General features: G+C 43.9%; 21 protein-coding genes and 1 long non-coding RNA gene across 33 annotated transcripts in view; 7 read left to right on the top strand and 15 right to left on the bottom strand.

Annotated features, from left to right (window-relative positions):
* Nucleotides 1-1,656, top strand: part of LOC127754117 (transcription factor MYB62-like) — a 1,940-nt gene extending 284 nt beyond the window's left edge. The window contains exons 1-3 of the mRNA XM_052279587.1: nt 1-122; nt 222-351; nt 447-1,656. The exon at nt 1-122 is cut by the window's left edge and continues 284 nt beyond it. Coding sequence (XP_052135547.1) covers nt 1-122; nt 222-351; nt 447-1,188 — 994 coding nt within the window. The 3' untranslated portion in view covers nt 1,189-1,656. The remainder of the gene's footprint in view (nt 123-221; nt 352-446) is intronic.
* A 9,489-nt stretch (nt 1,657-11,145) lies between these two features.
* Nucleotides 11,146-16,796, bottom strand: LOC127761194 (mannose-6-phosphate isomerase 1-like). 2 transcript variants are annotated; one of them, XM_052285444.1, is made up of 5 exons: nt 16,324-16,788; nt 16,035-16,202; nt 13,387-13,599; nt 12,127-12,393; nt 11,146-11,880 (listed from the first exon to the last, which is right to left on the bottom strand). In XM_052285444.1, exons 1-5 carry the CDS (start codon nt 16,639-16,641, stop codon nt 11,560-11,562), a joined length of 1,287 nt encoding a protein of 428 aa, XP_052141404.1. In that variant the 5' UTR covers nt 16,642-16,788; the 3' UTR covers nt 11,146-11,559. The 2 variants fall into 2 exon arrangements, with proteins under 2 accessions (XP_052141404.1, XP_052141412.1); XM_052285452.1 differs by having other exon boundaries at nt 11,750-11,880; nt 11,987-12,393; nt 16,324-16,796.
* A 4,696-nt stretch (nt 16,797-21,492) lies between these two features.
* LOC127765416 (cysteine-rich receptor-like protein kinase 44) lies at nt 21,493-25,027 on the bottom strand. The gene is made up of 5 exons (XM_052290324.1): nt 24,532-25,027; nt 23,767-23,977; nt 22,433-22,670; nt 22,186-22,336; nt 21,493-22,083 (listed from the first exon to the last, which is right to left on the bottom strand). The coding sequence occupies exons 1-5, from the start codon at nt 24,760-24,762 to the stop codon at nt 21,682-21,684; spliced, it is 1,233 nt and encodes a 410-aa protein (XP_052146284.1). The 5' UTR covers nt 24,763-25,027; the 3' UTR covers nt 21,493-21,681.
* Nucleotides 25,028-26,486: 1,459 nt separating this feature from the next.
* LOC127753775 (Bowman-Birk type bran trypsin inhibitor-like) lies at nt 26,487-27,360 on the bottom strand. Its single transcript, XM_052279202.1, has one exon. The coding sequence runs from the start codon at nt 27,323-27,325 to the stop codon at nt 26,786-26,788; it is 540 nt and encodes a 179-aa protein (XP_052135162.1). The 5' UTR covers nt 27,326-27,360; the 3' UTR covers nt 26,487-26,785.
* A 1,366-nt stretch (nt 27,361-28,726) lies between these two features.
* Nucleotides 28,727-30,022, bottom strand: LOC127760594 (tetraketide alpha-pyrone reductase 2). Its single transcript, XM_052284876.1, has 2 exons — nt 29,902-30,022; nt 28,727-29,815 (listed from the first exon to the last, which is right to left on the bottom strand). Exons 1-2 carry the CDS (start codon nt 30,005-30,007, stop codon nt 28,911-28,913), a joined length of 1,011 nt encoding a protein of 336 aa, XP_052140836.1. The 5' UTR covers nt 30,008-30,022; the 3' UTR covers nt 28,727-28,910.
* Nucleotides 30,023-30,537: 515 nt separating this feature from the next.
* Nucleotides 30,538-35,006, bottom strand: LOC127760592 (uncharacterized). 2 transcript variants are annotated; one of them, XR_008015109.1, is made up of 10 exons: nt 34,703-35,006; nt 34,506-34,622; nt 34,253-34,381; nt 33,932-34,108; nt 33,414-33,554; nt 32,952-33,140; nt 32,803-32,874; nt 32,652-32,702; nt 31,035-31,199; nt 30,538-30,924 (listed from the first exon to the last, which is right to left on the bottom strand). XR_008015109.1 is itself a non-coding variant. In XM_052284875.1 (10 exons), exons 1-10 carry the CDS (start codon nt 34,961-34,963, stop codon nt 30,872-30,874), a joined length of 1,359 nt encoding a protein of 452 aa, XP_052140835.1. In that variant the 5' UTR covers nt 34,964-35,006; the 3' UTR covers nt 30,538-30,871. The 2 variants fall into 2 exon arrangements, 1 of the variants encoding a protein (XP_052140835.1); XM_052284875.1 differs by having other exon boundaries at nt 32,648-32,702.
* Nucleotides 35,007-35,123: 117 nt separating this feature from the next.
* On the top strand, nt 35,124-39,336 carry LOC127760863 (protein ABCI7, chloroplastic). Its single transcript, XM_052285184.1, has 3 exons — nt 35,124-36,031; nt 37,532-37,791; nt 38,772-39,336. The coding sequence occupies exons 1-3, from the start codon at nt 35,165-35,167 to the stop codon at nt 39,091-39,093; spliced, it is 1,449 nt and encodes a 482-aa protein (XP_052141144.1). The 5' UTR covers nt 35,124-35,164; the 3' UTR covers nt 39,094-39,336.
* A 3,602-nt stretch (nt 39,337-42,938) lies between these two features.
* LOC127768258 (multicopper oxidase LPR1 homolog 5) lies at nt 42,939-57,754 on the top strand. Of its 3 annotated transcripts, none has more exons than XM_052293820.1 (4): nt 42,939-42,982; nt 43,185-43,598; nt 44,472-45,914; nt 57,506-57,754. In XM_052293820.1, the coding sequence occupies exons 2-4, from the start codon at nt 43,185-43,187 to the stop codon at nt 57,557-57,559; spliced, it is 1,911 nt and encodes a 636-aa protein (XP_052149780.1). In that variant the 5' UTR covers nt 42,939-42,982; the 3' UTR covers nt 57,560-57,754. The 3 variants fall into 3 exon arrangements, with proteins under 3 accessions (XP_052149780.1, XP_052149772.1, XP_052149764.1); XM_052293812.1 differs by lacking the exon at nt 57,506-57,754 and adding an exon at nt 46,004-46,293; XM_052293804.1 differs by lacking the exons at nt 42,939-42,982; nt 43,185-43,598; nt 44,472-45,914 and adding exons at nt 54,602-54,709; nt 54,831-55,205; nt 55,819-57,333 and having other exon boundaries at nt 57,506-57,733.
* A 1,439-nt stretch (nt 57,755-59,193) lies between these two features.
* Nucleotides 59,194-61,935, bottom strand: LOC127779313 (multicopper oxidase LPR1 homolog 4). Of its 2 annotated transcripts, XM_052306052.1 has the most exons (4): nt 61,844-61,935; nt 61,485-61,733; nt 59,542-61,005; nt 59,194-59,448 (listed from the first exon to the last, which is right to left on the bottom strand). In XM_052306052.1, the coding sequence occupies exons 2-4, from the start codon at nt 61,731-61,733 to the stop codon at nt 59,395-59,397; spliced, it is 1,767 nt and encodes a 588-aa protein (XP_052162012.1). In that variant the 5' UTR covers nt 61,844-61,935; the 3' UTR covers nt 59,194-59,394. The 2 variants fall into 2 exon arrangements, with proteins under 2 accessions (XP_052162012.1, XP_052162004.1); XM_052306044.1 differs by lacking the exon at nt 59,194-59,448 and having other exon boundaries at nt 59,485-61,005.
* A 3,276-nt stretch (nt 61,936-65,211) lies between these two features.
* On the bottom strand, nt 65,212-68,802 carry LOC127779327 (protein INVOLVED IN DE NOVO 2-like). The gene is made up of 7 exons (XM_052306062.1): nt 68,598-68,802; nt 67,741-68,432; nt 67,422-67,603; nt 67,024-67,113; nt 66,662-66,949; nt 66,310-66,522; nt 65,212-65,783 (listed from the first exon to the last, which is right to left on the bottom strand). Exons 2-7 carry the CDS (start codon nt 68,420-68,422, stop codon nt 65,556-65,558), a joined length of 1,683 nt encoding a protein of 560 aa, XP_052162022.1. The 5' UTR covers nt 68,423-68,432; nt 68,598-68,802; the 3' UTR covers nt 65,212-65,555.
* Nucleotides 68,803-69,612: 810 nt separating this feature from the next.
* LOC127779303 (multicopper oxidase LPR1 homolog 2) lies at nt 69,613-74,972 on the bottom strand. Its single transcript, XM_052306033.1, has 4 exons — nt 74,487-74,972; nt 70,434-71,939; nt 70,279-70,331; nt 69,613-69,645 (listed from the first exon to the last, which is right to left on the bottom strand). Coding segments are annotated over exons 1-4 (1,788 nt in total). The 5' UTR covers nt 74,715-74,972; the 3' UTR covers nt 69,613-69,644.
* Nucleotides 74,973-75,258: 286 nt separating this feature from the next.
* On the bottom strand, nt 75,259-79,010 carry LOC127768872 (multicopper oxidase LPR1 homolog 1). Its single transcript, XM_052294541.1, has 4 exons — nt 78,913-79,010; nt 77,741-78,018; nt 76,172-77,629; nt 75,259-75,621 (listed from the first exon to the last, which is right to left on the bottom strand). The coding sequence occupies exons 2-4, from the start codon at nt 77,975-77,977 to the stop codon at nt 75,568-75,570; spliced, it is 1,749 nt and encodes a 582-aa protein (XP_052150501.1). The 5' UTR covers nt 77,978-78,018; nt 78,913-79,010; the 3' UTR covers nt 75,259-75,567.
* A 5,393-nt stretch (nt 79,011-84,403) lies between these two features.
* On the bottom strand, nt 84,404-90,369 carry LOC127778112 (probable ubiquitin-conjugating enzyme E2 23). Of its 5 annotated transcripts, none has more exons than XM_052304793.1 (9): nt 90,190-90,369; nt 86,828-88,799; nt 86,616-86,750; nt 86,376-86,520; nt 86,098-86,300; nt 85,836-85,908; nt 85,593-85,732; nt 85,157-85,468; nt 84,404-84,816 (listed from the first exon to the last, which is right to left on the bottom strand). In XM_052304793.1, the coding sequence occupies exons 2-9, from the start codon at nt 88,742-88,744 to the stop codon at nt 84,544-84,546; spliced, it is 3,198 nt and encodes a 1,065-aa protein (XP_052160753.1). In that variant the 5' UTR covers nt 88,745-88,799; nt 90,190-90,369; the 3' UTR covers nt 84,404-84,543. The 5 variants fall into 5 exon arrangements, with proteins under 5 accessions (XP_052160753.1, XP_052160759.1, XP_052160730.1 ...); XM_052304799.1 differs by having other exon boundaries at nt 85,836-85,905; nt 90,190-90,368; XM_052304770.1 differs by having other exon boundaries at nt 86,098-86,520.
* Nucleotides 90,370-93,346: 2,977 nt separating this feature from the next.
* Nucleotides 93,347-98,468, bottom strand: LOC127752849 (actin-interacting protein 1-2-like). The gene is made up of 6 exons (XM_052278286.1): nt 98,014-98,468; nt 97,317-97,478; nt 96,604-96,790; nt 95,678-96,103; nt 94,556-94,963; nt 93,347-93,927 (listed from the first exon to the last, which is right to left on the bottom strand). The coding sequence occupies exons 1-6, from the start codon at nt 98,403-98,405 to the stop codon at nt 93,670-93,672; spliced, it is 1,833 nt and encodes a 610-aa protein (XP_052134246.1). The 5' UTR covers nt 98,406-98,468; the 3' UTR covers nt 93,347-93,669.
* A 756-nt stretch (nt 98,469-99,224) lies between these two features.
* On the top strand, nt 99,225-101,321 carry LOC127774342 (uncharacterized). The gene is made up of 2 exons (XM_052300571.1): nt 99,225-99,551; nt 100,403-101,321. The coding sequence occupies exons 1-2, from the start codon at nt 99,392-99,394 to the stop codon at nt 101,188-101,190; spliced, it is 948 nt and encodes a 315-aa protein (XP_052156531.1). The 5' UTR covers nt 99,225-99,391; the 3' UTR covers nt 101,191-101,321.
* Nucleotides 101,322-105,236: 3,915 nt separating this feature from the next.
* Nucleotides 105,237-107,530, bottom strand: LOC127774331 (heavy metal-associated isoprenylated plant protein 37). The gene is made up of 3 exons (XM_052300559.1): nt 107,319-107,530; nt 107,140-107,215; nt 105,237-106,639 (listed from the first exon to the last, which is right to left on the bottom strand). The coding sequence occupies exons 1-3, from the start codon at nt 107,355-107,357 to the stop codon at nt 105,489-105,491; spliced, it is 1,266 nt and encodes a 421-aa protein (XP_052156519.1). The 5' UTR covers nt 107,358-107,530; the 3' UTR covers nt 105,237-105,488.
* Nucleotides 106,635-111,236, top strand: LOC127774351 (uncharacterized). 3 transcript variants are annotated; one of them, XR_008017722.1, is made up of 4 exons: nt 106,635-107,131; nt 109,120-109,253; nt 109,875-110,485; nt 110,582-111,236. It is a non-coding gene; the product is annotated as an uncharacterized LOC127774351 (long non-coding RNA). The 3 variants fall into 3 exon arrangements; XR_008017723.1 differs by lacking the exon at nt 106,635-107,131 and having other exon boundaries at nt 107,714-109,253; nt 110,598-111,236; XR_008017717.1 differs by lacking the exon at nt 106,635-107,131 and having other exon boundaries at nt 107,714-109,253.
* Nucleotides 111,237-118,949: 7,713 nt separating this feature from the next.
* On the bottom strand, nt 118,950-120,286 carry LOC127759953 (E3 ubiquitin-protein ligase SINA-like 11). The gene is made up of 2 exons (XM_052284164.1): nt 120,024-120,286; nt 118,950-119,938 (listed from the first exon to the last, which is right to left on the bottom strand). Exons 1-2 carry the CDS (start codon nt 120,135-120,137, stop codon nt 119,138-119,140), a joined length of 915 nt encoding a protein of 304 aa, XP_052140124.1. The 5' UTR covers nt 120,138-120,286; the 3' UTR covers nt 118,950-119,137.
* A 6,758-nt stretch (nt 120,287-127,044) lies between these two features.
* LOC127760499 (E3 ubiquitin-protein ligase SINA-like 2) lies at nt 127,045-128,386 on the bottom strand. Its single transcript, XM_052284768.1, has 2 exons — nt 128,250-128,386; nt 127,045-128,111 (listed from the first exon to the last, which is right to left on the bottom strand). Exons 1-2 carry the CDS (start codon nt 128,310-128,312, stop codon nt 127,218-127,220), a joined length of 957 nt encoding a protein of 318 aa, XP_052140728.1. The 5' UTR covers nt 128,313-128,386; the 3' UTR covers nt 127,045-127,217.
* Nucleotides 128,387-129,166: 780 nt separating this feature from the next.
* On the bottom strand, nt 129,167-130,874 carry LOC127782719 (E3 ubiquitin-protein ligase SINA-like 2). Its single transcript, XM_052309991.1, is given in 5 exon segments — nt 129,167-129,196; nt 129,644-129,747; nt 129,750-130,173; nt 130,493-130,618; nt 130,815-130,874. Coding segments are annotated over 5 exon segments (744 nt in total).
* A 2,393-nt stretch (nt 130,875-133,267) lies between these two features.
* LOC127783745 (Bowman-Birk type bran trypsin inhibitor-like) lies at nt 133,268-134,151 on the top strand. Its single transcript, XM_052310919.1, has one exon. It carries the CDS (start codon nt 133,317-133,319, stop codon nt 133,872-133,874), a length of 558 nt encoding a protein of 185 aa, XP_052166879.1. The 5' UTR covers nt 133,268-133,316; the 3' UTR covers nt 133,875-134,151.
* A 1,429-nt stretch (nt 134,152-135,580) lies between these two features.
* Nucleotides 135,581-136,255, top strand: part of LOC127783735 (Bowman-Birk type bran trypsin inhibitor-like) — a 683-nt gene continuing 8 nt past the window's right edge. Inside the window, exon 1 of the mRNA XM_052310913.1 lies at nt 135,581-136,255. This exon is cut by the window's right edge and continues 8 nt beyond it. Coding sequence (XP_052166873.1) covers nt 135,585-136,157 — 573 coding nt within the window. The 5' untranslated portion in view covers nt 135,581-135,584 and the 3' untranslated portion in view covers nt 136,158-136,255.

Below are 136,255 nucleotides of genomic sequence, written 5' to 3'. Positions count from 1 at the left end.
CATGGCAGAGGAGATGATGGAGCTGAGGCGAGGACCATGGACCCTCGAGGAAGACAACCTCCTCATGAACTACATTGCCTGCCATGGCGAAGGCCGCTGGAATCTCCTCGCCCGCTGCTCCGGTGAGTCCTCCGTCACTCTGCAATCATCATCGATCTAACCATGGCATCTAGGTCAAGTACAATCAATCTTGAACTCATGTGGGTTAATTAATCGATTAGGGTTGAAGAGGACGGGCAAGAGCTGCAGGCTAAGATGGCTCAACTACCTCAAGCCTGACATAAAGCGCGGGAATCTGACGCCGGAGGAGCAGCTGCTCATTCTTGAGCTCCATTCCAAGTGGGGAAACAGGTAGGTATACATATTGATTTGATCAATCTGCACATATATATCAATCAAAATCAATTATCTCTGATCAAGATCGATTGGTTAATTTGATTGATCAGGTGGTCGAGGATAGCGCAGCATCTGCCGGGGAGGACGGACAACGAGATCAAGAACTACTGGAGGACGAGGGTGCAGAAGCAGGCCAGGCAGCTCAAGGTCGACGCCAACAGCACCGTCTTCCGCGACGCCGTCCGCTGCTATTGGATGCCTCGCCTCCTCGAGAAGATGGCCGGAGCAGCCACCGACCCCACTCCGCCGCCGCCACCGCCACTCCACCACCACGCCGCCATGGCCACCGCCTCCTCCTCGCCGTTCGACTTCGACACCCACCTGCAGCAAGCAGAAGCAGCAACGGCGTGCGTCGTCCCGAACAACGTGTACCACCACCACATCGACCCGAGCCCGAGCACGTCGACGTCGGCCGGCTCGACGGCGGCCGCGGCGGCGTTCCAGCCGCTGCCCTGCTTCTCCGAGCTGAGATGGGACCAGCAGATGCAGTCCTCCGGCGAGCTCGACGACGGCGCCGCCGGCGTGTTCGTCGACTCGGCGTCGGCGCTGGGAAGCCTCAGCCTCGACGGGCTGGACCTTGGTCCGGCCGAGTACTACTCCGACTCGACGCTCCTCGACTACCTCAACTCCAGCTGCACCGGCAGCGCCATGATGACGATGATGACCGCCTCCGGCAACGCCGGCAGCTACAACTACTGCGGCGGCGCCATGGACGGCGGCGACACGTGGAGGTCCGACGAGGTGTGCCAAGCGGCGGCGAGAAAGCTCGGCGAGTGGGGAGGAGGAATCTAGCTAGCTAGCTAGGTAGCTACGTATCCAGCTGAGCTTAGCTGTAGCTAAAGGCTAAGTGGATGGATGGATCATGGATAGATGAGATGGTAAGTTGCTTCTTGTGATGTCTCTCCATTAAAGCGAGATGAGATGATGATCATGATGATGATGTTGATGATGCTGTCACATTAGCTAATGGATGAGTTGTTCCATCATATCGATCAAGATAGAAGTACTAGTGATCGATCAAGCAAAAACCAAAAGTAGAAGATGATCAATAGCGTGATGATTCCGATCGATGGAGAGAATATTATTGAGATGTGTTTAAACATATTAGCTAGAGCTAGCTAGCTTCTTGTAGTGGTTGATCGATCGATGGTGCATGTAACTATTGTTAGTAGTAGTACTTTGTTAATGTAATTGTGTACGTACGTATGTGTGTTCTCTCTTTGTTTATTCTTGTTAAAAGGCGATTCAATTAGCTTTGATTTGTTGGGTTTGTGAAAGAGATCTTGTTGTTATATGCATTGATCATCGAGGAGAGGTCGTTGTCTCCAAGTGATCTCGTTTATGTTGGTGGGGTTGTGTGCTGTAATTGCATCTGGAGATGGGAACAATATGGGTCAGAATCAAGCTATAGATGTGTGTGTGAGAGTGAGATGCCTCTCTCTGGCTTGCTAGCTTTCTCTTGCTAGGGAAAGTCGGCAATGACATGTCGCTTTGAGATGGCTATCTCGATCTCGATCTACATATATGTGTGGTTGCCAATAAAACATTTTTCCGCAAACGCACAAAAGAACTGCACGTCAATATATTAGAAGAAGAGAAGAGGGTTGCCAATAAAACTCAAATTGCGTTGTGCAAATTTGGGAAATTTAACAAGTAGAGCACACAAACGCGTCTCCACGCTACTTTCCAGAAGAACTCAACAATGAGCTAGAGGGTTGTTATTGTTATATATGTGTGGTTTGCTATCACAAGTTGCCACACTAGATAGACATTCTGAAGTATATATAGCTAGGCTAGTGATACAATTTCAGGTACATTTTGTCCATATATGTTTTTTAAACAAATGAATATATATGAGTTCGATCAGTTATTCCCTTCAGTCATGAAAACATGTCATTTTACACATGAACATGCATGGTGTCCCACGTACAAATTTGACCTATAAACCCTGAAAATTATCATGCTATATATGTACATGTCTACAAATATAGTTTTCATACATCTAACTAAATATTTTTAAAATATTGATGTTCACATTAAGTTTGACTTGAAACATGTTTTTATGACATGGAAGGAGTAAAACTTGTTTTCTTTTGATGCGTACATTATTGAGATAATACTACCATGTTAGATAATTAATGATTTGACTTAGAATTTAAGTTTGTTGCTCTATATAACCTAGGATGTAGTTATTAAATATATCTTTTCCAATCATGCTTCTTTCTGAGAAAAATGTCCAGTCGTACTCTAGATGGAAAACGACGATGGATGTAACATATCGTCACATCAAATCTAACGGGCCAGAGAGGGAACAATTTTACAATCATATGGATATCTCATCCATTTCTCCTCAAATATATGTTGTATATATTTATATGGATGGAGAAAGGTGGAGAAAGAAAATGCTATAGCTAGAGATGATTCCAACTTGAAATTTTTGCTTTGATAAGACTCCTGGAGCTTTCAAGGGCACTGTGCTAGTAGACTTCCTCTTAAAGGATGTGGGACATGGCATTTGATAGAGAATGGCCGGCGAGAAAAAAAAATTAAAAGCGTTTTGATAGAATGGGAAAGGAAGAGCGTTGATAGGTGCATACTAATTTAAGGGAGATTCTTTTTTCCTCTCCAGGACTTGACTACATGAATCAGAACACGTGATATAGAAATTAAGTTAATCTAATTAATTACGTGGGGATCAGATAGTTTTAAGGGAATATTTAATAATATTTCGTTAAAACTTTGTAACAAATATATATATGTGATACAGTCCTAAACAATATTGATGTATATTTGACTAACATTAATATTTCCCATATCATTAAAATACATTTATATATTAATTGCTGCTGCTGAAAACATAACTTTTTGTTGAATTTAAACCTTGAAAACTAACAACAATAATCATATATACATCGAATTAATTAATTATGTATAATCTTTTCTGAGCTTCACTTCAGATTGATTTAAGAATATAGTGTATTAATTAAAGGTAATGAATATAAATTTTTAGTGTAGTAATTAAATTTACACAAAGTACATATTGTGAGCAATAGAATTCGATACTTGATGGACAAATTGCACTCACGACTCCATCATCATTCACCACAACTAATGGTACTTTTCTAACATATACTCTCTCCCCGTCTCAAAATTTAGTAATTTAGGACCAAATAAGAGTTTGTCTAGATTCGAATTCGTAGTACTCGTTAATTTAATCCTAGATTACTACTATATATATTTTAGAAGAAATATAGTAATTATCCAGTGAATGCTCACCATGTAGCTAGAGAGGCCCCGTCCGTCAAATTAAAGCTTGCTTGACACATGTTATCTTCTCTTTAACGTTATATATTGTCCATCGGATTCCAACAAAGGCCCCCATGCATATCTGTACGTAGCTAGAGACGCTCGATCACTGACAGGATTTTGTTCTGCAAACAGTGCTGATATATGGCGCTACAACCGTAGGATGTAATGTGTGCATGCAAGCATACATCCAAAACACAAATATATGGTTCATCTATGATATACTTTCTTCGTTTCATAAAAACTAATTTACTAGTACTAGATATGTAACGTATTTTAATATTATAAATCTGAACAGATAGATGTATTACATTCGATATTAGGTTGGTCTTTTTATAGGACGGATGAAGTATACAAGTACTGCCTCCGTCCCAAAATAAGTGTAGTCATAAGTTTCAGCGCCCAACCTTGATTATCCATCTTATTTAAAAATTTTTTATAATTAGTAATTTTGTTGTTATAAGATAATAAAACATGAGTACTACTTTACTCGTGACTTATGTTTTTAATAAAAAATTTCAAATAAGATGAGTGGTCAAAGTTGGGCGCGAAAAACCATGACTACAGTTATTTTGGGACGGAGGGAGTAGTAAGGCTAGAGAGAGAGAAGCAGCTGGTGATCAATCAGACCTGATCTGACAAACATAGAAATATTCCGGCCATGCATCAAGTCTCCATGCACGTATAACTTTCGTTCAGCGACTGTTTGCAGAATGGACAGAGCTAGAGGGAGGGGGGTTCTTCAAGGGGCAGGCCATGTCTCCTTGCTTGTTCATGTTGACCGACACGGACAAACACACATGTCCAATTTTTTTGCAGGGTACTGCTATGCGTCCTGGAGTACCTACCTGTTCATTTACTCCCTCCGAAATGTTATTTTGATCAACAATATCTATAAAAATAATATGTTTTAAATAAAAAGAGTTGCATATTATGATAATTTGTTTAACGATAAATCTAGTAACATTAATTTTACATGATTGTTTTTTTTAATTTTGTTGCTATTAATGGTTAAAGTTAAAAATATTTGACTTGTCACTATGCTAAAATTGCTTATATTTTGAGACGGAGGGAGTATTTCATAACTACACCGTTTTGCTTTTGCTTTAGTAGGAGTATATGGTATGTAACGTTTGATTTAGATTATTGAGTAGATTATCGTTAATGATTATATTAATACACTTCTTTTTTGAGAAAATCTTCTTGTTTATAAAGATAAAAATTAATATTTTAAAAATTAAGCTTAAAACAAAGTGGTCTAAGTAATACAATAGAGGACGCATTTTTCTCATACACCTATTTTTAAAGCGTAAAACAATTAATTTATTTTAATAATTCGGTGAATATTTAATCTTAAAAAGAAGGCCACATAGATATACTATAAGCCAACCATGCAAACTTTAGTATCCATTCACATGCATGTGTGAATGCAAAACGAAATTCGGATCAAACATATACAATAATTTTCAGGAATAATTCATTCTGCAAAATGATTAACAATGCTTCATCAAAGCTAAAATAGGGAGCTATAGCTATATATTGTACCATAGTCTACATATACAGTACACCTAGCTAGCATGCATGTTTTGCAGCATTAACGTAACATTACTGAAGAAAAATGACACTCAAGAACGAAATAGAAAAGGCAGCTAATTAACTCATTAATGTTTGCAATTATAAGCAACCTAGGTTTCTTTTGTTTCTTTGTGTGCAGTGGATGAGACTTGCTCTGAGTCCTTGTCATATCAAATCCATCTTCTAGCTCAATAAAGTCAAATTTTCCACTTATTCCTAGTAGCACTTGCCTGTAAGCAAAGGCAAAAGTAGCTTGCTAGTGTACTTACACTGATGTTGTTGCCGGGGAGTTGCTAAATTTAGAAACAATAATATAAGCCAATTCAACCCTAGTAAAATGAACTGAAAAAAAAAGATGCATTTTTTTCCCACATACAACAGTAGTCAATGCTCCGATTATCATATCTGGTCTATCTGATAGTACTATACTCCCTCCGTCCTAAAATATAAGAGATTTTGGATGTATGGGAGTACGGAGGTAGTACCTCAAAAGCTTTGAAGATCATTTTCTTCTTAATTTTGATAAACATGCTTACATGCCTAAAATTGTACTCAATGTTAATTCCGTGTGCGGGGAACACATTTGTATTTTTGGTAAAGGTAAATGCAATTGAGATTTATTTTTGATATTTTGCAGAGATGTAACATTAATTCCAACTAAGGAATATATGTCCTATTTTATCATCTCCAAAAAATTAACAAAAAAAATAAACTTTGGGGATCCGATTAATCAATTATGGTGTGCTTTCATTAGGATTCTAGGGTGCATTAATTCATGGTGTGTGAATGCGTGTTCTGTGTGTGTCTACGTCTTCCATGTAATCTTTTAAAAAAAGTACATGTATATCAAGGTCACCATTTTGTTGTGTATGTATTCACATTTTAATTTGTCCTCGCCGGTTTCTTTAAATTTCCCTCCTCCCTGACCGTCATAAATTTGGCGAGACAAATTTGGATTTGATTAATTAGTTCTTAATGGCATGAATTTTATTGGTTCATGATTTTTTTTAAGCTAACAGATTATATTATGGATTTGATTAACATAGACACGCTTCCTACACTACTTTTTTTTTATTAAAAAAACTTGTTTATTAGCTTGTCTTTAAGAAAGCTATTTCAACCTTTTAACTTTCTACTCGTTTGTACCATTTTATCATAAACTCAGTTTCGTACATCTTCTATTAAGAACCAAGCCTTAGAAATATATACTAGCATATAATAAAAATGAACTCTCGAAGCTTTGGTGAAGAGAGACAAGTAGTATTTGTGAATGTGTTGGAGAACCTCCCTGCACCGACTGTGTGACAAAACGGGGTTACATTGAAATGCCAAATCGGTGAACATAATGCATGCTTCTTATCAACAGTGAAACATCCCATCTGGTCAAGTCAGGACCATATCCAAAATCGACCATTCCTTGTCATGTTGTTGAGATCGATCGTACCCTTGATTTGAAACGACTCAACTAATGTGCATAAAAAAATCAACAATCATGGCCGGGCCACATCCCATGTTCTGACAACCAAGACATACATTTTCTCCGTCCCGTTTATTTTTATCATTCCCATTTGTCTCAAAATAAATTTAATTTTAAAGTAATCATTGCATCGGAGTTTATGACAGTATGAAATAATTGTGTTAGAAATATATGAAGTGAGAAATAGTTGCATTGAGATTTGATAAAGTAGAGGTATTCTAAATTTTTTATTGGCATGTGAGATGGGTGAAAAATAAATTCATTTTGGGATGGAGAAAGTATTCCATTTATGTACGTAGATTAGCTAGTTGGGACTACTAGGAATTGTGTAAGGGGGAAATGTGTGACAGCATCCATGATAGCATTGCATAGATTTTCAGCGGACTAATTAAGGTCATGTTTGAGGAGTCTTTTGGCGGTTGCAGCTGCTTCCAGAATTTTCAGCGTTCAAATTTAGAGTCTTCTGCCTTTGTTAACTAGAGGATGCCCCGCGTGTTGCTGCAGGATTTGGTTAACATCAATTTGTTAAATAGGAGGTACAATTTCAAGAAGAAACAGAAGAAACAAATAGCTTTCTTGGAGAAATTCTTTTTAGCAGCCCTATCCAAAAATTGTAGATAATTTAGGTAGCGCATGTCAACTGAAGGGGCGTTCAGCCATAAAACTCTTTTATACGGATTAACGGGCTGGATACATGTAGATGTGTGTGGAGATGGGCCAATGTGTTCATGTGAGCTACATTTGGCACTGAGGGCGAAGAGACTCACCCGGTGACTAATGGGTTGGGCTCTATACGTCTGAGAAGTGATCTAATGCATTCATCCAACGGTTCACAATTTGATGATGACGTGGAAGCACGAGGTTTGAGCTTTTGGCTTTAACTTTATATAAAGAAGGGATTAACAAGACAATACAACTTTCGTTTATTATAATTTAACCATAGGAAGTTAGTATTGGTGGTAGTTAATGTGAAGCAGTAATTATTGTCGCTGACATATTAATTTGGAAATAGATGGAGCATGAGAAAATGCGTAGCTCAAGCCATTTCATCACATGACCTTCCCAACTTCATAGTACTATTATGAAAATCTTTTTTTGGGCAGATAAATTCGATTTCCAGAGGCGGTTGGCCCAATTGCTTGTAACAAAAACGCCCGTGGAAATATTGTATTTCTACATGTAGGATGTGGTTTCCTGTAGAAGTCCATTTTCATAGACAACCGCATGTGAAATGCCCCTTTCCAGGAGGCCAGCTAAGTTATTCGTCTAGGAAGAAGGGCTTTTCACATGTGGCTAGCTAATAAGTCACTCGTCTATGGTATCCAATTCATCCAAAAAAAATATCCAACAATTCAAAAATCATTGCTCCATGTGCCGATCAATACAATTTCACCCATTGATGCAAGAGAAGAGGGTGAGGGCGACAAGATCGCATACGCATAGAAGAGGGAGCAATTAGGTCGTCGCAATCATGGCCGCTCCCAAAGCCGACGCCATCGTCACCAGATCCGTTGCTACCTAGGAACCCTAGCTCCTCATCATCACGGATGACCTCGCCTAGATCTACTTGTCGGCGTTGTGGACAACCTCGACCCCTGGATCCGCCAATTGGCGTCATCGACAACCTCGCCTTCATCTACCTCTAGCCTGGTGGATGAGCATACTTGGATCTACCCATCGGTTCTATGGATGAACTCGTATGCATCTGCTCGCTGCCGCCGTGGGGGACCTCGCCTTTATTCGCCCGTTGTTGCCATCATCTTTACTACCGCTGGGTCACGGTCCTCACCACCGACCTCTGCAACCTAACGTAGTCATCTCCGCAGCTGTCACCACCACCAGATTTGGCACTCCCAAGCGCTTGCGCAATCAAATCCGCCATGGATGACATCAAGTCGCCCTCTTAACAAGCACTTGTAAAATTTATGATTTTCATAGTAGGACCATATGTAAAAATAACTCCATTCAAGTAATCGGGACACGTGCATTTGTGTAGGAGGATTTTATTTTAGGCCATCTAAAAAATAAAAAGGGGTATCTCACCAAAAATATATATATTTAAATAGTGTAGACTGCTTAGTTAATTATCAAGCCTGTCTTTTAGTTTTCACTTAGAATTGAAAAATTATAGAAGAAACACAAAACCATATTACGTGAAAACAGTGGAGGTATTGCCTTCCTAGCTATAGCTAGTGGTTTGAATCACTCGACCTTGGGCTTATAACAGAACGGTCAGTAAACAAACAAATTTGATCTGTGATAGCTTGTCTTTTAGTTTTCACTTGCTTAAAGGTCCTAAGGATAATGTAAGTCAATGCTAGAGTTAAAAAGGAAGTCATCCGTCCTACTGTGCAGAGATAGTCGCGGCCTAGTCAAATCAAACGACTTGGTGATCATTCACTGAACCTGATGAACTGAGCTAATTAACCCGGCAAGATGCCACTTCGTAGTATATATATGATGCTGCCATACCGGTTACGCGAAAACATGCTACTAATTAACTTGTTAATCAGCTTGCATATGCATGATATTTTTGCACGTTTGGTCCGGCATTAGCTTTACAGTGGCTGTTGACTGCTGGCCTAACTTTGAACGTACTACGTTGTCCAGATTGCATGCTTTACACAACTTAATTAATTAAAGTAATTTGTAGCTAGGGTGGATTACTTATTGTGCTTAACAAAACCTTCAATTAAAAGATGCAAGATTTTGTTTTTTTTTAAGCTACCCAAGATGCATGCAAGCTTGTATGCCAAGCTCTCGGCTTTGTGCATGCTCTCCAGCCCATCATATGCTATATTGCTACACATCCATGACAAGCATGATTTCCACTAGGCCATGGTAATTATTACCAAAGCTCTAGCTTAGCACCCATCTTCAAGCTCTGATCATATAAATTTGAGCAGGTGGCAAACTAGCAATGATATGATGCTGATTTGTCATGTACAACTACTCTGTATATATGATCCAGAATATGGAGTCCATTTCTGCAGCTAGCAACTTGTGGTGACCCACTAATTAACATCTTCCACACAGTCCACAGAGATGATCAAAGAAGACATCCATCCGTCTTCCACACATGCTGGAAAACAACAGGCCGAATCACCTGAACTTTCCTGTCAAGTGAACATCAACACAACATATATGTACATCAGCCATCAACCAAAAAACCAACACGGAATACCAACCACACACTGGAAGTCCACTACTTCTCCAATGTGAAATGACAATGCATACTTGGATAGTTTGGATCAAAAGTTGGAGTCTTTTCTTTCCTTGATGCGGCCTTCACCACCAACCGTTGATATGATCCCAATGGTACTACTAGTGTCAGTAACTATTAAGTAGAGTTGACAGGGAGGAAAAGCATGCACACTTGCACAGATTAGACAGGTAAGTAGATGGCTTAGCTGGTGTTGCTTAAGCCTGCGAAACTCTCTTGTGTTCCTTTGACGTGCCGCACGGGATTGACGGCCGAATTGCCCCACGTTTGCTTTAACAACACGTACAAAAAATGAATCGATAAAGCACCAGATATTATACTTGGTCAAAGTGTAGCATCAGCACTGCACTCTCCAAGTAATTACTAAACCATACAGGGTACAGAGACCAACCAGCAGGGCAGTTTGGTTGCAAGTCTAAGCTCTCGAAGACGATGACGACAAAGGACAAACGAGAATAATACTCCGTACGAGATTACATTACAGATGAATAATGCAGCGATAATCTGAAAATTCTGAAGGAAACAAGATGATGTCCAAGATGGGATATGAGGATAGAGGAAGCAAATTGTGCCAGTGAAAGCAGGCAGGACAAAATGATCGCTGGTTCTAGGAATTGACGTGATAAGGAGAGAGACCTTTATTTTGCAGGTTTGTTTGGTTGTGCCACTGATGACTGATCGAAGTGGATGTATCCAAGCCAAGGAAGGATGCATGGATGGCCACCTGCAGCCAACAGGTTACTACAAGCTCGTGCATGCACAGATGACAGCCACACGCTATATATATGCCGTGATCCACCCAACCAACCTGTACTGCACGTACTACATACGTGTCCACGCTATCAAAGACACCGTTTTGGCTTAACCAAATCGGGCCACGAGAAGCAGAGGAAAACGACCTGCAATTCTGCAAATGCCATGCAACTCCGGCGTCCAATCCAATGCTGTTTGTTTCTTCTCTTCTTGGAAACAAACACCAAAAGCCCACTGGGCCTTCTCGCACTACGCAAGGACCAACCGGCTTTCACTGAATGAAAGCAACACCAGGTACTTCAAGTAGCAGTAGGAAACAACAAACAAACTGGCAGTGCAAATTGACATGCACTAAGCAATGGATCGATGCCAATATCAACGGCATGTCCAAGTGAACGACAATGCCAATGATCACCACAGACAAAACAAAAGGAAAACGACTCAGGTCATCCAGCCTAGAAGGCAGAGCAAACAATGAAAAGACATGGAGCATGTCTGTAAGTATTTCCAACTATATTCGGTGTCAAAGCTTGAGACCAGTTCACATTTTAGTTCTGAACTACAATGTAATAGAATAGAATGGCTGAAAGTTATTCTCTGTAATCCTCTCCATTCAGATGGATCTGGATGCGTGAGGAACGCTATGGTATAGACCTCTTTGGAAGAACAAATAATCAAGATATGAAGGAACCTGACTTATTCTTTTGTTGACCTATACAGTACATATGGTAACTTTTGCTAACTAGTCATATCATTTCACTTGTCTTTTGTAAGCACTGACCTTTTACCTACAGCAATTGTGTGTGGAACTCTTTCAGCAGTCACTAAATTAATTGAAGAATCTGCTATTGACCCCAGCCCTGTACAGCTGCATGCACTCAGGACCAGAGGCAGAGAACTTAACCTCGGTGTATGCTGGCACGAAGAAAACATCACCTTGTTTAGACTTTTCACCATTTGGCATGGAATCTACCTGGATCTCGCCTTCCCCGGCCATCACTAGGTAGACGGATGGACCTGGCACTGGGGATATCACAACCAGTTCGCCTGGTGGTAGTGAGCAGCAGTCAACTTCGAACTCATCAAACGGAGGGGTGTACCTTCTTACATACGGCTGTACAGGAACCCCCCGCAAGATTTCTGGAAAGACCTGCAAAAGGATATTTTTGATGATCATTTCGACAACTTTGTGGAGTTCACTATGGTATTCACTGTTTAATAAAGATCAAAGATGCATAGGCATCATAGCACAATACATATGTCAGTGCTGGCTTGTAGCCTGGGTCCTGGGACGACGAATTCTCAGAACTTCTGCAGACCTTGGGAAAGCATCCTTCCTAGGTCTCGGCATGTGATCAAAATTAGAAATTGTCATGGTTTCACTTCTGTAACTCACCTGTTTGTATGTTAGCATAGAGCAAAGAGTTTGCACATCTCTGTACTTGGGTGTCAAACCAGCACGAACAACATTATCTGAAGTGGCCATACATTCAATGCATTCCCCGGATAGATATGCATGTGGTTCATTGGCACCAATGTAAAGTGCTTCACCAGGACTGAGCTTGATATAATTGAAGAAAAATGCTGATAGAACACCAACATCTTCTGGGTATTGTTTCTCCAGCGACAAAACTAGATTTTCTTTCTCGGTTAAGGTCCTTACCTGAATAGATCATGACATCATTATCAGTACAGATAGAATCTCAGGCTTGACCTGTATTCATTAAATTCTCTTTAAAAAAAGGTACTCTAGTTAGTTATGCTCCATATTGCTGTAAAGAAAGGGTTACTTGGAAGATGATAAATCCTAAGGGAACGTTTTGTATAATGGGGATAACAAAACAGGAATTGTTTTATGTAATGTTCAACAAAATGGACGATTTAAACAAAAACAATAGCATGAATTGCTGCTCATGGGTGCAATTATATTTACCTTCCCCCTTTGTTGTTTTCCTCCCAATTACAACCCATGTAACTAATAACTCAATTAAGTAGCATAGCAACGCAATCACAGCACATGAATGTAAGAAAAGTAAATGCCATGATATATATTTTCTACTGTTCAGTGCTTTGACACTGCCTAGTAATCAATACTATGTTTCCATGTCTCGAAGAGTCTAAGTCCATGCAGTTGAAACAAAATAAATTTTAACTTGGAAAACAATGAACAATGTCATTTTGCAAGTTACGTCTTTAACACTATGTGCTGCGGGGTTAGACCCCATGTTCAGTCCCACATTTATCAGAGGTCTCAAACATGGAGAATGCATGTCAGAGTACTAGATATGCCTCGTTAACAAGAGCATTGCATATGGCATAGCATTGGTAAAATAAAGCATTAAAGCCATTTAAACATCATCTGTGCACTTTAACATCTCATTAACAACTGATAGGTTTAGCATCGTATACGAAAGAACCACCGCATAACTTTCAAGCAGGAGAGAACAGAACCTAACTTTCATTTGGAAAGATAATGAAGAGAAATGTTCATGGCACATTTTACTGGTAAGAGTGTAAGATAATGTAAATGCATAGAAAATGAAGATCCAAAGAATGAAAAGCCTGTATTTCCATAAAATATGGGAAGGTTCTAATATTTGATGTCATGTGAAAATGCAGATATCCACAACCATTCTAGTTGATTTCATATTTTTACCTTGCTCTCAGCATTCAGGCGAAAAATCAATTTTGTAATTGCTTCAGAAACCGCTTCTTTACTAGCTGTCATTAGCTTAGTAAAAGCTGACCGCAGACAGGATTTTACTTCATTGACACCATGGTACTCTTTCACAGACAAAAGCTTGGCAGCATCTTCAGGTCCAACAAGGTCTTCAACTTCAGGCACAGTTCTTAAAACGTCCTTAAGTTCCTTCAACATTGTATAGACAGTACATTAATGAACAAGGCAGATTTATACCTGTAGCTATTCAAAGAAAAAAAAGGAAGCATCTATGACTGCCAGTAAAATTGCGTAATCTTAAAAAAGATATGTGGTTTTTGTTAATTAAATGACAGGGATTGTGGTATGCTGAAAGAAGCTCTCCCAAACAGCACTGTAATATATACTCTGCTCCTGCTAACATTATGCACACCTCAAATAAATCTCAACTAGCACTAACAAACAAACAAACAAAAACCCATTAAAAGTGGGTTATGAACCCAAGATGTATGCCATCTGACACTACAATGACAGAAAACTTTTGTTTTCTAAAGAGAGAACATATAACTATTATGAGACCAAAGGCTATGGATATAACCAGAGTCCCAAATCTCAGAATGCAGACAAATCCTGGAACACACCAGGAAGCCACTACCTGATTATTCCCTCTGGATTCTAGTGCAATGCTTCCAATTTCCTCTTTTTTTCTCTCTCTCTCTCTCTCTGTGTGTGTGTGTGTGTGTGTGTTTTCCCTTTATTTTTCAAGTACCATAGATCTATACACACTAGAGAGAAAAAACTCTGCTTCTTGAATTCTTCTGAAACACCACATAAATTAACTAAAGCCAGTCATAGTTGAATTCTATTCAGGCGTGGTAACGGGACAAGGAATAGATAAACCGACATAGTGTATGCTAACACCAACGCTTAGAGAAATCCTAAAACCATATCAGCGGGTTCCCATGTGGAGAGTTCATCCCTGACCTGCTGACCACCTCCATAGGGATTTGAGGATTTCTCACGTGCAAGCCTGCTTCCACGGGAACTTTGACATGCCTAATTCTGGTAAATGAACAGTTACCAGTTACCACTAGGATTTGGAACCCTGGTTCTGATCTGATAATAATTTCTTAAATGACCCTTTAAATACCTACTCATAACCTAGATGCCTGCACTCAGATTCCACAGATATTATGATTGCTTTTCAACGGAAAGTGCAAATTCAACAAGCAAGTAAAAGGCCTTGATTAACAGGAACAATAATGACAAAAGTCAATATTTTGAATAACAACAAAAAAAAAGTTATAACAGACATGAAATGCAGGAGTTTAAAACTGCACGACAAGCTTTCATGTTGACACAAACCTTTCTAAAACATAATTTATACAGAAAAAAAGTGTTTTTCCAATATTAATGATCATTAATCCAAAGAATCTCTGAAGGATTGCTTAATCATATGCCACAAGATATGGAATGTGAATTATGATCTCATCAATTTTCCATTGTACAGTCATTACTGAACTACATACTACATATATGATTCATTAATCTATAAATTATCATCCCACTAGATTTTCTCGGACACGCAGTTCAAATTTATTACTCCCCAAATTTACCATCCATATACTCCTAATAACTGCTGCTTTTTTTCTGTATACGGAAGATGCTAGCAAACACTTCCACGTGTATCATACAGTATCATTTGGAAAGGTAGGGCCTTCGATGAGTTCCAGATGGACTCCAGGGGTGCACAGGCGTGAAGTCATGGGTTTGACACCCATTCGCATAATGATGAAAACACCCAGTTTTTTTTTTTAAAAAAAAAAAGAGCAAGCATATGCAAATGCTGACCCATGAGGTATGCGTGTGACAACCTGTTGAAGCATCATTCTTAGTCTCTTACAAGTACAGTATTCAACATCACTCGCATGTTTGGATTCTTAGGTCCTGTTTCTGCATTTTGATTTTTGAACCATATGAAGTTTAATTCATTCCCTAAACTGTCACCTGAAAGTTTTCAAAAATAAAAATAAAAATAAACTGTCGCCTGAAAGCTACGTGCCTAAGCACTATTCAATGAAAGGAGAATGCAACATAATGAAGATAATTAGTGCACTCTCTGCTTTTGTTCAGCACAATCGGTAATTCTAGGCGAATATTTGTTTTATTATTCCTTTTCTAACTAAAAACCCTATTGCACATTTTTATGTACAAGGTCATCAGTCTGGTACTTGCTAACAGTTCATTCCACTTGTCAGTCAAGAACACTACGCATCATTTATTCATTTGTCGCTGCCAATAAATACATGGAACCACTCCTTATATCAACTAATTTATCCATGAGACCTTTCAATGATGACACTCTGTTAATCAGTTCACTAAAGTCAAATATTCCACCCTCAATTCGATTTGGGGCAACGAAGGAATTTTGGCGGTTGCATAAAAAAATTACTCCTATATAATCGACTGTAGCGTATCATCGATCCAGTGGTACATTAGAAGGAGTCAAAGAGTACTCGGCCTTTTCGGGTGCGTTTCAACTGACATTACTAAAATTCAGGGGGGGGAGGGGGGGGGGGGGACTGTGGCTGATAAACCCGAAAAATAAGAAGCACGTAACGGATTTTGGGAGTTTGGACAGGTACCTGGATACCGGCAAAGCCGCAGAGGACGCGGAACTCGGTGACGGCGATGGCCATCTCGGGCTTGTGGTTGCCGTCCTTGTAGGTGGCCGGACGCAGCGCGTGCAGCACCTCGGCGAGGTCCTTGTCCGGGTGCGCCTGGATCGACAGCGCCTTGGCCACCGACAGAACCTGCACGAGGAGGCGTGGGCGCGTGGCACGCCAAAGTCAGCGTCGCCGAGTCGTACGGGAGAGCGAGTGTTTGACGCGGCAAAACCAGATTGGAAGGAAGCAAATGGTGGTAGCGCCTAACCTTGAAGAGGAATGGGAGGTCGCCTCCCCAGCGAGCGGCGACGGCGGGGCCGAGCGCGGCGGGGTGGCGCGCGAGCCAGTCCCTGAGGAGGCCGTCGGCGAGGAGGGAGGAGGGCGCGGAGGGGTGCGTGCCTATCCACAGCTCGGCGTAGGGGCGCGCGGGGTCGGGGCCGTGGTCGTCGGCGTTGGCGTCGGAGAGGCGGGCGACGAGGGAGGCCTCCCCGCGTCGGCCCCACTCGTAGTGCTGCACCGCGCAGCGCAGGCGCAGGGAAGGGGAGGAGGGCTCCTCCTCCGGCGGAGGAGGAGTAGGGCCGGCCATTGGGAGGGAGGAGGGAGGCGAACCCTAGGTAGCACTAGCAGCGCGGGATTTGCGGTTGCGGGGGTTTGGGTTGGGAATGGAGATGGAGGTGGAGGAGAGGGGTTTGGATTTTTAAAGGGGAGGGGGAAGGAGGGAGGGAGACGACGCGATGGAGAAGAAGAAGAAGACTCGCTCGGCTTGGTCGGAGTTTGCGAATGCGATGCGCGGCGTGGGAAGGAATTGACCGCGTCGGGTCGGATCGGAATGGAAAAGGGGTTGGTTGATGGCCACGCTAGCTTGGTGGGGACGACTTTCGTTTTTCCATTTTTACCCATTTCTTCTCTGTTGTGTTACTTTTTACAGAAACATCCTTGTGGTGTTGTATATTTTTAGGCTACATGTCATGTGTTCTCTTCAGTTACATCCATAAAAAAAAAATACTATCTTTGTACCAAAATGTTAGTACACCAAGTATAGTACTTCCTCCGTATTTTAATGTATGACGCTATTGACTTTTTACCAACGTTTGACCATTCGTTTTATTCAAATTTTCTGTGCAAATATGAAAATGTTTATGTCATGCTTAAAGAACATTTGATGATGAATCAAGTCACAATAAAAATAAATGATAATTACATAAATTTTTTGAATAAGACAAATGGTCAAACGTTAGATAAAAAATCAATGGCGTCATATATTAAAATATAGAGGTAGTACTACAAATTTGGATAACCCTTATCCAAATTCATACCTAATATGTTAGGCAGTAACATTTTTAGACGAAGGTAGTATCTATTTCTGTGTACTAGTATAAATACAAATGACTTATTTAACTTTGTAGAAATGTTGATTTGGTTATTAAATAGGTGAATAATGCTATTCATTTCATACATTAGCCCTATTAAATGTCATTTAACTAGAGATGTGTATGGTCAATGCTCGATAAATCCAAGAGAGTGGAGTATTTATTATCTTTCGCTAACAAATTACACTTCTACTAGATGGGAGTCTATATCATCAGCTGGCTGCGCTGTGTCTGCTGTTGGCTGGCAGCAGCAGTAGCAAACACATCACATGATGAGATAGTTGCTGATTAGCCAGAGAGTACACCACGCATGGTACTTGTTCTCCTCCCTCGATTAGCAAGGGTCCCTTAATTAGCTAGTGTCGGTGATAAACTGCTTGTCACCTTAGAGTAGCCAGCTATCACTGCATGCTGCACTTAAAAAAAAAAAGAAAACTGCATTCTGATCGATCTCATGCATGCTTAACTTGTCGGTGAAAATGACAGTCAAGCAAATGAATTGAAAGTCGTACTCTCCAGCTCGTGACGTCTTGATTTGCACATCACATTATATATTCTCATGCTTTCGATCAGGAAGGAGTCCAGCACGCATAACGGGTGCACAACCGCCGCGCATTCATGCAGCCTGCATGCACACAACAATCCAATATATACCAACAGATCGATTGTCTGACAATCCAAACTACTGCTGTCAAAAATGTTTTATGGTTAATTTGCAATTGAGCTCGATGAACAATTCAATCCAGCTTTCGAAATAATGGATTTGGTCGCGTGAGAATGGGCAATTCAATTTTGGAGATCTAGAACTGAATAAAGCCGCATCTGTAATCCGTCCTTCTCAATTCTTGATCAGATCTTGCGTGCGTGCGTGTGAAAGCCGTTGACATCCTACTGTATATACTAGTATTCAGTAATCCAATAACTTCTGTACAGAACACGAGAATCTCTTCAGGGTTAGTTAAAGGGATATTGAAAAGGCGCTTTTTCAGTCGTACTCAACTCTGTCGTCTCTGCTTGTTTTGGACTTTGCTTCTGGATCCAAATTCACTTATTGCTTTACGTAGTAATGCATCGCGATTATTTAATCCAAGAATAATTTATGGGTTTCTGGTATGTAAAAGAAAATAGATTAAGACTCGGTCAGATTAATCCAGCTCAAGGACGAGGTTCCAGAAGAACATACAGCCTATGCAACTTTCCAGGTAAAACTAAGATATATTCAGACTTCAAGTGGCACATTTGTGCATGGCATATCTTGGAGTTTATACTTGTTGTCTGATCGTACAAGTAGATGACGCATTGACCTATGAGGCTGTTATCAATTAGTCTGTACAATTAACTCTGGCTAACAACCTGACGACGGGGCTAAGTGTCGTTATCTTTGAAGCTATACAGTGGCTTCTGACCGATGGAACCTCACGGGCCACACTTGAAACTTTATCAGCAGCTAGCTACTCCCTCCATCGTATCCTCGTAATATAAGAGATTTTAAAGGAATGTGATTTTGAAGGGATCTAGATTTATTTATAGTACTATTACATCCCTTCAAAATCTCTTATATTTTAAGACGAAGGGAATACTACATTAGTAGCTGAATTTTGTTCTTGCAAGATTATCCGGCACAAGATAGAATATATTCTTGCGAACTGAATGGATATATATATATACGTGATCGACTATGGAGTACACAGCATAAATACTTATATTCACTTATTCCGAAAAAAATACTTACATTCACAATTATATTCGCGAAAGTGGTATGGTATGGTAGTATATTATGACATGGATGCATGATCGATCCAGCCTTATCGCATATGCTACATATGTACGCGCATTACTACGTGGTGGGCTAGATGATCTGGGTTTAAAGCCTCATTCTTTCTAATTATTTGATATTATGTCATTCCCTAATATTCGCGTTACTATGTTACAAATGGGTGGGCGGCATCTATATTATGAAAATTATGCTAGCTTATAGATAACTTCATAACACATAAAACTGGTTAGAAGTGAAGTAAGCGTAACTCAACAGGGTTCAAGTTCCAGACTTGACACGGCCGCTCGTATTTATGTCTAATTATTCTTTCAGTGGTATACTACATACCTGTTGACATAAAGGTAAGGTGTACGTGTGTTTTTTATAAGGATCAGTGTACGCATGTTGTGAACGCTTATATTTGTGCTGTGTTTCTCGAAGAAAAAAAATATATCACCTGATAAAAAATAACGCATCATGGCCATTGCTACAGATATTGTAAATTGTCATCATTGGCACTGTAATATAGCCAACTAGCATACTTATCAAACCAGTTTGGATTTAATAACCTATTCTTGCTCTTCAGACATCAAATCAGAGATATTACAATATTAGTACTTAGTACCAGTATTTAGACTTGGAGGACTAGTGAAGTACAGAGTGCCAACTAAAAATTTGAATATAAGGTAAAGAGTAAATTGCATTGCCGGTACACGAACTTGTTAGATAGGTGTAATTTAGTGCACGAATTTGTAAAATGCTTGTTTTGGTGCATGAACTTGTCTGGTCCATGCGGAGGAAGGCGAAAAGGACACTACATAGCTAATCTTATTGATTTAGAAGTTTATTAGGACACTATGTAAACATAGTTCTAGGAAGGTTGTTATTGGACATACACATCTTCAATAAAAAATAGAATATGATACAGTAATAGTAGAAAAAGATTAAAAATCCGAGCAATGATACAAGGGTTAGAAATATATGAAATTCATCATTTCCACGATGAAGGGTAAAGTAGAGACCAAATTTATAAATAATGCATTTCTTATGCATACTCACTACATGTATGTACGTCACATTCTAATCAACATCTCAACTTCGTAAAATTAACATTGACAAGTTATTTTGGTCCTCATTCACACGAACTAGACAAGTTCGTGTACTGAACAAGAATTTTATAAGTTTATGTATTAAATTGCATCCACCTAATAACAAGTTTGTGTACTGCCAATACAATTTTCTCCAAAGTAAAATTTGATTGGGAACCAAGGCCCCGCTTGTCATACATTGAATCCACCCATGTGTTTTCTCCCAATTGAATTGCATAGACTCGAGTATATATAGACATTGCAAAAGTTTCTTTAGACATGCTCTGATAAACTGGTCCATGTATGCAGCTAGCTGCATGGAGGAATCGGACCAACCCATGAGCTGATCTGATCTGAGCGACCCTTCAGAATTCAGTACAGCATCAACCTCTCGTTGTCACTTCGGACTACCGGAGACAAATTCCCTATAGAGATTACTTCGGACATTCTTTGAACAATGGCATATAAAATCGTTTTTGCAAATTGCATGGTACACTGGGATGGATGAATCATGAATGGATATATGCTTTGGCAAACGGCCTAAAAATTCTCTTATATAAATGTGGGATCACTCTCTTTCTACAAGCAATTCTACTTGCTACAATGGCTTAGATCTACATGCAAAGGTCCAAAGTATCATTATTAATACTCTTCATTTTTAACAGAAAGGCCCAGCAACATAAAAAAAGAGTAGATTTTACATACACGTTTTGTGACACTTAACGCTTAAGTATTAAAGTTTCACAAAATCGCAATATCAACAAATGGGTTCACCCACGAGATGACATAGTTCTTTACTTGCATATATTTAGGATGTAGGCATGACGAACTTAAATTTTCGCAAAACATAGTTCTATCTAGGATGAAGCTCCCAAATCTATATTCTAGGTGGAACAACCGCGTCATCTTGTAGGTGGATCCGTCCGTTGATAATATAGTTTTGCGAAAATTTAATCCAAAATAAATATAGTTAAGTGCCAAGTGTAAAAACATGTGTAGTTTTTTACAACTTGGAACATAAAATATGTAATTCTATTAAATTTACTCAAAAGAGAAGGACTAGCACTCGAGTGGGCTTAATTTTTTTATCTGTGAGATTTATGGGCTGACACAAGTAAGCTTGTGCAGCCCAGGTAGAGTTCGTTTTGTGCCCAGCCCAAGAAATTAACACGAAGAATTCGGACTATCCAAATAAGTCCGAATAAGATACGGCCCGCAGATTATTTACGGCCCAAATGAGTCAGAATGGATTGCCCCAAATGCAAAATTCTGTGCATATGCACTGCCAATTAATTCACAGCAACTGTACTCCTGTTCATATCAATCAAAACACAGTTATTTGGATAAAAAATTCCGACAGTATCTATCTAACCTACTACTTGCACTGTCCATGGTTGAATTCCTGTCTTGTTTTACCGGCCTTCAGTGGTGAAGGAGATCGAGATGGAGTTCCTGGAGTCGTCCTCGGCAATGCCGCCCAGCGCCGCCGCCGACGCCGACGCCCTCGTCGTCATCGTGTCGGTGCCGAGCGTGGTGGCCGTGTTGGCGGTGGAGGCGGCGGAGGACGCCGTGGTGGTGGTGCTCATCCACCGGCCGACCCGGCCGTGGATCGCCGGCTTGCCGGGCTTGGGCAGCGTGAAGGAGTCGCTGGACAGCATGAGGTGGACGGTGTACATGTCCGGCCGGTCCGACACCACGGCCTGGCAGCACAGCAGCCCGAGCTGCACGCACAGCCGCGCCTCGTCGGCGTCCCTCTCCGCCATCGCCGGGTCCACGATCTCCATCTGCCTCCCTTCCTCTGACAGCTTCCATGTCTGAATAATTTCCAGAAAAAAAAAAGATTCAGTCACAACTCACAATGCTGCTCCTGGAAGATAAATTTTCAGAATCCAGTGTTGTTATTTCAGAGTACTTACGTAATTCAGGAGGTCGGTTTTTTCGGCGTCGAGATGTTTATCGATGTTCTTCCTCCCGCTGACGATCTCCAGCACCAGCATCCCGAAGCTGAAAACGTCGGTTTTCGTAGACAGGTAGCCGTTCATCGCGTACTCTGGAGCCATGTAACCACTGCGACGTATCACTTACTGTACTCACACGCAATTACAGAGATTTTGTGGACGGATCAAGTGAATAACAACGATGGGTTCTGGTGTAATTACTCACTATGTGCCGGAAATCCGGAAGGTGTTGACGTGCGTGGCGTCCTCGAGGAAGAGCCTTGCCATGCCGAAATCTGAAATCTTTGGGTTCAGCTGTTCGTCGAGGAGCACGTTGCTTGCCTTGATGTCTCGGTGGATGATCTTGACGGGGGATTCCTCGTGGAGGTAGAGGAGGCCTCTCGCTAGGCCGACGATTATTTGGTAGCGTTTGGGCCAATCCAGCTGCACGCTCTTCTTTCTGTCTAGAGGTACATAAACAGGTATCATACATACAGCAGGTTGCAGAGCATTTGCTGTTTTTTTTTTTTTATGTTGTACTACCTCTGTCCTAAAATATAGTAAATTTTAGTCATATATCTGGACTAGTGCTAAAAGTCGTTATATTAATTTTGGAATGGATGTAGTACTGAATACTGATCTGGTTTTGTATGGATTATATATGCAGATGGAATTAAGTATAGGTACATGCGTATCTTTATGTTTAAACTGGAAATTGTAAAGAACATAATTAGTTATGCTTTATGTTTTTTTTAACAAAATCATGGAGCATTTCAAACTATGGTACGGAGTAGCTAATTGAACTTTCTGTCTTTTGTTTGTCCACACAGAAGTTTTTGTGTGTGTGTGTGTTGGGGGGGGGGGGGGGGGGGGGCGGGCGTTGTTCAGATTACTCCAAATGACAAGAAATCCTATTCGAGAAATGGTCAATCCAAAGACATTGGGCGGCATAATGGCATATAGCCATACCCGATTTGATGTGATATGTTGAGCCTTTGAGATTAAGCAATCGAAGTATTGCTTTTGACACAGTAAAGGTCAATGAGAACGTCAAGGCAGATTTTTCCTTACATTGACTGACAAAAAGACTTCTTGCAGATTCTGTGTTCTGCTTAATTGACTGAACAACTCTGTGTGACTGTGTCTGTGCGAATATATGCTTTGCCACGGCTAACTCATCGTTTTGGTCTCCTTGAAAGTTGAAACCACTAGGCCACAAACAATGGAACTCCAGTAGGGACTTGTTTTTCTACCAGAAATGACTGTTTCTACAAGCACTTTCCCTGAATTTTGTTCAGAACTACCATAGAGTTTTGGCTATTATGATTTGTGCACCACAAACTCTCCAACAGAGTGCCTAGCTTCCGAGGTTAGAACCTTTGTGTTTTGATTAATGATAAACAGATAACAGTGATTCGTTATACTACTAAAAAAAATGACCAAACTGTCAGATTTAGCTCACAAATTCTACCCGTAATTCAGAAGCAATCTGATGGCAATTAATAATTAGGACATTTTGCAACATAATACAGTAGTATGCAGATGAGAGAGAGGTGTCACCGAAGAGGAAGTGGTCGAGGCTGCCATTTGGGAAGTAAGGGTAGACAAGCATCTTGTGACCGGAGGAAGCGCAGCATCCGAGCAGGGAGACCAGGTTCCTGTGCTGCACCTTGAGCAGCAGCCTCACCTCGTTCAAGAACTCTCTCACACCTTGCCGTGACTCCAGCGACAGCTTCTTGACGGCGATCTCCTGCCCATTCTCGAGCACCCCCTGAAGAGAGATGGTAACAAGATCAACCGATTTTTTGTCAGTTAGTAGTTCATTCTTCCCAAGATGTAAAATTCCTGACAAGTAATGGTACGTTTATTATTTACTACTACTGCTTTGCTTTGCAGGAGTAAAAATGATGCTTTGGTTCGTGCAATGTTGAGATTAGAATCTCAAAAGAGAGGAAAAAAAATTAATATCGCATATTAATTTGACGAAATGATGTCTGAAAGTAGCAGAGCAGGTATAATCAGTTATTAGTGGTGAAAAAAAAAAGAGAGAGAGCCAGCAAACAGTAGAAAAGATATTTGTCCATGGAAAAGATAATACACCCATTACCCATACATAGACAGGGTTAGATCAATCATCTGTGTCGTTTTGGTAGGTGAAAAGGACAAAATCAGAATGGAAAGCAAGGAATGGTTTTGTTGACCAACCAATAAAAAACCAGTCTTTGTTAATGTTAGGTGAATTCCACAAGCAAAACAGGGCAACAGCCTAGCAGCAAAGCAAAGCCATGGCGAAAGGGGACGATGAGATGGCAGTAAGAAACAAGCCTTGTAGACGGGGCCGAATCCGCCGCGGCCGAGGAGGTTGTCGTCGGAGAAGCCACGGGTGGCGGCCTCCAGCACGGGCAGCTCGATGAAGAGGCTCCACTGCTCCTCCTCCCTCCCCGACGCCGCCCCGCCGCCGCCGCCGCCACCGCCGTTGGACTCACGATCAGCGCCTCCTCCTCTTCCGCCGCTGCTCCTCCTCCACCTCCCGCACCAGCCGCACGACCACGGCATGGCAGCAGCAGAGCAAAATAGAGAGAAATTAAAACACCAAAGCACACGGTGCACACGAGTACACGACGCAGACACGCAGAAGTGCAGTGCAGTTAGCAGGTGTGACGTTTCAACGACGCGCGCGACCCGGTGGCGGGGTGCAGAGCTATAGTTTAGTGCAGGTAGTCTGGTGATTTATGGAGGAGACACGTACGTACGTCGTCCATGACCGTGGGGTGTGTTTGTATCGCAGTGTTGCAGGCGGCAAAGCCGGCAACCGCGTTTGCTTGCTTGGTCAGTGTCCAAATGGGACGAGGGACGACTCGTGCCTTGACTTTCTAGTAGTACTAGCTAGCTCCCATCGTATCATACGTGGCCGGCGGCTTTTCATTCCAGCCAGCCATTAATAAAAGACGCGCAATTGATTGACCTATCATCGATCAGTCGTGCTCCTCACTTTACTCCCTCCGAAAAAAAAAATACTACATCTCCGCACATGTTACGTGTCGCTTTGACTTTTTTATTTGTAACATTTAATCATTCGTTTTATTTAAAAAATTGGTCCAAATATCAAAAATGATAGTCATACTTAAAGTACTTTTATGATAAAACAAGTAACAAACAAAATAAATAATAATTCTAAATTTTTTTAATAGGACGAATGATTAAATATTAAAACAAAACTCAAAGCGACAAGTAATATGGGACGGAGATAGTACTACAAACTATACTACTAGTATTTCGACAGAAAGTTATCTAGATTTGTCAACCTTTTATCAATGCTCTGAACCTATGGGATATACCGCAGTTAGGCCCTGTCCATATTTTTCACCATATGAAAACGAATGTTTGAACATATGAATGAAGTATTAAATATAGGCTAAAAAAATTAATTGCATAGATTGCGACGAATTTGCGAGAGAAATCTTTTGCTAATTGCTACACGATTTGATAATGTGGTGCTACAGTAAATATTTGCTAATGACATATTAATTAGGCTTAATAAATTCGTCTCGCAGTTTATAGACGAATCCTATAATTTATTTTGTTATTATACTACGTTTAATAATTTAAATATGTGTCCGCATAACCACGTGACACGGCAACATGATCTAAGGTCAGCGGTAATTACCTACCGCCGGCCGTCGTGATGCCTGTGGGCCCTACAGCCCGTCAGCACGGCCTGTCTCGGACGATTTGCATTCTATCCAGCCCAACACTCTATTTGGGCCACCGAGAATTGGGCCTATTTTATGGGCCGTGATGGGCGAATAGGCGGGAAGGAGCCCAACTCTATGGGCTTCTTCGGGCTCCTTCTACCCGAGCTAATGTTATTAGGCCGAAACGGCGGCTCTGGCTTACGTTGTTGGGCCGAAACTAGCGATGAACGGACCAAGCTTGCTTAGTTGTTGCCGGTAACATGTTACTGCTACAAGCGATCAATGGGACAATTATCGCCCGTGAATTCTACCTGATGATTTATCCACGTGCTCATCACAGCCAGCAGGGAAGGCCAGAGGCGGGATGATTAATTTGCATGGCCGACACGTGATTGCCATATAGGATTAACGGGGTGAAATTAAACGACAAAAATCATCCCTGATCTGTTCTTCCCTGTTGACACCAAATTAATCGATCCTTTTTATTACGGTTAAACAACCAATTCTGGGAGGTGATGCGATGATGTTCTAGCTAGTACTAGTAATAAGAAGAGACCAAACAAACAGACTATTGAGAGTTGAGACTGCTACCAAATTCATCTTATTTATTGGACAGCAACCACAACATACTAGTACTACGTACTCTGGTCACCGAAACATTCCCTCACGATCCAGATAAAACAAACACAATAAAGAAAAAGAAACACAATAAAGGAAAAAAAACATACGTGACCACACGAATGTTACACATATGTCACTGCTACTCGGCAGCAAGCAAGGCGTTAACGCTGATCGAGCGGTCAGCGCGTGCGCCCCTGCTCGACGCGTCGCTCTTATTCACCGTTGGATCGTATGATCTGAGGCTAATTAACATGAGTAGCTAATTAAGCTGGCTGGTTGTGACACTTGGGCCCCGGGAAGCCGTGGTAGCGATCGAGGCAGCGGAAGCGCGGCGGCTGCGACTCCACCTGCACGCACTTGCCGCAGCCGCCGGAGCACGACCTCACCTTGTCCTGGCAGCTGCACGTCGGCGGCATCGACCTTGTGCACACGGCGTCGTCGCAGCATTTCCACGGCCTCGACCTCACCGCCTCCTCGCCGCCGCCGCCGGTGCACTTGGGCCCGGGGTTGACGCCCCAGTACCAGTCCCGGCAGACGTAGCCGCCGCCGTCGGCACGCTTGCAGTCCTCGCAGGCGGCGGCGCAGTGGTCGACCTCGTCCAGGCACTTGTACTTGGGCGGCCAGATCCTGAGCGGCGACTGCTTCAGCTTGTCGCAGCAGTCCCACGGCGGTGACGGCCATTCGTCGCCGCCGTCGGTGGGGAGGCGGATGTTGCTGTTGGGGGTGACAGCGGCGGAGGAGATGGGGATGCCGGCGAGGAGGAGGGCTCCCAGGGTGAGCGTCAGCAGGTTGCCGCTCTTCATGGCTGATCGTTTTTTGTTCTTTAAGAAGTTGGGTTTGAGATGCAGAGTGTGATAGTAGTGTGTGTATTTATAGACCAGGAAGGCAGCAACGGGGCCCACGAACGAGTCCACGAGATGTGGAGAAGAGCGAGCGCGCACGTGGCGCTGTCCCCACTTGTCAGAACACGGGAAACACGACTGAACTAGGTAAACTATTCTAATCCCTTAAAGGATGTTCCCTCCTTTACTCAAAAACCATACAAACGGTTATGAAAAATTCTGGAAAAAATTGACAACATTCAGACAACACATATATACAACTCCACAAAATCTTAAGTCCAAACTCAACTCACACATCGAGATATAAAAAAGACAAATTCAGCGTATAAATAGTAGCGTACTGTTTATATCTAAATTTGTCTTTTTTTCTCGATGCGTAGATCGAATTTGATCATGAATTTTGGTGAACTAGTAGGTATCATTATACTCTACACTGTCAATTTTTTTCAGAATTTTTCACAATTATTTGTATCAAATTTAGAAGAAAAAGGTATACAAGGAATATCTTCTCGAGGGATTAGAATCCACTCCCACTAAAATATGGAATTGTGGTCGGGTCTGGACTTCTCGGTGGATGGAAAGGGCGGATGGTAACAGTAACTGCACATGAGCTTCACGAGGATCTTGGCATCGTGCAACGCATGTGACGGTACACGCATGCAGTTGCCTCCACGTGCGAAAAAGGGCACTAGCCTGACGCATCTCGCTAATCGATGCCTAGTTTATTGATGCCCTCTGCAGCCCTGGTCCCTGGACGGAGTAATCCCTGGTGGTCATGTCATGTCAATGATGTCAAGTCTGCTGGCTGCTGCACCCTGCACGCTGCGGAACTCCTCAGCCTCAAGCCCTCAACACGTTGCTCATCTCGATCTTTCGTCCGTCGGCCTCCCGTGTCGTCTACGTGGGCTGGACGGGCCTGAGCGCTTTGGGATTTTGGGCTTTTAAGAAAAACAACGAGCTTGGGCTCCTAATCTGATTCTTGGGGCCTTGCCGTCAGTGGGCTGCAAAGACCGGCATTTACTCCATCAGTTTTAAAATATAAGGATTTTTGAATAATACTAACTCAAACATTTTTAATTTTAACTATTTATAGAAAAAAATTAAAACATCAATCATATAACATTAATGTTAGTATAATTATCATTAAACTTTTTTTATTTAAAACATCTTACTTTTATAAATATTATTAGTTAAAATAGTATATCGAAGACTATGCTAAAGTTTAAAAGTGTTTATATTTTGAAACGGAGGAAATAGATCGTACGTGATTGGTGGCATCAGCTGAACTGGTTCGTGCCAGCATCGCACCCACTGTCGTAGTGTAGATCATGGATATATATACGAGATCATAGAAGTAGATAATTAATAACTCACCAGGCGACTGATCAGTATATATTAGCACTGTATTAGTGTATTCTCGATCTCACACTTGCAGTTAATTTCGAGATGAACATATATATGATCGGTACTACGTGATTCCGATCCTTAATAATATTAGATTAATTAGTTAATTAATCAAGCAGCTTAATTGTGTGGATCATATGAATCAAGCGTGAGGAGGAAGGAGGCCCTTGTCCTGGAAGCTCTTGATGCAGTCGTCGAACATCTGCTGCACGGAGAGGAATGGCGGGAAGCCGAGAGCCCTGATCTTGGCGGTGTCCATCTTGTGGGCCCTGTCGTCTCCCTTGTGGCTGCCGCACTCCGCGGGGATCGGGTACCCCGGGTACCTCTCCCTCAGCGACCCCACGATCTCCGACCAGTGCGCCACGTGGCACGAGCAGATGAGCCGCCCCGACGCCCTGGCGTCCTCCATGGCCACCACGTGGGCCAGCACCGCGTCGTCCACGTGGACGAACCCCACCGTCGTGTTCGGGTACCTGGGGAGCTCGCCGCGGAGGAGGGCGAGCACGATCAGCGCCGTGCTCGTCGGCGCCGGCGACAGGATGGGGCCCACGACGAAGGACGGGTTCACGGCGACCATGTCGAGGCCGCGCTCCTTGGCCAGCCGCCACGCCTCCCTCTCCGCCAGCGTCTTGGCGTAGGCGTACCAGAGGCCGTGCGCCCCGCAGTAGGCGGCGTCGCTCCAGTGCGATTCGTTCAGCGCCGCCGCCGCGCCGGCGCCGTAGCGGACGCAGGAGCAGGAGGAGGTGAACACCACGCGGCGCGGGCGCGGCGACGCCCTGGCGCAGGAGCGGAGCACGTTCGACGCGCCGCGCACGATCGGCTCCACTAGCCGCTGCTGGACCTCCTCCTCGTCGTCGTCGTTCGGCTTGCCGTTGTTGCTGCTGCTGTTGCCGACCACCACGACGGGGGACGCCGCGTGGAACACGCCGTCGACGCCGCGGACGGCGTCGTCGAAGCTACCCTCCACCATCAGGTCGGCCTTCACCAGCTGAAGCCGCTCGCTCGCGCCATCAAGCTCCCATAGGAACCCCACCTTGGCTTCATCCTCTGCATGCACACATGCTCAGATCTCAGACGTGCATACGTCGTGTTCGATCATTTGCCTCAACGGCGCAAGTGTGCGTGCGTGTTACCTGGGTCTCTGACGGTGGCGCGGACGGTGTGGCCGGCGGCGAGCAGCGCGCGGATGAGGTGCGACGCGATGAACCCCGTCCCGCCGGTGACGCAGTACTCCGGCATCTCTCTCTCTCTCTCTCTATCTCTAGCTTACTACCGAGAGCGATCTCTTTATGTCGAAATGACGTTAATTTATTCTGAACTTGGGGAGCTCAGCAATCGAAATGTTAATTATTTCTTCCTTTGATTATCATTTTAGAAGAAAGAAACTCCGTTGGCCGGTTTGAATTAGGTTGGTCATGGGAAGATCGAGGTATAGTATTGCTCTTTTCTAGAGAAGGTTAGTGTGCATGATGAGCTTGAATTTGTAACTGCAACTTACTAAATTCCAACCTTCTCTTGTAGCTATTCCACCTGTTCCAAAATATATCAACCTTGTACCAGAATGTGATACAATGTGCAGATTTTTATTGTAGTACAATGTACTCAAGATTGGTTTATTATGGGACAGTGGGATTAGTAACTTCCAACTTGCTCATCGTCAGTCGATCTCGCTGGATTCATTAATTAGCAAATGACACATTGGCTCCATCGTTTCATTTATGCTTATGCAAGATGTACTAATTAATGTGTTGTTAGTATACTTTAGGATCGATCAAATTAAACCCTGGTTGCTCTTCGATCCATCCTCACGATCCTGTCCAAGTAACAAGTAGATGCAAGGCGTAGAGAGGGTAAGCTCTAGGTTCAATTCTGCAACAGCCCGGTTATCATCTTGGTGGTTACAGCTACTTGCGTCGTCGGCGACTGTACATTCATCGCCATTGACGTCCTTGGAGGAAGAAGATGAATTGTGGCTGGGATGCTTTGCACCACGTTCGTCGTGAGCTTCGCTTCGCAGATGGCGACGCCGTCGACGGTGTTCATCATCATGTAGCGAGGGTGGATGCTCTATAGTACTATCCATCAGATTGGAGTTCCAGTGGTTCATGACCTCTTTGTCTGTCCTCCCCGGTAGCCTCCCAGCGATGAGGGACCAACTTGATATATATGCATCAATATTAATTTGATCATTGCTTAATTATAACAAACGGTGAATTAATAGCTGAATATTGTTGATATTGGGGGAATTAATTAATTACGTACGTACCGGTTGCCGAGCAAAGCGTGCAGCTTGAGGAGGAGCTCGTCCTCTTCCTCGGAGAAGCTCCTCCTCTTTCTGCTCCGGCTAAGCGGCGACGGCGGATCACCGGCCGGCAAGTGCTCGGAGATGAGCCGTGGTGGAGGCTGCGATGACACCTGCAGACTTGCAGAGCTGCGCCGTCGTGGACACCTCATTACACATGTGTTAGCACAAATTACAGCTAGAGATCGTCTTAGCTAGATCGATCGATCAGTAGCAGTAGAAGAGACAATATAATTCTGCATGCATATGATCAGATGTATATATAGAAACGGGGCTAGTTGCTGGGAGATAGAGGGGCTTTGACTTGACTGGAATGGAAGTCGATCAGGTTGGTCGAGCTGAGGCGACCGGCAGCTGGTTGGTTCAGCCGGGTACGTGTTGGAACGAACGATAATGCGACTTGCTGCAAGGGGCTCGTGCGCGGGCAGCAGCGAGCAAGAATTCATAAACCGGCCATGAACGCTTGCTGGTAGCTACAAACCATCCATTCCCGGCCCTGTTGCTACTCCCCTGCTTCGTATTGTAAGGTGTTTTAGTATTTTTCTAAATTAAGGTGACTTTGACTAACTTTTTAAGTTTTTTGAAAAACACACCAACATTTATAACGTCAAATTATTCGTTAAAATCTACCATAAAATATGTGTATTTATTTGTTATTGTTGTAGATATTAGTTATTTTTCCTACGAATGTAGTTAAAGTTAAAAAATTTCTACTTACAAAACCAAAATACGAATACTGCATAGAGCGATACGGTGAGGATTCCATATGCCAGCTTCAAATTTCTGAAATTTCAGGTACCCAAAAACTATTTTGCCCGAATTTTTCACCCAAACCAGCTGGTAAGTAAGCATGCGAGAAATGCTAATCTCAAGAGGCGCACCCGACAGGAAACTACAGTAAATTAACAGCAAGTCAGGTGCTAACTGAACTAGCTACACACGTAAAATAAAAGGGTAGTTCCACTTTGATCGGTAGCTGTAATAGGGAAGCAGTATACCTACCAAATCACTCCACAACTGAATGAGACTTATGCTACCAAGCGGTGCATGTCCGCAGGTCACACGTGGCCGGCCGGCCATTCTAATCGACCAAACGTACCAAAGTAGATGCATATGCCCGAGCATTTGCTAAAATTCAGCATAAACTTCTACATTCATTGCTGTAAACTGAAATGAAATTGTATTTCCAATGGAAGGGCAAAAAGCCAGGACACTGTGCTTCTGTCTTAGCAAACTCAAACTACTGATGTGGGTTACATGTTACCTCTAAATCGTGATGCCATAAGAAATTTGGCTTGTATATGTACATCAGCTATAACTAGGATTCCACTGCAGTGTTGTTCTTGTGGAATATGTACAAATGACTTCAAAATTTGGGGCTCCCATCTTGCCAGAACTGAATTCTATAAACTTTTAGTTGCACAACTAAATTTGTTAAACTAGTTCATGTGTATATAGTTTCACCTGCGGTGGTGAACAGGCCGATTTCCTAGAACCACGATTTTGTGCAGGGTATAGTCTAAGAGAGCTTTTAAGATGATCAATTCCTTGTCTTCTAAGAGCATTTGGGTTGATACCTGCCTTGTGAGCTGCGATTACTCCAATGGCTTCCCAATAGTTCTGGACATTTAGCTGGGGAGCAAAAGGGTCAACACTGTAAGATTGCTATGGATTTCTTGCATAAGTATCAGAATGAGAGCTTTGTAAAATTGTCAAGACATGTGGTACATACCGCCTCTATATTGAACTTGTCAGGGGTATCATCAAGAACTGTTTCATTTTCTTGAACCGTAATGATTAAGGGCTGCAAAAAAACAATTATTCATGAGGATAATAAAATCCAAATGGAAAGATAAAACATCACTTATCACTGATATCTACCTTGTTCTTTGTAGCAGTTCTAGCAAAGGCAATAGTACCATCTCCTCCGCAAGCATCTTTTGGAAGAATCACACTATCAACATCACTAGCCACTATGCAACCATTATCCATGTTTCCATTCCTCCTCATCACATATTGAGGGGCATTGCTTAACCCGGCAAGCACACAAGGTAGAAAGGTATGTCCAATCTGTTACAAAAAAGATCAATGAGAACTGGTACAAAAAGATGATATAAAATTAACGAGCACTGCTTAATTTGACATAGGACAGCACTGATCTATATGCTAGGAATGGATGTGAACAAGTGGACTAACTTCAAGGAAACATGTAACTACCAGATAGTGAACATTTGAAATTAGCCTGATATACAACATTTCATTGTAGGGTCATTACTAAGCATATCCCTGATATTTAGTTAACTTAGTTATGCACCAGCATAGTTCAGCAGAAAGAGTAGAAACCTCTTCAGCAGCAGATCTTGGGGACACTGACAGACTGAGAACTGGGGGTAAAACTGCAGGAGCATGGGCAGCTGGGATTTTGAATTTCTTCACAATTAGATGACTGATAATCGCTTCAACTCCTGCCAACAGATCAACTCCCTGCATTGATATGGCATTGAAGAAAATACAAGATTAGAAATGATAGATGCTTGGAAATGCTGAACACCACCCACAAATGATAACCTCAGCATGTCTACCGTGATCAGTATCAACCATTGAATTGCATCAATATAAAAATTCAGCGAGCAAAATGACACCATAAGGCCAACAGCTTTCAAACTACTTGAAAAGAGAGTGTTGTTGCAACTTGCAAGGGACATTTCAGATGGTCCAAACAGTAAATTTGAAAAATCGAAGAGCATCCCATAACAAACTAAATCAAGACAACATGGTGTTTCAAGAATTCTAAGTGGCACAACTATCAGTAACCTGTTAGGAAAAATAATAAACCAGCTACTTGAGCAGGCAAGTATTACCTTTCCTTCCCGATAACAATCTGAATCTTCTGGATCATCATCTGGAAAGCGCGCAACAACCGCCACAGCATTCACATCAGAGCGGTTCACCAGGGCCTCAACTGCCCTCAGGAGAGAATCAGAGTTCCCAACACTCCCTGTAGACTTCCCACATTTTGGATCAAACCATGTCTTGATCTAGACCACAAATGAGCAGGTCATAAGTAAGCATGAATATTACATCAGGCACTAAATTATCTTTCTAACTAGAGGTATCACTAGATCTTAAACGTATTCTCACTCACAGGACAAAAAAAGAAGGGATCAGAACAGAATGAGCACCTCCAAAGGAGTATCAGTCACAATGTACTCGACTACAGGGAGCCCAAGAGAAGCCCTCGCGGCATCCGCAACCTGCAAGTGACGGAGTCGAAGCTCCTCCTCGATTCCAGAATCCAACACCAAACCTACCTAGGTTGAAGCAGCCACAATGTGTCAATGTATCAACAAAACCGTAGCTAACTAGCTACCTACAATTACATTATCCATGGTTGTGTCTGAGCAATCTCTAGAACCACTAAATTGGTAGTAGTACCTTGTTCTGGTGAACTGGTTGGAGAGCCCAGGATCCTTCAGCGAACCTGTCAAGGGCGTATCCCTCAACGTAGAGCGTGTTGGGCATCGGCCAGTAGAGCATCGCAGCGTTCAGCACCTGTGATTATGTGAAGACGAAATCTTCAACCATGGAGAAGCCAAAACTAACCCTAACAGCTACTGGAAGTTAATACTTACATTGGGGTGGGAGATGACGCAGTCGGCGACGGCACCGAGCGCGCGCGCCACGGGAAGCGCATCGCCGGCGAAACCCCCGACGGCGGCGCCGACTCCGGTGGGGACCACCAGGACGGACGTGTAGGGCCTCCTGAAGCTCGGGCCCCGCGCGCTGGCAGAAGGGGCGAGGCAATGAGCCCGGGAGCTCCGACGAGTCGGCCGCGGCGGCGGCGGCGACGGCGGCGACGGCCGGAGGAAGGGACGGGTGAGGTGGAGCGCCATTGCCGCGGCGAAGCGAGGGCGGGGACGCGAACGGATAAGGCTGTGACTCACTGGGCCGCCAAATTGGGCCCACCACTCGGCCCAATTATGCACTGAATCAAGGGGGCCCACCTGTCATTCTCTCGTGGAAACCACCAAACCCTTCTTCTTCCCCCATCTCTCCGCAGCCACCGGTGGAGAAGATTCGCGCGGCCGCTCGCCATGTCGTCGCCGTCGCCGGCGTTGTGCGCCGCCGCCTCCTGCTCCACCCCGCTTCGCGTTGCGTCGCCTGTCGTTCGGTTCCGCCGCCCCGGCGCGCCCGCGCCCGTCGTATCCGCGGCGCGCGCGTCGTCGGCGGCGGCCCCGGCCGTCTCCGACGACCTCGTCCTCCGCATTGCGGAGCAGCTGGAGGACTCGGTCGCGGCCTCCTCGCCGCTCCTCGACCCGCTCCGCTCCGCCTCCGCGCTCTCCCTCCTCTCCACGCGCTGGCCAACCCGCCGCTCCAACGAGGCCTACCGCTTCACCGACATCTCCTACCTCCGCTCCCTCCCCATCTCCCTCCCCTCCCGGGACGCCCCCGCCGTCGCGCCGCCCGCCTCCCCCTACGCCTCCCACGTCCACTTCTCCGATGGCGTCCTCACCTCCTCCTCGGGCGCCCACGTCTCCGCCCTCGCCGACCTCCCGCCTGGCCACGCCCGGGACCGTGCGGCCGCCGCTCTCGCCGCCTCCGCGGGATTCGCCGACAAGGACCTCTTCTTTGACTTCAACGCCGTTGGCGCGAAGGATGTCGTGGTCGTGCACGTGCCGGAGGGGGTAAGTATGGCCGACGACCCGGTGCACATCATGTTCAGTTACAGTGGCTGCGGCGATGGTAGTATGATTATGTCGAACCCGAGGGTTCTCGTTGTGGCGGAGAAGGGGGCGGAGGTGGCCATCATTGAGGAGCACTTTGGTCAGGAGGACGGTGGGTGCTATTGGGCTAATCCGGTGATGGAGATCATCGTGGAAGAGGATGCGAAGGTGGTGCATTCCTATGTGCAGCAGCAGTCGTTTGCGGCTGCGCATACCAAGTGGACCGTCGTCCAGCAGGTAGACCTTTCTTGTGCATTTTGAATTGCTTTGCATATAGTTATGATTTGTGGATCGATGTCTTAACCATAGTTGTTGTTAACCTTCAATGTGCTTGCTTGTTCTGTGAGTTGAGCTAGGATAGGATAGGATAAAGACAATTTTGGTTCAATTAGGACTGCACATGGTTAGAAACATAGAATTACTAAGTTGATAAGAGTAACAGTGGCATATGTTACAATTTATATGTTTCAACAATCTTATCTAAAAACAATATTTCAATTAGAGGTAGCTTCCTTCTTGTTTGTGATATTTAGTTTTATTTATGGGGTGTCATGAGATTGTGTTATTCCTTCTTTAGTAGGATGACAATATAACAGATCAATGAGGAATGCACTACACTTATTTTGTAGTTAGAAGCTTCACATGCAGAAATGAGATTTGATATTCCTTCTTTAGTAGGGTGACAATATAACAGATCAATGAGGAATGCACTATACTTTCTTTGTAGTTAGAAGCTTCATACGCAGAAATAAACCTCCTAAAGTAAAAGGGTTTCCTAACAAACTGCTGGGAGTGCATTATTACCACTTTGTGCTTTGATGTTTCAATTGAATATTTACAACTGGGACATACTGTGAAATAAATCGTCTTTATTTAGAACAACAAGGCACATACAAAATTCCTGTATTAGTTGGATTTAGGCTTTGCTTCATTTTCTATAAAGTTTAGCTTTTCACACCACTTGTTGTCTAAGCTGGCAACCTGTGGAACCAGAAGGCCTGAAAACCATAGTTTCAGAGAAAGTTTCTTACTGTTGGGGCATAAGGTCGTACTGAGTTCCTATTCATTGCTGCTTCGGTGGCCTAGGGGAAATGATACCGAAGTGTTCAATCTGAGAAGTGAAAGAAAGTGTAATTAACTTAAGAAATCCTAGCTGAGGACCAAGAGGTTCATCCTCGACGATGCAAAAGTGTAACCTCATGGCACAAAAATAAAGTACAGGATGAGAATAATGCGATAGCATGGAGGGACGGCAGTGACAACTCCCCTAAATGTGGTTGTTGGTGGAAACCCCATTAGCGGACCATGACTTCCATGAAGGTAGTAGGCAGTAGAAATCCCTCAAGTTCTCATCTCCTGTGCTTGTCTGTTGGTTTTCTATGGTGATTGCACTGTGCTAGGAGAGATGTATGGCTGTGGGCTAGCAACACTAAGGTTAGTGGCTAGTTGGATCGACTGACCCAATTTGACATCTTTGCATTTTCGTTTCCTTTAAATTTCGTTAGACAGCTTATGGTAACTTAGCACTAATAATCCCTTTCATAAATTTATTTTTTATTACACTCTGGAAAGGACTTGTATTGGAATGTTCCATACTGGAATTATCTTGGGACGAAATTGACAAGAATGATTTTACCTATTGTTTTCATTTTTCAATGATGAAGATTAAAGCAAGGCTTACTTGAGTAGGAAATAACAGTAAATTATAGTCTTATAGTTGTCTAACATTCTTTGCAGAATACATCTAGCAACTATGAGTTTGTTGAGGTGAGCATTGGAGCAAGATTGAACAGGCACAATCTCCACATCCAGCAGTTGGGCCCTGAGACCAACACACAATTGTCAACGTTCCACTTCTCAGCGCAGAATAAACAGATACATGATCTTCATAGCAAGCTTATTCTTGATTACCCAAGAGGTCGTTCACAACAGATACATAGATTGATTGCTTCTGGTACAGGGAATGGTGTATTTGATGGAAATATCAAAGTGAACAGGTATGTGATCAGACTACTTCTGTGAAGTATTTCAACTGTATTATTTTGACAAAAAGTGTTACTGATTTCCAGCCATTTTTGAACCATCAGTGCATATATGTAGATCTTCAAGTTTTTTATTAATTCAATAATAGATTTTCTAACTGCTTAGGATTTAATGGTGGTGGAGTACTGACATACTACATACCTGAAGTTTATATTGCTTTAGGATCTTCTTTATTTATTACTTCCTCCATTTCACAATGTAAGTCATTCTAGCAATTCCCACATTTATATTGATGGTAATGAATCTAGAAATATATATCTATCTAGATTCATTAATATCAATATGAATGTGGGAAATACTATAATGACTTACATTGTGAAACGGAGGGAGTAGTTAAAATGTAGTGAAGCCATCTGTAACTATAGTGTTAGAGACACACTTCCTTAATTCAAGCAACACCAAATTCAATACAAGAGTGGCTCATCCAGTGGAAGGAGTAGCAGTTTTCCACTACAATAGTGAAGGTTTTTGAGGTGGAAGATGGAAAGGTACAAAGGAGGGCTAGAAGCTTCTAGAACAAGTAAATGAAGAGAAGGGGTGGAGGAGTAGATCGACGAGGATCCAACCGGCTTCCAGGTCGCTGCCGCCGCTGTTCGCCGCCTTGGCCAATCGATCTGTTCGATCCCCAAAGTTGCCAACGCTGCTGCTTTGTATGCTGCTCCTCCTGCTTTGCTTGGGCCTCGCTTGGACATGGCTAACTTGGCCCATATACAGCCCAGCCGGGTTCCTAACATATAGTCCTGCATATGTAGCGGAACAGAGCTGTTCAAATAGCAATGTTTCCATATGAAATCAGGAGATTGTGCACAATTATTGTTTGTTTCACTTCTGAGCAGCTTCAGTATTCTGCTGTCGATATTCATGAAGTTCTGTTTATGCATCACTATTTCCTCCTGTCCTAAACTCCTAATACATTGATGTCCTTGATTCACAGATATGCCCAACAGACTGACGCAGGGCAAGAAACCAAATGTCTTCTCCTGTCATCGAAGGCACTTGTTAATGTGAAGCCAAACCTTCAGATCATTGCTGATGATGTCAAATGTACACATGGAGCTGCCATCAGTGGTGAACATGATCCAAATGCGATTTACTTCTTGCAAGCAAGAGGAATCGATGCTAAAACAGCAGCGGATGCCCTAAATTTCGCCTTTGGAGCCCATGTGATAAACCAAATACCATTCAAGCCCATAGAGAAAAAGACATTAGCTCATTTCAAAGCGTTGTTGGCATCCTCAAGACAAAACGACGAATGAGGCCCTCATTATTGTTATGGAGCCAGTTCAACATTTTTCTTTTATCAAAATGAGAAATATAGAAAGAACATTAGAAGATTTTTGGTGAAACACGACGAGAAACAGATAACTGTTTTGCAATGTCAAGAGTGATGTTATTCTAGCATGTAAAGTCAGTTAATTTGTGAACCACTTGTTCATTACATGTTGAATCAAGCATACATGATGCTTGTGAGGCAGATTATAAATCTTTGCTTTACATAAGACTGAAGTTTCTGTGGAGCGACAACTTATTTAGCTTCTGAATGTTGATGGTTTGCAGCACATTAATACTCTCTCTGCCCTAAAATAAGCTCAATCTAGGAGGGGTAACATCCTCTTCTATTACAATGAATCTGGACAGCTCTCTATCCAAATTTATCCAGATTTGTTGTGTCACATCTTTGTGTAGGTTAATTTTTTTTAGACGGAGGGAGTATGATGCTGCTCCCGTGTATGAGAATCGTTATGCAGACATATGAAAAGTGCCCCAGGCACAGTGTTAGCTTCCAGGGAATCTCATATCAAGGGCATCGAAATATAATTGATTCGAACTAATCAAAGCTGTGTATATAAATTATATATTATGTGGTACTGTTGATTATTAATTACGCTGACTATGAACCGGTGACCAATGATTTGCTTACCGTACGATCTTTAATTTGGTTAATTCACTCCTAGTCAGAATCAACAGGGCGACCGGGTAGCTGGGATCGTTCAGTTCAAAACTACTCCTACAGGTATACGTAGTGTGTACCTACAGGTATACGTAGTGTCCAGTTTGCTTGACCTAACAATGTGTTCTTCACCTACTACCAGGAAATTAAATCAAATTTAGATTAGATTAAATTAAATTAATCTGGTCAAGGCATGCATATGCATCCTACAGTGGTGCGAAACTAGGGGACGTTGCACACAGATTCATCATCTTCCATTGCCGACTTTTCGAGCTCTTCTTCTCTGACGTTGTGTAGCTCTGATGAATCTTCCCCGAGATGCCCCTACTTAATTGTTCACGTGTGTGCATGCGTAGCAAGTATGACCAAGACAAAACTGCCGTATATTATCAGATAACTTCTGTCACTAATCCAGATGTATACGGAGATCAAGAATTCAAGATATGGATCCGCGTATGAGGAAAAGGACTGCCGTCACTTGATGAATAAATGTTCTTATTATTTTTCTTTTTGAGTCCCCACATTGGAAAATTATGCACGGATGTTTTCAAGATTAATTCGATCATCTGTCTTTATCCAGCTTCGGTACCTAATTATTTAGGTCACCAATAGGAGTACTTGTTTTTGTTTAATTACTTCTATCAGTTCTATGTGTGATGCAGAGGTTGCAGTGTTGTATTCTTTTATTATCGAAAAAATACGCACTCGATCCCCTTTATCCTCTTCCTATGGAGTGGAAACAAGTTATTGTATAAGCATGTATTCTCACTAGCAGGGGCAGATCCAGTAAAGATTAACAGTAGGGTCTAAACAAACTATACAAAATGTATAGCCCCCTCTTCTAATAGATTTATAACAGAAAATTTTCGTGAGGTATTCATGGGATCTCCAATGGTTACAATACGGGTAGTGGGGTCTCGAGACCCCAGAGACCCTATGGTGGATCCGCCACTGCTCACTAGGCAATTATATTAGAATAGTTAGGCACTGTCCTTTTTAGATCCTTCTTTTTAGGTTTTTTCCCCCTCGGATTTTTGTCATAAATTATTTGCTCATGCTTCTAAATTATGATTTTTTTTCTGAAAAACATTCTTTAACTAATTAGACTCCTTATTCTAAGCTATTTGCGAAGTTAATTTTCCAAAATATTAATGTATTGTGTTAGTAAATAAACAGCCCATGTCAATAATTGTTTAAAAGGACGGTCTCAAACATGGTCAGATGGTCTAAGAGTAGTTAGTGAACCTTGGTGGAGTATTTACTACTTGGTTACAAATAGGTGATGTTTTGAAAAATAACATATCACCACTAAACTAGTTTGATTATTTAATCAGTACTATAAAAACCATGCAAAATATAGCAAAGTTATATTATTAATTATCAAACTATTTTTTAAAACAAATCTAGCCATATTATTTTCAAAAAAGATGAATGAAAATATTTAAAAATATATTTATTGCCAAAGTTTTAATGCATTGATTGCGCACATTCTAAAATGCCGCTTATTTGTGGCAGGAATGAGTACGTATCGATGAAGTCTTTCACGAAGATAAAAAAGAGAGAGAGAGATGGATTTAAATTAGGAATGATAATGATTGATTGAGATAAAAAGGTAGGTAAATAAATTAACTGAAATGATAGTTTTGATTGGTTGAGAGGAATGATAGTTTTGAACACTAGTAAACTTTATTATATTTTAGGATGGATAAAATAACCTTATGAGATGGTGGAAATTTGCAGTCATTGGTCTCATGGGTCAGCCAGAAGATGGTACATGATTGGTGACAATTGTTTTATTCTGGCAATGGGTAACTAATCGCACATTAAGCTAGGAATCTTCCACGCATCAATCTAGCATACTCAAGGACAACGATCGAATTGGAACCTTTTTGGTGCTGATTCCTGAGCCATGCACGTGATTTCTCGATCGGGATACAAGATTATTCCACCTTCAGAGCACGGTGTCAGGGGCACTCTCACTTCATATATAATTATCTAAGGGTGTGTTCAGTTCACGCTAAAATTAGAAGTTTGGTTAAAATTGAAACGATGTGACAGAAAAGTAGGAAGTTTATGTGTGTAGGAAAGTTTTGATGTGATGAAAAAGTTAGAAGTTTGAAAAAAAAATTAGAACTAAACACGGTGTAACACTAATTTTCTTTTTGTTGTTCGGTAGTGTAAAGGAGGAGCGGCGGATACCACGATGTTGCTCTAAAATACCATATCAATCTATTTTTTAAAATTTATAATAATTAAAACTCAATTGATCATACGTTAATACCATCTCATTTTACGTAAAACACTTAATATTCATCTTTATCTTCATTTATAGGGGAAGAGAACACCACCCTTACTTCTAGTACATCGTATGATTTGCATCGATTCATCGGCCGTGTGCTTCCTCGTAAACATTTGTAAATTGTTTAGTAAAAATTAGAGTTAATAAAAAAAATTCTCTTTCAATCATATTAATGGTCAAATATATAAGATTCCCTCTTAAAAACACCTGACTAAAAATAATGTAGTATGATTTTTGTGCATTATAATATTTTAGAAACGTTTATGTTGTGATACAAATTTTAATCCTAGAAAAGCTTATATTTGAAGGAGAAGTTGATTATTTTTAATCACGGAGGGAGTAAGTATACGATCAATGTGATTTGTCAAGTCTACACAGTACGATCGATGTGTGACCGTAAATATATAATGCTTGCCGTACGAGGAAACGACAGCCAATATTAGGACAAATTATAAGTAAACAATGATTAATTATGTTGTTAATTATAAGAAACTGTTCAAAAGGACCAGCTAGCAGCTGAATATCTCTGTTCAAGTGTTGACTAGCTACCTATATAACCTTGCAGAACTTAATTAACTAGTTGGTCGTGCAGAGAGGTAGCTCTAGATTTAAAATGGACTGTGTGTAGAAGCTTGCAAGCAACTAGCTAAAATCACATCAGCAACTAATTTCTGATGTGTTGCCCAAAATCAAAAAATTATTCAGCCAATTAACGTCGTCGATCCATGTCACTGACCTGCACGTTTAATTATAGCCATTTACTTGTTCAAACTAGTAAAATTAATCCTATAAATAGCAGCCCTCCCAGAGATTGCCAAGAGCATCGATCAGTCGATCAGCTAATCTTTCTCCTTTAATTCATTATCCTTTGCATGCCCCTCTCCAGCTAGCTAAGGTGACAAAAACTGACATCACTGCTTGATTAGCTACTTAATTACTTATTTCGTCTTAAAATATAGTTATGTTTATTTTTATCTACGAATCTAAATAGTACTGACGACATTGCATGCTGCACGATATGGCAAGAAACTTAGAATACAATCAACTATTGAAAAATGTATACTGATTTTTGTCTCGTTGGTTGCGTTTGCGTGCAGATGAGTCCGAGGATTCAGCAGCTGGCCGCTGTGTTGTTGGCGGCTGTTGTCGTCGTCGCAGCCGCCAGGGATGAACCTGCAGCAGCAAAAAATTACCAAACTCAATGGGATACAGTAATGTCAATACTTAACTGTAAGAGTGATTCTTTAATCCCAAGCTACATCTGCAGCGTGATTAGCAAAAGTCGCTGGGGTTGGGCGTCAGATGACCCCAACGACGACGACGAGTACACGCCGGATCATCCGCTGCCGGCGCCGGCGGCGGAGCGGAGGCGGTGGCCGGTGATGACGAGCTTGAACCTGACCAAGTACGTGGACGCGCTGCCGCGGATTGCCAAGATCCAGGGCTACGGCATCCGCCATGGCCGTCCAGTGCCCATCAAGCTCACCATCGGCATGTACAGCAAGACATGGGTACGTACGTTGTGATAACGGCATAATATATATCTAATCCAAGCCAACTACATTTATAGTGAAAACATGTAAACTGCCATTAAATTAAAAAAAATAGATGCTTAAGATTTGTCCATATTATCAAAAGTAAAACTGTTATTCATGATTAAATTTGGGAGTAAAAATTCCATTTTTGGTGTCAATAACAAATCTTAGATATTTATTTTTAGATCCAACAATATACTACCTTCATTTTTTATTAGATGATATATATATATATATATATATATATATATATATATATATATATATATATATATATATATATATATATATATATAACTTATATATATATGACTTTTGAAATTATGTTTGACTATTTATCTTATTATAAAAAAATAATAAATAATGTAAATATGCTAAAATTTACCGGTAAGAAAATAAAAAAGGACTAGCTATATATGTGAAAGTTTCATATAAGTTATATTATATACTCCCTCCATTTCAATTATAAGACGTTTTGACTTTGACTTTGGTCAAAGTCAAACTGCTTTAAGTTTAATTAAGTTTGTAAAAAAAGTAATAACATTTTCAACCAAAGACAATTTTATTATAAAAATATATTCAATTATTGATTTGATAAAAACTAGTTTAATATTATAAATATTACTATATTCGTCTATGAACTTAATCAAATTTGAAACAGTTTAAGTTTGACCAAAGTCAAAAACATCTTATAGCGTAAAACGGAGGGAGTATATCTATAGAAGTTACAATGTAGCTATATTATATGATTAAATATATTTATGTCTATCGAACTTTTAAGAAAAAAATATCAATAAACATGTAGCAAAATCGAAAAATAATTTCAAAATGGGATGCTTGCGCATGCAGCAATTCCACCGCGACATGCCACCGACGCCGGTGTTCGTGTACGGGCAATCGCTGCAGACGGCGACGTTCCCGGGGCCCACCATCGTGGCGCGGCAGGGGGTGCCGCTCGCCGTGGAGTGGCAGAACCACCTCCCCGACGCCCACATCCTCCCGTGGGACCCCAAAGTCCCCACCGCCATCCCCAAGAACGGCGGCGTCCCCACCGTCGTCCACCTCCACGGCGGCGCCCACCCGCCGGAGTTCGACGGCCACGCCTTCGCCTGGTTCACCCGCGACTTCGCCGAGAACGGCAGCACATGGACGCGGAAGACCTACACCTACCCCAACGTGCAGGCGCCGGGCAACCTCTGGTACCACGACCACGCCCTCGGCCTCACCCGCGTCAGCCTCCTCGCCGGCCTCCTCGCCGCCTACGTCATCGAGAAGCCCGAGCTCGAGGCCCCCATGAACCTCCCCTGCGGTGACCACGACCTCCACCTCGTCATCGCCGACCGCGAGTTCTACACCAATGGCTCCATCTCCATCGACCGGGAGTGGAAGCCGGAGTACTTCGGCCTCGTCATCACCGTCAACGGCAAGGCGTGGCCGTACCTGAGCGTCCACCGCCGCCGCTACCGCCTCCGCATCCTCAACGCCAGCAACGCCCGATACTTCAACGTCACGCTCTCCAATGGCGCCCTCCCCTTCACCGTCATTGGCTCCGACTCCTCCTACCTCTCCAGGCCGGTCACAGTCTCCAACCTCGTCCTCTCGCCGGCCGAGATCTTCGACGTCATCGTCGACTTCTCCCGGTTGCCGGCGGCGGTGACCGAGATCGAGATGCTCAACACGGCGCCCTACCCGTTCCCGAACGGCACTCAGACGGACCCGAACCTCGACGGGAAGGTGATGCTGTTCAAGGTCGCCGGCAAGGGGAAGGTCGACGACATGCCGGACAAATCCAAGGTGCCGGAGCACGGCGTGCCGTACGCGAGCGTGGCGGCGCTCCCGCCGCCGACGACGACGAGGTACATCGTCCTGTACGAGAACCAGACCGCACCGGGGAACCTCTACATCAACGGCCTCCGCCTGGAGGACCCGGTGACGGAGACGCCCAAGTCCGGCACGACGGAGCTGTGGCAGGTGATCAACCTGACGCAGGACAACCACCCGCTGCACCTCCACATCGCCACGTTCCAGGCCATCAAGATGACGAAGATCGAGGGATTCCAGGTGTTCAAGGACTGCATGATCAAAAACAACAACACCGCCACGTGCAACCTAGACCAGCACGCCGTCGGGCCCGTCGTGCCGGTGCCGGAGGAGGAGAAGACGTGGAAGAACGCGGTGAAGATTCCGCCGGAGTTCATGACGTCGGTGGTGGTGGCGTTCAGGCTTGTCGAGGCCAACCAGCCCTACCCCTTCGACGCCACCACCGAGCCGGGATTCGTCTACCACTGCCACGTAAGCGCCACGTCATATGCTCGACGTGCCCGTTCGTTATCGTGTTCATCGATCAGTGGCTCCATTTCTAATTTATTTTGACTGTGCAGATCCTGGATCACGAAGACAACGCCATGATCAGGCCTCTGAAGCTCCTTCCATGAACAAGAAACGTTGTGCTGATCGATGAGAATATGAGATGAAGAAGCTTCTTCACTAGGATTAATAATTCTGAGCATTTACGTTTGAGTGAAAGTTGTTTATGTCATGTTATCCAAGTCTTTGTTTATGAGTGAAAGTTTGCTAGTCATAAACTGGTGCCCTCTGACGGGGTATCTGTGCTACGTACTTAATTTGGGTTTGTACTTTATTGGAAGTTATATATGAATTATGTTGTTGATTGTTGAAGTACACTGTACAAAATAATATAGCTTATTTCTGAAAAATAAATTTTAATCCTTCAAGGGATGTTCCCAATTACATGTTATTCAAATAGTCGTAATTTATTTCTAAAAAAAATAAAGATAAGATAGATTGGTATGTAACATATAACTCCACAAACATGCAAGTTTAAATTTAACTATAATAACGAATTAAACTATAAGTTGTAACAAAAAATAACGAATTTAACTATAATAAATTTGTATACATGTTCTCACCGTCGTATTTATTTTTTTCGCTGTAACTTGTAGATGGATGATATGCAAAGAAACGAGAGGACGTCTCCTCGAGATTAATAGAGTTTGCCTTATTTGCAAGAACTACTATACAAAACATGGCACGTGATTTAGCGCAAGTATGGTGCCTCACAAGTCACAACCACCCACTCCCCCTCCCCTATCCTCTTGATGTAGAAAAAAAAATAGGGATAATTGCTCATTTTATTCTATTCTTAATGTTATCTACCAATCTGCCCCTATTTTCTTAAGTTTGATCATTTATCGTCTGACCTTGTTTCCATTAACCGTTAGGTTTTTATTTAGGAAAAAACTAGCTCAAACTAACCAAAATGCCCTTAATTACACATCAACCATATCCCCAACTTTCTCATCCAGTCCCGACCGAATTCATCTCGGTGGCGTGACTGAGTTAGCGCTAGGGTTTTCATCACTGACGTGAAGGGAGCTGTGGTAGGCTAAGGCGGAAGGAGTGGTGGTGATGGCGCTTGAATGTTGCTGCAGTGTAGGGGGGGGGGGGGGGGAGCGGCGGATGGGCCGCGTCATCACGCACACACCCAGCAACTTGATGGGTGGCCGGGTGACCTTGAGGGGTGGCCGTCACACCCCAATCTGGCACCGCCGTATAATGGCACCTGATAGGAGCGTGTCGTAGGAAAAACAGCGCGAACCGCTTCCTACGAAACCGCGATCACAGTACCAGTCCCAGGACATAGCGCTGGTACCCACGGTGACAAATATGAATCATTGCAATCCTTAAAATAAATAGAGGACTTATTTACCTTAACTTAGGTTGCAGCTCAGACAGCTCGAGAATGCAACCGACGACACGGACGAGACGAACACCAACAATAGCAGCAGCAGCGGAACCAACGGTCTAACACCCAACACCATAGGCGACGGCTGGGAACCAGGACGAAACCCTATTCTTCACTTCACTTCATCTTCTCTTTAAGGCGGAGGAACTATATATATATTTATATAGAGCAAGGGTGAGTACTTTTGTACTCAGAAGGTCACGGGAATTTAGGTGTTTGATGCAAGCTTGGAAGAGAGGCAAGGTTGTTTTTTGCAAATATTTTGTTTTGAAATCATTTTGAAATCACTAAGTGATTTATTTCTTTCTAAGTTTGGGCCGAAAAGAGACTTGCGTCTCGATTCGACTTTAAGAGATGTTTTAGCTCATTTGGTAATGTACCGACCTCCCGGGTCAGATCATTACTTCTCGGCTCCCAGAGCCATTCCACTTGATTAATCGGCTCCCAGAGCCTTTTTCATTTTCTCGGACTCCCAGAGTCCAGCTGCCCAGCAGCACAACAATTCGCTTCCACTCGGGAAGCCTAGTCTATGATGCCCGTAGACATCCCGAATCACACAGATTCGTTTCTTGACCACTCAGGTCATCCATCTGCCACATAGGCTGATTCTGGTAACGATTCCCACACCACAACAACTTTTCACAAAGCACAGGCAAACAAATCTACGCTACAGGAAACACCTCACATCCGCCCATGACCACAGGCACGGCTGTTCGAACAGTTAGTTAACCTCTGCAGAGGGGGTACACTTTACCCACACGACATTACTAACCCGGATCACCCAGCCCGTGAGATCAGCCACGTCGGGAGACCTTAAGGCTTTCATGACAAGGCATTTCGAAAGCCGACACAGGTTCACCATATGCCAACGAGAGGGGTCCCAGACCAACACCAGATTAGGTCCCAGACCATACTGTGCCAGGAAGCCCGAGGGTTCTCCCCGACACCACCCCGTTGAATCCACATGTCTCTTGGCATCATGGCTCCCCCGATTAGCTAATTACTCAGCCAGGGGCGTCCCTTTGCACCCGTGTGGTCGCACTTGTTATATGCTCGGATGAATTTCCCACAGGAATCGGTCCTTATATGCGAATACGGGACAGTGCCACACAGGCACAACCCCCGCATCGTGAGTTTTCACAATCCATTTTATTTTCAAACACACCGACGCCACATGTCGGGTTTTCAAGGCTTCTCAAACCCATTTCCCAAGTTTTTGACAAACAACGGTGTATGTGGAATAGTTGGTATACGCGCTCAGAGAACACAGATACCAAAGTACCACAAAGGTGGAACGACAAGGAATCAGGGTAGAACAACCTACAGGAATTAGTGCGACTACTGGGTAGGTCCGTCGGTTTGGCACGCAAACAGAGGCCAAGCAAGTTAAGTGTGTGATTCTACTAATGCAAGTTGCAAACAAAATAATAATGATTTTCCAATTATAGGAGCAATTGGTCAAAGGGTGACTTGCCTTGCTCAAGGTCTTCACGAAGCTTCACGAATCTTCGAGAAAACCCGCGATCGACGAAAATCCGGTAACCGCAACTATACGCAAACAATCAAAAACCTAAACAAAAGACCAAAAGAAAGATCCTATTTAGACTAATTAGTAGTGCCATTAAATAGATCTCAATTTTATGGAAATACTGGAAGTTGAACGGAGTCAATCAGAGCTACGGATTGAGAGATATGAATTTTGGAAGTTTAATTGGAATTTCTGGGCAAAGGAAGATATTTGTGGAACAAGGGGAAATTGATTTATGAAATTTATAGAAATAATATTCTCAAGAATATTATTGACCGTCACTGACGTGCGGGACCAAGGAAATGATTTATGGAATTTTGGGAATAAGGAATTGATTTATGGAATAGGGGAAAAAGGGTTTATTAAATCCCTTGAAAAAGAAAGGAGGGATGCCATATAGACTTCCTTGGGCGGCTTAGGCGCGGCCCGAGGGGTTTATGCGGCTTGGCCGGACCTAATGGGCCAGCGCGGGCGCGGGAGGGGCGGCCCAAGAGAGGGGAGCGGGGAGAGAGAGGCCGACGCGGGTGAACGCGGTCCACCGCGCGGGATCCACATGGCGGTGGTTGGGTTCACGGTAGGGAGGGCGCACGCGGGGGTGGGCGCTAGGGTTTCAGGTGCGCGTGGTTCGGGCGCGGCGCGCCGGGTGGACAGATGGTGGCGGGCCCACGTGCAGCCGCACGGCTTGCCGTGGACCGCGCGCACGGGAGGGAAGACGGAGGGAGGGGGCGGCTGACCGGCTTGGCCCGGTCAAGGCCGAGGTGGCGCCGAGATGGTGCCCACGTGGCAGCCACGCGGGCCGGCGGGAGGAGGAAGAAGGGGCGGCCGAGATGGACGGCGGACGGCGGCCGAGTTCACCGGAGCTTGTCGCGACGATTCGAGAGAGAGGGAGTAGACCTGAACGATGGGATGAACGAGAGGGAGTGAGCCACCGGATCGGATTCGCCGGAGGGAGGCCGGCGACGACGAATCGCGGCGGCGCTTGCCGGTGGCGGCAAAAGAGGGAAACGACGACGATGCGACGAGAGCTCGATTCCTAGGGACTTGAGCATCTACGCGACCTCCTGAGTTTATTTCTAGAGTCGGATTGGGTAGAGCTACACCGAGGAAGGCCGACGACGAGCGGCTACTACCGAGTTTGGGCGGCGACGGCGGCGAGCCTACGGCGAGCAGCGGCGGCGGTCGGGGCGGCGCCAGCTTGCTACTGGAAGGCTACTCGCACTACTGCCCAGAGCTAAGGAGAGGAGAGGGAGCGAGGAGGGAGAACGGGAGATGCACTACCGACGACGCGGGAGCGAGCTCTCCGGCCTCGGGCCGGGGAAGGGGAAGGAGACGGCGCCTGGAGTCCCGCGTCAGCTCCTCGCGCGCATGCCGACTTCACCAGCACGCGTGATGGAGGAGGGAGGCGAGGACGGCGGTAGCAAGGCGGCAAGGGCACAGTGGTGGCGAGGGAATGAACGAGAGGGAGATGGGGCGGCTCGGTTTAATAGATGGCAATGTCGGTTTAGGGAGGAAGAACCGACATTGGCGGTCAAGGAGAGCGAGCTGGTGGTCATCGACGCGTGCAGCCAAGGCGGCGACAGGTGATGACGCCGGTGATGTCGGGCAAAAGTGGAAAAGGAGGGGAAAAAAGTGAGCTCTTCTCTTTGCCGAGTTGGGGAGGGAGAGGGATGGGAGCGGGAGCTCGGCCTCACGGTTTTGGCAGGACACGCATGGAGCGGCTCGGGCACGCGCTGCAGAGCTCGCGGCAGGCAGCGGGGCCGAGCGGCAGCGTAGCGCAGGCGCTGACGGTGGCGGCGACCAGGCGGTCGGTCACGAGCGTGCGCGCGCGCGCGGGAACGAGCGGCACAGCCGAAAATCGAATTGCGGCAGTGGGAAATCGGCGATGGCGGCAGCGCTGGCATCGGAGAGAGAGATCGAACGAGAGAGAGAGAGACAGCGAGAGAGAGGAAGAGGACGAGAGAGCGAGAGAACGTCCGAGAGAGAGGGAAGGGAGAGAGAGACAGCGCTCTCTCTCTCGGTGGTCACGTGCGGCGCACGTGGAGATGGAGGGAGCTGAGGAGAGATGGGCCAGCGGCAGGTTTCGGCCCAAATCATCACAAGAGAGATAAAATAGACTTTTTCTGGAACTTCCTTTTAAGGAATTTGAGGGGCATTTGAGTTGGGATTTGACCAAGGTGGGGCTTTAAAGCGGGAATTTTGGTATTTTTGGGATAGATTTATATTTGGCGGCACGAAGGATTATTTCAGAGGATTTCAAAAAGGGAAGATCATTATTCAAAAATGGAACAAGGGAGATAGCGGTAGAATGCCATGGATAGATAGATAGACAGAAAGATAGGTTGATAGGTAGAGGGACGGATAGACAGATGGATAGGTCGAGACTCAGAGAGAGATGGGATGGAAGAGAAGGAAGAGGGGGACCGGAAAAAGATGAAGGAATCCAACCTATGAGGGAGGTTAAATAGACTTTCACAGAGAGATTTAATTGGGAGGTTTTAGGGTTGGAGTCTGGATTCGAATTTCGAGGTTGATACTCGGTCTCGGGAGAATAGGAAGGAGTCAAGGAAGGGAACAATATTCGGAGACGAGTCAAAGGGAGATGGATAATTTAGAGAAAGAGAGTGTAACTTGGGAGTTTGAGTTTGACTACTCAACGAGATATGAGGGTAAGGATTTTGGAGAGAAGTCTGAATAGAAGGGTTCGGACTTCGAGATTATTTCGGAACAGAAATCATTTTGGGGAGAACTCAAGGCGAAAGGGATTGAATCTTGGGGTTTAGAGTTCAAGGGTGGAAGTGATCTCGATTTGCATATTCAGACTTGGGTCAGAAGTTCGAGAAATAAAACAAGGGTAGATTGACGAACCGATAAAGAGAAAAAGATAGATGAATCAAAACCTGAGAGGTTGAATTCGAATTTGAGAATCGGTTTGAAGAAACCAAGGACAGAGTTTATGATGTGAAGGTGAACCCCTGGACGGAGTTAGGGTTCGGGCATTCGACAAAGTTCACGGATGGGGTTCCAGGAGGGGATTCCGAATAGAAGGAATCGAGCTTCGGGACTATATTGGGATGGAAATTTTGAGGAGACGATCTTTGATAACAGGGTATCGAGACAAGGGAGGGATTTAAATTGAGATCTTTGGCACAACTTAGACTCAACACTCAAAGAACGAAAATTTTCGCAATTAGGATTTTGCCGAATTAGTTTTTAACGTCACGCAAAAAGTGGAGCGTTACAGTGGCCCAGTACGTGATGGCGCGTGACCCTCAGCTAGGTAACGCCGTTGAGCACATTTCATGACAATACTTGACATGTATAGCTTCACATTGTAGTAATTAATTGATTTCATCGGTTCAAAAATTGTGTGGGATTCTAACCAATACGTTTTTTTATGACATGTTATTGATGACGAATTTGTTGAAATAAGAAATGATGAGCAATTGCACAAGTGGTTTGCCCTCAACATAGCTCATGGAGTAGTGCACATCGAAACCCAAGTTGATGGTTATCTATGTCCATTGCAATGCTCACCCACAAAATGATGGGTCCATCCTAATTTAAAAAATGGTACGTATCCAATTGCAAAGTACAAGTAATCCACTTATATCTTTGTGTTCTGCTATTGATCTAACCCAATCCATGAAAGATGCATGAATCCTATTTAGCATATATGCGCTAGCTGGCAAGAGAAGTAGCACACACCATATCCAATCTCCTTCCCCTTCTCTTACTAGAAGATTTTCAATTCAAGATTTGTAAAACTTTAAACTCATATACGAAAAATTTTAACTTAGATTTGAAAACTTTCAAGTCAAATCGATCTTTCAACTTAGATATGAAAACTTCCAACTCAAATTTGAAAACTTTCAAATCAGATTTGAAAGTTTAAAATTCTGATTTAAAAGTTTTTAAAATTTGAGTTGAGAATTTTGAATTTTTTAGATGAATGTTTTGAAATTTGAGTTCAAAATTCGAGTCGAAAGTTTTCAATATAATGTTATGAAATTTGAGGTAAAAGATTCAAACTCTAAAATACATTAGAAAAATTCACATAAAAATAATCAACATTGTACGATGTAGATGCGTCGGTAATGGAGATGGTGCGTGTACCAAATAGGTGGCCCCCTAAAAGATGTGGTAGATCCACAGATAGCAAAGGCTAATCTTACCCAAAAAAAAAAAACAATACAAAAAAAAACAAAAGGAAAAGGATGAGCTATAATTATGAGGCACTAGGAGTTTAATATGTAGAGGCAGGAGTGTACGCAGTTTTATTTTATCATAAAAAATTTATTTCGCAATCGATCCACTATATCCTTGTTTATTTGTATAAAGCATGTGTTCTCATGAGGCAGTTATATTCTCATCATCTGGTGCTGATTCCTGAGCAATGCACGTGATTTCTCGATCGGGGATACTTAGATTACTGCGCATTACCAGGGGCGCATGGTTTCAACTTTCAACCTAGCTCATCGCTTAAAGAAAGTGACACGCTCACTTTCTTCATAATTAATTATCTGACACTAATTGTCTTGGTTGCCTTAGGGTTCTTTCATTATTTGTAGATTCATGTGTATCACAAAGCATCCGGACTATTATCTTCCTCCTGCGCATTGGGCCTTGGCTGTTCCTAGGAAGGAACAAGCAAGCCGGAGGGAGAGATGTTGTTCGTTGAGAAAGACGATGAAAAGAGGACAAAATCACCTCGTTTTTATTGATAGAGCAGGGGTTTGAGGAAGACGATGAAGACTGGCTGAGATTAGAGACTAGAGAGCAGGGTTTACATTTTTCGCTTTGCAATTAAAAACCACTCCTCACCGCGTTACCAACAACTCTCGGCCAACTTAGTAAAAAAGCTAAAACCAATAATTGACTTTTACAAACCGGTCACCGACAGTTTCAAAAAATTGAGCGGTTTCTTAAAAGAAAAAAAAAGGATCGGTTTTGTTAACTGACATAGAGAGAAGTAGGCCTTTCAAAGGACTGTTGGATGATATCAACGGTAGATACCAGGATGTTGATTTAATTACAGCAAAGGTTTCCTTTTAGTATCTCAGATATCAAATTTTAAATTTTCAATTGTTTGGCTGAAAATGTATGGATTTCCATGCACTGAAACCAGTACTAAAAATACTTTTATTGTGATATAAAACTTTAAATCCTGGAAAAAAAAACTTTCTTTTTTACATGAAGGAAGAAGTAAATGTATGTCACATGGGCGCAGTACGATGGATGTGTGACTGTAATTATGTAGTATTAATTCATGCCGTACGAGGAAACAGCCAAGATTAGGACAAACTATATATAAGTAAACAGTGATTGATTAAGAAACTGTTCAAAAGGACCAGCTAGTAGCTGCTGAATATCTATGTTCAAGTGTTGACTATATATAATCTCGCAGAGCTTAATTAATTAACAAGCTAGTTGGGTCATGCAGAGGAAGCTCCCTGGATTTAAAATGTTGTGTGTAGAAACTCGCATCCAATTTCTCTACTTAGTTTAGGTTGATATGTTGGCCAAATCCAACAAATTATTCGTCCAATTAGCGTCGATCCATGCATGTCACTGACTTGCACGATTAATTGACCGTTTACTTGTTCAAACTACAGTGATAATAATCCTATAAATAGCAACCCTCTCAGATTGCCAAGAGCATCAGTCGTGTGGCTCGTGTGTGTTAGCCACACGCTCACACATCGATCGTCATTGTCTTAGCTAGCTAATCTTTCTTTCTCCTCGGTTAATTATCCTTTGCATGCCCCTCTCCAAGCTCGGACGCAGCTAGCTAAGGTGAGAAACTGAGACATTACGACATTGCTTCGTGCATATGGTTAGATTAACTTAGAATGCAATCAAACTATTGTAAATGAACTGATGTTTGTATTAATTGTTGATTATTGAGTACGTGCAGATGGGTCCGAGGATTCAGCAGCTGGCCGCTGTGTTGCTGGCGGCTGTCGTCGTCGTCGCAGCCGCCAGGGATGAACCTGCAGCAGCAAAAAACTATCAAACTCAGTGGGATACAGTGATGTCAATACTTAACTGTAAGAGTGATTCGTTGATCCCTAGCTACATCTGCAGCGTGATCAGCAAAAGTCGCTGGGGTTGGAGCTCAGATGACCCCGACGACTACACGCCGGCGGCGAGGCCGTTGAGGAGCACGGCGGACCTACCCAAGTACGTGGACCCGCTGCCGCAGATGGCCAGGATCCAGGGCTACGGCATCAACCAGTTCGGCTTTCCCGTGCCCACCAACCTCACCATCGGCATGTACAACACCACCTGGGTACGTTAATTAATTAATTACTCGCAAATAAATATCTAAGTAGGTTTTACTACATTATAAAAAAAGTACTGTTAGATATTCATGGTCAAGCCTCTTTTTTTTTTGAACGAATGTCAAGCCTCGTTTTTGAACGGTGAAACAACAAAAAGTGTACAATACAGGGAAAACTATTCTAATCCCTCAAGGGATGTTCCCTCGTTTACTTAAAAAACATCTAAACGGTTATGAAAAATTCTGGAAAAATTTGACAAATTCACACAACACATATATGCAACTCACAAAATCTTAAGTCCAAACTCAACTCACACGTCGAGATATAAAAAAGACAAATTCAGCGTATGAATAGTAGCGTACTGTTTATATCTAAATTTGTCTTTTTTGTTTCTGGATGTATAGATCGAATTTGAACATGAATTTTGGTGGACTAGTAGGTATCATTATACTCTATATTGTCAGTTTTTTTCAGAATTTTTCACAACTATTTACATCGAATTTGAAAGAAAAATGTATACGAGGGGATATCCCCTCGAGGGATTAGAATCCACTCCCACAATGCAGTTTAAATTTATGTTCAAATGTTAAACGAATCCTTGCAATGTATGTATATGTGCAGCAATTCCACCGCGACATGCCGCCGACGCCGGTGTTCGTGTACGGGCAATCGCTGCAGACGGCGACGTTCCCGGGGCCCACCATCGTGGCGCGCTACAACGTCCCGCTGTACGTGACGTGGGAGAACCACCTCCCCGACGCCCACATCCTCCCGTGGGACCCCACCGTCCCCACCGCCATCCCCAAGAACGGCGGCGTCCCCACCGTCGTCCACCTCCACGGCGCCGCCCAGGCGCCGGACTCCGACGGCCACGCCCTCGCCTGGTTCACCCGGGACTTCGCCGAGAACGGCAGCACATGGACGAAGAAAACCTACACCTACCCCAATGTGCAGCCGGCGGCCGGCAACATCTGGTACCACGACCACGCCCTCGGCCTCACCCGCGCCAGCCTCCTCGCCGGCCTCCTCGCCGCCTACATCGTCGAGTGGCCCGAGCTCGAGATGCCCTTCAACCTCCCCTCCGGCGAGTTCGACCTCCACCTCGTCATCGCCGACCGCCAGTTCAACACCGACGGCACGATCTACATGAACTCCACCGGCGTCGAGCCCAAAATCCACCCGCAGTGGCAGCCGGAGTACTTCGGCGAAGTCATCACCGTCAACGGCAAGGCGTGGCCGTTCCAAGCCGTCCAGCGCCGCCGCTACCGCCTCCGCATCCTCAACGCCAGCAACGCCAGGTACCTCAACATCAGGTTCTCCAACGGCCTCCCCTTCACCGTCATCGCCTCCGACGCGACGTACCTCTCCCGCCCGGTCACCGTCTCCAACCTCCTCCTCTCCCCGGCCGAGATCTTCGACGTCATCGTCGACTTCTCCCTCGTGGTGAACCCCAACGCCACCGACATCGAGTTGCTCAACTCGGCGCCCTACCCGTTCCCCACCGGCACTCCGACGAACGACTCACTCGACGGCAAGGTCATGGCGTTCAATGTCTCCGCCAAGTGGCAGCTCAACGACGACATCAACACGCCGACGCCGGCCGACAACTCGACGACGGTGCCGGAGATCGGTGTGCCGTTCGCGAAGGTGACGGCGCTGCCGCCGACGATGAAGACGAGGTACATCGTCCTGTACGAGAACATGACGACCAACGACCCGAACACCGGCAAGACGATGAACCTCTACATCAACGGGCTCCGGCTGGAGGATCCGCCGACGGAGACGCCGATATCTGGGACAACGGAGCTGTGGCACGTGATCAACCTCACCCCCGACAACCACCCGCTGCACCTCCACCTCGCCGAGTTCCAGGCCGTCCAGATGCTGCAGCTCGTCGACCCGGACATGTTCAAGACCTGCATGCTGCAGCACAACGACACCGTCATCTGCAACCTCAGCCAGCACGCCGTCGGGGCCCTGCAGCCGGTGCCGGAGGAGGAGAAAACGTGGAAGAACGTCGTGAAGATCCCGCCGGCGTACGTCACGTCGGTGGTGGTGGCGTTCAGGCTCGTCCACAACAACATGCCCTACCCCTTCGACGCCACGGCGGCGCCGGGATACGTCTATCACTGCCACGTAAACGCCACATCATGCTACTTTCGTGCATGCCATTTTACTGCTCACTCCATTCCAAAATAAGTTAACCTTCTATGAGATGTGATATTAACTTATTTTAGAGGAGAGTAAGTACTAGGTTATCCAGTGGCTCTATAGTCTAATCGAAATTATTTTCTAATGTAATTTGCAGATCCTGGATCACGAAGACAACGCCATGATCAGGCCACTCACGCTGCTTCCATGAACAAGACTGCACACTGTACGTGGTGGTTGATGCATGAGGAGATCAAGATGCCTCACCAGGATTAAAAATTATGAGCATTTCTGTTTGGGTGAAAGTTAATTATCGCGTTATCCAAGTTATTTTACTATAGTTGTCAACCCGTGCATTTGTATGGGGGTATTTGTTACATGTTGGTGGCCATGCATGGTTGTCTCCATTCGGATAGGATAGCCTATGCTTTGTGCCTTTGTTGTACGTTTGCCTTGTGATCCCTTCCCTTAATAAAATTTGGCCGGAGTTCCTCCGCCGGCCGACCTGCCGATTCTGTCATGTGGCAATTGTGACACGTACTTTGCAGTTGAATCTTTTGAAAGTTACAGGTAAACCTTGTTTCTATAGTACACAATACAAAATAATTTAACTTGTTTATAGTCCTAAAATTTCAAAAAGGTACAAGTTATAAAAGTTTACAACATTTGAAGTCTATTCAAACTTAGAATGCAATCAGTAACGGAGGACCAAGACGAGCACACTTGGTGGGCCTTCTCCTGTGCCGCGTCTGGGCTGATGGGCCCTTGAAGTCATCCGGAACAGCCAAGCCCTTCCATAACGGCCCACAGGTCCACAGGCTTCACGGGATCGAGATGGCTATTGGGCCCTATTTAGCGCTCGCACCCTTGCTGCCGCACTCTGAACAGTACGTTCCCAGCAGTTGGGCCTTGAAACAATCAAATGGGCCACTGGAGCCCATGTAATGAACTCTGCCAGCAATGGACGCGCGGCGGCCCGCGTGCGTGCTATAGCAAATCTTGTGGGCCTTCCTCTTGCGGGTATGGGCCAAGCCCAACAGTCAATCAATATATCGGTCCAGCACTTGGGCCCTGACACAATCACATGGGCCTTTGGAGCCATGTGATTAACTGAACCCCGTTTAGCTCATATACATAGAGAAAACTGAAAAAGGCATATATGTATTAGCTCATCATTTCAATGAGTTGTTGCTTTCAAGATTATAAAATGTCGGCGGATGCCTTCATTAATTAGTTATTTCTTAAGAACATGGGAAATATAGAAAGAACATTAAAAGATTTTGGTGAAACACGAAAGTAATGAGCAATGCGACGACTCAAGCCTGTGAAGTAATGACTGAACAATTCAGTGACCGATCAGCTTATTTTGTTCGTTACATGTTGATATCGAGCATTTACACATCCCGACGCAACAGTTCAATGGAGATTATACGATCGTATGAACCGATTTTTAATCACACTGCATTGCGAATCAAAAATACTTATTAGCATATGCTTAATTAAATATTAACTATTATAAACTTAAAAAATAGGTTTATTTGAAATTTTAAAACAGTTTCTATATAGAAAAATTTTACAATAAATATACTATTTAACAGTTTGAAATATGTACTAAAAGAAAACGAGAAACTTGAAGTTTGGAGTTCGAACTACTACTTCCTATCTAGATTTTCTTATAATCCATCTCATATTGAGCATAAGGAGGCAGCATTGACTGCATATATATGAGAATGGAAAACAGAGAGAATTCAATTCAGGAACAGCCGAGTGAGATAAAAATGAATGACGTATATATTATACTTTTCACTTCGAAGAATCAAGCGGATTACAAACATGTACCCCTCGATCAATCATCGACGCCATAAGAACCATATAAGACACACACAGAATGAATCGAATAAATATAAATTTAAATAACATAATATATATATATATATATATATATATATATATATCTTTTCCCACGCAAATGGAAATCCTCGAATTATTGATCCTGGTGAGGCATCTTGATCATCTCGTCAATGTCAGCACCGTGTTTTATCGTGTTCATGCAAGCAACTTGAGTGGCCTGATCATGGCATTGTCTTCGTGATCCAGGATCTGCACATCAAATCACATTAGAACATATATATTCGATTAGAAAAAAATATTAACACAGTAAAATGGACATGTGGCATGTAACGTGGCGCTTACGTGGCAATGGTAGACGTATCCCGGTTCGGCGGTGGTGTCGAAGGGGTAGGTCTGGTTGGTGTCGACGAGCTTGAAGGCGATGACCACCGAGGTGACGAAGCCTGGGGGCACCTTGATGACGTTCTTCCACGTCTTCTCGTGGTCCGGCACCGGCACGACGGGGCCGACGGCGTGCTGGTCGACGTTGCACTTGACCGCGTCGTTGACCGCCGTCATGCAGTCGGTGAAGGCCTGCAGGTTGACGAGCTGCTGCATCTTCACCGCCTGGAACATCCCCAGGTGGATGTGCAGCGGGTGGTTGTCGCCGGTGAGGTTGATCACCTGCCACAGCTCCGTCGTGCCGGACTTGGGCGTCTCCGTCACCGGGTCCTCCAGGCGGAGCCCGTTGATGTAGAGGTGCGTCGACTGCCCCGTCGGCGTCAGGTACTCGTACATCACGATGTACCTCGTCATCGTCGTCGGCGGCAGCGCCGTCACGCTCGCGTACGGCACCTCGTGGTCCGGCACCGTCGAGTTGTCCGGCGGGTCGAGCGGCCCGTTCGGCTGGACGACGAACTTCATCACCTTGCCGTTGAGCGGGCCGGGGGCGGCGCCGGTGGGGAACGGGTAGGGCGCCGAGTTGAGCAGCTCGACCTCGGCCGTCGGCGACTGGGAGAAGTCGACGACGACGTCGAAGATCTCGGCCGGGGAGAGGAGGAGGTTGGAGACGGTGACCGGCGCGGAGAGGTAGGACGCGTCGGAGCCGACGACGTGGATGGGGAGGCCGTTGGAGAGGGAGACGTTGAAGTAGCGGGCGTTGCTGGCGTTGAGGATGCGGAGGCGGTAGCGGCGGCGGTGGACGACGAGGAACGGCCACGCCTTGCCGTTGACGGTGATGGCCTCGCCGAAGTACTCCGGCGCCCATTGCGGGTGGATGTTGGGCGCGACGCCGGTGGAGTTCATATAGAGCGAGCCGTCGACGTTGAAGCTCCGGTCGGCGATGACGAGGTGGAGGTCGTCGTCGTCGCAGGGGAGGTCCATGGGGGTGTCCACCTCGGGCTTCTCGATGACGTAGGCGCCGAGGAGGCCGGCGAGGAGGTTGGCGCGGGTGAGGCCGAGGGCGTGGTCGTGGTACCAGAGGTTGCCCGGAGGCTGGACGTTGGGGTAGCGGTAGGTGGCCTGGGTCCAGGCGGGTCCCTTCTCGGCGAAGCCGGCGGTGAACCAGGCGAAGGCGCTGCCGTCGGACTGCGGCGGGTGGGCGCTGCCGTGGAGATGGACGACGGTGGGGACGCCGCCGTTCTTGGGGATGGCGGTGGGGACGGTGGGGTCCCACGGGAGGATGTGCGACGCCGGGAGGTGGTTCTCCCACCTCACGAACAGCGGCACGTCGTGCCGCGCCATGATCGTCGGCCCCGGGAACGTCGCCGAGTCCGGGCACTGCCCGTACACGAACACCGGCGTCGCCGGCAGGTCGCGGTGGAATTTCTGCATGCATCATGCAACCATCCCATTTTTTATTATTTTTTATTTATTTTACTGTTCAATTAATTGATTCAATGCATTAATTGTATTGTCATATCGACCCTGATTAGAATAATCCTACTGTGTGAAGCTAGCCTAACACATGCATTTTGGGAATACTGTACTTGCATCACTCAAGTCTAACTAACTAATCATGAATTGATGTGACCTGGATTGGCTGTTTGGGCTAAAACCAATTATTTGAGCTAGTAGGCACCACCGACGACATGATCAAAGTATTAATTTGTTTTCTTCTGTTTCGAAAAAGAAAAAAAAGGCATTCGCCCCAAATTTGTGCCGACCAAAAATGTACTACCAATCATTTCTGCTACAAAATTAGTACTCCTTGAAGATTTGAAGCTAATCCCCAGAGGTCAAATTAAGTGTTGAGTTGCATATATGAGTACGCAATTAGTGCTCCTAAGTGCAGCTAATGAACGTACCCAGGTCTTCTGGTACATGCCGATGGTGAGGTTGATGGGCACGGCTTGGCCGCGCTGGAATCCATAGCCACGGATCTTGGCCATCTGCGGCAGCGCGTCCACGTACATCTGCAGCGACCCGGCCACCCTCTGCAGGTCCGCCGCCGTCACCGCCGCCTGCGCCGCCGCGACATTGCCGGCGACACCAACGACGACCACCACTACAGCCACCACCAACGCCACGACCCTCGCTCGATTCTCACCCATCATCTGCACCCAAAATCAAATCATTTGTAATAATGCAGCAAACTGATGTAATCAATGTATTGCACTACTGCTAGCTGATTAATTACTGGTTAATCACTACGTATATATCTCACCTTAGTTGCTTGTGGACGAACAGATGAAGCAGCTGGAGAGGGGCATGCAAAGGATAATAGACAATTAGACAGTGGCGTGTGGCAACACACGAGAGACACACGACTGATGATGATCTTGGCAATCTGAGATGGGCATGTATTTATAGGATGAGATTGAGTAAGTAAACGTCTAAACGTGCAGGACAGCGAGATGGATGGATGGATGGATCGATCGATCGACGACGCGACAAGCTGAATAGTTAGTTGGAGACGGCCAACCCAACCTAAACTAATTAAACAAACTGAAAAAAATAAGCTGTGCATTCTAGCAAGCTGCATGAGAGCTTCTACACACAGGCCATTTTAAATTCAGAGCTAGGGATGCCGGATGCAAACCCAACTAATTAAGCTCTCTGAGATGTATGGTCAACACTTGAACACATATGTACACCAGCTGGTCCATCTCCATTTGAACAGTTTCTTAGTTACTGATACTGATTACTTTGTCCTATTCCTTGTCAGCTTTGTCCACACATCAATCAACCATGCCTGTCTCATCAACCGAAGAACAACCGTTGAATTGTTCAAACTTTAAAGTACTACTAGTAGTAGCTACTTGGAGAATTAACATGCGTGAGCCAGTGATCTTGGCGTTGTTTCAGCAAACATTACATATTTACAGTAGTCACACATCGTACTGCATTTGTGCACTACACATGTGGCAGCTATGAGCACGTTGATAGTATAATACTACATTATATACTACATGGTACATGATCAAACATAATGTTGATAGCAATTATTAAGCTGGCCAGATTGGTACCTACTACCAATAGTAAGCTCTAATTAACATCAATCACGTTTCATCTCCCCCTGATCAACCCATGAGACTAAAGGACTGCACATTTCCACTATCATACCAATAATATGCATTAAGAAGTCAAGGATCGATCAATTACCTCCTAACTACTCTCACTATTTTACAACAGGCATGCACTAATTATAATTGTTCTTGCACAGCGTGCTACTAGCTAGCTAGCCACTAGCAACTTGGTGTGATAGATGGTGTGACATGGTGTGTTCTGATGAAGATTCTTTTGTTGAAAAGCAAAAAAAACTTAATCTAGGCATGTACAATGTATAGCCTGATCAAAGCTGTTAAGATCCAATGAAAACGCAGGATTCGTTGACATTCTACTGCATTTTTCCATCGACTTTGTTGCCAATTGGATCGAATCTGTAGCAGATCCGGCGTTCCAATTCACATTATTCAATTATTCTTAGCTGTTTGGCATATATATCATTGGATACAAGTAACATGCAAGTTGCCACAAAAATGTTCGACAAACGTGGAATTGGTTGCAGCGATCGAAGATACACAGATATACGCATGTACTATTTGTACAAACAAGTACATATCTATCCATGATTTGATCAGTTAGCTACCGTTAATTTCAAATAAATTAGAACAATAAGGTTATCCGTCGTCAAAGAATCTGAGTTGCACGTCAGGTAAGAATGCTAGCTCTTCCAAAATTTGGCAATGGTTGTTGGTGAATCTGTGGGCAATGTTCCTAGTTTCACTTTCACTAACTGAATATGCCTATGGACGACTACTTTTTCAGTTATGTTTTGCCTATATAGCGTGTGGTTCGTGTCTTCAGAGAAAGACAAATCTCTTATCTTCAGAGAAGTTCAGAAAGACAGAGGACTAGATGGTTTACGTACACACCATTTGCGGTGCAATTAAATAAGTGCAGAAACCAAAATCAAGGGACACGATAGACCCTGTTGATGGTGACTAACAAATAGTAAAATCGTACAGAATTAGGGACAAAACAATAACAAGGACCCGCTTTGCAAATCATTGGACTCAGGTCAGAGGTACTAATCAGCACTCAACTCACAGTGCAATATACACATACATAGAATAGAATTTGTCCATTGAGAATACTAGCTTAATTAGAATAAGTTGGCTACACCCCATAGGAAGGCAGAAAGAGGGAGCAGATCAATCGGTTGCTTAACAAACTTTTTAGAAAAATGGAAGAGTATAACACATCTGGCCTCTGCATCATAGATGCACACAAGCATCAGATGGAAGTGGGATATATAAAGAATTAGCAGTGATAAACTGATCAACTGCATAATATATATTTCATAGTGAGGAATTAGAGAACAAAAGAACATTAGTTCATCAGCAAATTAAAATGACTTCTCTTTTCTTATCTGTGGATGGATCTCTGTATCTGAATTGGAGACATTGTTTTCTTTTCTGACGGAACACAACGCATGGCAGTTTTTGTCTTTGGTTATACCTGCTATATGCATGCGCGTGAACAAGCGAAATACTGAAAGCAACCATACGCGAATACGGCGGCGCGAGTAGCAGTAGATCAGTAGGCAACCATAGCAGCCAAACCAAGCTATCTACTGTAGCTGATCCATTGTCCTCTCGTGACAGGAATAGTTGCATATTGAAACGTACACCTCAATTGCGACTTTGGGCCCTTTGCTAGGGTAAATAATTAGCAAAGCAAGCAAGCTTTGGCAGGATTGCAAAGACCTCCTGCCTTCATGGTCTCAGGGAGCAGCTGTGAGCCTGTAACCATTATGGCCAGCATTGTCCTACTAATTTAATATGATTTGGTGAAATTCAGAAGGATGGTTCGAAATGTTGGAATTAGTTGATATTTGTCAGTGAATCTGTGTGCAGCGTCCCTAGTTTCGCACGTAGAAATTAACCAGTGATCGATGGATGCCTGCCTATTCTTTGGCCACGGAGAGAGAGGCCTGTAGTAGATTGTTAGGTAAGCAAACCAAACTCTCTACATGTAGGAATACAGGCATACACACACACCGTTAATTTAATTTCGTAGGTTCAAAGTGAACGACCCCAGCTACCCGGCGAGCATGTTGATTCGATCTGACGAGGAGAATGTCAAAATAATAGATCCAGAGAAGTAAGCAAAGTTAAGGGCCGTGCAAGCAAATCAGTGGTCACGGACTCGTTAGTCAGAGTAATCAGTAATCAACGGTACAATATTATTATATACACGCGGAGTTTTGATTAGTTCCGAAGCAACCATATGTCCATATGCAAACATAACAAAGGCAACAACCTCGTGTGTATTCATGCTGCAAACCATCGACATTTCAGAGGCTAAATAAGTCGTATGATCATATACAGCCGCTCAACTATGTCTATACTACAGGCACTTCAATCTTATCTAACATTACCAAAGACAAATATAATCTGCCTCACAAGCCTCATGCTTTGCAATTAGATGAGCCAAAAAAAAAAAAAAAGAACAGCGCGTACATCAATAAAATGTACTACCTGATCAGCATGCACATGGAGGAAAGATTAACAACAGTAGTCCAAACAAGTTACGTACCTCACTGGCAGAATGTTCAGAACAGTTTACTGGGTCAAGAATCACGCAAGCATTGCAAAACAAATCAATATACTCCATATGAACTGCAAGCTTGGTCGCAGTGGTTCTGTAAGTTAATTTGCAGATCAGCGCCCAACCACATAGATATGGAGCATACCATACCTACAGAGGATCATTGGTTCAACAGCAACATACAAACACAGATAGATCGAACCCCTCAGTCTAAAATTAGCAGGCATTCACAATGTCCATGCCATAACAATGCTTTTAATCAGTCTAGCCGACTCATCATTAGGAGTTATACCACGGTACTGCTAAACAGTATACCCCTGGGCTCAACGCTTCCTCTTGTTCTTCTTCCACTGATTGAGGATGTATTGGACGACCTCTTTGAGTGTTGCTTTCCGGTTCTCCTTGAAGTTCCAAAGCTCTGGTACAGGATAGCGGCCACTGGGGTTGTACTCGTTAAGTTCTAGCAGTGCCTTTGTTACCATGGCACAGATTTCTTCACCATGCTCTTCTTTAAGTTCGCAAAGTTTCCCATCATCTTCAGAAAGAATTTCCTAACACCAGACCACACACCATTAGATGGTACATTCAAATAAATAGCCAGAGTCCCTCATGCAATGCATGGGTTAGTTTAAATGAAAGACATGAAGACTAACAGCTAGACTGAGAGTGCTCAAAGACCTCGCCACTAATTTAACCAGTAATCCACATGAATTGCACAGACCAAATGTTTTCCGAACCTTAAGTGCGATACTAATTCTTACCACATTAGGTAACACGTGGAACAAAAGAATGCATGTTGTAATTGAGATGCGCCTACCTCACTAAGTGCCCACGATTACTAGTACAAGTATGCCTACAAGTTTTGGAATTGAGGATAGGCATTTGCTTACTGTGTCTGTATCTTGTATTTTAGACTTAAAATATTTAGTTTAGACCCGTCGCAACGTGCAGACATTGTGCAAGTATATGTGAATGCAATATTGCAGTAAAACTGGGATTCCTCCATAAAATTGAATATTCAAGATAACAAACTAATCCACAGCAAGTATGTAAAAGCAATAGTAAAGGGATTCCTACCATCTCTTTACCGTCGACCATGACAACCCTAAAAGGGTGCCAGTCTGAATTTTTAATCTCATTTTCCCAGAGAGAACAAAGCTCGGCAGCACTAACATCTGCATCCTCTTCTAAGGATCTCTGTTTGTAAGCATTTGTAAATGCTTTGAAATCAATCACACCCATTCTCTTGATGCCTATATTTGTTCGACCAACTATAATATCTTGGAAGCCCTGCAGAGCATACAACATATCAAAAGGAGGGAATGATCTTGAGATCCGATGTTAAAACAACGGAACCATAGGTGTCATCATCAACAAAATGTCACATAACTAATATTGGGCATGTGGTCAAACAACACAGGCAACTTACTTCTATCAGCACCTTCCGGGCATGTTGCAGCTCATCATTGCTTTGTCTTTCCTTGATAACCAGTGCTTGATTGAGTGACTCTATTGATTCCATTTCAGCATACTTATCTTTTAGCTCCTCACTGAGTTCATGTATTTTACTCTTCGCTTCGGAGTCTTCTTTACCTGGCATATGCTTCATTACTTCCAATTTGCCCTGAAGCTGTTGTATTTCTAACTCAAGCTTCTGCTTAGCATTCAACTGCTGCTCTAACTTGAGAATCTTGTCTAGAGCAGCTTGTTTCTCCCTCTGCATTTTCCACGCAATAAGGCATTCATTCAAAATGGCTTCTGAAAACTAACTAAAGTGAATAAGATCCAAACCTTGTGTTCTTCCACAAGTTTCAGCACACTTTCATCTGCCTTTTGTTGCTCCAATGTTGCCATCTTAAGATGCTTAGTTTTAATATCGTTCTGTATTCAAACCACAACAACCTGGCATGAGTTACATGCATACTGCAAATCTACAATACAGAGGAATTAACAAGCAACACCCTAAATTTGTCGCTATTTACTAGCAATTAGCACCATTACCTCCTTACAAAGTAAAATGATACATAGATAACATCTGCATTACCCAAAATTCCTATTGCTAAATTAACATTCTGCAATGTAAAATGTGGTAAAACAATGTAGCATGACAACAACAACAAAAAAGAAATACTGGTATCTTTCTTATGGGACAAGAAAAAGATCAAGAATAGAAACAGGACATCACATACCTTTTCCTTCTCTTTCTCAAGGTTCATTCTGTCAGAGTTACTTTGGACAGCTAGCTTGTCAAGCTCCTTGGACCTTGAGTCAAGTAGTTGCATCTTGGATTCCAAATCTGAACGCAGCTTCTTATTCTCATCCATGATCCTCTGTGAATGTCTGAGCGCAAGGTCTTGCATCTTACGAATTTCTGGTTAAGAATGTTAAAGAAGAGGAACATTAAACAGCTCAAAGCTCCAGGTGTGCTAAAATTGAGGGAAATTCATATCTAATGATAGCTAACATCACACGGGGGATAAATGTAAACAGCAAAAGATGAGCACACACCTTCATTGTAAGCCTGGAGCTGCTGCTCCCTTTGCTCCATCACCCTTTCAAGTGACGCTGTGGTCTCATTGTACTGAGATTCAAGCTCCTCCACATGCCTTTTCTTGACCTCAACCTGGCTAGCCAAATTGGCAACAAGCTTGTCAGTCTTGCGTGTTCCTTCATTCTCAAGATCAGCAACAGTCTTGAGATCACCGTTCTTGCGCAGATAAACCCCAATCGGCCCCGGAGAGTTGTGATCATCGGCCCTGGCGACCCACCCAAACATCTGTGACCCCCTGTACTTGTTCCCCATCCATGCCCTCCTGCCATACCCTTGTTGCTCGAAGTGGACCTCGAACGCGAGCGCGTTCTCGAAACCGGTCCAGTCTTTGGCGAACTCCACAATGGCGTTCCCCGTGTGACCCCTGTGATTCCACAACGGGATGACCTTGTGTGGGCAGAACCGCGCGAATCCCTCCTTGAGGCGGTTCCCACTCTCCCCAACCTGCCGCCCGTTCTTCCACTCGGTAGGCACGTTCACCAGAATCCCCATCCATGGGAAGACGAACCGCTCGTCCACGCTGCCCCGTGAATGCTCCTCAGGCAACCCACGCTCCGAGCGGTCGGTGATGGCGTGGGCACGGTGGTGGTGGTGGTGGCGGCGGCTTGCATTCTCGGCGGCGGACCTGGCGTCCGGCATGGAGGCTCGGCTGGAACCCCGAATCCAGAGCAATCGGAGGGGAAAAAACGTTGGAAAATGAAAAAAGAAAAATCAATCCAAGCTCGGGAGAGAGAAGGATTTCGGGGCAGGTTAACTAAACCACACCAAAACCCTCAAAACCACAAGGAAGCTAGCTAGGGTTCCGCTTTCTCACCTTCGAAGTAGATCAACCCGGAGCGGTGGAGGAGGAGGAGGGTGACGACGACGATGACGACGGTGGTGGTGAGAGGAGGTCTCCGGCGAGAGGCGGCGGCGGCGGCGGGCGTGGTTGGGTGATCGACGCGGAGTTGTTTAGTGAGGCGGATGGGGGAGGGGAGGAGACACGATCAGTGCCGCGCCGTCGCGTTCGAACAACGCAAGTGGTGCAAGGAAATTTAACACGGATAGCACGGGACCCCTCTGATCCGGAAGGGGCATGTCCCTTCGTGCGACTCGTGTCCTGTCCGAATCTCAAAGCAGCTGGTCGCCAAAAAGCCCAAAGTACCAACAGATAACAGTACTATCTGTTCTGTTCACACGATTATTGTTTTTTTTTAAAAAAAAAAAACAAAACTGCAGTATAGAATACTACTACCTGCATTTTACGTGATAAGACTTTCTAAGGCCCTTCACAGTGCACCACCGTGGCGGGCTACTTTAACCTCTCCACATAGGTTGTGTGATGTCGTGGAGGAGAGAGGGTGTGGGCCCTTGTTCCTTCGCTAAGGCTTTCGTCCCTTAACAAGGACGCGAGGAACTCACTTGAAAAAGCTGAAACAAATGCTTCAAAAGCTGAAACAAACACATGTGCAGAGCTTGGATTCTTAAAAAAGTTGAAACAAAGCCGGGGGAGGAGGATGCCATGCCGAGCTCGGATTCTTCCACTGCCGCCAGAGCTCCATGTCCTCCGGCGCCACCAGCGCCGGGCGAGGTTCAGTCGGCACCACCCCGAGCCGGGTGAGGTCTGGTCGGTGCTGTCGAGCTCTAGGCCAGATCCGCTCCAGATCCACGCCGCCGCCACCGTCGGTGAGGAGGGCGGGGCGAGGACGCGTCGCCGCTTCTTTGCTAAGGCCCGAGGATGCCGCCGCTGTTTGGTGTTGGGGCAGGCGGCGCGCCGGGAAAAGGGAGAGTCGGGCTGGCGGGGATGGCACGCGCCGCCGCGGGCAACGACAACGCCGCGTCGGCGACGACGACAACGACCACCACCATCGCGTGTGCCACTCCTGTAAAGAGAAAGGGGAAAGTGTGTGAGACTGAGAGAGACAGGGGAAAGTGAGAGAGAGAGAGAGAGAAAGGGAAAAGTGGGAGAGAGAATGGGTTGGGTGGTTGGTTTTGAGGATCTCGTATAGTAACCTGCATCGTGGGAGGTGTAGATTCGTTGTGTATCTATCTTACGTGACATACGAGATAACTCAAACGAGGTGCTTGCGCTGTTACTACACTAACATTGCCCACATTTATATAGATGTTAATAAATCTAGGCATGTGTATATGTCTAAATTTATTAGCATGTAATGCTAGAAAGTCTTATAATATAAAACGGATGTAGTACTTCTAGAATGGTAGTACACTAGTACGTGCGTGTAAATGCAAATGGAATGTCTAATTGAGATGGTGACATGGCTTTGAAATACACATGTGTATGTTCACGTGGGTAGGTACATATATATAGGAGGAACCGGATCCTCTGACGTGAACTGCACACGGACGTGGTCACTGACAGGTGGGCCCACGAGCGGTGGAGCCCACATGTCAGTCACCACGTCGTCAGAACGTCAGAGGATCCCAATCCTATATAGGAGTATGGCACAAAATTATGTTACTGAAGTGCATACATAATTCCTATGGACACGTACTAGCGCACAATCTTCATCGGCCTCATCATCTCGTTGTCTTCGTGGTCCAGAATCTGCATTTCAAACCGAACAAGCTAAGTAAATCTTTAGCTGATTAATTGATCGTTAAAAAAAAGTTAACAAATAGATCATCGGAGCAGTGTAGTTGTACTTACGTGGCAGTGGTAGACGTAGCCGGGACCGGCGGCGACGTCGAAGGGGAAGCGGCGGCTGTCCGGCGGCGACAGCGGCCGGAACCGCACCAGCAGCCTCGTCACCGTGCCCGGCCGCACCTTGAACACGTTCTTCCACCCGCGCTCCTGCTTCGGCACCACGTGCTTCCTCCCGCCGGCGAGGTGCCGCTCCAGCCCGCACGCGTCCGCGCCGCCGCCGCCGCTGCCCCGCGCCATCATGCACTCCTTGAGGTCGTCGACGTCCCGCAGCGACCTCTGCTCCAGCGCCACGAACAGCGCCAGGTGGACGTGAAGCGGGTGGTTGTCGTCGGTGAGGTTGATCACGTCCCAGAGCTCCGACGTCCCCTCCCTCGGCGTCTCCGTCACCGGGTCCATGTACGACCTCGCGTTCAGGTACAGGTGCGTCGGCTCGTCGGTGCCCTCCTTGGTGTACTCGTACATGGCGATCCGCCGCGTCAGCACCGCCTCCCTCGCGTCCGGCTTGGCGTACTGCGACGGCGACGTCAGCCTCGCCGGCACGCTCGACGTGTCCGGCTCCGTCGACAACGCGTCGTCGTCGTCGTCGATCACGAACTTCATCACCGGCACGGTCTCCGCCTTGTCGCCTGGGTCACCGGGGTACGGCGCCGGGGCGTCGGACCGCAGGACGATCGCCGTGGCGTTGCCGGACTCGGCGAAGTCGACGACGACGTCGGCGATCTCGGACGGCGCGAGGAGGAACGCGCGGGTGGGCACCGGCCTGGCGAGGTAGACGGAGTCGGAGGCGACGTGCACAAAGCGGAGGCCGCCGGAGAGGGAGAGGCGGAAGAAGCGCGCGTTGCTGGCGTTGAGGATGCGGAGGCGGTAGCGGCGGCGGCGGACGCGGAGGTACGGCCACGCCTTGCCGTTGGCGACGACGACGGCGCCGAAGTACTCCGGCTGCCACTGCGGGTGCACGCTCGGGTTGTTCCCCGTGCGGTTCATGAACAGCGAGCCGTCGGCGAGGAAGTCGCGGTCGAACAGCACCAGGTTGCGGTCGAACGCCTCGCCGGAGGGGAGGTTGAGCGCCGCCTCCTCCGCCGGGGAGGCCACGCGGTACGCGCCGAGGAGGCCGGCGAGGATGTTGACGCGGGTGAGCCCCATGGCGTGGTCGTGGTACCAGAGGTTGCCGGGAGGCTGCTGGTTGGGGTACTCGTACGCCGCCGGCGACGAGAAGCGCGGCCCGGTGGCGGCGAAGCCGGCGGTGAACCAGGCGAGCGAGTGCCCATCGGAGCCGGAGTGCTGCACGCCGCCGTGGAGGTGAACGACGGCGGGGACGCCGCTGCCAGGTGCCGCGGCGGTGAGGGTGGGGTCCCACGGGAGGAAGTGACGTGGCGGGAGGTGGTTGGTCCACGTCACGTAGGTGGGGACACCCTGCATGGCCTCGATGGTGGGGCCCGGCACCGTGGCGGTCTCCTTGCTGGTCCCGTAGGCGAAGACTCGCGTCGCCGGAAGGTCGCGGTGGAATTTCTGCCAAAAAAAAAACAATGGTTCAAAAAAAACAATTTCACTTCTCTAGCACTGCTATCTATTGCATTTACAAAATTACAAAATTACTTCCTCCGGATTGATAATACTTATCATTTTAGATAATGGTAAGGTCTTCAAAAAGTAATTTTGATACTTTTTCCGTTTCATAGTGCAAGTCATTGTAGCATTTCCTATATTTATATTAATGTTAATGAATCTAGACATATATATCCTAGATTCATTAACATTAACATGAATGTGGAAAATGCTAGAATGATTTACATTGTGAAACGGAGTGATTAATTATTTTCTATTATAATATATATAGAAATGTTAACAAATATATGATTTTAAGTACCTTTTAAGACTAATCTACATATGATTTTCATATTTTTAAGATGAATATTTTAGAAATTATTTGTAGTCAAAGATTTTAAAGTTTGATTTTACCTTTATTCAAAACGACTAATATTATCAACCCGGACTCCCTGAGGAGTACATTACACAGTTAACCATAAAAAAAAATTACATTACGCAATTATTACCAACTCCTAATCTGAAGTCAATGCATTAGTGCATTACAGCAATATACGATGTTGGCACTGTGAGACGGATATAAACGCATCATTCTGCATTGCTGCAGGAAAGTCTAAAGAGTTACCGTACAGCATTTGCTTGGAGATTCAGAGAAAGCAGAAAAGGGGATTACAAAACTCTGAACTACCTTTTGCTGTGCTCAACATATCAAGTTAGCTTCTAATTGAAGGTTAGTGCATTGCGATTTGGCCATTAGGATGCTGACATTGTGAAGAAGTGAAACAGGCACAAACTCATCATGCTGCTAGAAAGTCTTCCTAAAGTTTAACGTGAATGAGAATTCAGAGAAAGTAGAAAGGATTCCATCGAAGAACTCTGAACAATGGTCTGCCATTTTCATCTCTGACGATAAGGTGGGGGCCATGAGCGACACAGACAGGGGCTGACCTGTGTCACGACTTCCAACGTGAGTGAGCGGTCAGTCGTGGCCCGTGAATGCGATCCATTTCATCACAAGAGTTGTGTGTTTTTTCAGATAAAGTTAAGAATTGTGTGTGTAAAAGAAAGACAGAAAGTTCTGAAAAGCTAGATGCTGAAGAAATTCTAGGAAGTCCTGATGTTCTAGTGTAGAAAAGGAGGGTCCCTCTGAAGATTGAAATGTTTAATTGTAGCATGATTGTAGAATAGAATCAGCATCATCTTATCCTGATTTAAAAGAATGGAGTGAAATTTAGCTCAGTTTAGTACAGGATTTCCACATCGGATTTAACAGTAACAGAGGTCCCCCTCCACTTTGCAAAGACACTGCATGACAGCACAGAGTAGGCCTACTTTTCTTGTGCAAACATCTGTCACTAATCAGATCAAATTTGGGGGAACTGAAAAGGAAATGCGATATTTTTGTACTTGTTATGGTAGGGTATTAGCAGCTGCATCTTTGAAATACGGATTGTTTGTTGATGCAAAATATTTTCTTCGGACCTTTATTGCCCTCTGAGTGTAACCGTTCAAGCAAAATAGACCACTACTGTACTAAAGATGACTTCGTGATGAAATTTTAGGCAGTAACAGTGCTAAAAGAAATATCAGCTGCTTATGTTGCTTTCATAATCCGAGGCTGAACTTACTTTTATGCATGAGGACTTATGAGTGAATAAGATTTGCAGAGTTCTTGTGAACCGCAGTTAGTGGTACGTGACCCTGTGATTTGTGGATTGGCCAGGTCCTAAAATACTTGCGTTTCTTGTGACTTGTGAGCCCCTTTCTTTAAAAGAAAAATCATTTGATTAGGTCTGGATATCTTGTTTTTGAGAGACGTTATACAGTACAACTACTGCTGAAAGATATAGTGCAATATCCTTAAAAAAATTGTTTCTGAAGAAATACACGTAGCTTTCAAACATTTTCGAGCTGTCTAGACAATAGAATGTCCTTTTGTCCTAAAAGTGCTCGAAGCCTAGAATTTTAGCAATGACCATACTGTAGTATAGGCATAGCTACTCCAGTTTGCTAGTACTAGTAGGATCGAGAGTGCCCGAAGTGCATGACGAGCTTCTGCTCAGTTGGCACTTGGCAGCAGTTACTGTCTGTACTTAAACTTTCAGGCACTAAACTACCTGCAGTAGATCTTCAGGTTTTGCCTACTTTTTCATGAACTGTTTCCAGTTTTCAGCTAACGTTTTCATTTCTGAGAATTTTCACTACTACTGAGGGTGTATTGTTCACGCTAAAATTGGAAGTTTGGTTAAAATTGAAACGATGTGATGAAAAAATTAGAAATTTGTGTGTGTAGAAAAGTTTTGATGTGACAGAAAAGTTAGAAGTTTGAAGAAAAAGTTTGTAACTAAACAAGGGCTGAGCTATGAATAAAATGGACAACCGTATCGTACCAAACTCAGGTTGCCATCACGATATGCGTCACATAATAATCAAAACAAATTAAAGAGAGAAGACAAGAAAATCCAAGTGCCAGGAACTGTATCATTTCTGCAATTCTGTTCACGTACTTACCCACATGGTCTCGTACATGCCGATGGTGAGGTTGCCGGCGACGAGCTTGCCGCCCTCCGCCACGCCGTAGCCGCGCATCCTCGGCATGTCCGGCAGCTCGTCGACGAACATCTCCAGCTTGCCCGGGTCCAGCAGCCGGCCGCCGTCGTCACCACGGCCGAGCACCGCCGCCCGCAACACCAACACTGCCACAAGCAAGCACACTCCAAGAAACCTTCTCTTCTCCATTGCAGCAAGCTAGATAGTACTCCTAGATTGGTTTCTTTGGATTTCAGTGAAGAGAGATCAATGGGACAAGCTGGACCTTTCAGCCAATGTGTTTTTGACTCCTAATTTTGGTTCTGGTTTAGGTTCTTTCTTGCTTCCATGGAGTGAAAAAAAAAAATCTATCAAGATGTTGTGAGGAGAGAATGGAAAGAGATGGCCAGGAATTTGTTCATATATAGTGGCATAGTGGGCATCGAATTTAACTTTGCTGGGAGAAAGATGTGGCCTGTTGATATCCTCTTAATTGTCTGGTTATTCCGAAGCATGGAAATGCTAGTTTGGATTTATGCCGCTTGGATTCTTTTGTGTCTATTGGATTCCTCTTTTTTTTTCTGTGGCCATCATTCACAGTTGCACAACCTTTTCCTTTTTTTTTTGTTATACGTATTTCTTTTTTCTGTTTTGCTCAGTGCAATTTTGAAGTTAAAATAAATGCTGGGCTCTGTTTAGTGCATATAATTCTGGGATGTGAGAGGTTCCATGAAAAAGACTGAAAGTTGGAGAGAATAACGTTCATTATTTGGCATTTAGCAGAGTCAAGAATACATGAAGAACAGAGTGAAAAAGGAAGGACAACTATGACAAATTTAGGAGACATATAGTTTTTTGCTTTCTGTCTCCTAAAACAAATGCTTACTTTACCTACAAAGTACAAACACATGGCCTACAGCTTATTAAGTTATTGTGATACAACATCTTAAACAATTTCTAAAATAAATTATAATCTCATTGCTTTTCTCTGTTCAGGGATCCCATTTACACTTGGTACTGGATTGCTTCTTGTACTCTGATCATCATTTCCTTAAAAATGTCTTCATTTGATCAGCTTTAGCGGGCGAATCATGGCGTTGTCCTCATGATCCAGAATCTGCAACCAATCAAACAGTAAAAACAAACGTGTTAATGTCAACATGTAAATTTGTAAGTATAACTGTAGTTACTTCCTCTTGTTACTATTCACTTTTTTTTTAACTTCGACAGCTGGTCTTTTATGCAAAAGTTTTATGTGTGGTTAAAAGACATAATAAAACTTCAAACGTTTAAACGGTCAAAATTGAAACAGTAATGGTCAATTGTGACAAGTAAACGATGAGGCAGTTACTCCCTCCGTCCTAAATCACAGGGCGCTTTGTTTTTAAGGAAAACCAAACTTAATAACTTTTTAACTAATAATCATTCTAATCATATATATGTTAAATATCATGCATGTTATATCACTGGATTCATATTTTAAAATACTTTTATGTAATACTAATTTTTTATATTTGTTAGAAACATAACATAAGATAAATTAATAGTCAAAGTATATTATTGAAGACCATGTAAAAAAAATATAGACCTTATAATTTGGGACGGAGGGAATAGTAATTAAGACATTATTAAGTGGCAGAGAAAGCTAATTAAGTGTCGATGCTTACGTGGCAGTGATAGACGTAGCCGGGCTCGGCCGTGGCGTCGAACGGGTACGGCTTGCCGCTGTCGACCATGAAGAACTTGACCACGATCGTCGTCATGTACCCCGGCGCGATCTTGACCACGTTCTTCCACCCCTTCTCGTGCTCCGGCACCGCCACCTCCTCGCCGACGGCGTGCCGGCTCACGTTGCACCTCACCGCGTCGTTGAGCTTCGCCATGCAGCCCTTGAACGCGTCCTCGTCGACGAGCCCGCGGACGCGCGTCGCCTGGAACGTCGCGAGGTGGAGGTGGAGCGGGTGGTTGTCCGGCGTCAGGTTGATCACCTCCCACACCTCCGTCGTCCCCGGCCGCGGCGTCTCCGTCGCCGGGTCCTCCAGCCTCTTCCCGTTGATGTACAGGTGCGTCGGGTTGCCGGTGGCGGCGTCCTCGTACTCGTACATCACGATGTACCGCCTCTGCACTGCCTCTTCCTCGGCGACGGCGACGTAGTCGAGCAGCTTCGCCGGCACCCTGGAGGTGTCCTTCGCCTTCGCCGGCGAGATCACGAACTTCATCACCTTGCCGTTGAGGTCGTTGGGCGCTTGGCCGTCGGGGTACGGGTACGGCGCCGTGTTGACCAGCTCCGCCTCGGAGGTGGTGGACTGGGAGAAGTCGACGACGACGTCGAACGTCTCGGCGACGGAGACGAGGAGGCTCGCCGCGGTGACCGGCTTGGAGAGGTAGTTGGTGTCGGAGCCGACGACGGTGAAGGGGAGGCCGTTGGTGAGGGAGAGGTTGAAGTAGCGCGCGTTGCTGGTGTTGATGATGCGGAAGCGGTAGCGGCGGCGGGCGACGGCGAGGAACGGCCATGCCTTGCCGTTGACGGTGATGGCCTCGCCGAAGTACTCCGGCTGCCACTGCGGGTGGATGTTGGGGATGATGCCGGTGTAGTTCATATAGATGGAGCCGTCGGCGTAGAAGCTCCGGTCGGCGAGCATGAGGACGCGGTCGAACTCGTCGCCGCAGGGGAGGCCGAGCGGCGCCTCCACCGCCGGGTTGCGGATGACGTAGGCGCCGAGGAGTCCGGCGAGGAGGTTGGCGCGGGTGAGGCCGAGGGCGTGGTCGTGGTACCAGAGCACGCCGGGGGACTGCGCGTTGGGGTAGGTGTACGTCGGCGTCGACCACGCCGGGCCGGTCTCGCCGAAGCCGGCGGTGAACCAGGCGAAGGCGCTGCCGTCGGACTGCGGCGGGTGGGCGCCGCCGTGGAGGTGGACGACGGTGGGGACGCCGCCGCGGCGCGGGATGGCGGTGGGCACGGTGGGGTCCCACGGGAGGATGTGGCGCGCGGGGAGGTAGTTCTGCCACGTCACTGACAGTGGGACCCCCTGCGCTGCCTCGATGGTGGGCCCCGGGAACTTGGCCGTCGCCGCCGACGTCCCGAACACGAACACGGTGCTCGCCGGCAGGTCGCGGTGGAATTTCTATTTGAAAAAAGGTTTGGAAAAATTCAAAAACTCCTGAACTTCACATGAAATTTAAATTTGAACAAATTTTATCAAAAGCAGCTAAATTTTGTCCGAAATTTTGCGTACCCATTTCTTCTGGTACATGCCGATGGTGAGACGAATGGGAGAGGGGTGACCGTGTCTCATGGAGAAGCCGTAGATCTTGGGCATCTGAGGGAGCTCGTCGACGTACATTTCCAGCGAGCCGGCCACCTTCTGAAGTGTGTCCTCCGTCACCGGCGGCGGCGCCGACGGCGGCCGGATCCCGGCGGCGACGCCGACGAGGACCAAGAGGAGGACGGCTAGCTCCACTTTGGCGCGCATTTTTGCAGGTTGCTACACCTTAATTCTTGCTGCTTTTCCCTCTGTATTATGCATAGCTTCTTCATAAGTAGTAGTACAAAAAATCCATATCTTTTTTGTTGAAAAAACAAGGATATATATGTAGTGTGCTTGAGCCATCAAGTGGTGAACTAGTGCTGTGTGTGTCATAGACTCTCAAGAGACAGGAAATAATGTGCCTCCAAATATACACCGATCATCCTTTGCACTTTTTTGTGATGAGCACTATATATGCATGTTATGTTAAGTAGATGGTACACCATGCATGTATGTATATATGATTATATATGTGGAGCTTCCACTAGCTAGATAATTAACTGTGTCATGCATCTGCATGTATGTAAGAAAAATTAGATGTTGGCACTAACGTTAGTTGGTACGATTTGATAAACTAAACCACGCGTGGTGACTTAGTTAATCATGACACAATCCAAATGGATATGTAGTATAGATGATTAATGATCACTTAATCAAGTATAGATGTGCTTCTATCTCGCCATATATATGAATATGAGTATGCAAACAGCTAGACAAGCCAAACGCACTATCTATCACGTCCAACAAATATTAGTAGTGGCTACCATGCTTTGGGATATGATTAATGATTGGTCCGGACAATTGTCAATGCGTGATCACGACCTGAAATATATATGTACTCCATATCAAGTTATGTACGACTCGTACACATTGATCAGTACTCATGTAGTAATTGATACCACCACTACAGCAACGAATTGTAAGCAAATTTGTCATGATTCAAACTAATCACCCTATATATCTCGATGGAAGAAAATTTCGATCATATACAAAATGCATATGTAAATAGCACACACACGCATGTATCAAATGAAGAGAAAAGGATGAAAATTAAGGAAAACTAAAGCAATATATATGGGAATAGCTAGAATGTAACGAACCAATAATGATTGAATTAAGCTATGAAATGCTTTTGTTGGGGGAGAGGTTGGAGGAGGAGGAGGCTGGAGGCAACACTACTAAACCAATTCAAGTTTGGTTGGTAGGTATGGATCTTGACAAGGTACCCCCAGCTTGGCCCTATATATACCATTTGGTCCAGAGGCTGACAATTGGGTCCCACAAAATGTTCATTGCCGTGGTTTTTTATTTTCAGGAAAGCTAGCCAAACCAAACCAAACAGGATTAACAATGGCGTGACTTGGTTGGTAAGGGAGCTATAAGCCTGCAACCGAAACGGTCATCCATGACAAGGACGCCAAGAGTAGCTAGTGTGGATTAGCAAGGTTCAAACTTCTAATGAGTATCAGTTTGACATGAGAGGAAAAAGGACACGCAAATCGAAATACTCTATCTCAATTTTTTTTATGAAGTGTTATATATTTTGGCACATAGACAAGGAACCAATCATATCGCTTCTTCTCGTTTAAGGAACATGTTTAATTTGTCTTTCTCCCATGTCATCGTCACGTACGTGTAAATCATAAAACGACATCTATTAAGAACAAAAATAACTTTGGTGAAGGCACAAAAGCTTTGCATATTAAAAATGCTACGTGAAACCCTGCGCGTTACTGTGGGTAGTTTATTATAATAAGAATAAATAAAAATAATGTGTAAGATAGCTTAAACCAACATAAGCTTACATAAATATAAGCTTACATAAGTTGATGTAATTTAAATTTAAATAGTATGTAGAATGATGATTCAAATGTAAAAGTAATATGATGTGACTTAATTTATGAGAGAACAAAATAAGGAAGATAATTTAGACCATACATCTAAGAGCTACAAAAATTAAGATGATATGGCTTAATGAGAGAAGAAAAGAAGAGAGAGAATCTAAACCATAGATTAATCATCTAATAAGGACTAAAAATAATTGATGTGATATAACTTATGAGAGAAAAGTAAAATAACATGAACTAAGCGAGGATGAACTATATTGGTATAAAGGATATTATAAAAAAAATGATGGATTAATATATTTAAATATCATGTGAATTATATTGGATGATTTAACATGCTTATATTTTAAATCTCTAAAATTTAATAAATTATTAAATTATTGATAATATAGCATGTTTGCATGATACTTAAATGTAATAATTGTTAGTGAATGATGATGTGGCATTTTTGTATGTTAAGTTTTTGGAATTAATGGCCTATAACTTTATAGTAAGAGAGGATATCGGGAAAAATTTCCTAGTAAAATCGGTTCTCTCAGTGATACGATATGATTCTTTGTATAGAAAAATATATAGTGCAAACTTGAAAACTATCGTAAGATCTGAAAATTGACTTCTAAGATTTGTCCACATCACTTCGAGTAAAATTTTTTTAGTCCTAGATTTAACCAGCAGCAAAAGATAAATCTCTTACTTCTATTTTCGATAATACGGTAGTTTATATATACATATGTTGTTTGCACTAAAGTATGTTTATACTAAAAACAATTTTAAGAAGAACGAATGGAGGGAGTGACATTTTTGGCACTAATATCTGGAGTGCTACATTTGAAGATCAAGCTAGTCAAAATATATAATTTTTGTAGTTATCTTGACATTACAATATTATGACGGCTCCATGCTTCCTTGAGCTAGCACCAAATGCAGTACTACGTGATCCATTTTATCATAGTTAATCTGGGTCCAACGACAATTAATTGATTAATCGATCCATCGATCGATTGCCTTCGTCTTGATCGATCGAACGGATCACAGATGGCTTTGCGTGACATGTTGGACTATCTTACTAATGTATGCGTGTTGCACGACGTTGCTTGTTAGTGTCATAAAACATATCAGTGTGTAAACTAATTAGAATAGCTGTACTTAAAACATGCATGCGTCTTAATGACACTCCAAGTAAATATAAGGTGGACGGTAGTATCTTGCTGATGGTTCCATCAAACTAAAGATGCATGGAAGAGTACTATGCATAGATGACGAGGCCAAATACTCTCAATTCACAAAAAACATGTTATTTTAGACATTAATATGGTGTTCAAACTTAAGTTTGATGAAATCAATTTATATTGCAAAATATATGGAAACCTTAAGATTATACTACAAGGATCACAAAAGTACTACTTCCTTTGTTTCATAAATGTAAGACGTTTTGGGTTTTGAATAGATTTATGTATGTGTCTATATTCATATGCATATGTATGTTAGTGAATCGAGGGTTCATAAAACCAACCGGGTTTTCATAAAAACCGGTTGGTTTTCATGAAACTGCTAGGTGTCGATTTGTGAAAACTGATCGGTATTAGCCGTTTTTCATACAGTGTTAACCAAAAGTCATCAGTTTTTACTTGTTTTTGGTCGGTTTTCGATAAACCGGTGAGGAGCGGTTTTCTATTCGAAAATGAAAAGGTAAACCCCGAGTGAATTTAGATAAGGGATGAAGAGGCCAAAACGACTTACAATATGGATAGAGGGAGTAGTACCTCCGTATTTAAATACGTGAAAATGTTGACTTTATTTGGTCTTTTTTAGTATGTAATTTCTACCACTGTTTCTCTACCAGATTATAACGATAATATGTAAAAAGTATCTAGTGATCTTTATGTTTTGAAGCTAAATATTATGAGAGCTACTTATAGTCAAAATTTTGAAAGTTTGACCACATGAAATCAATGGTGTCACATATATTTAAATATCGGGGGATGACTACTTCTTAAGGTGAATCTACTCGTATATGATTTTTATACTTCGAATTTAAATATTTTAAAGAGAGAGATATTTGAGACGGTATATTTTCTTGACGGGAGAGAAGAGTAAACTATACGTCCCGTCGATAAGCTACACAGTCTTTTAGAGCAAGGTCAATAGTATAGCCAACTATTGGCTCCAAAACATCTATAGCTAATCTAATAGTTCATTCATACAATAGTTAACTATAAAAATGTACTACACCATTAATACCCGGTCCCACCTCTCATACACACATAATATCTTGGAATCCGTATTGTAGCCGGCTATAAATCTGTAGCCCGCTTTCTTCTCTCTCTTCTCTTTTCTTCTCGATATATGGTTATAGCTCTCTCTTCTTTTTTCTTCTTGATATATGGTTATAGCTGGCTTATAGCCTGCTATTGTACCTGCTCTTACGGAGTAGTACTCTTTACAGTACTGACAGTGCTGCTACTGTTTCATTTCATCATCATTCAGATAGGATGGAAGAGACGGAATGAACACACAAGAGAGAAATCTGTGGATTTGATCGTGATTGATCGACAGAAGCAAATACGTCAGATTTGACGACACGATCGATCGAGTGACTTGATGCCCTAACAGAACATCCCGTCGGTATGATGATGTAACAACTCCAGCTGTGAGCTCTCTTCTCTCTTTTTGACCCTGAAATCGGCCTGAAACGCGTTATCTTGATCAGTGTTAAACCCATACAATGGACCGACGTTTCTTCGCCAACTAACTCTGAATAAATATTAGTGCAGAATTTCAAGGAAATCTAGCTCACGTTGAAGCCGACCGAATATTGTAGTGTAGTAGTAGCAAAGAAAGTTTGAAAGGCAATTACTTGTTCCTCTAGTATTCTATCTACTGTTCAATTGTCATTGAAACCTATTTGATGATCTATTTGATGAATTCAATTGACCGATCATCTTTTCTTCTTCCCAGGAAGGAGAGGGAGAGCATATGCATTTGCTGTTCTGACTCATCTTTTTTCTTCTCCACATGTAGCCGGCTGGACAGGTTTGTGCTGGGGTAGGCTAATTAGGTTGATAATTTTGCAAGGTTTGATCAATGCCTTACTTGTTGGACTCTCCTAATCAAGTAATCAACAACAACTTTAATCCTTGTAATTAGCCCAATCTCCTTTTTCTCTGTTGTTCTGTCTCGGAGATAAGGGCATGGAGTCAGCCTCTGCCCCTGGGTATTGAAGATTTCTACCTAGTTTCACACTTTCAGTTACAACAACCAAAAAGAGGTAAAAGAGTTCGGCATTTCATGACAAGAATCTGAGCATGGTTGCAGCTTCAAGTCTTGAGCCAGGTTGTATCCAGATTTGTTGACAAAAAACGGAAGGTCAAAATCACAGGGTATGAGAGGGTGGATCATCCACAGACAGATACAGATGACGGCTCAAAAGACGACTCTTCCATTTATAAATCTTCCAATGTATCGGCTGGCAATTGCCAATTGCAGAAAAACATAAGGATACTAGTTATATTATATTATCAAACATTCGATCAAATCGGGAAGGAGGGAGAATAATACATGTCAACCTGTCCGTGTGCGTAACAACAGAGGCTGGGGATGTAATATTATTTATTATCTAATAAAAAAATAGCACGTCAAACCATTAGACATGAAAAATGGGGTGACGAAAATTTTGAATTTATATTCTCGAGTAATGGTGTCCGGTGAGATTTGTTGAAGAAGGGTGAATAGGTGAAAGGAGGAATTTACTATCCATTACAGGACTACACATCGATGTATTCCTGCATGCTTGACCAAGAAGAGCAGTTCAATGCCAACTTCGACTGGGATTTCCTAAAAAAAAAACAAGTTCGATTGGAACACAGATGAATTCATTTGGAACCACGTTTTCTAAGATGTTCTGATAGGAGCAATAAACAATTGTTGAATCCGTAATAAACCATGGCAAAAATAATTTTATAATGAAAGTTTGAAGCCCCCAAACTGTGAGTTCACTATCTATCGTTTTGACCCTAGTATTGTCCATGCATTACTGCCCATCGAATTAACCCTTCAATTTGCTAGGATTCATAAATGTTCATCGCATCCAGCAAATCTCTATCGGATGGATCCACTATTTAACCCGGAGCAACGCATCTGTACCAACTCTGAAAAATCTGTTGCATTTCAATGGATTTTCCCCATGAAACTATGCAACTGGGAAATAAATCCTGTACGACTTTGCCACCTTGAATCTTTGGTTTAGACCATGACGTTGTCATAATCTGAAAGAATGTGTGGGCACTATTGCACCTGTCACAAGTAGGTAGCTAAACAAAATTGATCAAATCAAACTACCAGCACCACATGGTCAAACAGATAAGGGAGTACCTTGTCCAGAAATTCAAACTTATCCAGAAATTCGTTCACCAGCATCAAATGTTTCCATGGCAGTGTCCATTATCACCCACTATTCTCAACTTAGCATTCAATCAAAAAATGAAAATGAGGTAATACCAGTTCACCATTACAGCATGTGAAGAAGCTGATGAACGACCGTATATCAGTAAACATGAACATAGTCCGGTGAATTACTTGTCTACGGTTTACTCGGTGAGGGGAATTATACCATCCATTAGATTTCACATCTCTATTCCTGGAAATTCTAGGCCCGGTTCAGAATTGGCATACTATCCTGGCCATAACGAACCCTGCAAGCTTAACAAAAACAAACTGTACAGGGCAGCTCAAGCTCCCAGTTGAGAAGAGATGAACACATTTGGAACCAAATTTTCCAAATGTTTAAATAGAAACAAGAAACAAATGTAATGTACATTTATACGAAAAACAGCAGGTGAGGTGATCATCTTTCTGAAACCAAAAAATGATATCCATACAAGTCATTCAGTGTTCTTCTTGAGCAGTTTCCGTTTTCCCAAGGTGCTCATATTGGTCACAATTTGCTCCAGCGTCCTTCAGGGCAGTAATCAACCGTGGCATAATTTTTGCTAATGCGAGTTTGAAACCCACCGAGCATGGCTGTTCTTTGCTTCTCTCGGTGGTGCAGGCATCATCTGTGAGCGTCCCAACCCCATTACCTTGCAAATAGGCCTCACAAGCTTTGAGAATGTATTTGCCACGCTTGGAGAAGTGGCTCTTTGCAAAGTCCTCGAAATGCTGCATCAATAGTACATTAAACAATCAGAAGATCAAAAGATTGTAAAAAAGGTATAGTTAAGCATCTTTATGCTACTAGCATAGTAAAGAGTTAGTTTTACTATATGGCAATGCAAATTCTTGCTGTGTCTGCTAGAAGAATCACGGATTGCAATGGGAACAATGGAATGAATGTCTGATTCAATATTTAGCATCCAAAATAAACTACATAAAGATATAGACATGTTGATCTAACATGCATGTATCTGGCTTATGATAAACAAAGGCTCAAGTTGGAAAGAGAAAATATCTGATAATAATATAAATGAAATAGCTCTCGAAGAGGGAAGAGCTGTGTTACCATTGGAGGTCGCCTCAGGATATACAACATGGATTTCAAGCTCAGCAGATATGTGTTCTCATTATATGGCAATGCATTCTTCTCCCCTTCAACAGTACCAACTTGCTTCTCATAGCCAGCTTCATTAAAATAAGGCTTTTCATTTAGAACCAAGCCCTGAAGTGAAACCAGGACTTGGAGAATACTGGATGATGATGGATCCCATACTTCATTCCCTCTGCCCGTCCAGGTATTCAAGAGACTTAAGCAGACCTTCCCATCCACATACAGGTTTGGATTTACGCGCAAACCTCCAGAATGATAGTACGCCGACTGCAGATTTGGTAACAAATGAAAGGAGCTCATTTACATATGTAAAAAATTACCAGCAGATATGATAAGAAAAATAAAGATGAAAATAAAAGATGGACAGTAAGGCAATGTAATTGTCAATTACCGGAGGAACTTGTGGAAACTCAGGTGGAAGGTGGAAGTCGAAGAAGAAAAGACCATCTTGGTATGGTGTTCCACTTGCTCCAATAATCACGGCTCTTATGAGGTCCATTCGATCCTCAAATACCCTAACATAAATATAATCTACAATTGCAGTAAAACTAACATCAGTCAGATCACAATATGGTTGTGTACAATCTTTTTATTAGCATTTGAATGAGGTTAAACCGGAGGAAGCATGGCAAACCTGGTAGATTTTTCTCAAGTATGTTCCATTCCTGCTGTACCTTTTTTACCCACTTTCTTCCACCAGTGCCCTGCTACAGCATTTATTAGCTATTTATAAGCAAGAAATCTAAATAACCAACAAAATATTAAAATGGTCAAAAAAAACTGTGGGTATAATCGGCTCTTGCAAGAAGGTCCTTCCAAAAAATGCAATAGGAGTGTTACTAATATATGGACATTTAACAACACCATAATATACATGTCATGTAATAAAATTTTACCTGCGCCATGTTTTCCAGGTAATGATGGTCTGGAGGGCACTGCTGAACATCAAAGTGTTTGAAGCCATCTGAATCTCCAGGCTTGTCAGCCATATCAACATCTACAGACTTCCCACCGGAAGCGTCATTTGTTGTTACAACGGTACTCTCAGATGTTGCCACATTGTTCTCCCCCTCAGCTTTATCAATATCATCACCAGATTCTGAAATCTCATTAGACTGGTGAGATTCAACTTCATCCATAGCATCTGAGTTTGATCCATCTAAATGCTTTTTACCTCGAGCAAAGAGTTCACTCGCGAGCCGGGTCACAAAGCCAAAAGCAACAGAAAGTGGACCAGTTGCAACAGAGCTTCCATCCTGCGAATTAAATGAACCGTTTTCCCTTTCAATGTTACTATCTGCTACATTTTGCGAATCATCCTGAAACAGAATGCAGCGATCAACAAATGAAACTAAAAGGTACTTCAGGAAAGGAATGGCTGGGCAAAACAACAATAGATGCAGACAGATAATACCTGTGCAGAATCATCAGGCAAATCCGTTTGATTGTCATCAACAGTCTCCCAGCTAGCACCATCACTGGCAGTTCCATCATCTAGTGAGGCACCATCATCTTCACGACCAACAACATATATTTCATGTGGACCAACCTGAAAAAACAACAGGAAATGAAGTTAGTTTTGGAACTAAATGCTATTTTCAGCATTAATAGATGTTAAGGAATTACCTTTGACACTGAACCATCGCCCCAAATGACTATAATATCACCGTCTTCAAAACCAATTATATTACCAGCCCATGAAAGGCTAGTAAATTCCAAACTGGATTCCTTCTGTGGAAACTGTTCCTCTGCATCAGCTACAGGGGTTGCCGATACTTCTGTAGAATTTACATTATCCAGTTCCATGGTGTTCTCCCTATTGGTTGATTCAACAGGCAGTGAAACAGATGGCAAGCGAACAACAACATCTCCATAGCAATAATCATAATCTGGATGGCCATCCAATTCATATGCACTTACAATTTCATTGCACTCGATTTCTCTGGGCTCCTCTGGGTGTAATGAAGGCTTAAACCATGATACAGATGCAGTTCGGTCCTTTGCATTAACACTTCTAACAAGACCCACACGTTTTGTTTCAGAAGAATCATCAACATCATTACCAACCTTGTCCACGACATACTGCTCCGGAAAGAATTCATGGTCATTTGGACTGTGGATCGGGATGAGCGATGTTGAGCTTGCTCCACATTCTTTTGTCCCATCTTGCCAGATCACATCAACCTTCGTGTATGTATTTGCAATAAGCAGAGCCCTTTCAAAGCTCTCGTCTCTTCTTCTTGTTCTTTTATCCTTTTTGACAAAAACTTTCCTAAGTTTTTTCCTGTAAGTTGCATTGTCCTGTGATCCCTCCTTTGGAACGGTTGATGCAATAGTGCCTGATTCTGATTGTTTGGCTAAGCATGTGTTATCTTCATAAACCATATTTGATCCATCAGCAGAAGAATCTCCATCCATCCTCCCAGGGTTTTCATCCATATCAGTCTTCTGCGTTAGTTCTGTCTTAACATCACTGGATTCAGGAATGTCATCAGAGTCTTTTATTTCTGAACTTTCGATCAAAGAATCATCAGTACACGATGATGTGTATTGGTTAGGAAGACACCAATCAGTTAATTGCCAATTTGCATATGAAAAACAAGATAAAAGAGTCAGATCCTTTGGGTTCTGCTCTTCAGGAGGAACAGATTCTTGATTCGTGGCAAAGTGTGCAGATGCAATCCAATAAACTATAACTGCAACTGTTTCCACCTTTGTGACAGTGCCTTCAAGACGACTTGCTTTCCATAGTCCATTGAGCCACCTGGATGTTTTGTAAACAGATGAATTCACTGCCTTGACACGCTGTCCAGGATAAAAGGGACAGCTTGCATTTGGATTCAGTGGCCCCAATGCTGGCCTTAGCCGCATAGGATCTGCCCTGGCTACTTTACAGACGGAGCCGTCATCAAATAACACATTAACATTATCCAACACCTCGTCGACTCGACCAAGCCATGGCCCAGAGACAACATAATCACCTACGTTAAATTCCCTGATGCGTCTCAAATCTTTAGAGGATACTCCCTTTATTATTTCTCCGTGAGGTCCTTGCAAATCAACCACAAGGCTGACATCAGCAACAAGTCCCATCTGACCAGTTGGATCTGTGGCAGAAGCCACTATATCTCCATGAAGGAAACTTCTGTCCATGACAACCACGCTGTCAATATCTTCCGTCTTCTCGACACCATCAATCCATAGAACCCTAACCTTGTTATCAGGCAATGAACTCTGACTATCAACATCAACTCCATTACTGACATTATCACCATCAGCACCACCATTTTCAGTCCTATGAGAATTTTTGTGTTCATGCTCCTCAGTATCAGTATCATCATCAGTGATGCTACCTTCAGAATCATATTCTCCTGCTACCTCCAAAACCAACCCACGGGTGTCCTCTTTTGACTTCAAGCTGACAACATCTTCTCTATAAATAAATATATCTGCTACTTCTTCAGGCTCACCAGCATCTGTAGACATCTCATTATCCTGGTTCTTCTCAGCTATATTTGCTGAGCCATTTGGTAGATTTTCCATGTTTGAACTAAGCTATGCAGGTAGATTCCCAGCAATCGTGAAGCCCTATATTTAACTGAAACACAAAGAATATGTTCCAGATTAGAAACAGAAGGCCTTAAAAATAATCATAAAGCATAACGTTAACAGTCTAGACAACAAAATTAATAACAATCATTAAAGCCCAGAAAAGAATGCATATCTAATTCATTTCCAAGAAAGACTATGTTTTCATTATCATAGATGGCAAGTATCTCCAATTGTGCATACTTCTTCTGTATACTCTCTGCAATCTTCACATACCTTCATATACAGGATTCCAATACATACAAAGGGGGAAAAATGGGATTCAGTTATAAAGTGAAATATTACATTAATTGCATTCGATAATCCTAATCATCAGAGAGAAAAAGACATACTGAAATATATAAAACCGGAACAAGTTTGGCTACATGCGTAATTAATAGCTTATTTGCCCACATGCTATACTCTCTGGAAATCTTTTATTCGCCTCGCCGTTACTTATGGCTCTAAACATGTAGCTGTTTACTTGATGCAGATCGAGAAGGAAGCACTAATAACTGACACATCTAACTTCGCTGCTGATAAAGTACGGTACCAAGATTAATCCACTTCAACTTCAAACACAAGGTGACTCATCATAATGAACTGATATAGCACTACATTTCAGCTCACATGTACATTGATCATACAGCATAGCAATATTTGCCGCTTAACAGCTGTGTTGTCATGATTAATGAGCACCACTAAAACCTAAATGATCCAGTGTAATATAGAAAAGGAGATAGATACTGCACGCTTCAGCAAGATTAGATATAAGAGCGATTGTTTTTAAGATTAAAGGTCAATTCACCCATGATTATAGTCAGCAACCTAACAAAAGGAAATTGTATCAAGATTTCTGCTAAGCTAATATTACCTATTTATTACTACTATTCAATACTAATTCCTAAGGAAACAAGTCGTCAAAAATCACAAAGCCTTTGACCTCCTAGACGCGATTGCTCTCTAATAAGCACCACAAAAACGGCCAAAACTAAAAAAACAAAACTCTGCAGGCAACGGAATCAAGAGCTAGCAGCGCAGCAGAAGCAAACCACCCTTGTACGGAACATCAACCTAGCTTAGAGAATCCACAGAGCACCCATCCAATCAGCCCCCAGAACCAATCGGCGGCGCCACCGATCCCATTAACCAATCCAACCTCGATTGATTGCTACAGGCACCGCGACCGAATCAAACAAGGGTACGGAATAATAACAAACAATAATAACAATAAAAACAAACTCGAACGCATCTACCTGCAGCGGAACCACCAGCGCGCAGAGATCGGGGGGCGGCGCCGCCGCAACGAGCCCCGAGGAACGGGGCGGCGGAGATAATCGGAGCCGATAGGGAGGGGAGGGGAGGAGGAGGAGGGTTGAGGGAAGGGGGAGCGTGCTGACCTCGGGCGATCGGGGGGCGGGGTCGATCGGGGGGCGGCGGGATCGCGCGGGGAGGAGGAGGGAGGCGGCGGCGGCGGCGGCGCGCGTGCCCTAGGTGAGAGGAGGGGAGAGAAAGAGAGAGAGAGGAGTAGCCGAGCCGAGCCGAACCGTGGTGGTGGAGGCGATGCGAAGTGAGGCGAGAGAAGAGAGAGAGAGAGACCACCAAAAGAGGAGGGACTAGAGAGAGAGAGAAGGCAAAAGAAGGCACGGTTACGCAGTACACGAAACGGTGGCAGGCCGGATTCCGGTAGAATTTGGGCTCGGTCGGTCGGAGCTACATGGGCTTTTCAACCTTCCGAAACTGATTCGTCATCTTATTATATGGAACAAGTTCACTTAAGCTATCTCAACTTTAACGTCGAGTTCGAATTACATCATAAAATCACAATACCATATATAACATGTCCCTTAACTTGCATATTCAGTACAAATACAACTCTAAGATGGTATTGTAAGCTGTTTTAGCTCACGTGGCACCAAAGATAAAAAAAATAGAACGTAATAAACATGTGACCCCCACATGTTAGTGAAACCACAGCTTTCTTCTTCCTTTTTCCCCTCTTCCATCTCTTTTCACGACTTACGACCAACGCTAAAAGTGTTTACAATATATTGTCTTGAGACTATATTTGTATCGGTTTTATAAATTGAGGAGCATGTTATATTTGATATTACGGTTTGAGGATGTAATTCGAACTCAATATCAAGTTGAGGAACAAGTGAATGTATTCCTCGTCCTATTGTTGTCGCGAATTATTTAATCAATGATGGTAAATAAATTTAATATAAATAATTTGGAACGAGTAGTTACAACAGTATAGTATAAATATCTTTTTAAGAAAACATATATTTAAAGGCATAAAGTAAATAATTTAGAGTAATAACGTGGTGAAGTAGCTTTTTAGACCGTGTTATTTAGTGTGTGTTGGAAACTAACCCTTCACACATGTAAAACGGAGCAATGGATTAGCGTGTGATTAATTAAACATAAGCTATTTTTTAAAAAAAAAATAATATAATTTTCTAAAGCAACTTTCTTATATATATATGAGATAATCCCTTATATGCCACTGAAAATTGGTATGATCCCTTATATGCCATTGGTCTAAATTTACGCACCCTCTCATGCCACTACCATCAATTGACCGTGTGTTGACCGTTAACTCTCAAGTAAAAAAGACATATTTGCCCTCTCTGAGTTGTTAGGCATGCCCTATACTCAGAAGGGTAAATACGTCTTTTTTCCTTGAGACTTAACAGTCAACACACAGTCAACTGACGGGAGTGGCATGAGAGGGTGTGTAAATTTGGATCAATGGCATATAAGGGAAGAGCCAATTTTCAATGGCACATAAGGGATCAGACCAATTTTCAGTGGCATATAAGGGATTCTCTCTATATATATACACCGTTTATCATTTTGGAAAGTGTGCTCATGGAAAAAACGAGGAGTAAAAGTTGGGAACTCTCGCTTAAGAACACAGACTTAGGCTATATTCAGCACTCTCCTTTCCTAACTTACGCTCTCGTTTTCCTCGTGCACATTTTCTAAACTGTTGAATGGTGTGTTTTTTGAAAAAAAAAGGAAAGTTGTTTTAAAAATCATATTAATATATGTTTCAAGTTTTTTTAATCTAATACTGATTAATCAAGTATTAATAAGTCGCTCTCTTTTATACACGCACAAACATGACAGAAGTCCAAAAGCCTCCACTGATTTTAGGCCCTCTTTGTTTAGGCTTAAGCTTATTGGCCTAGACTTTTAAGTCAGTTTATTGGCTTATATGATTTATAAGCCGGTGGATTTAATGTCCTAAGTTTAGTAGTTGAGTCATACATCTACCTCACATAAGTCAAAAAAGTTTCTCCAACCTAGCTTTTGGCTTAATAGTGTTAGAGTGGCTTATGGCTTCAAAAAAGCCAAACGGAAAAGCTGTTTGTTTGTTTAGGCTTAAACTTTTCGACTTATAAGTTGGCTTATAAGCCTAAACAAAGAGGGCCTTAGTAATGATTACTTTGGTCCTCCAAAAAATGAGATTTCATACTGGTTTACATGTCATTCACATGATGGTTATAACTAGTACTTCCTCTGTTTCATATTATAAGACTTTTTAGCATTGTCCACATTCATATAAATGCAAATGCTAGAAAGTCTTATAACACGAAATAGAGGGAGTATCATTCTCGTGGATTGGCAAAATAATCAAAAGGCGATCCTAACTGTGAGACTTTTCTATAAGCTTTGACATTAATTTAAATAGGTATGAGTAAGTATTAAGCAGATTTTTTAAAAAATATTCCAAAACTCTCTTTTCTTAAGTTGCCACACCAAGAAAACTAAAAATTTAAGCATTCATCTGTAGAGTTCATGCATAACAGGTTTTCTGTTCAATTGATTGTTGCTGCTGAGACATTTTGTAGCTCATGAAGGGCGTTATGTAAATTTAGTTCTACTATGCACCAGCTAAAGACTACACCCTCCGTATGTAGTAGTAATTCATATTACAAGGTTCTTTAACTTTTGTTTAAATCAACCTTATTTAAGTTCAACCAAGTTTATAGAAAAAATTAATAATATTTTTAATACAAAATAACCATATTATCAAAATATATTCAATGTTACATTCAATCAAACTTGTAAATATTGTTAAATTTTTCTATAAATTTGATCAAACTCAAAATTTACTTAAAAAAATCAAAATGACTTATAATATAAAACGGATTTATAATATAAAACAGAGATGGTAGTAACTAAAATTAGCCTGCAATTGCTCTTGCAATATCGTCATGAACTCCTCGATTATAACAACTCTGCTGTATTGGAGTCAAGTTCAGATATATCAGAACGCCTACTTTGCTATGCCAGAGACATGCCCCTTCCTTCAAGCGCACTACATCAGAACATATTCAGGTTAGCCAGCAATTATCCCAGATCATATGTTCTTTCCTTTACCCTCTCATCAATGGGGAGAATTGTATGCCCTGCAAATATTATGCTGATGCAAATTTCTACATCCACTCCAAGGAAGAACAAAAAAAGCATGGTAGTATTCTACTTCATCAGCTGGACCTATACCTTGCTTCAAAGGATGGTAAGGAACAAATGGAGAATTACATGTAAAAGGCAGCAGAGGAAAGCATTATGCAGCTGATCGGTCAAAATTACAAACAGATACAGCCATGTGCAGGTTACAAACGGAGGAAGGAAAAAAAAAGACAGCATCCCTGAATTCTCAGTTCCTAACAAAATCAGACGCAGGGATAAAATAACAACAATCAACAAGTTCTTCCAGAAATGCAACAAAAATAAAATGCAACTCAAGGCCAACTGCGTCGCAACATAGGAAAACAATCGCAGACACCCTAAGGGACAAGTGCAAACAATGTTTATTTCAATCAAGTGACGAAGACACGCCCAACAGGCAACATCAGGGAGAACATCTATTGTGGCACCAGCTTCCAAACTCGGATGCATGCATCCTCCCCAGCAGTCACCAGACTATCATTATCGACAAAGGTTAAACCATGGACTCCACCAAGATGAGCTCCTTTTACGGTGATGCGGCTGGATGCTGGCTTGTCTATTTCATATACAATTGCACAGGTGTCCAATGAGCCTGTGGCAACCAGGCGATTGTCAGGTGACCAAGCCAGGCAGTTTATCCGAGCTGAGTGGAACAACATGTTCTTCAGCTTGATCTGTTGAAGAAAACAATAGTGTTAGTACAATCCTTTTCTTCCCCAAAAAGAAGACAAAATAACAAATCCATAAATTACATAGAAACCAAGTTTCAGGTAACTATACAAGTTGCTTGTAAAGCAGTAGGGCAATGTGGGGCTGAAATGTAATATAAGTGCACATGCAATTGCAAATCATACAAGGGGAACACAAGCTTCCACCTCTCCTTGGATATGGACCAACATATTTTCAGTAATACTTTTAAGGAAAATATTTTCTGTAATGACTTTCAACAAACTATACATGACTGGCAACAATAAGTTATTTTCATAATTTTCATTTTCTATTTCACAAAAGTAAAGAATAAATGTAATAATAAGGTGACAAATCAAGATAGTCAGTAACCAAGAGTGAGATTCATAATATCAGTCAATGTACATGCCATTGCCAATGGACAGTGTCATAGATCCATGGCCTTCATTGAAAGTAAAACTGAGGAAAACAAACAGTAAAACAAATGCTACCGTCGTGATTTTCAGGTTAAGAAAATGTACTACAGTGCATAGTGAAAAGATGACCTAAAAACAAGAAAAGGACAGTCTATAATCCCTTAACAACTAGAAAAGACTGAAGTGGAACTGGCAATACCTCTCTCGTTGCCCGATCCCACACAACGGCTTCCCTGTTGGCATCAGCAGAAGCAAACATGGAAACATCGGGCGAATAATGTATGCAAGTAATAGCACCCCGGTGCTTCTCAATTAATGCTTCTTCTGTAACTGTATCCCCATTGATGGAATAGATACGCAGTTTCCCATCTTGTGCACCAACGATGGCTTCAGTGCCATCAGGAGAAACAGCAGATGAAGTGATAGTATAATTAACTTTGGTTGTAGAAATGACCGTTGACTTGTGCAGCAATACTATCCCAGAATCTGTTGTGACCAGTGCAAATTCAGGTTTTTGAATTGCAAGGTTCAAAGCATTTGGCTGACCTCCTACATCAACTGATTCAGCATCTCCACACTGATCTCCATTAAGAGGAATTCTGAAAACCTGCTTTCAAAAAGAAAATAATAAGTTGCTCATCACTAAACTCCATTGTTCAATCAAGAATAGAGAAATACACTTAAAATTTCAAACTCAGAAGTTGATGTTGGCATTAATAAAATAACACTATATTTTGGTCATCTTGGGACTCGAGAATCAATTTCTGTGCACTGTGGGAGGTACATCACATTGTATCATGGCAAGTATATGCATCTGTATGAAAGTGTTCCTGAAGTTTGATCCAAATTGGAGACTGCAGACTTTTTAAGCTGCTACTGTTTTGGTGCATTATAGAAATACAGTTATACAGATCTCATACAAACTACTCACATTTCCCACCTAGCAATTTCCAAATTATTTAAGTTAAAATTGTAAGGATAGACACTGTGAATATTCAATATTGAGATTTGTATAGATTAGTACAGGACCGACAATAACAACCATGCCAATTTCCCATAACAAGTTGACTATGCACACATGGTCACACAATTAGCCACCTATCATAGTGGTAAGAAGTTTAAGAAAAAAGTACTAAAATACAAAGAAGTGTTTCTTTAATAAACCTACGATTTAAGCATTCACAAAAAATGATCACAACATTGTAACCTTTATATACCATGAAGAAAAAGGTTCCAAAGAATAAAAAAAATACATATTCTATTACTCTAACAGACGTTTTGAGGAACACTGGGTATTTATACTAATCATTGTCTATCTCACCTTGTTATCATATCCAGAGGTGACGAGTTCCTCTTCTGCTGCAGTAAAGCATTTAATCTGGGTGTTGTTCTTTCGCATCAATCTGCCACCATATCCAACACCCTTTATCCATCTCATGATAACGCCATCGTAACTTGTGGACAGTATAGTTTTGGGGTTACTTTGTGGGAAAAAGGCCAAAGAACTAACAGTCTTCAAATGTCCTGCAAAGGTTACTGGCTCTTTGTCTGGATTACTTGCAGAGAACACATTAAATGTCCCACCAAGAGAGACTGTCACAAGATAATCATTCTGCCAGAGGCAACCCACAAGCATGTCATCTACTCCACCTGTACCAGGACAAGCCAAAGTTCTGTTCAATTTCCCACTAGCGTCTTCTAGTATGTCCCAGACTTTGGCAGTTTTATCAGCAGAAACTGTCAGAACCTAGAGCCATGGGCGAATGAAGAAACTACAGTTAGAAATGAATTACAGAATGCAAAACATATGAAGTTACTTGGAACAAGAAGGTAAACAGAAAATATACATCAATAAGACCATAAAAGGCTGATGTGTCATGATAGCTAAAGTATGCAGTATGCACAGACTAAAATTGAATTCCAATTTCTATTAGAAAAAATGCACATCCTAGATAAATAAGTCATGCAACTGACAGGTAGATCATTCTCAGATCTAGGCAGAAAGCTTATACTTTGCAGACAATCCAACAATCATATAGGTACATTATCTATAATTAACATTTAACAAAGTTATATTCTATGAAGTACATTTTCTGAATCTGCACTTCTGTTCTTTACTGCCGCCTACTGAAGGAACTTCATACCTAGAGTCCTTGACCAAGATCAATTTCAATATACCAGAAATTCAAGACTTTCAGAATTGATAGTTCAATAATTAACAATATGGAATAACTAATGTGAAATTACTTGTTTGCTGTCAGGACTCCAGCTAACAGCATATATACTCCCTGTGTGACTGCCTTCGCTGGAAAGTTCTCCAATCTTGTCTCCAGTTTTGCCATCATATATCAAACCCTTCTTATCTGAACTCACGCTGATAAACTTACTCCCATCAGGAGCATATCGGATACAGTTAACAAAGTTTGAGTGATCCCTGAAATTTGAAGGAATCGGGTAAACATAAAATATATGTAAAGAAGGGCCAGAAAGAAGAAACAAACTTACCATATAGAACATAAATGACAACAAATGAAAACTAAAAGGGGTATCACGAAATATGTAGATCTGCAACATATCTTAGTGGTACACTGAAACAAGCCACTTAAGCTTTTCTTTAAGTGCTAAACATTATCCTTCAGAATTTAGATAACACAAGTTTGATAAAGATAAGATTGGAACAAACAAAGTAAATTGTAAGGGCAATAGGTTACACTAATATTTTTTTTATGCAGATGTCATCTTTGTTAAAACAAAATATATACCAAGGAAAATGGAAGTTTCGTGTATGCACATGTAATGCATGTAGTACCAGAAGAAATATCAAGTGATCTGGTCCTTATGCCATGAACAACCCAACAAATATTAGGAAACAAACAACCTTAGAAGCAGTGTACTACAAGTTTTAAGTAGGCATGAAAATGACAGACTAAGACTGGCAGTATTATTTGATTATTTGCAACCTTATGGAATGCTTGAATTTAAATGGTGGTCCTTCATAGTAGTTTGCCAGAAAATCTTCACCACATGTCACAATGCGGAACGGCCGGGTTGGCTTAAAGTCACAGCTCAGAACTCTCTTTGAGTGCCCGTCAAACTCACCAACAGTGCTGCCAGAGTCCCACCTACAAGATTCAAAGGGCTGAACATGAGTTTATATACCAGAATTGAGAACACATGTAATGTAAGAAATAAATGATGGAATAAACTTCTAAATGAACCCCACTGATTACATGATTGCAGGGCCGGTATATCCATCTGGTGCCAACAAAAATCATTATGATCATCAATTACAACTTGATAAATAATGAACATTTCACTTGTAAACTTATAATCCAACGCCAATGGCAAGTGGTCCTAATAATCTACATCCACCACCCAAATAGAAGGGGTGAGCCGTGAGGAGGTCAGGAGGCCTATCCTATAATCCCCATTGGCCATTGCGAAGCACCCCAAAAATTACCTTAGGCTACAAATCTTCGAATCACTTTCTATTGCAAGATCGCGATAACAATTTCTACGCCCTCCATCTCCTAACGACAGACGATCCAGAATATAGAAAAGGTGGCAACCCTTCGCATCCCCCGAACCCCCAAATCCTTTCCCGTGAGATCGAGATGTAAAGAGAAGAGATCGAGGGGGGCGCGTTGTTGTGCTTACACGAAAGCGCGGACGAAGGACTTCCCCTTGCCGTCCCCGGACACGACGATGCGGAGGCCATCGGGGGACCAGCGGAGGTCGTCGACGCGGCCGGAGAGGGGGCGGAACTCGGCCTTGAGGGCGCGGTCGCCGTAGCGCCCCCAGACGCGGACGCAGCCGGAGGCGTCGGCGGAGGCGACCCACTCGCCGTTGGGGGAGAAGCGGGCGACGGTGGTCGGGTAGGCGTGGTCCGGGTAGGCCCAGCAGTCGAGCGGCGCGTCGAGGCGGCGGATGATGACGCTGCGGCCCGTGCAGTAGGCGATCGTCTCCGTCTTGGGGTCCCCCGCGAGGAGGATCCCGCGGCCGCGCTCCGTCGCCGGCGAGCACGCGTACGTCTCCTGCAGCTGCGCCATTTTTGCCCTCTCCTCTTCCTCCTCCTCCGCTTGATCTGGGGTGGGGTCGCGAGTGGTGGAGGAGGTGGTGGTTAATAACTGGTTAATACGGTTACGGCACGGTAGTGTTTTCTGCGTACAGATGGTGGGTGCGTCTGACGTGTGGGGCCGGAGGAGATGTGGGGCCTAATGTCAGTCTGATGCCTCCGAGGAAACAGGGCCGTGTTTAAAATGACAGCTGTACCGTGGGTGGTGTCACACCTTTTGCAAAAGCTAGATGGAGAATGTTGGCAGTTTTATTTTCGTCGCATAGATACGTGGATCATGGTGAACAGTGTGATGAAATATGGATTGTTTTGTTACAAAATTTGAACACTTATCTTTCCAATTGGTTTATTAGGTTTTGTTTCTCGTTCTCATCACTAAGAGTAAGAGATGTAAAAGTACAAGGAATAGTAAGAGATGTCCAAGCAAGCCCATAGTTTCCTGTTCTCAAAAAAAAAACATAGTTTCCTTTCCTCTGATCATCTCCATTTATAGGCATCATATACTGACCAAACCACACTCCGAAATCCAAAAATTGCTTTCCTGTTATGAGAAACATCATGTTGATTAGGCAGCTTGACCTGACCTCTGTAACATAATTAGGCCTTGGTTGGAAGCCCATTATAAAGCCCAAAACCAGTGTAAAAATACTGGGCCATATTTTCCTGAGTTATAATAACCTTGTAGGCTCTAAAATTTCTCTTGGATGGGCCGGCTTTCGGATTGAGCCCATTCCACTGGGAGGAAAAATATAGTGTACTACTAGTACTCTTTTCTCCACCGTCACCCCTCCCCTCCGCACTCCGCCGCGGGCCGGCGCCGTCGACCGCGTCCTCTGCTCCGCTCCGCCGTGCCGCCTCCCTCCCCAGGCGTCGCCGAGCTCTGCTCCGTCGTGTCAGCTTCTTCCTCCTCCACCCTCTCCAAGTCTCCACGCTCCAACCGCCGTGGGCGCCACTCCCCCCATGGCTCGCCGCCTCCTCGCGCGCCACTTCCTCCCGCATCTCCGCCTCGGCCTCCCCGCGCGGTGCCTCGGGGACCCGTCCTCTTCCCCGTCGGCTCTGGCCATCGCCCGCTGCCGCAACGTCGCCGGTCCTTCTACCCCTCCAATTTGGGCCCTCGGAGGTAAGGTTTCCTCGAATTCAATCCCGAGCTTGCTAATTTTTTTTCCTGGGTGGGTTGCGTAGTGGTGTGCCAGGTCTTGTTGTATAGTCGCATCTGTTGAGGTTGTGAAGAAATGCTATGCAGCTTGAAGTCTGAAACCTCATTACTATGTTTCTGTCTGATAACTCAGAATTTGGCTTTTTTTTTTGAGGTAGACAAATTATAATACCCCCTCCGTCCTAAAAAAAAACCAACCTACACACGGATGTGACATTACATAGTACAATGAATTATGTTGCACATAATCATCAAATAATCAGGTGCTCTGCTATTTTTGTTTTCAGTACCACCTGCGGTAGTGCATGTTTAGTTCCTAAACACATTTTCCATCTGTTGTATGCCAAACCTTTTTATGGTCATCCAAAACTGATTCATGGGACTAACCCAGTTAGGAAGACATACGTGTGGACGATAAACCAAAAGCTGTCTAAAAGTAAGCACGATGTGTAAAGATACGCTTACTTAAAGCCAGATACCCCCTGAAGGCATAGGATTTTTTATTTTTTGAAACTATATGATAAAATAGCGGGTGCAATTTATTGGTAACAATGTGTCTCTTTCCGTGTATGAATCAGTAGAGAAAAGACATCTTGCTACTGTTTTAGTTCTCATTCACATTCCGCAATTCCAGTGGCTGTATCTCTTCACTTCTTTGATGAACAACATACCTTAAGAGACGGTCAAGTGATCTAATAAAATGATAATTAAAACGGTGATCGAGGCAACTAAATTTTATGATACTGTGATAAGCCTAAAGAGTGTATTTCTTCATACCAATGAATGAGGTCATCCTAAGGATTCATCTTTTCCAGGAACGCGATTCTTTGCTGATGATCGCTCGCGCTATGACCTGTTTGGTAAAAGAAGGCCAGGTGATGAAGAGTTTAGGAAAGCTTGGCAAGAGAATGTAGATGAGGAGGACTGCCTGTGGACTGGTAGCGAGGATGAGGATGAGGAAGAGAATGATACAAAAATGGAGAGAGAAATTAAAAAAGTGAAGAAACAAGCCAAGGAAAATGCAAATCTAATTGATGCTGATGACAGTGACGAATTAAGAAGTATATGCTCTGAGAGTGATGAAGACGATATGGCTCTCTGGAGTGGCAGTGAAGATGATGATGATGATGACATTCCTACTGATGCACACCCCAATGAGCGCAGTGATTCTTATATAGACAAGGTGTTTGAATTTGATGAAGCACCTAAATATCGCACAATCTCAGAGTTGTTGAAAGCTGAGAAGGAGCCGCCAGAGCTTTCTCCTGGAAAGCAAGCAAGAAAACTTGCTGTAGAAAATGCTCTGAAGAAGTTGAAGAAAGGGCCTGATGGACGCTACATTAATGTGTTTGATGTTGTCACTGATATAGATATCCTTATTGGTGCATTTGAGAACATTGTCTCAGGACCAGAATATGCAGAGCTACGGGAGGGTGGACCAAAGAAGCTTAATATACAGTTCTTTAAGGATATACAAGCACGCATGAGGGACCCGAATTTCAAATTTTCTCCAGAGTTAAAGCTAAAGCCAAAGAGTAAGCTAGTGCCTAGGAAAAAGTGGCAGAAAGCACAAGCAAGGAAGAGGAAAAATGAAAAACGTTGAGTCCAGATCACATCATAATGTATTTCTCTGCCTCATCAAATAGTATATGTTAGTTTATCTGTAGTGCTATTTCACAATCAATATCTTTTTTGTGATGACACAAGTGCTTATGAAAAGTATTTGTCTTATAATTCCATATCTGTTCCGGTCACAACATAATAGGGTTCTGAATTATGTAGTATATCCTAATTCACCAAGCAGAGAGTCTGATGCTGATTGTTTAAACTGCAATTGTGGGCATCAAGTTTCTAGTACATGCGGCATTTGGTGTCGTTTGATGTTTGTTGTACCTTGGAGCCTTGGTGGAAACTACCTACTCAGGTTATTTCTCTTTTGTGAAGGGAAATAATCATTTGCCTTTACTAGACATATGAGTCGGATCAGCTAACAATGCCAGATTCACTGTCATTAGGTGAGTCCTTACAATTCAGATTGAGTTCCTGCTCTTTTATCCACATAATCACTGCATAGAATATACATATGTTTACTTGCACTGTTTAAAACAGAAGTTGTGAAGAGCTGCATTGTTTTTCTTAGGCTTTTCTAATTGACTGAATGAACATGTGCAGGTGCCTATGAATGAGAAGATGTACATTGAATTTAGGCTGCCTTGAACTTACTGTTTTCTTGTGCAATACACCCATGCATTTAAAAGATCATACTTATCGTGAGGCCTGTGCCTGAACAATCTGTTTTTGCTTATAGAAGTATGATATAAGGTAGCACTCCAGCTTTGTAAAGGGTATATGGGTGATTATTGCTAATACTAACCTTCTGGTGAAGGCTGTTGCCATAGCCATACCACTACACCATGTCTGATAGGCTGGACAGATTCAGCCTGCATGTTAAAAAGTTGAATTTGTCGCAGAGCGGTCCAAGGTTCTCTACCTGGCCTGCATATTGTGCTAGCTGGATCATGTTGCCATACTAACCGTGCACATAAACAAGCTGGCGAAAGGTTGTATATTTGCATCAAAATATTTTGCCGACAAGTCTGAGAACGTACTTTCTTAATGTACATGGCTGGTGAAATCGACAACAGTAGATGCTTGAAATTACATCTCTGCAATATAGTATTTGATGTTGATGAATATGGAATCGTGGAAGAATGATGTGTAAATAGTTTAACCTGGTTATGTTTACCTCTGCTTTTCAGGAAGAGCAAAGGAAAGGAAGCTTCCTTTGGCATCATGCAGATAAGTGTGCCTCTGTCCTTCTTGTAGTTATTCTTTATTTTATCCACACTTCTCGCCTCTATTATAGCTCCATCCATATTAAACAGCAGCTAAACAGTATTATAAGATTCGCCGTGCCAAGTTTCTTATCTGGAAGCACGGTTACGAATCAATATTTAAGTCCTTTGAATCTGTTGTTACTTCTGAAATGCTATTCGTACTTTAGTAGGGCCTGAAAAGCATCTTATTGAAGTTTCTTGCGTCGGTGTTGTGGTAGGTTGGCTCCACAACCTATTGATCCTTTATCTAAAGCTTACTGACTTTATTTTATAACATATAACACTAAAGATTCATCTAGATTTTTGGGTGAGAAAAGACGCCTTGCTTTAAACTAAGGCAGTCTATTTAAATTATTCTCTTACTACGTGATTTCTTCAGGATGACTGTCCTGGACTATTTTATTAGGGTGATTACTGTTTCAGTTATGAGTTTAGCATCTTTTATGCCATGGTGCCTAATGAAAAGGTCTGGTCATGAAGCTTTTGGTTTTGTTTCCTAGAGGTAATTTTGCTGAGCTTTCATGGAATTCCATTTCGTTTGTTTATGCGCCTTAGCCATTTCACAAGGTTGCTGCATGGTGCCCCTGACTTTCCAAATTCAAAACTTTCGAAAATATGTAACTCAACAGCGATGACACACATGGCATATGACCATGTATCAGAGCCCTGAAACGTAGCACTATCATGTCTGTCCGGGTGAATGTTGCATCCCAGAAAGAAATCACATCACCTCTCCCAATGGCATTTTGCTTGCTTGTTCATTTTGCAGGGGCCAAGTTTCTTGGTAGTTGCAAGCACGAATTCACTGTGCTTCGCACCTGCGGGTCAAAAGACATGCCCCCATGGTGCTCCTGTGCAGGCCTTGCTGTCTCAAAGCTTACTCTTTCCTGAACATTTTTTTTCCCTTTTCATGCTTCTCTCACTGGCCTTTCCTGTCATCATAATCCCTTGTACTAAAAGCAAGTAACAAGCTATTCTAATGATATACCAAAGCTGCCTGCTAAAGGCTAAAGATGATCTTTTGTGTTTATAGTTTACTGTGTTTGGCTTTCCATGCCCTCAGCTGAGTCCCAGCTTTTGTCCACTGATTCCTGTGTTCTGGTCCCTCCTACTCACTGCCTCACTGATGTACGTGGGTCTCACATGGCTGTTGGGAATCCTGCCCTCTCTCCCACACACGGTGTACATACTGCATACAATAGAAAGAGAGGTGTTGACTGAAATGGAGAAAGGGCTCTATCTCAACTTCACTAGCATGGTGTACGATGGTAGTGTCTATATCATCTTTTTTCTGTTGGGGAAAATCATCTTTCCCACAAAGTGATTTGTGCTGGGTACCAATAAGGCAAGGAGTTGGTGTCTTTTGTTACATCTATGAAGGAAAGAAAAACGGGCTGGTGATCTAGGTTTGGCTTGTTTGCTGGGTGGTGCATAAGGTTTTGTCCTCTTACCATTTCGATTTGGGACCATCAATTTGGTGAAATGAAGATGTGGGTTTGGAATTAATTCTTTTGTCCCTGTGTGGGTTCAATGTGCTTACGACTTGTTATGATTTGTATTTATTTTCGTAGAAATTAGCTGCATACATGCATAACTATGGTTTTTATCCTTGTGTTAATTCATTTCATTCCTTGTCCTGCAGGTTGCTTTGCACGTTATGTATTTACCATCAAGATATCCATCTGGGTCTTGCCTTGAGTTGACCGTCACTACTGTATCCTGTAGGTGTGCGTGCTGCACGCCCCCTGTGAGTGTTTACAATATTGTAACACTTCATCCATTCCACACTTCCACCCATCCATGGAAGATTAAACAAACAAATTGCATGCCAGTTTCTCTTCCCGAGAGGCCTATGCATACATTCTTTATAAAGTGAAACTGACTACTGCGTGTTATTACAAAAGTATTTGCCTTTGTAGTTCCTAGCTCTTACAGTTAGCTAACTGTTTGCTTGTGCGGATAAACTGCATACCTAAAGTTTTCTTAAATATAGTTAATAACAAACACTGACAAAAGTGGTTAATTCGATGGTTTGCACCATGCTCACCTCACTCATCTCATGGTACCCTGTATAAATGAACTTGATAAACCTCTAATAATTTGCTTTATGTCACCGGTCCATTTCCTTTTTCAATATACATCTTTTTTGGCCTATTTGGTGGGTGCATTATGATTTCTGTACTACAAGTCTGGCAAAAGCGGTAAAAAGGACAGACGGGAAATCAGAATTTATTTTGGTTAGGGACCAGGACCAATGAGTTCATGAAGGGAGCAACAGCCATTATGGTGTGCATTCATTTTCAACTACCTTTACCAGCATACACTTTCATCATGAAATTCAATCATAGTTGGCATCTATGGTTTTTAGCAGGCTCACTATTTGCTTTAATCTCCAATGGAATTTTCACCCTTGCAGGTTCGCATTTCGCAATGGATCGTGGGTAAGCTTCTCATTTCGGTTCTGAAATCGTCTCTCGACTGATATATTCTCCTGCAGTTTTCACCAAGAACGCTACCCTGGAAAATTGGGAAACCTGAAATAAGAGTCATAACTTTTACAGACAAGTCATATGTACTTAATTAACCGGTAAACTATTTGTTTTCTGTTCACATGGGCATGCTCATTAGCTCCACTTCTATGCATGATCATGTTTTGGGTGGTGTGCGACAATTCTGCCAGCAATTCTATACATTATACATCATCCCCAATGCAGTTACTGACTGCTAACAGTGGATTATTCACTGTTTAATCCGATGCCATGAGCATCATTGGAGGCATAGAAGTCCACCACAAACACCAATATACAAAGTATAAGAAGCCAGGCAGGGGCAAAGCACTAGGCGGTAAAACTATTACATTACACTTTTGATCATCCTCTGAAGTGCTACTACTTTCAAACACGACATCTAAGTCAACATGCATGATTCATTCTTGATACAGGAGAAACCAATAAAAGCAGAAAAACAATGAAGAAAGAGAAGAAGAAAAAAACAGTAGGATTGCATAACCATTCCCATGCTTCATCACCAACCTCTACATTGTAACACTGTAACAGCATCCCTACTACATGACAACACAACCCTTGGTATTCTCATCGCTGAACATGGTCTCCACATCGCCATTGCTGGCGGGATGATAACCGGCGGCGCCAGGGTGGTAGTAGTAGCTGTAAGGGTTGTAGTAGGCGGTGTAAGGGCTAATCTGAGGAGACCGGTGGTACATCATCTGTGGCTGCTGTTGTGGCTGATGCATCATCATCATGTTGTTGTTTAGACCCCTCAGGTTGTTCATCATCGCTGCCGTGGCTGCTGGGTGATGATGGTAACCCTGCATGCTTGCCATGAGATTGTTGCTCTGCTGTTGTTGCTGGAGGTGCTGTTGTTGAAGCCCTCCATAGCCGGCAGAAGCATAGGACGGGTGGTTGAAGCTGGTGTAGCCCTGAAAACCAGGAGTGGCACCGGCTGTTCCGAGGCCATGGTTGAGGCCCATCATTCCATTGATGGCGCCAGTGTTCTTCTGGGCACCATTGGCCATCTTGGCATTGGCTGCTGCCATGTTGATCACATTGGGATTCTTCTGGTTCTGGTGGTGGTTGTTCTGATGGTGATTTCCACCTCCAGCACCGCCACCGCCGCCACCACCTTTCTTGCCATTGACGTTGTTGTGGTGGTTGTTGACGGTGGCAGTGTTGGCATTCTTGTTCTTGACATTGGCCGCCGCTGCAGCTGCAGCTTGCTGCCTGAGGAAACCAAGCTGGCTCATCTTGTCTCCAAGAAAGCGGAGATCGTCCTCATAGTCATCATCAAACTCATCGTCTTCGTCATCATACAAGTCATCATCCTCTGAATCAAGCTCAGGGAGCTGGTTCTTGCTGTGCTGGTTCTTGAAGGCCTTGAGGCCCTGGATGAGGCCTCCAACACCTCCTTGCTTGCCCTGGTCCTTGAGGATGTTGTTGTTCTTGTTGCCATCCTTGCTTGGGTTGGCACCTTGCTTCTGCTGCTGCTGTCCATGCTGCTGCTGCTGCCCTTGCTGCTGCTGCTGCTTCTGCTGGTTGTTGCTGCCCTTGTGGCCCTGGTTGCTGCCACCCTTCTGCTGTGACCACAGCTCTGCATGCTTACCTCCTCTGGTGAGCTTCCTAATCAATGTATCGGAGTCCACATTGCCAGTCACTGTGACCTTATGGTTGTCTACATCTAAGGCCACCGAGTACACGCCTGCAACAAGATGCAGATAGTTCACAACCTGCTCGTGAGCTACGATAATTACCCAAGTACTGGTCAGCCATTGCGCATCACAAGATGTGGTGGGGGTGGAGGTGATCTTCTTCTTTGTCAGACATTTCTAAGCTCTCTACCAGAATTACCTCTACTACTACATGCATGGTAAATTTGGCCTATTTACTTGTAGGAGTTTCTGAACAAGTTTGGTCTGAACATTTGCACGGGCACATCAAAAGCAGAGATTTCTACTAGTTTTTCTAATGCATTTAACAAAACGCAGGGGCGCTTTTTGAAGGTGCGTGCAAATGGATAAAGCTTTAAGCCGCTTAGCAGAAGATATTTTCATTAAAGTGGATGCGTCAAGAAAAGGAGAACTAAAACAAGTAGGAGTACCAGCTAAACACCACTGTAGCGACACTTGTTCTGGAAGCAAAGAAATGGAAGGCCGTAACTTCGATAAAGCTGCGTGAGTTCGAGAAAGAAATGGTAAGTACCTTCAATCTTCTGAAGCAGCTTCTTCACCTTGTGCTTACAGCCATCACAGTGTATGTTCACCCTCAGTACATGGGTCTGCAAGCAAACAAAAGCCCCAAGAACAGTTGAGTCCTCAACTCAAGCACCCTCCACAAAGCATATAGAGGCAAGACAAACGGAGAGAGAAAGAGAGAGATACCTGGATCTTGACCAGCTTGAAATCCTCATCTTTGGTCATTCTGCAGAGCACTGTTTGCAAGTTGCAGGGAAGAGAATGGGAGAAGAGAGGAGAGGAGATGGAGAAGAAGAGTGGGAGGAGAGGAGCAATGGCCAGTGGCTAGTAGTGGAGTGGTAGGGAAGTGATGGTGGTTCTTGTACCGTTGCAAGTGAAGCCACTACTTCCCTGCATTTAAGAAAGGGTTCTTTCTATCTGCTCTCTTCTTCTTCTACTACTACTAGCTCCTCCTCTTTTCTACTACTACAATTCTACCTCCTCTCTTCTATAATCTCACTGACCCTCCCACATGGGTGAGGGTCTTCTCTTCCTGACCCCACCACCTCCATCAGTGTAGTAATTTTTTTTTTTTGCATGGTTACATACAGAGCACCCTCTCTCTTCTCTCTCTCGGTTAGAATAGTGTGGGTAAAACATCACTTTTGTAGTCTCTCCAGAACATTGTCTAAAGAGACTGGGGAAGGCCTGTTGGGAGCTTTGAAGTTTGGACTTGGCAGTACTAAAAAATATTACTACTCCCTCTCTCCGAGAATATAACAATCTATAATCGGATTAGACGTATAATAATATTATGTATTTGGACATATGCATGTCTAAATTCGTAGTACTATAATATGTCTCATCCAGTACTAAATTGCTATATTCTAGAATGGAGGAAGTAGTATCAATGGAGGAAGTAGTATCATGAAAGAGGATTTTATCAGTTTCCCTGTCATTACTTATCAGTTCTTGGAGCATAACTTAGAAGGTGCTGACTAGCTGGAATTTTAAACCTACTTTGGAAAGCAGAAGTTTCGTGTAATTTTTATGGAAATTTTAATTAATATTTATATATTATTATTTTTTATAAAATTCATGTGTTTTAAAGGAGCATGTAGGGTTCATAAGAAGATGGTTACAACTATGATTCTTTGGAGTGGCATTTATTTACTTGCTTGCTGGGTTTTTAGAAATCTAATTGGTCAGATCTGCTTAATAAGCCACTTAGCTCTTCTTTTTAATGCAAACTTATTCTCTCTTTGGCTGTGGATGTAAGGTAATACCTTAAAAGTTGTTTACTTTAGTTCAATAGAGATGTCAAATTTCTAGTTAGCATACAGCCATACTTTAAGGCAAGCCATTGTTTGTTGAACATAGAGAGCACAAGGTCACATGGGAAACTGGAAGTGATTATAAATTCCAAAACTTTTTATGTAAAAACACCTTTACTTTTCCTTTCTGGCAATTAACAAACACTTGAACTGATGAAAGTACATTCTTTTAGCAGAAGTGTTGCCACCCTGTTCCTTTCCTAAAACTGCCAAGCTTATCATATCACCAAAGATAATCTATCAAACAGTAGCAGCATAGTTCACACAAATGGAACACTAACATGGGCCCACATGTCGGTCTTGCAACGGCACCAACACACCTTGGGGCCTCATCACTGCGTGTGCAGTGAGCTGTGCATGCACACACAGATACACTACACAGAGGAGACACACACAGGCAGAGAAAGAAGGAGAGAGCAGGTGAGTGAGTGATGGAGACGTTTATTACTGAAGACTGATGAGCATAGGACGAGCAGCAGCAGCCAGCAAAGCAAGGAAGGCGATGGTGGAGGGAGGGACGAAGGAATTGAAAGCTAGCCGAGTTGATGAAAAAGCAAACAGCGACATGACGACCGATGGCTCTTCCTATCCTTCACTGCAATACTGCATTGTGTTTTGTGAGTTTTATAGTCTCCAGTACTATGCTGCTGTAGATTTTGCTTCACGTTATGCAGGATGCAGCTGGGGCTATGTCGTATGGAAGGCAGTGGATGGAGTTGCAGCAATAGCATCAGAAAATCAGGAATTTAGGATTGCTACTGGGAGTACGAGTCGTCAACTACTGATCGTCCGGAGTGCAGTCGAACAGGTATTTGTTGGACTTTGGAGTTTGCACTTGAATTACAGAGATTTGATGCTGCCACATATATTGCTCCATTGATGATTCGTTGTAAATGTTTTCGATGTTCTAAACATACACAATTTCCACTGTACTGAACTAGAGTAACTACATTGATGACATATCACATATCTGTTGTCTTCTGGAAACGTAATACTACCAAGATTTTTCAGAGGATATATGGGAGCATGGAACAGAGATCCATCTGTTTTGACACCAAGAACCAGCTCTTCATCAGTATGAAGGGTTTCATTTCTTCTTTTTTCTCATTTGTTGTGGTCCATGGCAGCATCTCATCGATAAGCATTGGATGACAAGTGCATCATTACACAGTGCTTGCTTAGAAATGTTTCATCTTTTCACACCAATGCATGTATGATGTACCACATCAGAAGTCACAAAATCAGTTGCTTCTACTCCTAGTGGCTGCAAGATTTCAAGAAAGTACACGTATTGGGCTACACTGTTCCAGTACTGGAGCACACACACAACACAGTATCACTGCAGATGATCCAAAACTCTTTTACTGTCTGCCACTAATTAAATTGCCATGTATCTACCTTAAATCACCTCCCCTGCTGTACTGTGCAGCTCTGCACCTGCACTGCATTGCTCCCTCCAACGGGTAAAAAGGGCGCAGGCAATAGGTGGGCCCCACGGTGGCAGTGTCTCCAATGACAGTTAGCTATTGCTGAGTGTCCTTTGCAACAGTATTATGATGGTGTTACTCCAGCTTACTCCTTGTGTCCTTGCCTGAGGGCGGTGAAAGCTGATCAATGGAGGTAAAAAAAAAAGTGAGTGAAATGAAGTGAAGAAAGGCTGTGGAGAATGTAGGCCCCTTGACAACACCCAACAGTGCCTGAGTTTTTGCTGGATTTCAGGGCTTGGTTTTGGCTTCTCTCTGTTGGCTGTAGCTGAAACATTTTCTCCTTCTCACACACATGCATCGTCTGCACATCAAAGATTGCTACTCCTAGGTGTTTTTGGATCATCTGCCATGGGCTATATATCTGCACATGCTTGATTATTTTTCCAGACTTGCTTCCTTGTCTAATTGGACACAAACGGACGTTCCGGATAAGATTGGAACAAGCTGCAATAATTCCATATACTTCACCTATGGCTTCGTTCTACACGTCTGTTTCTGATCGGACGGTCAAGAATGCCTCTGAAGGTCTGAACCAAGCACCTTGGAAACCATTGTAAGTACGTTTCTGGCCCAAGACATTTAGTTTCACTTCACAGAGTACGTTAAGCATGAATTGATTTGGTTATTTACCTTGTGAATTTCATCCCAGGCTTTTGATGTTATAGGGGTTTTCCTTATGAATTTTGCGTATAACTCCCATGAAATGAAATGTCACCGGTTGGGATCCGAAATTTTCATGCGTTTCATCCGATGCCAACAAGATCTCTGTGCATTGCACATTTGTATGCTACTGTATCCCAACGATTTGAAAGAGTGCAGAGTTGGAGTGCACAAACACATTGGATAGGAAGCAAGAAACCGAGTGGTTAATGGGTCCTATCGCGAAAAGACAAAGCAGCGGAAGTAGCTGGGCATAAATTCAACAATTCATTTTTCGTCGTCCATTTGGATTTTGGGCAGTCCTGTCCATGCTGTTCCAGTCGATGGGATTGATTGCTGAGTTTCTAGATCGTGTGTTAGATGTTTCCAATCGATGTGATGGAGTATCTTATGTTTGGGACACCGAAATTTTCACTTGAAGCATCATGATGTCTCTCTGTCGGAGCATGGTAGGTTCTCACTTCCTCTCCGTGTAGGAGTATCTGCTGAAGAAATTGGACTCAAGTGTAGTTTGGTTCTTGTTCTGTTGTTTGCAATGAATTTCAGGTGATGTCGCACATGTAATATTTGCTATTGACATTAACGAGGATGCCTTAGCTTGTTAGCAAGACAAGATATTCATCATTAAAATACGGATTAACCTGATCCCAAATGAACTCTGCTCACGCCCTAGCTAGTCTTTTTCATGCGTACGCATTTTCTGCACTCTGAAGTACACATAATTCATACTCGTCGTACTTCTCATCTTTTAACAACAGATTGGCGATCTAGCATGAATATATGCATGCTTGGAACCAGAAAATTCAGGATTAGTAGCATGGCAGGAGAGGACAACATCAGAAATCTGTGAATATCTGGTCTTGTTGAGCGGTCATTCAGGGAGGGAACGGCACGTCCGTATACACCGTAAGCATGGAGGACAGATCATCAGGATACGCCATATTATACGTATATACGACAACATAATGTACGTACTCGCATCCAAATACTGTGTGCAATGCAATAGGTAGCCGATCTTGTCTTGCAGCCATAGGTGATATAGGTGTGTGTGTGCAACCCTACCTGTCCTTGTGCCTGGAGGTAACAGTAGCAGATAGCAGCTACTACTACTGCATGTAGATTGTAGAGTATAGCAGATAGCTTTGCTGGTGCTTGATTACTGTTTCTTTCTACCCTTTCGGTGGCACTGGTTGGCCGGTTGCTTTGATGATGCAGTCACATCAGGAGGAGCACAAGCTAGCTTGGCTCACGCCATTGCTAGCTGCAGCCCCATGGCGATACACAATTGGGGTTATGTTCAGTTCATGGCAGAGAACCACTGTAGTCTGTAGCTTGGTGAGTTGAGACTACAGTGACTGCGACGTACGGCGAGGCTGCAGCGAGGGCGTTGGCCGGCCGGCCGGCGGCGGAGAAGGGTGGCGTCGATTGGACGAGACTTCCATGGTGATACGGCGAAGTAGCCGTCGGAGTCGGCGAAGAAGCCGTGTAGCCGGAAGGCAGTCGGCAAGAGCTCCGTCGCCTCATGCCTTTTATGAATGGAACTTTTCGAAAGCGTAAAAAGATTGCACGTCAATATATTAGAAGAAAACGCAATCAGTCACACCGACCTTTGCTAGGAGAAAGAAGAAAAAGCAAAATAAAAGGCTGAAGCTTAGAAAACTACATCAGCTAAGCACAAACTCCAAACAGCAGGACCGAGCCACGCTACACTCCCAATAAATTCCCAAAAACAGTAACACCAGTTAAAGACCACGGATAGTCCTCCGAGTGGATGGACTCCAAAACCACCAAGACTAATTATGAATGGAACTCGGTTTATGGTCAAATATTACACGAGCGCACAAACAAATAAGTTAAATATTATAAAGTTGAAATTTTAATTTTAATTTTATTGCTGAGAAATGTGATGAATACAGTCATACAGATTTTGCAAAATTCGTAGCGTGCAGGAGTTTAGAAAGTGTGCTCGCGATGATCCAAAATTTATAAGAAAAATCTTCAAATAGGGACTTTTTATGAAAACATGGGATGATTATAAACAGTAAACAGGGACCCTTTTTCGCAAAAATGTCGGATAGTCGGATCCCTATCAATAATCACGATTGTTTATGTGACTATTGTAAAAATATTGAGCCGCTTCCAGCAACAAAATTTGGATCCCTATCAATAATCGCGAAACTTAGGGGTTGAACACGATCCGCTGGCACGGCTGCTGGATAGGGTTTGGGCCAAGAAAGAAGCTAGGCTGAGGCCCAGTCCATTATTATTTCAGAATTCCTACTTCGCGCATACGCGCCGCCAGCACGCACTTCTAGCCCACGGCCCACGCGTATGCACGGCACCACGTGTCAGCGTGATTTTTTTTTTAGGGATTTTTTTTCCACAGCGAGCGCGTAACTAATCCTTTTTTTAGCGTGAAAAAAAAACCATAAGTATTAGATAATGAAGATAAGATTTGTGTTTTACGAAGATTTTTTTAAGTAATAGATTGAAAAGAAATTTGTACGTGAAGTCAAATTCTGAAAAATTTCAACCCATATTTAAAAACTTTTAACCTAAATTTAAAAACTTTCAACTTGAAAATTGAATTTTTTTAAGTCAAATTTTGAAACTTTAAACTTTTCATCTCAAATTTGAAAAAATTTCAACTCAAATTTAAAACTTTCAACTCAGATTTGAATACTTTCAACCCATATTTGAAAACTTTCAAGTCAAATTTGAAAACTTTCAACCCAAATTTGAATACTTTCAAGTCAAATTTGAAAATTTTCAACAAATTTTTTTTAAAACTTTCAAATCAAAATTTAAAAACTTTCAACTCTACATTTGTAAAGAGGTGTGCGAAAGATTAAAAAAATTAGAAAAAAAGGTGAAAAAATAAAAGAAAAACGCGCCTTATCCGAATGCCAAAATTGTAAAAAAAAAAAAGAAAAAAAAAGAAAAGCACGCGGGACGGGAGGGGCCACGCGCGCATTAGCCTCCCCCTTATTATTTAGTTCTAGCTCTGCCTAATCCTATTGGATGATCAACATGGTGTTTTTTTTTTGAAAGGAAGCCCATCCGGCCCATGTAAATGTTTCGGCCCAAAACACTCGCAAATATTGAATTTGATCGAGTTGTACATGCTGACACGTCGGTTTCAACAGTCACCGCAACGGGATGACTTGCGATTGCGAAGTTGCGAGTTGCCACAGCGCCATATTCTCACCGTTGCCGCCAGCCGGCTGTTACCTCTGTTGATTTTGTTGGCTCAAATTGGATTATGTTGAGTTGAAAGAACACATTTAAGTCCAACAGGTCTCTCTTTACACGATCGATCGATGCACGAAGCTTCAAGTTATAATTAATGGCCGTCCATTTCTGTAGATGTGGCACCTGCTCCTGTCGACGAGCTTGCCATGGCAATGGCAGCACGGAGGAGGAGAAGAAATTGTTATATGCATCATTTCCTTCATGATCCATTCTAGGACCGCGCAATTTGAGCACTGTTGTTTTACGCTGGATTAAACCGTATTCCTCCCAAGCATTGTTGTCATTGCCTTATAGTAGTAGCCTGATGGGCTGTTAATTCTGAAGAAAAAGAAAGGAACATGGGAGAATAATGCTAGTGCTCTCTCTTCGACCAGCATCATCTCTCTATATTCATTTTGTGGCCTACTCCCTCCGCATCACGGTACTCCATACAAAGTTTTAGGGTTAGACACGGTTATTAAGAAAGTAGGTAGAAATAAGCGGTGGAGGGTTGTGATTGGATGAATAGTAGAGATAGATGAGAAAAGTGAATGGTGGAGGGTTATGATTGGTTGAGAAGAAAATGTTGATGGAGAAATTGTTATATTTTAGAATAAATCCTAAAGAATAAAGGTTGTTATATTTTAGGATGAATGAGTAGCATCTTGTTGTCTAAGTGCGACTGGTTTGTCTAATCCCTTGAGCTAGGAGTGCGACTAGTCGTACTTCTACTACTCGTTTACTCCAGCTGCTAGGAGCTCAATACTCCTACCAATCAAAGTAGATTTGCATTTACTACTTGGATCGTCTGATGCTGCCGGCGATTCTGATGCGCCTATGGCTTCAGTCAATTGATCATCGTCTCTATAGGCTTCTTCTCCTGTTCTCCATTTGCTTCCTTTTGCTCATGGCTCATCTCTCTTTCACCAGGCTACTATTAGTCTATTACTAATTTATTTTTGTGTCCCAAAAAATATATTTTTCATTCATTTTACACGTACCAATGTAAAAAAAAAATGTTATAATGCCTTTTACTTTATCAAATCACAGTATCATTGTCATCCACTTTATCTTATTCGTAATTTTTGTAAACTCCGGTGCAATAATCCCTTGTTCTAGCTTGAGTTGCCGTTCATCAGAGATGTAAGAAGGAAAAAACAGCATTACATTGGATCTTGGCTAGGAACTTCACATTGCGTTCAGTACCCGATTGATCAAGCTGATCAAGTGGTCTAAACATCTCATAACCTCCTACTTGAACAACATTGAAGCAATTAAATGTGGATAAAAAAACCAAATACACAGTTTATGTGTAAATTGCGAGACCAATCTTTTAAGCCTAATTGCACCATGATTTGACAATTTGATGCTGCAGTAAATATTTTCTAATGACGGATTAATTACACTTAATAAATTCGTCTCACAGTTTCCTAGCGGAATCTATAATTTGTTTTGTTATTAGACTACATTTAATACTTAAAATGTATGTCCGTATATCTGATGTGACATGCTAAAACTTTACACCCATAGATCTAAACACCGCCTCAGTCATGGCAACGAGTAGATGTATCCAGGGTTTGCAAACCGCCGGTAATCACGCGGTTATCATGTTTACCGCGGGGTACGGAAAAAGAAAAACCACGATAACCTCCTTAAATTCAAATACATTTAAAAAATATTAAAATTTTGATAAATTTTACACGATTTCGTACGGTTTGCCACGGTTACCGCGTGGTAACCGTGCTTACCGCCAGGGTGCGGTAAGGCGGTTTGGGAAACCATGGCTGTAGCTAGGTGACTTTGAGTACGCAGCCGCAGACGAATCTACTCGTGGGCGAGACCTTGTCAGGCGGCGGAGAAGGTGAAGTTGATTGGACGAGAGAGTTTATTGACGACGGCCGAAGAAGATGGAGATGGTGGCGGACTGGAGACCTGGAGTGCAGGAGATTTTGCATTAGGCTAGTAGGCCCAACAACAAGGAGCTGTGTTGAGGCCCAATACAATTCCATTTGCTCCGAATTCTGAAAGACACGGGCCTGTTTCGGAATTTTTTTTATTTTTAATTTTTTTTATTAAAATATTTACAAAAGTAATTTTGTGTTTCAAAATTTTACAAAAGTAGTCGCCCGCCGCCCTCTGGGAGGGCGATTTTTAAAAATCGTCCTCTCAGAGGGCGATTTTCGTGACGTGGCTGACCACCGTTAGCGCACGCCTAACGGCCGTCTATAGGGGGCAGCCATTTTGTAGGCGGCCCCCTCGCCACCCTCACGGAGGGCGGTTTACTACTGTGCGGGGGGCCACCTGCAAAAGAGCGGCCTGGTTTTTTTTGCAGGTGGCCCCCTTGCCGCCCTCTCCAAGGGCGATTTATTACTGTGCGGGGGGCCGCCTGCAAAAGGGCGGCGAGGCAGCCTGGAATTTTGCAGGCGGCCCCCTTGCCGCCCTTAGGGAGGGTGATTTTTACCCCTCCGAGTATAAAACCCCTTCCCCCTCTCAGAATTTTCATTATATTCACTCAAAATCCAGAAAAAGAGAAAGAGGGAGGGGTGAGGAGGAGGAGAAGGGGAGCGGCGAAGCCCTGCTGGTTTGCTGACTCCATCACAGGTAATACATTCATTTGAAATGTGTTTCCATTTTTTTGTTGCATTTTAGATTTTTTACCATATACTTTAGTAGATCTGTAGCACACAGCCTATTTTAGAATTTGGGACATAGGACATACAACTTAAATCATTGTTTCGAAGTCGAAGGAGGAATAGTTTCTAACTACATAAATCTAAATATTTTGCACTTAAAATTTTACGAAATAGGTATTTTACATGAACCTGATTTTTAGCAGTTAAAATTGGTCAGAGTTACTTCCATTGGTCAAACGATAACGCAACCTGAGATGACCACGCAATTCATTCAGGCATGGATGGAGTACGAACGTCAGGTACAAATTGCAAGCTTAGACTGGAGGAACAATCCATTAGGTTTACCTAAATGGTCGGAGCGTCCAAAGTGTGGTTGTAGAGATCGCTGCCAGGTGGCTACCTCGTTTGCAGAACAAACAATTGGCAGGAGATACTTTGTCTGCCCCAATGTAGACGACGATTTCATTGTACATATAACAAATTCCAAATTTAAGTAGAATCTTCTTATTATTACTATCCTATCTGAATAACTATGTTTGTTTCTCAGGGCAATCCAAGGAGGTGCGCATTCACTTTATGGATCGACAATGTCAATCCTACATATGATGGCCAAAAGATAACTGAGTCTGAAACACAGGTAGAGTACCAGCGAGAGAAGGGCCATCAAAATGCAATACATGTTGAACGACGCGGAAGGGGTCGGTAGATAAGCTCAGGCTCGATTTGTCAGGACCGACAAATTTGTATTTTTTATCCATGCTATCTTGTCATTATAATGTTTAATTACTATGTTGTGCTGTTGTATGCGTCACGAATTATAATTTAATGTGACTATATCGTTCCGATTTCTAAAGTTTCTTTGACGCCACGATACGTTGTATCCTTATAATTTATATGTACCTGCTTATATTTTTATAACTTCCACCTTCAATTGTGTACATGATTCAACATAAACGAGAATTATGCGTAACTTACAATTTATAGGTAACAAACCCCCTCATAGCCCTCCAATTTATATGAAAAATTAAATTATTAAAATTTTGTCAAAATGCACGTGCTTTGTTCGTTTCAAAACGATACTTTACCTAATTTTAACTGCTAAAAATCAGGTTTATGTAAAATACCTATTTCGTAAAATTTTAAGTGCAAAATAGTTAGATTTATGTAGTTTGAAACTATTCCTCCTTCGACTTCGAAACAATGATTTATGTAGTTTTTACAGTAACAATTAAATATTTCGGTGTAAAAATACCCCTTGTTGGGCTCCAAACCGCTGAAACAACGTACCATTCAATTATAATAATGTTTTTTCTTGTTTCACAATTTTAAAAGTGATGATTTACTAAATTTTCTAAATGCACCGAGCTAAACACTTGGGGGCTGCTCTTAAAGCTGGCGGCACCCAGCACAGTACCAAACCACCCTCCGTAAGGGCGGCAAAGGGGGCCGCCTGCAAAAAAAACAGGGTCCTCGCCGCCTTTTGCAGGCGGCCCCCCGCACAGTACTAAACCACCCTCCGTAAGGGCGGCAAGGGGGCCGCCTGCAAAAAAAACCAGGGTCCTCGCCGCTTTTTTGCAGGCGGCCCCCCGCACAGTAGTAAACCGCCCTTCGTAAGGGCGGCGAGGGGGCCGCCTGCAAAATGGCAGGCCACCTATAGACGGCCGTTAGGCGTGCGCTAACGGTGGTCAGCCACGTCACGAAAATCGCCCTCTGGGAGGGCGATTTTTAATGCGATTTTTAAATATCGCCCTCCCAGAGAGCGGCAGGTGACTAGTTTTGTAAAATTTTGAAACACAAAATTACTTTTGTAAATATTTTAATAAAAAAATTAAAAATAAAAAAAATTCTTCAGCAACCAGCAAAGGAAGAAAATACAGAATCACATAGTCACTCGGTTCTTTTCCTCTTATTATCGTGATACCCTTCCTAAACTTCGGAGTACAGGATACGGTTTTCTGAAAAAAAAATCATACACATTTCTTATAAGTCCTTTATTCCACTTTAGAATACCGATCCATATCAAATGGTCTGAACAGTCCAATGATATGTCACCACATATCAGTGAAGACCGATGAGCTCATATAGGTTGTGTTTAGTTTACGCTAAAATTAAAAGTTTAATTGAAATTAAAACGATGTGACGAAAAAATTGAAAGTTTATATGTGTAGAAAAGTTTTGATGTGATGAAAAAGTTAGAAGTTTGAAGAAAAAGTTGGGAACTAAACCAGGCCATACTTTCTTCGTTTTAAATTACTTATCGTTTCTAAAAATTAATGATCAAACCTACTTTAATTGTTTGACTTAGAACAACACTAAACCAACAAGTAATTTAAATTTGGAACGGAGGAAGTATAATAATCAGTGTTTAGTTCTTTTCAAAATTAAAAGTTTAGGTTGAAATTGGTACGATGTAACTGGAAAGTTGTGTGTATAACATGTTGATGTGATGAAAAAAATTAAAAGTTTGGATCTAAACACAGTAATAGTTCCAGCAAAGACGTGTATAATTAGGAGGGAAGTTTATATATATTGTGTGCAACAAAGGGAAGTTATCTTTTCCTACATTACACAGCCAAAAGGGAGGAAAAGAAATATCCACAAAATCTCTTGTTTTTTGCTTGCATCCTCGGTGGATGCCATTCCCTGAGAGCTTCTGCCGCCATTGGAGCCCGCCCATGTCGTCACCGGAGAAACACCGCCACCGCCGCCGTCGTCGTCGCGCTCAAGCGAGTGCGGGAGCGGCGTGAGCGAGGTAAGACTGGACGGAGAGCACTGCCAGGTTCTCCGGAGGAGATGTCGAAGAGGGTGATGGTGACGCTGGCGGCGGCGGGAGGCGGATTGGGCGCCACGAACGCGAAGCCGTCCGCCGGCAACCCACCGGAGAGGTTCGTGCTCCTCACGCCGAACGTCGACGACTGCCGCCACCCCGTGCCACGGCGGTCGAACGACACTTTGCACTCGAACCTCGGCGCGTCGCCGTGCCCGTGGGCCGCCGCCGCCGCCGCCGCCTCCACGGCGAGAACGGTGCCGACGAGGCCGGCCTCGCCGGCCTGCGCGACGTTGAGCAGGAACAGGTGGCTGCCGCGGCCGTCGTCGTCCAGGAGGCTGAGGACCCGCTTGCCTTCCTGGAGCGGGACGCCAACCGCCGCCCTGCGGCGCCACATCACGGTGGCCGGCCAGCCGTGCGTGCCGGTGAAGTGGGCGAGCAGCGCGGCGGTGGCGCCGGCGGCGAAGCCGCAGCCGGGCTCGGGGCAGAAGCACGGCGCGTGGGGGCACCCGGCGGCGTGGCCGTGGCTGTCGTGGTAGGGCGTCCTGGCGGCGCAGCCGTGGGCGGCGTTGGGGCAGGGCACCGTGATGGCGTACAGGATGTGGTCGACGGCGACGCAGCGCCGGTAGCCGCCGTCCCGGCTGCACATGTGGCAGCGGCTTGTGTCGAGGAGCTTGCCATGGCAGGACGAACATATGACATGCCCAACTCCACACTGCATATGAAAGTAGCTCGATCGATGAGCATAAAATACACAAATCTTTTGATGAACCGGAAATGGATTGGGAGTAGGTGCGTACCTGGAAGACGGGGGGTTGGAGGGGATTGTAGCAGATGGTGCAGTCGAGAGCGTCCAGATCGATGGTGGCGACGGAGCTCCTCTGCCTGCTGGATCCAGTGCTCGTCGTCTCCATGCTTCGCTCTCGACTCTCTTGCTTCCTAATCTAGTACTCGTAGTACTCCACTAGCTTATACTTGATGCTCATGGAGAGTGCCATGCCACTGTAAATACTCCAGGAGTGGAGTAGTAGCTCATCTCATCACTCTTGTGCCAGGCTTTGGGTTGGGTTATTAGTAGGTCTGAACGGATTGGACGTTTCAGCGACGAGGGAACCAACGGCATGGCATTGAGGGGTTGCATTGAATCCTTCCCTACCCCCCTGATCTTTCCTAAACATGAATTCGCTGCTGTTTAGTAGATTCCAACTTTTTTTTCTTGAAACTTTCAACTTTTCCGTCACATCGAACTTTTCTATACATAAACTTTTAACTTTTCCGTCACACCGTTTTAATTTATTCAAACTTTCAATTTTAACGTGGAACAGCATAGCCTTCATATTGCTAAATTGTTCCTGTCACTGTCTTACAGCTTGCATGGACTGCTAGCTCTCAAGAAAAAGAAAGAAACAGGACGACACTACAGGAATAGATTTTAATCTCTCGAGGAGATGTCCGTTTGTTTATCTTTTTTTTTCTTTCAAATTCAATGCGAAGTATATTGAAATCTATTGCTCCACCAAAAATCAATGTCAAATTTAACCTAAATATTGAGAAAAAAAAGACAATTTCCGGTGTAAACAGTACTATTCACACGATGAAATTATCATTTTTATATCTTGATGGTTAAGTTGTTATTTTTTTCTAAAAATTTTCATAACCGTTTGTATGGATTTTGAATATACGAGAGGACATCCCCTCGAGATATCAAAATTATTTCCCTGTACTATCTCTGTATTCAGGTGCGACTGGCTTATGAAAAGTTCAAATTCAGTGTCTTGTTTCATTGACCCATAAAATACGGGTGAACAAAACCGCTGATGATCAGTTTGTGGAAACCAATTGTTTTTAGGTAGTTTATCATACGGTGTTGATATGGCTTTATCGGGTTTCCGTAAACCGGTGAGTAGCGGTTTTTAATCAAAACGAAATGGTACACCCTCCCCATAACTCGTTGGAATCAGAGGCACAATGCACTGTAATTTCTAGTGCACTGATTATTATGGAGCTCCGATTATTTGGAGATCACATACGACACCATCATCAGTTCACCAGAGTAATCAGAAATGTTGGGGATAACACAGGGGTAGGATGTAATCACTGGCCCATCGATCAGAAAGTGACTGCGTAACTGATGAGCACAGAAGAGTCATCAGAAATCTTGAACTTAATTTTGAGTTCAAATCATACTAAGGCTGTGTTTGATACTTAGGGTTGGGAACCCAACTCCACCGCACGGAAAACGAAACGGTTCATTAGCGCATAATTAATTAAGTAGTAGCTATTTTTTTAAAAAATGGATTAATTTAATTTTTCAAAGCAACTTTTGTATTGGAACTTTTCGCAAAAAACGTACCATTTAACAGTTTGAAAAGCGCGCGCGGAAAACGAGGAAGAGGGGTTAGGAATCTTGTAGAAGGAATGTCACGCCCCGAACTAGTCCCGAGCGGAACTAGCCCGTGACGCTCCAAATTAACCTGTTAATTGATACCAGTCCCAGGAAACAGTGCTGGTATAACAGGAAGACAGAATATCACAGCAACAGAGGTCCCTTTACTATAGAGTAGGGGTACAGTCATGTTGGGCTGCGGACAGATCCCGAGCTCACAACTGCATTACAAAAGGAACGCGGAAGCCAAGACTTGGACCACACATCACAGGCGCGACTTGGGAACTAGGCCGAAACCCTAAAACTCATCGTAGCCGGCTTGCTCCTGAAGGAACTCCTCGTCAGCGGGATCCGCTTCATCTTCTTCAGCAATTGGGGGGGGAATTATTTATATGGAGCAAGGGTGAGTACGAGAGTACTCAGCAAGCCATGGGAAATAAGTGTTTAATGCAGGCTTCAAAGAAGGGCTGTTGTTTTTGCAATTGATTTTATTTGAACTCTTTCCTGAAACAACTAAGTGAGTGCTTCTCAAACGACACGGATGAGAAAGTGCGTCTCGTCCGGTCGGAGTTTGTGCAATGTATCAGTCTTTTGAATTGATCAAGATTGGCACCCGGCCAATAGCTTTCAAACGGCCACCCGAGCCTGGCTGGTCCCATCAGCCGCAGATTTTCCCAACATCAAACCCATTTCACAATAGCAAAATTTCACAAGGCAGTAGTCAAACAAAACTACGCTAGGAATCACCTCACATCCGCCCATGACCGTGGGCACGGCTGTTCGGACAGTTTAATAACCTCTGCAGAGGGGGTACACTTTACCCACACGACATTACTAACCCGGATCATCCAGCCCGTGCAGAACGGCCACGACTAGAGACCTTAAGGCTTTCATGACAAGGCATTTCGAAAGCCGACACAGGTTCACCATATGCCAACGAGAGGGGTCCCAGACCAACACCAGATTAGGTCCCAGACCATACTGTGCCAGGAAGCCCAGTGGTCCTCCCCGACACCACCCCGGCGAATCCACATGTCTCTTGGCATCAAGGCTCCCCCGATTAGCTAATTACTCAGCCAGGGGTGTCCCATTCCACCCATGTGGTCGTACTTGTCTTATGTTCGGATGAAATTCCAAGGAAACGGTCCTTAAGTGCAAGAGCGGGAAACCGTACTCCCGGTACGTTCCCCGGTCCGCGGTTTTGGAAATTAGTTTAGTTCGCAAGCACCGACCCAGGTGTCGGGTTTTCCAAATCTTTTGTAAAAACCCAAGTTTTACCCAAGAACTTACTCAGATTTTAAGTTTGAAGGCGACCGTCGATACTCGCACAGAGTGCACGAATATCGAGGCGCAACTAGGTGGTTACAAGGGAACATGGTATAACAATTAACAGTGAAAGGATCAGATGCAACAAGTTGGGTAGGCCCACCGGTCTGCCTTGCAGACGGGGCAAACAGATTAAGTGCAATCCTATCAATGCATAATATTTTGCAAGCAAATTAATTAAGTTCAAATATAGGCTCAAGATGTTCAAAGGTGGCTTGCCTTGCTCGAGATCTTGAGCTTGATCCTCGAAATCCTCGCATTGCGGGTCTTCGGGCTCCGAAACTACACGCGAAACGGGACAACTCAACAAACGGCGAAAATAAAGCCCTATTATTGACCTCTAAGCGTGCCATTAGATAGATCTCGAGATTTGAGGAATTTTGGAAGTTGAACGGAGTCAAACGGACTTACGGTTGGGAAGATATTGAATTTCTAAGATTATTGGATTTTTGTCTAAAGGAAAAGGATTTATTTAAACCCTTTTTGAAAAAGAAAAGAAAAGAAAAAGAAAGAGGGACGGAAATTAGACTTCCCTCGGGCGGCTAGGGCACGGCCCGAGAGAAAAGGGGCGGCTCGGCCGAGCTTAATGGGCCGGCCGGCCCAAGAGGGCGGCCTAAGGCGCGCGCGGGCGGGGAGGGGAGAGAGAGAGCCGGTGGGCCGGGTCCATCCTCGCGTGGTCCCGAGTGGGACCCGCTTGTCGGCGGCTCGGCTCACCGTGAGCGAGGTGCACGCGGGCGTGCTAGGGTTTGGGGAGGGGGGCGCGGCGCATGCGCGCGGTTCGCGGAGGACGCGGTGCGGCGGGCCCACGCGCAGCCTCACGGCTCGCGGTGGACCGCGCGCGCGAGGGGGCGGAGGGAAGCGGCGGACCGGGGTCTGCTTGACCCGGTCGCGGCCGAGGTGGCGCCGACGTGGCGCCTACGTGGCTGCCACGCGGGCCGGCGGGAGGTAGACGACGACGTCGGCCGAAACGGACGGCGGGCGGCGGCGGCGAGCGGCGGAGCGAACCACGGCGATACAGGCGAAAGCGAGCACACCGGGAGGTTGCACGGGACGAGAGGAGACGAGCCAACGGCTCGGATTCGCCGGGGGATGCTCGACGGCGGCGGATTGCGGCGGCGGCAACCGGCGGCAGGAGAAGGGGGAAACGGCGATGAGGTCACGAGGGGTCGATTCCCGGCGGTGAGAGCATCTACGCGGCTACGGGAATCCGTTGCTAGCGTCGGATTGGGCGGAGCTACGCCGAGCGAGGCCGGCGACGAGCGGCGCTTCCGAGCTCGGGCGGCGACGGCGGCGAGCACACGGCGGGCGGCGGCAACGGTCGGGGCGGCGCCAGCTAGCTACGGGGAGGCTACTCGTGCTACTACCCGAGTCTAAGGGGAGGAGATGGAACGAGGAGGGAGAACGGAGGGCGACACTACCGTGCGGGGAAGGGCGCGGTGACGAGAGGCCGACGGCACGGGAGCGATCTCTCCGGCCTCGGGCCGGGGAAGAGGAAGAAGAGGGCGCGCCCGGAGTCCCCTTCCGCGTCCTTGCTCGTGCCGGCTCCTCCGGCACACGCGTCGGCGGCGGTCGGCGAGAGGGACGGCAATGGCGCGGGCGGAAAACGGGGAAGATTGGGAGGAAAAAAAGGAGGGAGGGCGCCTGGGTTTATAGGGTGGCGATGTCGGTTTGGGGGAGGGGAACCGACATTGGACGGTCAAGCCAGCGAGCTGGCGCTCCGGCTAGCGGCCAAATCGGCGACAGGGAGGAGGGGAATGACGCCGGCGGAGGAAGAGAAAGGAAGAAAAAGGAAGGGGGAAAGGGAGCTTGTCCCTTGCCTCTTCGGGAAAAGGAGGAGGGAGCGGGGGCGACGCGGCGGGGGGGGGGGGGGGGGGGGGGGGCTCTGCCTCTGTCCTTTGGAGGCACGCGCGGGGAGTGGCGGGGCCGAGTCGATGACGACGGCGATGACGGCGGAGGCGGCTTGGAGCGGAGCGGCGACACGGGCGGCAGGCGCGGCAGAGGCTGACGGCGGCGGCGACCAGGCGATCGGCCACCACGGCGCGCGCGCGCGGGAAGCAACGGCGCACGGCGACGATTTGGCGGCGTCGGCGGGAATGGCAGCGGGGCAGGAGGGAGGGCTCGGCGCAGCTCGCGCGCTCGCGCGAGCAGCGCTCGGGCAGAGCGGGGGAGAGGGAGAGAGAGAGAGAGAGAGAGAGCGAGCCGGGGAGGGAGGGGGAGATGGGCCGAGAGGGATTCGGCCCATCGAACCCTAGGGAGGCAAAATAGACTTTTGCGGAGGGATTTGATTTGGGAAGGATTTGGATTCGGGATTGAACTCGACGATGGATCGGGGATTTGAGACCTGAGATGGCACGGGCACTAGACAACAAGCAAAGAAACGGATTTCGCAAATAGGATTTTTAAGAGCTAGTTTTCCCGCTAGGCGCCAAGACGGAACGGGCGCTACAAGGAACGCAACCTAAAATGAGTAATTAAAAAAAGAAGGAAGACAAATGTACTGCAAAATACTACTCCCTTCATCTACTTTTGATAGTCATATTTCCAAATTTAAAAATTTATTTTTGATAGGCATATTTTAATTCAACAACCTATCATCTTAATGACTTTCTCGGATTTAATGCATGACTTTCTATTCTTCCATACGAGATTGGCTACATAGGCATCGAGAAATGTAAATATTAATGAATTGCTTATTTACGAGGAATGACTAGTAGTATGTTTAAATAGATGGTAAGTAGAATTACTTATCCTTAGTCTATGTGTCAAGATAAAATATAACTACCAAAAGTAGATGGACTACTAAGGCCCTGTTTGATTCAGCTTATGATTATTATAATATGGATTATCAGGAATAAGATAAAACAAACAGATAACTTATTAGGATAGATTATTACAATCTACTCCATCCATTCTATATTGATCTACATATTTCATAGGTACACCAAGACCAAGAAAAGCTAATAACTCTCTCATACTATATTTACTCTAGTAACAAACTCAATGCATGCACCATCCTCACTATTTCCTAACCAATAGCAAATCAAGATATTGCATGTGGGTTATAAATGCTTGTGTGCATGGATACATGCATCAATGTCCATTTAAATAACCTCAAAAAAATTATATATAGATCAATTTGGAATGAAAAGAGTAACAAACAACTTATAATCTAGGGAAACAAACAGCTCACAGCTTATTCTATATCGGCTTATTATAATTCAGTTTATAGTAATCTAGTTTAATAATGTAGATTATAATAATCTTAAGCTGAAATAAAACCTAAGTATACTTAATTTCTTGCGCAACCAAGCAAATATATGAACGCAGCGTAACCATTATCACGATGAATTACTGGATCCGTCATTCACATTCCTCGTCGGAGTCCTCGTCCTCTACGTCTTCGACATCATCAATGGTGATGCCGAGCACGACACCGGCGTCCCCATCCTGCTGCTTGGGCACCGAAAAGAAACGATCTTTCGGCAGCCCGTCAGAGAGCGACGAGATTTTGACAGCTTCCAGCGTCGAAGCCTCGCAATGCCCCTCGAAGCAAAAAGAATTCTACTGAGCATCTGAAGCCGGATTCCATGCCGTGCGGCTCAAAACAAGAAAATTTAGTTTAGTTCCTTTAACGAGAGAGAGCACGACAAAAATAGCAATGAAGATGAACAGAAACGTGTCCTCGTCAGAGAGGGAGAATGGAATTTTTTTTTGAGCTTATTAAGGGAGAATAGATTCTAATCCTTCGACTATCGTGTGCGTTTTTCTCTCAAATGAAATGTACTCCATTTCTTAAAGCGATGAGCAACATATTCCTTCCTTCCAAAGTCACCTATTTCATTCATTAGTTTTTTCAAAAGTCTAAATCCTATTTGTAGTCATTATCTACTAAATTAAATTGTTGATAGGAACCCAAAAGCCATTTTAATACTTATTGCTTGCATGTTCATTGGTTTTATCATATGGTGAATGAATTAATTGCTTCTTGATCTTGATGAAAAAGAAATAGAACTTAGATTTTTGGAAGGAGGGAGTAGTGAATAATGCCATCTATCGCTCCATCAAAATTCATATTTAAAACTGATCCACACGTAGAGAGAACGGCATACTCAAATCTGAAAGCATTACATATTCTCCATATATTTAAGTTGCCCAAATATACTAGTACCTCCGTTCTTATACTAACGGATTCCGGCTATATAACTAGACAACCAAAATTACTTGGATTTTGAAACATTGTCGGATTTCTTTTAGAATTCTTCACAACCATTTGCCCATTGCATCAGTCTTCTTCGTCGTCACAGCAGCTGTCACCGTCCTCTTCGTCATCGGAGGTATCCCCGTCCTCCTCATCATCCTCGTCTTCGTCATCGGAGGTATCCCCGTCATTCTCATCATCGTCGCCGTTGTTAGCATCGACATCATCGTCACAATCCTCGTCGTCGTCGTCCTCCATGCCGTCGACACAGCTAAACAACGGCACTGCTTCATCTATGGTGATGCGGATATCCACACCGACACCGGCATCACCATCAACAGAATCCTGCAGCTCGGGCACCGAGAAGAACAATTCTTCCGGCATTCCATCAGAGAGCGACGAGCTCGTGACAGTAACCAGCGTCGAACACTGTAGATGCCCCAGGAAGCATGAGAATTCCACCGAACATCCGAAATGGCTCGCCGAGCGTCCGAAGCCGGACGCCCCGTGGTGCGGCTGCACGGAGAAGAGAGAGACGACGGCGTGCTCCGCCGCCGGCGACACGTTCAGCAGGAAGAGGGCGCCGTCTTCTTCTCCGATGAGGACGTTCTTTCCCGGGTGGACGCGGAGTTCGAACAGCTGGCTGTAGCTGAGCTTGTGCGATGGCCAGTTGTGACGAGGCGCGGTGAAGTGGTCCGCGAGCGCCGCCGCGGACGCGGCGGCGAAGCCGCAGCCGGGCTCCGGGCAGAAGCACGGCGCGTGCGGGCACGTCTTCTCGTGCTCCGTGATGTTGGCGTAGGCGATCTTGTCGGGGCAGCCGTGCTCGGCGTAGGCGCAGGCGACCTCGACGGAGTTGACGACGCGCTCCATGGCGACGCAGCGCACGGAGGGAGTTCCGGAGCACGACGGCGACGGGCACTTGCCTCCGGCCGGCAGATTGTCACGGCAAGGCGAACACACCAAGTGCCCCAGATCACACTAGAAATTAACAAGAGCATATGCAAAGACATGCATCCATGTGAGATCCAACTTCAATTCAAAATGTTGAATTCGATAGAAATTAAATTAGCACAACCAAATGCTATGTACTCCATCATGTCAAATGAGTGTACGTACCTGGAAAACTGGAGGCCTCAGGATCTGAAAGCAGACGGGGCAGTGCAAGACCTCCATGTCCATGGTGACACTCTGCCTCTTCTTGATGACAACGCGATCTCCATCATGCTGAGCTTCCCCTAATTTCCTCTTGTTGAGGCTGCTGCTGATCTCCATCGTATACTACTGCCTCCAAATCTGAAGTTCTCTTGTACTAGCTCAATTGCTCATGTTCCCCCAATATATATACTGATGTGTTGGGTGGAAGACGGTGGTCAAACTACTTGCAATTAACCAGCAACCAGTATCAAGGAGTTCAGCCATTTAAGTCTTCCTTTAAACGAAAAACAAGAGTAGTTACTACGTGGAGTTTGACAGTTGATATAAACAAGCCCTCACACGAGATATTACGAAGAAACATTGGGGAGAACGCGCAACCACTTTTTTCGATATTTCATAACATAAGATGTGCATGCATACATATTAATTAACTAGCATATCTTTTTTTTAAAAAAAAATCAGATTTAACCACTTATGGATGTGGCAATTAATTATTTATCATTGGACCCACGTGTCATTGATATATGGGTGGCAAATAGTAAAATGCCCCTCATCCTCAATAGAGTATCTCTAATCTGATTAGAGAGAGAGAGAGAGAGAGGATAGATGGAGTCTTCCTCCATTCAAAAGTCCAAGGCATATTTCTTTTGTTACCAAAATTAACAAGAAATTGATGTGTAAAATTACTGAAACTTCTGATCATGTGTTGTATTGTTGCCCAATTGCAAAATTTGCTTGAAGAGTGGTGAGGGAGGCTAAGTTTAGACAATACACCTATCAATTCTCTGGGAGGGTTTTGATATGTTGAGAAGGAAACTAGGGGGGACTTTAGGTTTAGCCGTTTAGTGCTTTTGGCAAGCATGTGTTGGGGGATTTGGTTAAGCAGGAATGAGTGGGTCTTTGTAATGCTGCAATGTATACGATACAGAAGTTTACTCACCACATCAAGGACTTTTCGGTACGCATGTATACTCCAAGTCATACTTGTATCAACAAAGAAGATATAAACTCAGTTACTGAATAATAATACTCCTACGAAGCACTAAAAAATATAGTCTGCTTGATGAGCTTTTGGCATGTGGACATCCATACAAAGAACCTGTCCTAAGCTAAACTAATTTTGCGTACTCCTATCCATGTCCACAGAGAATTGCCCCCTAATTCCCATCCTCGTCGTCGCTCTCGTCATCCTCATCATAGTCGTCATCGTCCTCCTCCTCCTCCTGCTCGTCCTCGACTTCGAGCACCAACTAGTGTCGATGGTGATTCTGAGCAAGACGGCAGCGCCACCACCAGGAGACTTGGGCACGATGCAGAAGTAGTTCTTTGGAAGCCCGTCCGACAGCGACGAGCACCTGACTGACTCCAGCGTCGAGATCTGGTGATGGCCCGTGAAGCTGGAGAAGACAACATTGCACCTGAAACTGGACTCCGAAGTGTTCGGCTGGATGCAGACGAGGGAGACCCCATGGCCGACTGGCTCCACCGACACCATGTTCATCACGAAGAGCTGACCATCGCCAGCTCGGAGGAAGTGGGCGCCTGGTTTGACTCTGAGGTCGAACGGTGTATAGTACTTGAACTCCGTGGACGGCCACTTGTGTTGAGTGGTGAAATGTTTCCAGAGCGTCGCCACTGACCCGCTGAAGCCGCAGCCAGAGTCCGGGCAGAAGCACGGCTCGTAGGAGCACGCCTGCTCATGGCTTTTCTTGTTGAAGTAGGTGATCTTGTTGGTGCATCCATGATCGGCGTAGGTGCAAGGAACCACTGCGGATTCGACAATGCGCTCCATGCCCAAGCAGTGTTCAAAGGAGGTTCTTGAGCACCCAGGGCACTTATTCAGTTTGTTGCAGCAAGAGGAGCAGATGAAATGCCCCACAGAACACTGCGGTATCAAAACGATTAATAAGTACTCGTGAGAGACTAGACTTAATTCAACAGAAACAACATTAAGTCGAACAAAAACAGAACATGTCCTCATGCAACGATTAATAAGTACTCGTGAGAGACTAGACTTAATTTGACAGAAACAACATTAAGTCGAACAAAAACAGAACATGTCCTCATGCAAGAGTAGCAGAGGCACTACCACATAACTACTTTCACATATGGACAGAAGTTTTCTAGGAAAACAAGACCAGATTTTGCCAATCTGGTTATCTTTAGAAATAAACTAGATGCTCTTATATATGCGATTCATGTACCTGGAAAATCGGAGGCTTGAAGGGTTCAAAGCAGACAGGGCAGTCCAAGACGTCCATGCCAATTGTGACAACCTGCTTCTTGTCAGCATTATGTCCCATTGACACGCTCACCATTGCAAGTGCAACCTACATATTATAACAGTTTAGTCACATTTGTCTCACAAATTGTACTGACAAATTTGATAGATAGGGGGTATTACAGTAACCTTTTCAAAAGGTCACATACAGAATTGCTGGAACCTAAAAATATGTAAATATACAGAGAATAAGATTGGATTACTAACAATAATGGATCACGTAATTCTTTGAGGTAGCTAATTACCACAAATCCCTTAACTAAGTTCATTTGTATAAGTGATTGTGGCAATTGCCTAGCGGCCATGCACAGAACATTGTGCAGTGACCCTTGCAGATGAGACAGGCTCGCAGCAAAGATAAATATAAATGATTTATCAGCAGCATGGTGTGCAGCATATTTTCCATGAGAAATTTGACCCTTTTGTTAAGTAAAATTAGTACATTTTGGTTTGTATGATCCCTGAATCTAGACCCTAAACAAAAAGAACTTTGCGTAGGTAGTAAAATTTAGCATACTACCCCCGAGATCATGAACAAGACATAGGAGAAGCTACAGTATGATAGCAGTCATTTAAGATATTTTACTCCTGCATGACTACCAATTCCTTGATACAATGTGTGTTGTGATACTATCACAAAGTAATAACAGAGACTATGCATATGCTCTTTTATAATTCATAGTTTCACAAAGTGGTACCAGGAATCCAAAACGATGGGTAAAGGAAAAGAGAGAAATCCATTCCAGTTCCAAGTTAGCCTGTTCGAAACCAATAGTTCCAAGTTATAGGCTAGCACAAGTACTATAGAATCTTACCACAACATTCCGAAAATATTAGAACTGATACTGTTCTTTGGATGTGAACCAATGTGATGTGTGAAGGAACTATGTAATTCACATCACGTACAATTCAGTTTCATATTTTGCACCGAACAATAAAATTTGCACTCGCCTTCTGCTATTTTTCCCCCCACATGTATAGAACGAGAATGTTTGTGTTGTTTTGATAACCTTTTCCTTCAATTCCTTCCCAATGCAAGTGCGCCTTGATAGTATCGTGGGTTAAGAGTCGCCTATGCTAGCTAATTTGACAAAGGAGACCAATCAACTAGAATTCAATCGAGCATAAAGCTCGGCGCGGCGCATAAACCCTAAACACTAAAATCGGGCAAAGGCACCCCGCGAGATCACTCCAATAGTCTAATGGAGGAGAGTATAGAATAAGGAGGTTTCCCAATCGAGGTTGGGTGTGGCCGTACATCAAAACCCTAGGCGCTGTGGGGTGGGGATTAGTCGCCACTACCGCCACCTTGAGGCCCTCTGGTTTCCTAGTCTTGTGGATGAGCGACGAGGCTAGCTAGCTGCTGCGGTCATGAACCCTCGTTGAGAAAATTTCCTGCTCCCAGAATGCCGGCGGCGGCAGACCCCCTCCCCAGTCGATCCGAGCAGAGCACGATGGGGGAGGACGGCGGTGGCGACGACAACGACGAGTCGTCGCCGACGACGACGGAGGAGGAAGGAGGCGGTGATTGATGATTTTGCGGGGTAAAATGTGTTAATCCAAGGGTTTTTTTGGGTAAAAACATCACTCCGCCTCTCGTTTCGGTGCGATCTGGACCCTTCCTTGTTTACTACTCCTATCGATCTGACGGTTGTACGTGGCCCAACAGGAGGATCGCTTAGCACTGGTAGCGATCTAGCGTGTGCTGGGCTGTACTGACGGTATGAGCCCATGGATTTTGCGCTGGGCTGTACTGACGGTGGGGTTCTTTTCTTATGAAAATGAAGATAAAGATAAAGATTAAGTTTTTTACGCAAAATGAGGTGGTATTAACGTATGATTGATTGAGTTTCAATTATTACAAACTTGAAAATTAGATTAATATGATATTTTAGAGTAACTTTCATATAAAAAGTTTTCGCACGAAACACATTGTTTAGTAATTTGAAAAGCGTGCCACGAAAATCTTAATCTTCATCCAACTCTTGTTGGAGAAAAGAACAGGACTACATCAATATGTAATGGCTGTTTGGTAGAGATATGTATGCATAAACCTAGCTTCACTCTCTCTAGTTTATTTTTTTTATCGGATGTCTCCGAAAAGATCCTCTTTAGTTTATTTTGTAAGAGTGCTTTATTTAGTCTCATCGATGGAAAATGATGTATGTATTGGAATTCATTTGTTCAATTCAATACCTGCTCTCTGACTCTGCTTGCTTGGCTAGCTGCCCATTCATCAGCGACTTGCCACGCGGCTAACCGTACGTGTAGTCACGATCTAGATTAATTAGGTGCGTGGATATATTGCATCGTATGAACGGTCGTGATCATGTGATGGAAATGGGAACCATACAATCACGCATGTCCCTGTCTTGTACACCTATAGTCCGAACGAAGAAACGGGTCAGAAAGAAACAAAACTATGTCGATCTTGTGCATTGCATGCACATCTTGTTGATATATTCTGACGTTGAGGTTGAGCCATCCTCCTCATATAATCTCCATCTTTCATACCACAAGATATGCATTATCATTTTTCCATGGACCAAAGGAATAATAAGGAATAGTAGCTAGGAGTGTTAAGTTGCTTGTTAATTCCTCTCTCTACGAGAACGTGCTGCCACGTGCTCTTATCCACACAATTAAAGTCAGTTAGGTGATGGGGTTAGCTTATCTTATTTGGTCTCCATAAATAACACCACATATCATCGAGAGTTCGAGACCAACTAAGCTACTACTCGAAGAAGATGAAGACCGCCATGACTACTTCCACCCTTCTCTTCCTCCTCCTCGCCGGCCTCACCGCCGCCGCCCTCGGCACGGCGGACGACGACACCACCACCAACACCATACGCCTCCCGACCGACGGAGGATCAGCACAGCAGGCGCCGACGAAGAAGAAGCCGTGGAAGTGCTGCGACAACATCGAGCGGCTGCCGACGAAGACCAACCCGCCGCAGTGGCGCTGCAACGACGAGCTGGAGCCCAGCAAGTGCGTGGCACAGTGCGAGGTGTGCCAGGAGGCGCCGGGGCCATTCCCGGGCCCGCTCATCTGCAGCGACGTCTACTGGGGCGCCGACCCGGGTCCCTTCTGCACGCCGCGGCCGTGGGGAGATTGCTGCACCAACACCACCTGCACCAGGTCGATCCCGCCGATCTGCCGCTGCAACGACAAGGTGAAGAAGTGCGCCGCCGCGTGCAAGGATTGCAAGCGGGTGAAGTCGTCGAAGCCTCCTCGCTACGTCTGCCAGGACCAGTTCACCGGCCAGCCAGGGCCCAAGTGCAAACACTCGTGCGAGAACTAGCTGCAGATCGATATGTATGATCGATCGATCGATCTGTGTCCGTCAATAAAACTCGCCCTAGCTAGCAGCTAGCTGATCGTTCGTTCGATCATTCAGTGTTGCTAGCTAGCTCCATATTCAGAGCTCTGCTATAGCTTGAGAGTGCTTGTGCTGCAACTCGCTTAGCTTATTAATTACGTGTTTGTGTGTTGTCTCGTGTGAACGATGGTCTAGCCAGTGACCAAGAGCAAAATAAATGAATAAATGTTGCCACGGTCATCGTAAATAAGTTGAATAATGAGCGATCTCTAGCTACTCAGTATAAAAGCATGCGGAAGCTTGTTCATGTTTCACGCGCATCAATATTATGAACAATGAATGTAGAATTGAAGCTTGATAAACAGTGAGAGAACAACCATTTTTTTCACCAGATCGTTTCACAAATTAATCCCCATCTATCCTGTATTTTTTTTGGTTGCATGCATCCCTAGTCAGGACAGAGTCCGGATGTTTTTATTGACTAACAAAATTCCTTATTATCTTAAAAGAAATCCTGAAATTTGACAGGTGGAGTTCATCTAGAACATACTACGTATGAATATGATGGTTGAGATAGACCGGACGGCACCTCCGTCCAAGCCAGGAAGGTCAAAACCATAGCCGCATCAGTCAACCCAACCGAACTGGGCTGCGCACACGCAGATCTGGATGGGCCGAGGGCAACTGGGCAAGGTGTGTGGGCCAGTTCAGGGAAGCTTGGAAGAAGTTCACATATGTCCCTCACTTTTATCGAGTGAAAATTCGTACAGTGCAGCAGCATGATGCCGCCAACTTCCTGCGACCCAACCGTGGTTGCGTCCCATGACTGTGCCCGTGACATGCTGTTCCAGGCCGTGGGAAAGAGTGGCAGAGATGGAGAGGGAGTTGACCGCTGACACATGGGTTCCACTCGACACGCTAGCCAAAACTGGTCACTATACTATCGAAGGACCAAAGTTAACACGATGTTATGAGTTGGGGTGGACCATAAATGGTATTTTTGTTTAAGACAAATTTTAGACTCGGCGACAACTCGAGGGAACTAAGGTAAACTTATTCCGGGAAGTTTAGTTACTCATGGACTTTAAGGTCCCATTCGAATCCACTGAAAAAAGTGGATAAATTTTTGGATAAAAGTGAAACTGCTAAACGGTGTATTTCGTGCGAAAACTTTCTATATAAAAGTTGTTCTAAAATTATTAGATTAATCCATTTTCCAAGTTTGTAATAATTAAAACTCAATTAATCACACGTTATTACCCCTCTTTTTGCGTGAAACACTTAATTTTTATCTTTATCTCTAGGAGATTCAAACACCACCTAAAGCTCGTTGCTTACACGGGCCGTATTAACCAAATTGATCGTCCCGATGCAAATATTTGTTCATGTTTTAATTTCCTTTTATTTTACATTTTAAATTCTATAAAATTTGTTCAATTTTTATTTTTGTTTATTTTCTAATTGTTTGGCAATTCTCATTTGTATTATCTAGGACAAGTTCCAATTTTTGTGAAATATGTTTAAATTCCACCAAATTTTGTTGTAATTTATTTTTCTAGTAGGCTAGCTAATCTTCTTTTGTAAATTAAAGCCAGCTGCTTTGTGATTGGAGTATTAGCTTTAGCATAGTTTTTGGTCCATAAATAACGCTGCACATCCCCAACACCAATTAACCCACGCACCGACGAGAAGATGAAGAGCGACACTATGGCTACTTCTTCCATCCTTTTCTTCTTCCTCCTCGGCGGCCTCACCGTCGCCGTCGCTGCCCATGGCACGGCGAACGACGACACCGACACCATACGCCTCCCCAGCGACGGAGCAAAGTCGCCGAAGATGCCGACGGAGAAGAGGCCTTGGAAGTGCTGCGACGACATCGAGGAGCAGCCGGCGAGGATCTTCCCGCCGTTCTGGCGTTGCAACGACGAGCTGGAGCCCAGCCAGTGCGCCGCCCAGTGCGAGGTGTGTCAGGACCAGGAGGCGTCGCCGGGCCGGCTCATCTGCGGCGACGTCTACTGGGGCGCCGACCCGGGCCCCTTCTGCACGCCGAGGCCGTGGGGAGATTGCTGCGACAAGGCCATCTGCAGCAGGTCGTATATCCCGATCTGCAGCTGCGCCGACGAGGTGGAGTCGTGCGCCGCCGCGTGCAAGGATTGCCAGCCAGTGGAGTCGTCGTCGTCGTCGTCGGAGCCTCCTCGCTACGTCTGCCATGATCGGTTCAAAGGCGAGCCAGGTCCCAGGTGCACACCCGACGAGCACAAATAATTAACCTACGGCTACGGGTGCGATCGAATTCAGAGTGCTTGTACGTCGATCGCTTATTAGCTTGTAGTACATCAATCTATCCTTCAATAAAATAAAAC

The sequence above is a fragment of the Oryza glaberrima genome, chromosome 1, assembly GCF_000147395.1.
Source record: "Oryza glaberrima chromosome 1, OglaRS2, whole genome shotgun sequence".
In the NCBI taxonomy this organism is placed as follows: Eukaryota; Viridiplantae; Streptophyta; class Magnoliopsida; order Poales; family Poaceae; genus Oryza; species Oryza glaberrima.
Note: the sequence above shows the minus strand (reverse complement) of the source record. Positions and strands in the feature narration are given on the sequence as shown.

Excerpts from the sequence above, each read along its gene's own strand:
- LOC127761194 (XM_052285444.1), bottom strand. The coding sequence starts at position 16,641 with ATGGCCGGCCCTACTCCTCCTCCGCCGGAGGAGGAGCCCTCCTCCCCT. Across the intron at positions 13,600-16,034 it reads GCGGCTTTGCCGGTATCCAG|GAACTTAAGGACGTTTTAAG; the intron begins GTACCTGTCCAA and ends ACAATGTTGAAG. Across the intron at positions 11,881-12,126 it reads CTATGCTAACATACAAACAG|GTCTTTCCAGAAATCTTGCG; the intron begins GTGAGTTACAGA and ends ATCCTTTTGCAG.
- LOC127765416 (XM_052290324.1), bottom strand. The coding sequence starts at position 24,762 with ATGCCGTGGTCGTGCGGCTGGTGCGGGAGGTGGAGGAGGAGCAGCGGC. Across the intron at positions 22,337-22,432 it reads TTCCGGATTTCCGGCACATA|TGGTTACATGGCTCCAGAGT; the intron begins GTGAGTAATTAC and ends GATACGTCGCAG. Across the intron at positions 22,084-22,185 it reads AAACCGACCTCCTGAATTAC|ACATGGAAGCTGTCAGAGGA; the intron begins GTAAGTACTCTG and ends GAAATTATTCAG.
- LOC127753775 (XM_052279202.1), bottom strand. The coding sequence starts at position 27,325 with ATGAAGAGCGGCAACCTGCTGACGCTCACCCTGGGAGCCCTCCTCCTC.
- LOC127760594 (XM_052284876.1), bottom strand. The coding sequence starts at position 30,007 with ATGCCGGAGTACTGCGTCACCGGCGGGACGGGGTTCATCGCGTCGCAC. Across the intron at positions 29,816-29,901 it reads CGCCACCGTCAGAGACCCAG|AGGATGAAGCCAAGGTGGGG; the intron begins GTAACACGCACG and ends GTGTGCATGCAG.
- LOC127760592 (XM_052284875.1), bottom strand. The coding sequence starts at position 34,963 with ATGGCGCTCCACCTCACCCGTCCCTTCCTCCGGCCGTCGCCGCCGTCG. Across the intron at positions 33,555-33,931 it reads ATTGTTATCGGGAAGGAAAG|GGAGTTGATCTGTTGGCAGG; the intron begins GTAATACTTGCC and ends ATATCAATGCAG. Across the intron at positions 32,875-32,951 it reads GAACTGCTACAAAGAACAAG|CCCTTAATCATTACGGTTCA; the intron begins GTAGATATCAGT and ends GTTTTTTTGCAG.
- LOC127760863 (XM_052285184.1), top strand. The coding sequence starts at position 35,165 with ATGTCGTCGCCGTCGCCGGCGTTGTGCGCCGCCGCCTCCTGCTCCACC. Across the intron at positions 36,032-37,531 it reads AGTGGACCGTCGTCCAGCAG|AATACATCTAGCAACTATGA; the intron begins GTAGACCTTTCT and ends CATTCTTTGCAG. Across the intron at positions 37,792-38,771 it reads GGAAATATCAAAGTGAACAG|ATATGCCCAACAGACTGACG; the intron begins GTATGTGATCAG and ends CTTGATTCACAG.
- LOC127768258 (XM_052293804.1), top strand. The coding sequence starts at position 54,831 with ATGGGTCCGAGGATTCAGCAGCTGGCCGCTGTGTTGCTGGCGGCTGTC. Across the intron at positions 55,206-55,818 it reads GCATGTACAACACCACCTGG|CAATTCCACCGCGACATGCC; the intron begins GTACGTTAATTA and ends GTATATGTGCAG. Across the intron at positions 57,334-57,505 it reads GATACGTCTATCACTGCCAC|ATCCTGGATCACGAAGACAA; the intron begins GTAAACGCCACA and ends TGTAATTTGCAG.
- LOC127779313 (XM_052306044.1), bottom strand. The coding sequence starts at position 61,733 with ATGATGGGTGAGAATCGAGCGAGGGTCGTGGCGTTGGTGGTGGCTGTA. Across the intron at positions 61,006-61,484 it reads GCATGTACCAGAAGACCTGG|AAATTCCACCGCGACCTGCC; the intron begins GTACGTTCATTA and ends TGATGCATGCAG.
- LOC127779327 (XM_052306062.1), bottom strand. The coding sequence starts at position 68,422 with ATGCCGGACGCCAGGTCCGCCGCCGAGAATGCAAGCCGCCGCCACCAC. Across the intron at positions 66,950-67,023 it reads AACTTGTGGAAGAACACAAG|AGGGAGAAACAAGCTGCTCT; the intron begins GTTTGGATCTTA and ends TGGAAAATGCAG. Across the intron at positions 65,784-66,309 it reads TGGTCGACGGTAAAGAGATG|GAAATTCTTTCTGAAGATGA; the intron begins GTAGGAATCCCT and ends GTCTGGTGTTAG.
- LOC127779303 (XM_052306033.1), bottom strand. The coding sequence starts at position 74,714 with ATGGAGAAGAGAAGGTTTCTTGGAGTGTGCTTGCTTGTGGCAGTGTTG. Across the intron at positions 71,940-74,486 it reads GCATGTACGAGACCATGTGG|AAATTCCACCGCGACCTTCC; the intron begins GTAAGTACGTGA and ends TTTTTTTGGCAG. Across the intron at positions 70,332-70,433 it reads GCTACGTCTACCACTGCCAC|ATTCTGGACCACGAAGACAA; the intron begins GTAAGTACAACT and ends TTTGAAATGCAG.
- LOC127768872 (XM_052294541.1), bottom strand. The coding sequence starts at position 77,977 with ATGCGCGCCAAAGTGGAGCTAGCCGTCCTCCTCTTGGTCCTCGTCGGC. Across the intron at positions 77,630-77,740 it reads GCATGTACCAGAAGAAATGG|AAATTCCACCGCGACCTGCC; the intron begins GTACGCAAAATT and ends TTTTTCAAATAG. Across the intron at positions 75,622-76,171 it reads GCTACGTCTATCACTGCCAC|ATTCTGGATCATGAGGACAA; the intron begins GTAAGCATCGAC and ends GATTGGTTGCAG.
- LOC127778112 (XM_052304770.1), bottom strand. The coding sequence starts at position 88,744 with ATGGAAAATCTACCAAATGGCTCAGCAAATATAGCTGAGAAGAACCAG. Across the intron at positions 85,469-85,592 it reads AGTTTCCACAAGTTCCTCCG|TCGGCGTACTATCATTCTGG; the intron begins GTAATTGACAAT and ends CCAAATCTGCAG. Across the intron at positions 84,817-85,156 it reads TCCTGAGGCGACCTCCAATG|CATTTCGAGGACTTTGCAAA; the intron begins GTAACACAGCTC and ends CTATTGATGCAG.
- LOC127752849 (XM_052278286.1), bottom strand. The coding sequence starts at position 98,405 with ATGGCGCAGCTGCAGGAGACGTACGCGTGCTCGCCGGCGACGGAGCGC. Across the intron at positions 96,791-97,316 it reads AAATTCAAGCATTCCATAAG|GGATCACTCAAACTTTGTTA; the intron begins GTTGCAAATAAT and ends TTCAAATTTCAG. Across the intron at positions 96,104-96,603 it reads GGAGTCCTGACAGCAAACAA|GTTCTGACAGTTTCTGCTGA; the intron begins GTAATTTCACAT and ends CCATGGCTCTAG.
- LOC127774342 (XM_052300571.1), top strand. The coding sequence starts at position 99,392 with ATGGCTCGCCGCCTCCTCGCGCGCCACTTCCTCCCGCATCTCCGCCTC. Across the intron at positions 99,552-100,402 it reads TCCAATTTGGGCCCTCGGAG|GAACGCGATTCTTTGCTGAT; the intron begins GTAAGGTTTCCT and ends CATCTTTTCCAG.
- LOC127774331 (XM_052300559.1), bottom strand. The coding sequence starts at position 107,357 with ATGACCAAAGATGAGGATTTCAAGCTGGTCAAGATCCAG. Across the intron at positions 107,216-107,318 it reads TCAAGCTGGTCAAGATCCAG|ACCCATGTACTGAGGGTGAA; the intron begins GTATCTCTCTCT and ends GTTTGCTTGCAG. Across the intron at positions 106,640-107,139 it reads GCTGCTTCAGAAGATTGAAG|GCGTGTACTCGGTGGCCTTA; the intron begins GTACTTACCATT and ends ATCTTGTTGCAG.
- LOC127759953 (XM_052284164.1), bottom strand. The coding sequence starts at position 120,137 with ATGGAGACGACGAGCACTGGATCCAGCAGGCAGAGGAGCTCCGTCGCC. Across the intron at positions 119,939-120,023 it reads TCCAACCCCCCGTCTTCCAG|TGTGGAGTTGGGCATGTCAT; the intron begins GTACGCACCTAC and ends TTTCATATGCAG.
- LOC127760499 (XM_052284768.1), bottom strand. The coding sequence starts at position 128,312 with ATGGACATGGAGGTCTTGCACTGCCCCGTCTGCTTTCAGATCCTGAGG. Across the intron at positions 128,112-128,249 it reads TGAGGCCTCCAGTTTTCCAG|TGTGATCTGGGGCACTTGGT; the intron begins GTACGTACACTC and ends GTTAATTTCTAG.
- LOC127783745 (XM_052310919.1), top strand. The coding sequence starts at position 133,317 with ATGAAGACCGCCATGACTACTTCCACCCTTCTCTTCCTCCTCCTCGCC.